At 39.9% G+C, this 144179-nt stretch overlaps 4 protein-coding genes across 5 annotated transcripts in view; 1 reads left to right on the forward strand and 3 right to left on the reverse strand.

Annotated features, from left to right (window-relative positions):
- Window positions 1-217, reverse strand: part of LOC128509426 (uncharacterized) — a 14293-nt gene extending 14076 nt beyond the window's left edge. The window contains exon 1 of the mRNA XM_053481169.1: window positions 133-217. The gene's annotated coding sequence lies outside the window, so the exon portion shown is untranslated. The remainder of the gene's footprint in view (window positions 1-132) is intronic.
- A 37099-nt stretch (window positions 218-37316) lies between these two features.
- LOC128509749 (activity-regulated cytoskeleton-associated protein-like) lies at window positions 37317-38399 on the forward strand. The gene has a single exon (XM_053481583.1). It carries the CDS (start codon window positions 37317-37319, stop codon window positions 38397-38399), a length of 1083 nt encoding a protein of 360 aa, XP_053337558.1.
- Window positions 38400-70612: 32213 nt separating this feature from the next.
- LOC128509750 (H-2 class I histocompatibility antigen, Q8 alpha chain-like) lies at window positions 70613-87571 on the reverse strand. The gene is made up of 6 exons (XM_053481584.1): window positions 87413-87571; window positions 76406-76654; window positions 74063-74323; window positions 71087-71371; window positions 70797-70973; window positions 70613-70647 (listed from the first exon to the last, which is right to left on the reverse strand). Exons 1-6 carry the CDS (start codon window positions 87480-87482, stop codon window positions 70613-70615), a joined length of 1077 nt encoding a protein of 358 aa, XP_053337559.1. The 5' UTR covers window positions 87483-87571.
- A 38458-nt stretch (window positions 87572-126029) lies between these two features.
- The window catches only part of LOC128509418 (BOLA class I histocompatibility antigen, alpha chain BL3-7-like), a 50087-nt gene continuing 31937 nt past the window's right edge, over window positions 126030-144179 (reverse strand). Inside the window, exons 5-8 of one of the 2 annotated variants that reach the window (XM_053481157.1) lie at window positions 128430-128711; window positions 128198-128347; window positions 127384-127444; window positions 126030-127270 (exon numbers count right to left, since the gene is read on the reverse strand). In XM_053481157.1, coding sequence (XP_053337132.1) covers window positions 127404-127444; window positions 128198-128347; window positions 128430-128711 — 473 coding nt within the window. In that variant the 3' untranslated portion in view covers window positions 126030-127270; window positions 127384-127403. Of the gene's footprint in view, window positions 127445-128197; window positions 128348-128429; window positions 128712-144179 lie in introns of both variants that reach the window. The other variant, XM_053481156.1, reaches the window with a different exon arrangement.

The raw sequence follows: 144179 nt of genomic DNA on the forward strand, positions 1-144179 counted from the left end.
TGTGGAATATATTGTCCTGATAGACATGGTAATCTATCCAATAGTAGCTTGAGTGTATACCTTTTGGCCCACCATTACCAGGCCTTTTCCCATAGGAGGATGAGTGCTATGATTTGTCTGTGCATGCTGTACCTGCACTGTTTTTGTTCATAAGGAACCGGCCTCTTCATGCCCATACACAGCACAAAGAGCCTCATGGCTCAGAATGATCTTTTTTTATTCTCATCTGCAGAGAAAAACATACAATTTTGGCAGGTCACTATTTTTATTCTTGAGCAAACAGCATATATCTACAGTTATTTAAAGCCTTCACCTAATCCTCTATAGCAAAAGCTTTAACATACGGTTAACAGAGTCTTCTGGGATAATCACATGTGGAGATCGTGGCTGTTGACTGCATTACCTACAGTATGATTTTCCCTGTGATGACTGTACCTCTTACTTCTAGCTCTTTCTTGTATTGAGTGGTCCTTGGATCTTAGCATAATGTTCTGATTAACGGTAAGGTTTTGTAACATGATGAGGCAGGGGTGTTGTTAGACAATCTTGGTTCACACATTTTTTTTTTTTCTTGAGTGATACAGACTTCCCTTTCTTAGTGCACCATTACTGCTACTGCCATCCTGCTGCTGCTGAAACCACTGTACAGTTGCATTATTCTGTTTTTCCATAATTTCTCAATAATAAAAATTTATAATAAAAAAACATTCCAAACAAATAATTATTGTATGAATTGAGTCAGCAATTTAAATTAAAAACAGACTCAACTACACTGGATAACTAAAGATCGGGATGGTCACCAGTCTTTTAACTGTCTATAACTGTGCAGTTTCAGCAAGTTTGTGTTCATGAAAGACTCAGATTCATGTTCTGAGGAAAATGATGTGGGTTTCTGATGTTTGTAGCCCAGCCACCTCAGTGTTTGATGTTGATTGAGTGACTATGGACTTCCTGTTAGCTCACACTGTCTCTCTTATTTGATCTTGTTTATGCACAAGATGTTTCAGGCTGCAGGACGCTTTTTGTTTTAGCACCATCCTGTATACACTGTGTGAAAAGCGCAGGAGATCTGAAATTTCTGAAAAACTTAAACCAGCCTGACTAGCACCAAGCACCAAGCCACAGTTAAAGTCAGAGAGATCACACACTTTTCCCGCAGTCTGAGCATTGACTGAAGCTCCTGGTGTGTATCTGCATGATTCTGCATGTCCTGTAGTGCTGTCATGCCTCAGTCCCATTTCTTGCTTTATGTACTGTAAATCATGTTTCACCAACTGATACAATGTTGTAAAAATAAGATTTTTAACAGAATGTAACTCACTTGTGCCAATGTCATAATACAGTAAATTATATAAAAATTTTTAGGATTTGACCAGAGCATTAAATGACAAAGGAATCAGGAGACTCAGCTGGAGAAGAGTATTAATTTTTGCAGTTTGGGCAATGGAATTTAAACATATATGGTAAAAAATCTGTTTTATACAAAGATGTAACTATCAACCCAAGACAAGAAAAACAATAGGAGAAAACCCAATCAAGGTCATAAATATCTTGTGAGAAATGAGTAAACAATGAAACTTACGGAGATCATTCTGACATGAATTAAATCTTAATGATTGTGCCATATCCATATTAAACATTAGAGAAAATTGGAGATAAATCTCTAAACACACACTGCAGTGTTGCTTTGACATTATAGATGTGAAATGTAAAATAGTGTCTCTGCCTCATTTAACGGCAGACACACTATGTGGTGCCATTGTCAGACCACATTTTCCCAAACTTCCTTGATTCAAGTCAAGTCAAGGCTTTTTATTGTAATTTCAACCATATACAATTCAGTATTCAAAAAAATTAAACAACATTCCTGTCCAATGAACTACATACATAGCACATAAATTAACAACATAAATTAACAGCATAAATTAACAAAACTAGTAATCCAGTAGGTGTCCTAGATAACTAGGACAACTAAGACACAACATAAATTAAAATCTGCCGTAATTTGTTGACTAGCTGGGACAAAGACAGATGAACACTATTTAAAAATAATAATAATAATAATATATATATATATATATATATATATATATATATATATATATATATATATATTTTTTTTTTTTTTTTTTCTTGCGTGCAAATGTGCAGACAAGAGTGACAACATGCAACAACATGACACAACACAATCCAACACAACAAGGCAGTCCAATACTCTGTGGTAATGCAGTAATGGGTTGAGGTAGTGTGATGAGTAACAGTAAACATTTCTCATAAGTAGCAGCAAAGATAGAAAAGAGTTCATGTAGAGTTGATAAATGGTTGTTGATCAGTGTGTTTGCGTCTGTGGTTATCAGTTTAGTCACATTTTTGAGGTGGTTGAGTTTTTCTGAGTGGTGCTGTTGTATATACTGTAGATGTTTTTTCAGGGAGCTACTGTATATCTATAGCAGGTCCCCTGTCTTTCTCTTGCACATGTGAATGTACTGCCTGAGCTAAATAAAAAAAAAGAAAGAAAAAGAAAAGAAACTGACAGTTTAAAAAAAATAAGAAAAAATTGGGTGGATTTTACTTTGACATTAATCTTTATCGATTAAAACAGTGTTGCTGTTGGGAAGTTACAAAGCTAGAGATGTGTAACTGGGCTTTTAAAGTTGATTAAGTATATATGTATTTTATTTTACAAGCACACACACACACACACACACACACACACTCAACACTTTTTTTTTTTTTTTTAGAGTTTTTAGGGTGGGGCTGTTAAATTTCTAAAACAGTTTAAATGACAGAGGCTGCCCTTTTGTTAATTCCAATGTGTTTCTACAGGAGTTTAGAGAGATTACTAGAGATACCCTCCATAAAATGTACCAAAAGGAATGGAAAAGTGGGCATTACACAAAACCTATAAAAAGGTCTCTGTAGAAAAAACTATAAAAATTAGCGACCTTATATTACATCTGTTTAGGTTTAAAAGCAGACTAGTCCATTTAGTGGATTGTTTCACAGACTTTTGGTTCTGTAAACACTTTTGAATACTTAAGTATTTTTCAAAAGCAGGAATCCAATGTTTAAGTAAATGTTTGACATGATGTGGTGTGGGGAACATTTTTGAGGACGCCAACTGAGATGACATACATACATGCAAGAGATGAAACTTGCATACAAGTGCACACACTCAGCTGATGCTTGCATTTGCAGAGACACACATAAACACACACACACGCGCGCGCGCGCGCACACACACACACACACACAGACTCTTAAACAATTCTCTGAATATGTGAAACTTCCAAATATATGAAACTTCTCTCCCAAATGTATAACCAGGCACAGTAAAGTGACACTACAATAAATTAACATGTGCAGATAATCCAGGTGAGCACGGCACCATGAGCAGTGTAACAGTCACGGGCATCAGCTTTAACATTAACAGTAAGACACTGTGTGTGGACATCATGTCCCTCACTGAAAGTCTCAATCTCGCCTTTTTCCCGTCTGTGTGCAGCTTTGGGTTTTTAATATTTAGTTGCTGCTTTAGTGAAGTTTAGTTTAAAAAGTTTATTGATTTATTTTTTTTCCTAAAAGCTCTCCCTTCCATATGCACTTTCTAATGTTTGCTGACGGTGATGTACTGTAGATGTGCGTCTGGCTTCACAGTGTGTTAGTGATGTGAAAGCAGCTTCACCTGATTGGTTAGGACTTTTTTTTTTTTTTTTTTACCATGAGAAGCAAAATGTAGCCTGGCATTTCTTGGTATAAATCTGGTCAATCACAACTTGATACCATTTGCCATAATTCATCTCTTTTGATTTATTTTAGAAAGGCTTCTCTTCGGAGATGACTGTTAAAGTGCAATACCGTGTTTTACCGCGCTGTTTCACGCACTGCCAAATACAGTCAGCAGCCATGCAGAGGAGTTTAATACAAAAACAAAACTCTTAAACAAAGCGTTATTTTTATAACCAAAATGAACTTTACTGTCTGAATGAAAAGCTGGGGAAGACTGGCTTCTTTTGGCATCTGGGAGAACACACCACTGTGTTTGACTGAACTATTTTCACTTGTATTGAGTTACATCCCAGATAGCACAGGTATGTCGCGGAGATGTTAAAGAGTGTATCATCGTTTTTTTATAGTCGTATTTTTATGTTAAATGGTCACATAACAAATATAAAGTGTATTGTTTTGTCTGTATATAGTTTGTTATCTTGTTTTCTAATTTTTGTATGAATTAATCAAATGTTTGCTTGTTATTAAATGTATTTTTTTAATAAAAATAAACAAATCTGTGTTTTATTATTAGTTGAGAGTGTGGTTTATTTATTATCATATTTGGTCATTGTAACATGCATTAGGGAGCATTATAGATGTGCCGATGGTATTTAATTAAAATAATGGGAGGGGGGTGTTATAATAGAACGACTATAGTTATTAAAACGAATAATAACTATCCGACATGAATCAGACTTTTGGCAGATGCATGAATATTTAATTAACCTCGTCTAAAGAGCGGATCAGGGAAGTTTTAATTCATTTACATCTTAAATACGTAGGCTAAGCGTCGTTCTAACATCTGGCACAGAAGTCTCCGCAACATCTTCCAGATGAGCAAACGCCCTCTGCCAGACATCTGCCAGATAAAAAAGATGACGCTGCATAGTCTCCGCGACGTGTGTGTGTGTGTGCTATTTGGGATTTAATCAGAAGTATAGTAGAATCTCGGTTAGCGAGCATTCCGCAAGACAAGCAAAGATTTGTGATAAATTTTTGACTATTAAACGAACAAGTCTTGATTTACGAATACCGAGTATCATGTACACATGCGCTTCTTTTTTTATGTCGAGCGTCACGTGATCACAACAGAGTCAATGTTTTTTCTCTCTCTTTCGCTGCGGAATTGTGGGTAATCGTCTCCCCTGCTGGGTCTTAGTGCTCGTCTCTTACTGGTATAATAAACATCTGTGCACATGTGTACTGTTTACTATAACACTGTGACCACGTGTGTGTTCGTGTAAAACATATTTGATTTAGTGTTTTTACTGTTTATTATAACACACGTGTGCGTGCATGTAAAGCAAAAGCAAGTCTCATTAGAGAGGTTAAAGATCAATTTGATCTTAAAATGGTTCTGTACAGTAGTTGATCAATTGGAATGGTTATTACCGTCGTGCTCACTGCCATGTAAAAACGTCAGCGGCCAAAATAATTCAGTTGCATTTTAAAATCATTCGTAAAATGGCCGCCAGGTAGCGCAAAGTGACATTTTCACTCGTTGCAGTAAATACAATAGTAACTTTATATAGCATATCTCAGTATCTGTTTATTGTTATTTAAGTTCTGGATTATTTCAGGTACTTTAAACACATTGTTGGGTTGCTCATGTTGGGTCATATGAGATGTAGTTTACAAATGAACACCTGGTTGGGTTATTTGACCCAACGACTGGTTTATTCATTATTCTTTCGTTTCTCCAAATATCAGCCTGCAGAATGTTCGAAATATTACTGTTATTGTGTCACAGGTGTAGTTTTAAGAGTTGTTTAGGCAGGAATGCGTGTGTATACAGCTCAAAACCTCCATCAGTTATTAAAGATAACGTCTATTTAGAAAAAATTCCCCAGCGATTTCGAAACTTTAGGAAATCTCCCGGCGCTCTGCGCATAACACCGGGCCAACTCATGTCGGAAAGAATTTATAAACGGTTTCTAAACGTGGGCTATTGTTTTTTACTTATAATATTTGTTGATTTAATTTAAATGAGGCAGGGCTTCGATTTGGCATCGTAATCCTCCTCTTTAATTTACTCTGTAGTCTAAATCAGCGCTCAGCCGCACGCATAAAGTTTTCCAGAGTGCACCGGCAGAAGTAGACTAATGATTAAGAATGTGTCGGGAAAACAGCAAGCAGAACATTTGCGTTCATTTTCTGACGCACTCAAGTTCACCAAAAACAATACAGAACAGCAAACACTTACAAAACCATAAAAATTTTTTCGTTATTGTAGTGCGCTTAAATAAAAGTTGAGTTTTATTAAGGCCATGTAGTCTTATATAGTTTTATTATATAATTTTTGCACAATAATCTGGGTCCACATGTGTTAAATTTTTGAGGACAAAGTTTTGTTCAGCCTGTCACGGCGTGCGCCCAAATCAATATCGCTCCTCGCTCACTAGTTAGGCGGCTTCCTCTTCAGATATGCGAAGGAACGGGGCCGTGGAATTAGGTACGGCTGGTGAGCTATCCTTGCTTAATAATCCCAGGCTTGCACCCCGCGCTATAAAATACTCAGGGTTTATTGGGTTACAGTGGATTTTACTACGCATTGTGAGTGAGACTTCAAAGAAGCAAGAGATAAGAGGTCCGGCCATCCGTAGAGAGCAGAGTCAGCGCAAGTGGATGGAGGCAGAAGCTGCTGTCCTCGCGGGCCCATGCTGCCACTCTGTCCGCTGCTCAGCGTTTACCAGCCCTTGCCCGCATGCCAACCAAACCTGCACGTGCACATTCCTTCCTTTCCATTCTTTTCCCGTAAGACCTCGCCTTTAGTCCGTGCTTTATGGTGCCCCCCGTGCATTTAGGGTCGAACCCGTTACACGGCCCAAATGTAGTCAACAATAAAAAAAAAATATGTATATATATATTTTATGTTGTTTTAATGTTATTTTGAAGTAAATGAAACGGTAATAGCTAAAATAGTAAAAAGTAAAAATTTTAACAAGGGGAATGTTTGATGTCATGTGGGCATTATAGGATTTGTATTGAAAACTTCTAACTAAAATGTGGCAGCTGGCATGCCTAAAAATAGACGCAGGTAAATTTTTTTATGGTCTAAATAAAAATCCTCCTCTTTAATTTTCTATAGTCACCCGCACACAAAGTTTTCCAGAGTGCAGAGGAATTTTGTTGTGCAAAAAATAATATTTGTGCAGTATAATCAGGGCCTTATATTCTTATTAATCCTGGGTTGTTATTCTTTTAGTGTCACTGTGTGTGCTTTACAATGCCAGACAACATTTAAATGCAAATTATTTACCCTCTCCAGGTGTAAATCAGCTCAAGTTCAAGTCGGCTTTATTGTCACTTCAACCATATACAGTTAGTACACAGTGAAACGAAACAATGTTCCTCCAGGACCAAGGTGCTACATGCAACATAAACTTACAACATAAATTAACAGAGAAGCTAAACTTGCTAACTAAGAGGTCTAGTTAGCTGGCTAGCAGAGACAGAACAGATAGTCCTAACATAAATTACAACATAAATTAACAAAAACTTACTAAAGACTAACTAACTAAAAGACTATCTACAGGTTTTCCAGACAACAGACAACATAAAGTGCACGTGCAAATATGCAAACGAGCAACAACAAAGTGACAGTGCGACAACAACGACATATCAGAACATAAAATATGGTGTTGAGGTAGTAAAACATAGCAGCAAGAATTGAGATTTGTGCAAAAAGTAATGAATATTGTGCAAAAGAGATAAACAGTGAGGCATTTACAGATGTGTGTAAGATAGTTTGGTGGTGTAGGTCAGTGTGTCTGCGCTTGTGTTGATTAGTCAGTCCAGTCTCAATGTTTTGGTGTATTGATGTAGTTGAGTTATAATGTTTGTGTGTGTGTTTATCAGTTCAGTCCCTTTTTGTTGAGGAGACGGATGGCTTCTGGAAAAAAGCTGTTGCACAGTCTGGATGTGTGTGCCCGAATGCTTCGGTACCTTTTTCCAGATGGCAGGAGTGTGCAGTGTGTGTGAGAGGTGTGTGTCCGATCAGCCACAATGCTGTTGGCTTTGCGGATGCAGCGTGTGGTGGAGATGTCTTCAATGGAGGGAAGAGAGACCCCGATGATCTTCTCCGCTGTCCTTACTATCTGCTGTAGGGTTTTGCGGTCCGATATGGCACAATTCCCAAACCAGACAGTGATGCAGCCGCTCAGGATGCTCTCGATAGTCCCTCTATAGAAGGTGGTCAGGATCGGTGGTGAAGGCTGGGCCTTTCTCAGTCTTCTCAGAAAGAAGAGACGCTGTTGGGCTTTCTTGTGTAGGGAGCTGGTGTTGAGGGACCAGTTGAGGTCCTTCTCCAGGTGGACACCCAGGAATTTGGTGTTTTCGACAATCTCCACAGAGGAGCCGTTGATGCTCAGCGGAGAATGGTCGCCTCGTGTCCTCCTGAAGTCAACAACCATCTCTTTTGTCTTGTCAACATTCAGAGACAGGTTGTTGTTGTTGCACCAGTCCGTTAGCCTCTGCACTTCCTCTCTGTACGCTGACTCGTCGTTCTTGCTAATGAGACCCACCACGGTCGTGTCATCAGCGAACTTAATGATGTGATTTCAACTGTGTGTTGCTACACAGTCATGAGTCAGCAGTGTGAACAGTGTGTGAACAGTGAGAACAGCTGTTCTCACCTATACATTCAGAGAAACTGAAATGCACTCTCCCCACTTTAAAAAGCTCTTGAATCTGAGGCTTTTCTGGTTCTTTTAGTTCTGTGATTATGAATTTGTTTAACTACAATGTTTTACTTGATTTTATCTGCTATTGCATGAAGCCCTAAAGGAGCACATCTCATTAATCCTTGAGAGAATGAACTAAGGCATGAGGCGTCAGTCTGTAGTTATATAGCGGCACTCAGTGGTAAAAGCCAGCAAACGCACAAAGCCAAATGCCGGCGCCGAGCCAACATTCTGATTAGGTAACCACTGTATGTGTGTGTCAGCCGGCATTGGACACACACCTGATAAAAGTGTTTCCCTTGTGTGTGCACGTGTAATTTGAGTTTCCATTATTTTTTATTTAAAAAAGAAGTGTTTTTATATACAAGCCCGATTCTGGAACAAATTATGCTCACAATGCAAGGTTCCACTCTATGTATGTTTTACCTGATATAAACACTTTATTTACATACACTTTATTTCTTATATAATTTATATTAAAGAAAAATAAATATGTAAAGCAACAACTTGACTAATACCGAGATAGAAAATTATTATATTTCAGGAAGCGTTCCCCTGCACGGCTCTCTCACTGTGCACCTCTGTCTCCCTCTGTTGGCAGCTGGTGGTATAGCGCGGATTCTTACAACAAATCAGATCTCAAAATTCAATTCAATTCAATTTTATTTATATAGAGCTTTTAACAATGGTCAATGTCTTAAAGCAGCTTTACAAAAATGAAAGAATTTTTTAGAAAAGAAAATATTTGGTGTATGTGTGAGAAAAATGTGTCTAGATAATAATTAGATGAATGAATGATGAATGAAATGTCTCTGATGAGCAAGCCAAGGGTGACAGCGACGGTGGCAAGGAAAAACTCCCTGAGATGGCAATAGGAAGAAACCTTGAGAGGAACCAGACTCAACAGGGAACCCATCCTCATCTGGGTGATAACATATAGAAATAACATCATGTGTGTTGTGCAGGTGAAAGTTCAATATAACAGAAGTTGTGTAGATTAACATGAAGTCCAGTTCAGCACAGGGAGTCAGTAGGTGCAGAGAGCAGATGGCGTCTGGATCATTGGAAGCACAGGAGCAGCATGTGTAGCTCCAACCATCATAAAACAGAATCCAGCTAGAGCTGGTCCTTCTCTAGGTGCCTCAGAAACCTCGCAGGGTTGACCCTTGTCTACTGAAGCTGGCACAATCTCTCAATGCCCATGAGCAAAGAATTTCTTCCTGAGGGTTTGTTAGACCAGGTTTCAGGAACAAGACCTGGATTTGACTGGATGAATAACTGCTTAAGTGTGAAGAGCTTCAGGTCTGCACTGGAAAGAGTCGGAGAGTCAGCTGTCATGGGCAAAAGTATTAATCTCCTTATCACCCATGCTATATTAGCTTACCAGAGTAACAACCTGCTCAATGTCATGCGTGTCTTCCTCGACAGACTCTTGAAGAGGTCCATTTATAGTCCATCCAAGAGCGGTCTTTACTGCATATGGCCCATTGTGCCTGCTGTTAATTACTTGCCATGGTTCTAGGAGCTTATACTCTTTATTACCTATGAGAATTTCAACTCCAGCATTAATTTGAGGCAATTTTACTTCACTAAGGTATGGCCATTTATCAATGTCGTGCTGTTGTGGAATGTTTTCCCCTAATACTGGGATCCTCTTTTGTGTAAACACTTTGGGGAGTTCAACAAATGTGTTTTCTTCCAGCCAACTAACCTCCAACTCATTGAGCACATAACTTTCTACTTGTTTCTTCGAGTTCATGGTGCTTAACATAATGTCAATTTTTCTACCTTGTAGGTTTAACCGCCTTGTTAGTGTCTCTGTACAGAAAGTAGCAGAACTACCTGGGTCCATAAAGGCATACACTTCCACTGTCTTATTACTTTTCTTGGACTTCATTTTAACAGGTACAATGGAGAGAATACAATCATCTCCAGCCCCAGTCTATGCGCTTGTTTCATGACTCACTGTGACGGGCAGTGTTTTAACTGGTTCAGTTTCGTCGGCTTTTACAATTACTTGGGCTGCGTCTTGTGCTAAGGCTGCAATGTGTAACATGCGAGGATGTTTGTTTGAGCACAACCGACATGTGATTCTCTTTGTGCAGTCTTTGCTTAAGTGTCCTTTTACTAAACATCCAAAGCAAAATCCATTCTTTCTCAAGAAGTCCAATTTGTCTTTATATGTCTTAGCGTTAAACTGGTGGCATTCATCTAAGGTATGACCTTTCACACAAAATGCACAAGGTTTAGTGAAAGCACTGATAACTAATGCACTACTCCTTACTGTAGTCGAGTCTTTATGATTTTCACCAACCTGTTTTATCCCCGTTACGAAGCTGACCCCTCTTTTTCCTTCCCTTTTTTGCTTGAGTCCTTGGGGATATTTGTTACAGTGTTTTTTTTTTTTTTATCGCTAGTTGAAACGTCCAGGTCACCAAAAAGTGGGTTGGTCGTAAAAGCATTACACCTTTGCTTCTCGATCTACGAATTCCATCAGCTGCACAAACTTGGCTCTTTTCTGGCTGTGCTCTTCGTATTTGTATGCATGAATCCTCCATCTTTCACGCAATTTGTAGGGCAGGTTTGAGACAATAATCCTCATGTTGGTACTGTAGCATTATCCAACTCATCCATGTAATCAATGTTTGACATAGTATTGTAACAGTTTACCAGAAACAGGAAAAAGGTGGTAAACAACTTTCCGTCATCTGACATTATTTCCGGCCAGTTGAATGCCTTTTGCATCAGCGTTGTTGCGATTATTTGTTTACTTCCTAACTTATCCTGTAACAATCTCATTGCTTCTGCATAACCCCGATGGTCTGACATGTGCTGGCAACTTCTTACGAGATTTCTAGGCTCTCCTCTAGTATACTGGTCAAAAAAGTACAGCCTATTCCTATCGCTTTCGGTTCTGGTCTCAATTACGTGTTTAAAGGCCCTCACAAAGGCCTTGAACTCAAGGGGGTCTCCATCAAATGGAAAAACGTCGCGCTGAGGTAAGGAAAGTTGCCTTTGACTCTTTGCAAACATTTTTGTATAATCTGCCTGTGGTTGCGTCATACCCTAAGGCTCTACTGTACCTTGGGTATGCCATTCCCTTAGAGTGCTTGTCATTATGGGTTTGGCACTTACGGGCACGCTTAAGTGGGTTGCCTGGAGATGTGATGGCAGTCTGAGATATTCCGTCGACACACTGTGCTCGTGAAGTTCATTATGTTCCACCGCGTGTGCACCGCTCGATTCATTGGCCATACTTTGTCTTGCATTATGTGGTCGTTTTTTTACAATCCCGATACGCTTTTATTTCACCATCAGCCTTTGCGAGCTCCGTTTTGATTTTCAGTCTTTCCAGTTTAGTTTCTAACACCTGCCATTTTTTTAGGGTTGCTGCTTCAGCCAACAAGGCTGCTCTGTTAGCCTCTGTTGAGGACCTTTTGGATGCCACCGTAGCTACACTTCTAGGCTTATTTAAGGCGCGTGTCTTAAGCTCCACCATCAACACGCTGTCGTCTGGCGAAATTCCGTCGTCAAATATTTGAGACAGCTTAAATTCAATTCAATTTTATTTTATTTGTATAGCGCTTTTAACAATTGGCATTGTCCCAAAGCAGCTTTACACAATCAAAAGAATTATTTAAGTTTGTATGGAATTTGAATGTGTATAAATCAAAATGGTCAGATAGTCCCTGGTGAGCAAGCCGAGGGCGACAGTAGCAAGGATAAACTCCCTGAGATGGTAGTAGGAGGAAACCTTGAGAGGAACCAGACTCAACAGGGAACCCATCCTCATCTGGGTGAAACAGAGAACAGGAATTGATCTGCATTAATGCTGTGTGTTAGTTGGCAGGCAGTTCAGCATAACAGTTCCGTTGATGTTAATTGATGTTAATATGGAGTCCAGTTAGTTATTGAAAACTCAGGTAGACTTGTATGAACTATCGAACTGTCAAGTCCTCCGAGAAACAGCTGCCAACACCAGTCGAGGCCAGAACCGTCCTCTAGGTAGAGAGAACCATCCCCAGACACGAGACACATCCCAAAGAGACACACTCTTTCCATGTGACGAGATCTCCAACCAGAAGCGGGGCACCAGGATGGGTCAGACAGGTCCGGAGGGCAGAGGAAGTGTGGGTCACTGGCAGCTCAGGAACGACATGTTTATTTGAAATACTTACAATTTAGTTTGACGTCATTTACAGTCTAAATTTCGAGCTGTCTGTTTTAAAGAGCATGTATGATCGTTATACCAGGGAGCAAGTTTCTTTACTACTAATAATTTTCTTTTAACTGGAGCTACATTATCTAAGGTGTAACAAAATGTCGACTCTAAATATTCAGTCGCCTGATCGAGTTCTGTCGGGTCAGACGGTGACCTAATCACAGTTGGTAGTTCTGGAAGATTACTGATAAAACTGTGTGGTAGTTGATGTGACTTAATATTTGTAGCTACACTTGTTATGTTACTATAAAGAACTTCAAAGAGTTAAATTTGTGTTCGTGTTTTTGTATAATGGTCAAATTATCATTGTGAATAACTGCGACGCCTCCTCCTCTACCAGTTAACCAGTTAAAGCGGTTCTTAGTTTCCGCAATCCACGACTTTACCTTTTTTGCGAATTCCGTGCAGCACAGCAATCTACACTTATACCAGTTTTGCAGATCATGTTCACTTTCATCTTTGTCTAGGCACAATCACAGGTCTCTGTCACTTTCAACAAAGTCTTCTTGCAGCACTTTGTAGTCTGTATAGTACTTCGTTTCAACATCGAACAAGTTGGTGACATTGTACATAAGCAACTCTAAGTCGTTGGATAATGCAGTCAGTTGACCCCACTTGCCTTCTCTGGCGTTCTTCAGTTTGTGAAGCTTGTCTGCAGAATCCTTGTCGCCATCACTCGCCATCACTCACTCTGATTCGGCAACAGCAGCGTTTTTGTTTTTTTTGTTTTTTTTGTCGTGCTGTTTTTGTCTTGTCATTTGTTTTCTGTTCTGGAAGCTCTGTCACTAAAACAAATTCCTTTTACGTGTAAGCGTACTTGGCAATAAAACTCTTTCTGATTCTGATTCTGATCTTCGCCGTCTGCCTTGTCGTCAAGCGCCATCTCACGCTCAGGTTTGGCAACAGCAGCGTTATCTTCACTGTCTGCCATGGTAAGTTTTAAAGCAGGCAAATCCTGTTTTTGCTTTCGGTTTCAGTTGCTTGTCAGCAGTCAATGCGTTTTCATTTTAAGATCGCACGCGCGCTCTTCGTTCCACGTTTACACTCTTAAGTCACTTATCTTCACTTGAGCAATGAAGAAAGCTTTTGACTTTGCATGTACGTGCATGTTATTCCACAAGTTCTGACACGTATCTTTTTGGTTACACTGTGTTACTTACGACGCGGATGTCCATTGAATTCTTTGTCTCTTGTTTTTTTTTTTTTTTATTCTTTGTTTTATTTTCAACATCAAAGTTCAACAGTTCTTACAGTTTCTTGCATAAATCCACTGTGGTCACGACAAGGCGTTTGCTGTGTCCTGTAGCTCACGGTTTTAAATTATCGTTACAACAACTTATTTGTTATATCTTTTAGCTTACAGTATTACGATCAAAAGCTTGTGTTCTTCACACCTTTCCGTATCCTTCCGTGTCTTAACAACAACTAACATGCGTGATAGACGTGCAACTATGCAACTATGAAATGTTGTCACAGAACAACATATGAAATGATGTCACAGTACAACAGATGATTATCATACTAAATGCTTAACTAATAACTAAATGCTTAACTACTAAAATAGAAAGAAACACAACAACAATCACAAAAATGAAATATGGCTCTTCCACATGACATTTGTATGTTTAATAATAAATAAGAATAACTGGGGCACATAACCAGGTAGGTAACAAGTATCACTTTTTATTTAAATAGAAATTTGTCAACGGTCCCTAAAACACCGCTTCCGAATATCTGTCGAATGTCTGAATATCAAACCAACTTCACCGCGGTGGGAAAACTCCCGCTGCTCCTGATGGCCAGTCCGCCACTGAGCTAGCCGATGATACATTAATTAATTAATCAATCAGGAACATTAAAGTTCAATTTGGGAAAGCCAATTATCCTAATCTGCATGCCTTTGGACTGTGGGAGTACCCTGAGGAAACCCACCATGCACAGGGAGAACATGTAAACTCCATGCACACAGACCTGTTATGTTTTGCATTCATCAAATAAAAGAAGCAGAAAAACAAGCAGTAATGAATCACACTGAGTTTTTTACTTCACTCACTTCTTTATCATGTATGAACTACAGTGCCATCTGGTGGAGCCCATAAAGTAGTACAACAATTCAGACACAACAAGACCCCGGGAGGTGGGAATTGAATCCGGACCCTGAAAGTAAAAGACGTTTTTTTTTTGTTTGTTTGTTTGTTTTGTGTTTTTAACACCACTTTCATTATCATATGATAACAATTTTCATAAAATAAGGACAAATTCAATGTGCTGTTATTCTTCTTTATTTGGTCTTATTAACAGTAGCTTGAGCCTGGTACATTTCATCGTATTGGACCCTATGACTGCTGTAACCTCTGCACTCCACCAGATGTCATGATTCATGTGACACAACTTTATCCGACACAAAGAGGGAGAGGTGTCACATGCTTCATGTTATTACTAATTCAGACATGTAAACCAAGCAAATTCTTCTTAATTTAATTTAATTTTCTTTATTCGAAGCTAGGTTGTGGGTTCATTACATCCAAAATTAATATATAAATGAATAAATAAATAAATACTATCACTACTACTACTACTACTACTAATAATAATAATAATTAGTTAATAAGTTTTATGGTATTAAAAAAGTCAAATCATTAAAAGGAGTCAAATTATTGGCCTGCATCAAACACCAAAAATAATTAAGGACATTTGAAATAACTGGAATTAGTGTAAAACTGTCCAACTCAATATCAAAACTTGTAAGGACAATGCTGAACTTTCAACGATGAAAGAAAAAAAATGGGACAAAACAGCTGTGTAATCACAAGAAAACTTATCAGTGAGGATAATCAGAGGAGCATTAAAATTAGACTTTGGACCAACAGAAAAAGGTCATGTGGTCTGATGAGTTCAGATTAATTTTATTAAACTGACACCTATGTATTGTATATGCAGGCACTGTGGGGCTGATGTCAATTAGCGTAGGACCATGTTCTTTGGTTTGACATTACCTACTCATCCAAACCTGTAAAAATTAGACTTATTGTGCTCCCAACACTCCTGCAGGATGACCTTAGCTGGATGTCACTCTTTATGACCTTGTAAATGTACCCAATAAACAAGCATTAGCTTAAGCCTTCTAAATCCCAGTGGCGTTTCTCCCACTTTGTGAATCACCGGACTCATTAGGTTTATAAGGTGGAGCCTTATAACAGAGATACCAGGGCTTCTAAGGTTCTGAAAAAGAATTAATTAATGACATTTGCATCCTGGGAAATCGCTTAAGTCACCCAAAGTTTCCCCCACGTGGGGCAACCATGTGCAAAAAGATTATGTTTATTCCAATACAAGAAAAACAAGCAGAGTTTTTACATTTTATTTATACAATATATGCATACTGAACAGATAACTAAAGGGTTACAGATTATTCTCATTCCTATCAGACCGGATCGAGTCAAACTGCTATCAATATAATGACTGTAATGCATGTCCATGTGTTTATCTGGACAATACCTAAATATAAAAAAAAACAAGAAAGGTGCAATAACATGGATGTTAGAATTGACAACCAAATTGTGACAAACTTTACAATTCAATTACTGTTTAAAGCATAATACTATGCAATACACACCAGGGGCACCAGCAGGATTATACTGTACTTCATTTTATGCACAAGAACTGCCTGTCCGCTTATATGCTACCTTTAATGTCTAAGTGCATATGACTCCTCATTGAGTAAGTGAGCAAACGAGAGAGATTGATTTAGGCTTTTATTTATTTATTTATTTATTTATTTTTATTTATTTATTTAACTGATACAACAGTATTGTAACAACACCACTGCCATAAAACTCTGATTGACTTACCACATGCATTTTAGGCCAGCCAACATTCTTCACTGTGTACAACAGGTCGCTTTCTAATGTCAAACTCTTAAAAAAATGTTCAGTTGTTTTCTTTTTTGATTGATCGTTGATTACTTCTAGGCTATTAATTTGCCCAATATGCTATGCAGGCTACATTGCTGCAGCACGCTTAAATGTGCGCAAACACACACTCTGCTCTCCACAGAAACTCTACTCTGTCGCGATTCTTTTTAAAGGTAAAGTTCAGGTTCATTTGTTTGTTTGTTTTCCTTGCGGCCACACGAGTGTCATTAGCAATGTTCCTTGCTAATTTTTTCAGACAAAACAGTGTAGCGGGAGAGAGACGTTGATTTATGACGGCTGTTTATGGAAGTGTAGTCCAGTGCGGGAGATGCATTGTGGGTAATGCAGTCCGGTGTGTGTGAACAAATGCGAGATGTAAGCTAGGATATAGACCCTGAGTTTTGTTCTTCAGTAGTTTTTTTTGGTTGGATTTAAGTGTGGGATCCACCCGAAAGTTTGTACCATAACCCGACAATGCAGCAAATAAAAGAATGCGTATCAACCAGTTTGTCCATCTCATCATTACACGAGTATGAATTAACGGACTGTTACGCTGTCGCGAGCAACATTAAAATAAAGCGGAGAAACTTTAATAATTTAGTAGAGAACAACAGTCTTTCCATTAATGTGTGTGTGTTTAATTCAAACGAGAGGAGAAAGTTTTACTGTGTAAGATGGTAAGGGGGAGACAGGAGGGGCTGAAAGCAAGAGTCTTTACTTACTCTAGCCTCACTTATCTGTCGGTATTTATTTGTACTTTTTTGAAAGGTAAAGTGTAGGTTAATTTGTTTTATTTTTCCTTTTTTTGACTTTATTTTAATATTTTATACTAATTATTTTTATGTATTTTAAAATTTGATTCAGTTAAATGAGAAAATAAACTTGGGAGTTTCAAACCCAGCATCCATTAATTTTTCTGAGTGATTGTAATGCTTAAAACCTCTACTCTGTCATCTCATCGTATTCATTCCATAACTGCGCTATACTGTACAACCCCAACCACTGACATGCTTCACATTGTTTATGAAGCTGGTGAAGAGTGTTGTCAGCTGTTTGTCAATCAACTATGATTGTATAACCGGTTCATTTCACCGCCACTACAGGTTACATAAAAACATTGGCGACAGTTTGGTGACTTAATTTATATATTTGTCTATTATCGCCTGCTCTTGATAAGTTAACCCATGTTGAAACAAACGCTATTGGAAGAATTTAGTGCCATGTTTAATTTGCATAGAAAGTGCTGTCTTTCTTAACGCTGTCATGCAAAAGAAGTGAAAAATCGATTCCTGAGCAACCAATGTCAGCTAATTCAGTATCTTCACTGTAGACAGCGCCTTGTAACGTCAGACGTAAGAGGCAGCGACTTTTAAGGGACAGTTCGGGAAACACACTTAGAAATTAAACAACTTAAATAAGATATATCTTAAGAGTCTTCTTTGCGCGCTAAGAGTGTGCGTTATCGGGAAACCGGGCCCAGGTTATCACATCTGTGGAGTTTTTCTTTCCTGATGGCACAGGTATATTCTAGCGCTCAGAGTGTGAAGTGGTTCTGAGAGCACGAGGAATCATTTTCATACATGAATCGACCAGTATCATGCATCATAATCAAAAAACGCCACTCAGTAAAATCTTATTTAGGCCAGGCAGTTTATATTATATATTCCACAACTGTGATATTATACACTACCGTTCAAAAGTTTTAGAACACTTTTAACTCCATGATGGTTCCTGATTTTTATTTCTTTCTACATTGTAAAGGAATGCTGAAGGCGTCCAAAAATGCATTAATCTCCTTTGAACATTTGATATTGAGATGTTTCTGCTACTTATGCTCTGTAAAGACTTCATAATGCCTCTAATCTGACCTAACCTCTGTGTCTTAAAATAACAACTAACTGTTGTTTTTTTTGCTGTTACATAATTACCTAATTCCATACGTGTTATTTTATAGTTTTGAAATCCCCAGTATTGTTGTAGAATGTAGAAAATAAATCACTAAACAAAAACAAAGAAATTTGCAAGCGACCCCAAACTTTTGAACAGTAGTGTGTGTATATATATATAAAGATTATGTACGCACTTTACTTTGAGCTAATAAATAATAGATAACATGTGAATCCACCATTTTAGTGCATCCCTTGGGTCGCCTGATTTTCATTTTAGCATATCGTAGTGCAGCATAATGCATTCCGTCAGATTCAGCAGCCTGCAGGAACAAATACACAGAGATTATAAAATATAACATATTTTCCCTAAATGTTTTACTGAGGTGAAATGAGTATTAAACAAGATCATAAAGCTCTTATTTTTAAAGCAGTTTTTCATTGGGATATTTTCTCATTTTTTGTCCTGTATTTATCAGGTACAATATTATTTATTACTTTTATTGCTATTATGTTAATCATAATTATAGTTATTAGCTATAATCCAAATATTTGGTTACTTGAATTAACAAATTTAATTTAAACCTTAATAACTAAATACTTATACTTCAATAGCCAGTTGTGTATTACTGTTGTTACCATCTGTAAGGAGGTACTATTAATAATAATAATAATAATAATAATATTATTATTATTACTTTTTTAAGGTCATTACAACGTTTTTAAATAATCAATAAATTTGTATAAAAACAACAGTTGATTGATTGTTAAATATATTGTATGCAAACTATATTTTTAGTTAATGGGTAAGATATGCTTTAGATGTAGAATTTCTTGAAAAATTACAAGAATTAATATGATCTTCTCCACAAATATTAAAATATTAAAAGCTAAATGTTTTAATTTAGACTTAACTTGAAAAAGCCTTAATCTGATAAGTCACAGTCTGAAAACAAGAAGAAGCGACTGGATCATTTATAGAAGCAGAATATTCCTGAACTGAGGAGTTTCTGGAGCCGCTTACAAACTTAGAATTGTATTGTTATATTTATATAATAATGTTTATTGTTACATAATCAATATCATCAAAATTACTCCATACACTAAAGACCAATTTGCTGTAATTTATTTGTTATTTGTTTTTAAATTTAAATGTATTTACTGAGTGGTTACAATTTTCTTATCAACAGAAGAAAAACAAATCTACTGATTTCTGTTACTGAGTAAATTAATATAAACATTCTAATATACTTATATTTACCTCATTATCTTCTGCTGAAGCACCTAATGAAAACACAACATGATGATGATGATGATGATTATTATTATTATTATTATTATTGAAGGAGAGTAGTATTTGACCTGGGTGAGCTTTTCTATACTTCAGTATGATGAGAATCAGGACACAGAAAATAATTACAGTCGCTGAACCAAACCCCACAGTCAGCATGAAGAACACAGGGGAACACACACAGCCTTGGAAACAAACATTAAACAAAACATTTATATCATTAAAAATATTTCTTATTTCAATAAAAAAATGTACAGAAGCCTCAATAAAATAAAAAAACAGCCAACCTGATTCTTTGCCCTCAGAAAATTCTATATTTACATCAGAAAAACAAAACATTAATTTACAAACTCAGTCATCTTAGCTTTTACTGAAACGAATAAATTATAACTTTAACTGATAAATATTAAATTTACCTTTCACTTGTAAAGAGGTCGAGTTACTGAAGATCATTTCCTCACTGTAGCTGCAGTAATAGAGTCCTGTATCAGAGACGTTTACTGCAGTGATGGTGAGAGACGTGTTCTTGTCATGAACAGACATCACTATTCTCTCACTCTCAGTAAAGAAGTAACACGCTACTGATGGAGCTAATGTCCTAAACTTTTTACATCCCATAATAAGTGGAACTGAACCAATTATTTGTTTAAACCAGAAGATGTGTCCTCTATTAATCAGGTCATGTTGGCACCAAATAGTGACTTTATCTCCAACTTCTGCCTCCAAAGTTAAAGAGCACAGAGTCTCTGAGAGCAAACCTACAAAACACACACACACACACACACTTCATTTATAACAGCATAGATTTTTTTATTCATTTACTATATGTTTTAAAAATAAGAAGCAATACTAATACATACTTTTCTCTATACTTATAAAATGACAACTTATCAGTAACACGGCATCTCCGATATATTTTATATATATATTTTTTAATTTGTATGTAACGTATATTAATGTATTACATCCATCATTAAGATGATTATGAAGAAGACTTACCCATGGCACAGAACAACACAGTCAGAGCTTTAACCTGGACCATTGTGTATCAGTTGAGAGATAAACAGTCTGATGGGTAAAACGGATACTAGTTTATCTGTGTGTAAGGGGCGTGGAGATTTATGCAGCCTACAACTCTTTGAAAAATAGGTTGACAGGAAAAAAGAGAAAAACCTCCAATCTAAAATGCATGTTTATTATCACCTTATCTTACATTTCAGTAAAAGGTTTTCTGACCATTCTGACATAATGACTGTATAAGATGTAGTTTACTTTTTAAACCCTTTAATGTATTGGTGCGTTTTACGAAACTACATTAGTTAATTTACATTAGTTTATTTATAAGTACACTATATGTTACGTTCCCTGTATTCCAGATATTATGTTAGTTGTACAGTAAATGTAATAATAGTAATAATTTAAATGCATGATACTGTAGTAGAGCAGGAAATGTTGCTGCCTCACAGCTCCATGGTCTCACAATAATGTATTTTAGGTAAAAAAGACTTTTGTTTAGTGTTTATTGCAGCAACATAGTGTGACCTCCTGATCATCCAACTAATTTATTATTTTAGCCATTATAAAAGGCATAATCTGGAGACTAAATGTAATAAATATGCTAAAAACACATCTATATAATTGTGTGGATTTGTCTATAAATGCTGCAAAGCAGTCAACATTTAGTCATCATTTTAACAGAATTATTAGAAACCCATTTTGTTTCTTATTCTACTTCTTCTTCTGCTTAATCTATATCATTATCATCATCATCATCATCATCAACATCATCTTCTTTTGCAAATCGAATAGTGGAAAAATACAAAAAGCAGTCAGTGGGTAAAACCAGATGAACCACAGGTGAGTTTGTCAGTTCTCACAGTTAAACACAAGCATCATACACGCAAGTACTGTGTCTCAGGTCTGTGGTCGGAAAACAGTCAAACGATAAACACTGTCTGTCTGTGTTCGAGCTAAAGCTTGTGTTTTGAGAGATGGCTTCACATGACTACAAGACTGATTACAGTGGGTTTGTAAAGTAAACTTTTAGATCACATATACAGTACCTTTTAAATAAGTTTTAGAACTTATTATAAATGTAGTTATTAAACCGATATAATTTACCCTTTTAGTTCATGAATCAATATTAAATATCACATAAAGACAAGTAACAAAACAGCAGCTTTGGAAACAGTTACCGCTTTTGTACACATGGACTTTCTTTTTCTTAATGAGTTAACTCTTAACATGGTTTTAGTTAATCAGGCAGGGTCAGGTCTACACAGAGGCAAATGAGAGCAGCTGTCACCACCACCTGTATGGTTTTTCGCACAGCTGCCCCATCCCCAACCAGTTTAAGAGTCTTCTCAGTTCCTAACACTGTATTATTAAATTCGAACGTCAATGTGTTCAAACTCTGATTGTCATCGATGCATTAAAATTGATCGATTGGATGAAGTGTGGGGAGGAACAGGCAAAAGTACATCCATTTCCTGTGCGTCAGGGGAAGGGCAAGTTCATGGTGGCACCACATTTAGACCTTGTAACCCAGACCAAAGTTTTTGATAACTTTTTGTCTGTGATGCCTTAAGAGCATTTTGAACTCGATTGGGCGATTCCCCTGGGAGGAATTTGTTAAAATACAATGTGTGCGAAACACAACATCTCACAGTTTTTTTCAAAATAGCGGACTTCCTGTTCACTTAGAGTATACCTCCAGTAGACTTTTTTTCATGCGGAAAAGATACCTCAGTGTTCCGAATTTCATGTCTGTAGGTCTTACAGGGACTCAGATCACATTCCAGGTGGCGTTGCCGAGTCATTTGGACACCCCACTCATGGGGACAGTTTCACACTAAAATTTTCGCCGGGGCTAAATTTTCGGTAAAAATTTTGGGACTTTTCGTGCATGTTCAGGCACCCAAATTAGCAGTTCTTTAGTCACGGCAAAGAATACAGAATAATAATGAACGGAAATATTAATAATAACTAGAGAGGTACATTTCCTAAAGAAAATGTGAGTGGTGCTTGCCCTGGCAAGTAAACATAATGCTAGCAATATAGCAACATGCTAACATAGCTAGTATTATTCTAGCAACATGCTAATCAGCTCAATGTCATGCTGACAACATGCTAATATAGCTAGCATCATGTTAGCAACATGCTAATCATGTTAAAAGCAAAATGCTAATATAGTTAGCATAATGCTAGCGACATGCTAATATATTTAGCATCATGCTAGCAACATGCTAAGCATTCTGGCATCTTGATAGCAACATTCTAATTGTCACGTTCGGGGCGGTACGGGCTGTTGTTATCGCCGTGGGCGTAAAAAGGGCAGGCATAAATGCAGAGGGTTTTCAAAATAAAGAGTCTTTTATTCAACACAAACGAATCATACTCAAAGTAAACAAACCAAAACACTGGCTCTGGAAGCTTCTAACACATAACTCAAGCTCTGTGTTGAGATACAGTCTTTCTAACATACAGGCTCTAATACCTAAGACATACCTGAGACATATAACAAGAGCTCTGTGTTGTAACACCGGCTCTGACATACAGGCTCTAATACCTGAAACATATAACAATTACTTTGTGTTGTAACACAGGCTTTAAAGACGTACCTCAAACATATAACCAAAGCTCTTTAGGAGGTAGGTAAACCTCGCATGCTACTACGAGCGACACACGCTCACTCAAGCAACTCACACACACACGCTCTTATGAGCGAATTACGCACACACGATCGTATATCATACTTAGTCTTAAAGCTTTGCTTAAAGACCTGGAGAGACACCAGAGACCAGGGAAGGACACTAGAAAGTGGGAAGAGACACGAGAGACCAGGTAGAGACACTGGAGACATGAGGAAGAAACAGGAGTAACTAGAATAACGGGGACAATAATCACATACACCATACTCATATCAACTAGTGTAAAATCAAAGATACACCCAGCTACATTCAACACAGAAAACAAGTTCTCAGAGCCAGTTTAACACCAAAACTGAATTAAAACAAAACAAAACAAAAGCCCACTAGACATTATTAATGCTCAACCCAGTTTCCCAGAACTAACAGCTTTTTATAAGATCTCTAATGAGCCACCTCGGCTCAGGTGAACTTCGTCATCACCTGACCGAGGTGCCTTCTGGGAAACTGGGTCTTCTAACGAAACAAAAAACAAACACAGCCACAGTGCCCTCTGGGGGCAGGCCCTTACAAATATTGTTTATATAATCAAGTATATGAACAAAATCTCAAAATTCTTGGGTGTAATTTAAGACATTATCTATCAATTATCATTAGATTAATGCACTAAAATTTAATTTGTTCATTTGCTTCAAATATAAAGTGCATTATAAATAAAATGTATTATTATTATTATTATTATTATATTCCTAGCAACATGCTAATATCGGTAGCATTATGCTAGCAACATTCTAATCGGCTAAACGTCATGCTAGCAACATGCTAATTACACTAGCATCATGTTAGAGACATTCTATTTATATCAATCATGTTATTAGTGAAATGCTAACATAGTTAGCATAATGCTAGCGACATGCTAATATAATCAGCATAATGCTAACGACATGCCAATATTGTTAGCATAATGCTATCAACATGCTAATCATGTTAGCATCATGCTAACAGCATGCTAATAAGGTTGCTAGGGGCATGACTTATGAGCATCATGATAAATGCGAAAGACTAATTGGTTGCCTGAGCCCTCCTTCGTATCTCTACGACAGACGGATCCACAGTTAAATTTAGTTTCTGAATTTTTCAAGTTCCTATTGAAGTTACTATTGTATGTTAAACCCCCCTATTCCCGAATAAGCTAAACGATATCACACCTCATTCATGGGTCTACATCAAACGATGCGGGACTAGTTATGCGCCGAACTTTTGTACGGAAGAAGAAAAAGTAAAAAAAAAAAAGAAAAAAAAAGAAGCCTGTGAGATAACAATAGTAGTGCTTTGCCTTTACCTTATTGATCTTTCGAAAGGCACAAAAACTCTACTACCCTGGTAAAAATCATGGCGATCAAAATAATTCACCCCTTTAAAAATGACCCTAAATTCACTGTACAAATCAATCCATAGATTATAATGAGGTTTGTAAAGCGGAGGCACACTAAAAAAAAACGCTTTTTGACCACTTTGGTGACGGGGATCCTGCCCTTAATTTTTAAAATCTACACATGAAACAGCCCATAAACTTTAATCCTCCTCTCTTAATCCAAGAAGCTCTAGCATGTTTTGTTCCTCTGATATAAGTAAAAGAATCTTTAAAAGAAAAGCTTAAGATCATAACATTCTGTTTCTTTGAAACACACGTGCAGGTTAGAGGGGAGGCCTCAGTGATTGGCTGAAGCCACGCCCCTTAAAAACTCTCTCTCTCTCTCTTAGGAAGTTAGGTATTTCACCCCACTTCACAATTTCCCCAAAAGATTATATCTCATTCTCTATAGCGCTTATCCTGTACAGGGTCACAGGGACGCCTGGAGTATATTCCAAGGGGCCCGGGGCACTAGGCAGGATACATAACTAATCTGCTGACAATACATTACAGGGCACGCAAGTACAGACATGCACACACACACACATACACTTGCTAAAACACTGACAATTTAATGTTAGCATCTGACACTGGGGTTTAAGCCGGGGAAGCTTCATGACTTTAATAAAAGGACACTTGTTTCCCCAGAACAGTCGTTACTGTTGAAGAGGCCACAGTCCACTCTTGCTTGGCAAATCTTACATCAAATATGGGTTAATGATATAACAAAATAATAAAGCTAGTAGACAGACTAACTTTTTTGTAAACATACAGAATAATAGAGACTTTTGTTGTACTTAAACTTCACCCTCATGCTTAAACTGGTGAGAGCTTCATAAAACAGATTAACTATGGCATATTGATAAAAACAGAATTTTAACTAATTGAAAGATTTCCATATCGGATTGGTCGAGGCCTGGGTCAACAACACCCGCATCAGGTAGCGTTGGTCAGCAGGATATCTGTGGACCATAAAGGTTCAATTGGGAACTTTAAATGTTGGCACTATGACTGGTAAAGGGAGAGAGCAAGCTGATATGATGGAGCAAAGAAAGGTAGATATACAGTGTGTACAAGAGACCAAGTGGAAAGGAAGCAAGGCTAAGAACATTGGAGATGGGTTCAGTACATACACTTTACTATGGTGTAGATAATAAGAGAAACAGTGTAGGTCTAATACTGAGGGAAGAGTATGCCAAGAGTATAGTGGAAATGAGGAGAGTGTCTGATAGAGTGATGGGTGTGAAACTGAAAGTGGAAAGGGTATTGATAAATGTCATCAAGTGCATACATTCCACAGGTAGGATGTAATGTGAAGGAGAAAAAAAGATTTTTGGAGTGAGTTAGACAAAGTGGTAGTGAGTGTCTCCAAAGAAGAAAATTGGTGATTGTAGCTGATCTTAATTGGCGGATGATGTTGGAGCGGGAACAAAGGAGATGAGGAGGTGGTGGATGGGTATGGGGTCCATTGTTGATTTCTCAAAAAGAATGGAAATCCTTTGCAATATATACCTGCTATAACACTCTGCAATAGTGAAGTAAAGACTCGGCTGTAGCGATTTGAAGGAGACACCATGATGACAATAGTAGTGCTTCGCTTCTTTTTTCCTTTATTTTTGTTGTTGTTCAAGTTCAAGTTCAAGTAGACTTTATTGTCATTGCAACCATATACAGTTAGTACACAGTGAAACGAAACAACGTTCCTCCAGGACCAAGGTGCTACATGCAACATAAATTTACAACATAAATTAACAGAGACACTAAACTAGCTAACCAAGAGGCCTAGTTAGCTGGCTAGCAGAGACAGAACAGAAAGACCTAACATAAATTACAACATAAATTAACAAAAACTAACTAGCTAAGTATAACATTTTTATAGACAACATAAAGTGCACGTGCAAATGTGCAAACAAGAGCAACAACAAAGTGACAGTGCGCAACCATGACATAACAGAACATAAAATATGGTGTTGAGGTAGTGGGTAAACATAAACATTCCTTAAAACAGCAGCAAGAATTAAGGAATTAGTGCAAAAAGTAGTCCAGTAATGATCATGCAAAAAAGATAAACAGTGAAGCATTTACAGGTTGGTGTGTACGGTAATTTGGTGGTGTAGGTCAGTGTGTCTGCACTTGTGTTGATTAGTCAGTCCAGTCCCAATATTTTGAGGTAGTTGAGTTAAGCTGTGTGATAATGTTTGTGTTTGTGTGTGTGTGTGTGTGTGTGTGTATGTGTGTGTTTGTGTTTATCAGTCCAGTCTCTTTTTGTTAAGAAGACGGATGGCTTGTGGAAAAAAGCTGTTGCACAGTCTGGATGTGTGTGCCCGAATGCTTCGGTACCTTTTTCCAGATGGCAGGAGTGTGAAGTGTGTGTGAGAGGGGTGCTGCCACAATGCTGGTGGCTTTGCGGATGCAGCGTGTGGTGTAGATGTCTACAATAGAGGGGAGAGAGACCCTGATGATTTTCTCCGCTGTCCTCACTATCCGCTATCCGCTATCTCACTATTTGCGGTCCGATATGGCACAATTCCCAAACCAGACAGTGATGCAGCCGCTCAGGATGCTCTCAATAGTTCCTCTATAGAAGGTGGTCAGGATCGGTGGTGGAAGCTGGGCCTTCCTCAGTCTTCTCAGAAAGAAGAGATGCTGTTAGGCTTTCTTGTGTAGAGAGCTGGTGTTGAGGGACCAGCTGAGGTCCTTCTCTAGATCGAAAAACCCAGGAATTTGGTGCTTTCGATGATTCCCACAGAGGAGCTGTTGATGCTCAGCGGAGAATGGTCGCCTCGTGTCCTCCTAAAGTCAACAACCATCTCCTTTGTCTTGTCAACATTTAGAGACAGGTTGTTGTCTTTACACCAGTCCGTTAGCCTCTGCACTTCCTCTCTGTACGCTGACTCGTCGTTCTTGCTAATGAGACCCACCACGGTCGTGTCATCAGCGAACTTAATGATGTGGTTCAAACTGTGTGTTGCTACACAGTCGTGAGTCAGCAGTGTGAACAGCAGGGGACTGAGCACACAGCCTTGTGGGGCCCCAGTGCTCAGTGTGGTGGTGCTGGAGGTGCAGTTCCCGATCCATACTGACTGAGGCCTACCGGTCAGAAAGTCCAGGATCCAGTTGCAGAGGGAGGTGTTCAGGGCCAACAGGTTCAGCATCCCAATCAGTTGTTTGGGGATGATAGTGTTGAATGCTGAGCTGAAATCTATGTACAGCATTCGAACATACTGTATGTGTCCTTCTTGTCCAAGTGTGTGAGGGCAAGATGTAGTGTAGTGGAGATGGTGTCGTCCGTTGAACGGTTAGGACGGTACGCAAATTGCAGTGAATCCAGTGAGGAGGGCAGCAGGGTCTTGATGTGTCTCATGACGAGCCGCTCAAAGCACTTCATGATGGTGGGTGTGAGTGCAACGGGACAGTAGTCATTGAGACAGGACACAGTAGATTTCTTGGGCACGGGGACGATGGTGGTGGCCTTGAAGCACGTGGGAACGACGGCGCTGCTCAGAGAGATGTTGAAGATGTCGGTGAGAACATCTGCCAGCTGTTCAGCACATTCTCTGAGCACTCTGCCTGGGATGTTGTCTGGTCCAGCAGCTTTACGTGGGTTGACTCTGCGTAGAGTTTTCCTCACCTCAGCTATAGTGAGACACAGCACCTGGTCGTTCGGAGGAGGGGTGGTCTTTCTCGCCGCCACATCATTCTGCCTGTCAAGTGTAGAAGTTGTTCAGCGCATCTGGGAGGGAGCCGTCACTGTCACAGGCAGGTGATGTCGACCTGTAGTTTGTGATGGCTTGTAAGCCCTGCCACATGTGTGGCCGCTGTCCCTGAAGTGATTGTGGATTCTCTGGGCTTGTGCACGCTTCGCCTCTCTGATGGCCCGAGAAAGTTTGGCCCTTGCTGTTCTGAGGGCCACCTTGTCTCCCGCTTTGAAGGCAGAGTCTCTGGTCCTCAGAAGTGCACGCACTTCCTCAGTAATCCACGGTTTCTGGTTGGGTCGTGAGATGATGCTCTTGGAGACAGTGACGTCATCGGTGCACTTGTTAATGTAGCTGGGCACTGATGACGTGTACTCCTCCAAGTCAGTGAAGTCGCCGTAAGTTGCAGCCTCTCTAAACATGTTCCAGTCAGTACTCTCGAAACAGTCTTGAAGAGCAGAGATGGCTCCTGCTGGCAAGGTTTTCACCTGCTTCAGAACCGGTTTTGAGCGCCTAATGAGTGGTCTGTATGCTGGAATTAGCATAACAGAGATGTGGTCTGAGTAGCCGAGGTGGGGGCGGGGCTCTGCCCAATATGTGCCAGGGATGTTTGTGTAAACAAGATCCAGCGTGTTTTCCCCTCTCGTTGCAAAGTCCACATACTGATGGAATCTAGGAAGCACTGACTTGAGATTTGCATGGTTGAAATCTCCAGCAACAATAAACAGTCCATCCGGATGTGTATTTTGCAGTTCACTGATCTTTGTATATAGTTCCCATAGCGCTTCCTTAGCATTAGCGCTAAGTGGAATGTATACTCCGATAATGAAAACAGTGGTGAATTCCTGTGGTAAATAAAAAGGTCTGCATCTACAGTTACAAACTCCACTAGCGATGAGCAACTAGAAACTAGCACAGAGTTCTTGCACCATTTCGTGTTGATGTAAACACACAAGCCGCCACCATGAGTCTTATCGCACAGAGCTGCATTTCTGTCGGCGCGAAACGAGGCTAGCCCGTTTAGCTGAATAGCGGCGTCCGGTACTCTGTCGCTGCGCCATGTCTCCGTGAAAACAAAGACACAGCAGTCTCTAACCTCACGCTGTGTAGCCTGCTGCAGTCGGATGTAGTCCAGTTTATTGTCCAGGGAGCAGACGTTAGATAAGATGATGGACGGGAGAGCCGGCCGACTAGGGTTTGTTTTTAGCCTAGCACAGACTCCCGCCCGCTTGCCGCACTTCCGCTTTCTCGCGCACCGCTTCCGTAACCCTTCCTCCGGCCTCCGGCATCAGGCAACGCTGAGGCTTCGAGGCCTGGTTCACGCAGCAAGCCGAGGTCGCGTAGCTTTTCCCGCAGCTCATCATGGATATCATTAACCGGGTTATTTAGCTTGAAAAGTGTCTGGCTGTTGTATGTACGGACACCAGTTGCGACGATATCCATACACATAGTAAAATAAATGCGCTACACACAAAACGTAAACAACGTAGCACCATTTTGGCTCCAGAGCGGCCGCTGCGTGCTACTGCCGCGCCGCCATCTTGGCTAAGCCAAACTTTTTTGTTATGTAATTACCTAATTTCATATGTGTTATTTTATAGTTTTAAAATCCCCAGTATTGTTGTAGAATGTAGAAAATAAATCACTAAAAACAAAAACAAAGACCCCAAACTTTTGAATAGTAGTGTATGTCTGAACATTATATTAATGTTTTTTAAGTAGTTTTTGTAGTTTTATCCTAATTATTGTAATTATTGTCAACTTGCTGTTTTTTTTTTTTAGATAACATAGTTGCTCCCATATATTGTGGTTTATCCACAATATAAAATGAGAGAGAGAGGGGGGTGGGGGGGCATTGGATGAGGTAGTACAGACAATTAGTAAGGTTGAATTGAGGACAGCTTTGTGGGAGAATAAAGAGTGGAAAGGCAGTTGGTCTAAATAACATTCCAGTGGAGACATGGAAATGTTTAGGTGAAATGGCAGAGTGTGAGTTGCTTACTAGATTGTTTAACAAGATCTTAGAAAATGAGAGGATGCCTGATGAAGATGCAAAGGAGATACAAGATACAAGGGAGATGCAAGAGTTGCAGCAACTACAGAGGCATAAAACTGACGATCCACACCTTGAAGTTATGAGGTAAAGTAGGGGAAGCTAGGTTAAGAAGAGAAGTCACAATTTATAAGCAGCAGAATGAAGCACCACATATGCCATGTTTTCTTTGAGAATGCTGACGGAGAACTATAGAGAAGGTCAAAAAGAGATGCATTGCGTGTTTGTAGATCTACTGTAGAGAAAGCATATGACAGGGTCCCCAAAGGTGAACTGTGGTATGGCACAAGGAAGTCAATAGTGGCAGAAAAGCTTGTGAAGGTGGTACAAGATATGTACACAGGCAGTATTACAGGGGTGAGGTGTATCATAGGTCTGACCAACCTTTCCTGTTTGCAGTGGTGATGGACAGATTGATAGTTGGGGTCAGACAATAGGATCATTAGGAGCAAGAAAGAGTAGATGTTTGTAAATTAGAGAGAGGCTGGAGAAAAGGTGCAGTTACAAGGAGGAGAGGTAGGGTAGGTAGGGAAGTTTAAATATTTAGGGTCAACTGTCCAAAGCAATGGAAAGTGTGGTAGAGAAGTGAAGAATGGTGTGCAGGCAGGGTGGAATGGATGGAGAAGAATAGCAGGAGTGATCTGTGACAGAAAGGTATCAGCAAAGATGAAATGGAAAGTTTATAGTTGTTGTAATGTTGTATGGTTTGGAGACGTTGCCACTGACTAAAAGACGGGAAGCAGAGCTGGAGGTGGGAGAGCTGAAGATGCTGTGATTTACTTTGGGAGAGACAAGAATAGACAGGATTAGGAATTAATATATAAAAGGAATAGTGCAGGTAGGAGTCTTTGGAGACAAAGTTAGAGATGTTTGGAAATGTGCAGAGGAGGGATGATAGGTATATTGGGAAGTGAATCTTGGAGATGGTGCTTCCAGGCAGGAAGAGAAGAGGAAAGCCCAAGAGAAGGTTTATGGATGAGCTGAGGAAGGACATGCAGAAGGAAGGCGTGACAAAGGAAGATGTACTAAACAGAATTAGATGAAGACAAAGGTCCACTGTGGTGACCCCTAATCGGACCAGACAAAAGAAGTGGATTCTCACCAGCATACAACTGGTGCACACTTCCAGTTTCTTAACTGTAGCTCCTATTTTGCTTTGAACATGAAAGACCTTGAAAACTAAGGACACTTTCTCACTAGGGTCTGGAAAGTGTTTTAGAGAACACTTGGCCCTGCGACCAGTTGATTTTTGTCTTTGAGCATGCAACTGTTTCAAGCTAAGGGACCAATCTCTGGACTGGTTGCAGAGGTGGCCTCAGGAATGATTCATATGTTTCTGAGCACGGTAGGCAGGAAATGTGTATGCACTCATGCTCAAAAAAAAAGTGACTGTCCTAAAGATTAACCAATGTGGCAAATCACTCAAAATCACTAAAGTGGATTTTGGTGTGAGCAGACACATCAGTCCCACTGTGTAAAGATCAATGAGCAAGAGACACTTTGGGAAAAAAAGGTGTGGAGGTGAGAGCCTGTTCACATACAGGGAAGCAACAAGGACTTCCACACTACTGTTCATCTTAGAGCTCTCTAGTGACAGGTGAGGAAATCCTCAGGCTGGTCAACCTTGAAGAAGTCCAATTCATTATTCAACTTATCTAGAAGCAAGTTTAAATTCTTGCCCATCTTTGGCTGAAGAACAGGTCAGGTGTATCTCCAGCTGTTTGTTCATGTCCTGTGTGTACATGCTTCATAGTCTAATATAAATCTCTATAAAAAGCAGTTTAATATAATAAAAATCCCTATAAAAAGAGTTGTCAACAGACTGCAGCAGAGTCTCATCATGATCTGGAAGGTGTAACTGAGGCCTAAATCAGAATCAGTAATAGTTTTTGTTATCATCAATATGCACATCATAATTGTTTTCTGCTCTATTTTGAGGACATCATCATCACTGGATATTTTTTTACTTTGTATAAAAAATAGCTGCAGCAGACAGCTTTGGGTGAGATACAGGGTCGTGGCCTCAGTCTTGTCTTGAGAGTCTGTTGCATGTATGAAATGTCCAAATGTGATACCCTTGATTCCCCTGCTTAATACACTTCCATTCTGCTGCTGCTGAAACCACTATATAATAACAAATTAATAATACTAAAAAAGAAATTAAAATCAACAGACAATTGTTATATAAACCGAGTCATTAATGTAAACTTAACCGACTCAACTCCACTGGATAGCTGAAGCTTTGAATAATAACCCAGTCTTATTTCAGTCTTCACCTCTCCAGTCTCAGTGAGCCTGTGCCAATGATTTGTGATAAGTTTTTGTTATCATCACAGATTTACAGTATGATCTGTGACTCAGATTTGTGTTCTTGTCTGACAGCGGACAAACCTAAAGTGGTTTTCTGTTGTTTGTAACCCAGCCACCTCTGTGTTTGATGTTGATTGAATGACTATAGACTTCCTGTCAGCTCTGACCGGTCTGGTTTTTCACTCTTCTGATCTCTCTTATCTTCATGGTGTTACAGGCTGCAGACTTAAAGTCGAGAAACTGCCAAAAGATCAGAAGTCTGTGAAACCTAAACCAGCCTGTCTCTCAACAACCCCCAAGCCACAGACATCACACTTTCCCTATTCTTGACCTGTACCTGCATGAGTTTATACAATGTGCTTATGATTGTCTGATTAGATAACTTGTGGATGATGTTATCTCTGTAAACATTATGTTGTGCAGTGTGACACCAACTGTGACAAAGGGGATTTTCTAAGAGAATTCCAGAGTTGGGTTCAAGGATGGCTTGTGATGGAGACTACTGTATATTGAGTATTACCATTGTATAGAGGAAAGGTTACTCTACTGTACTATGCAATTTGAAGCACTACAGTAAGTCAGTTCATTAAAAGTTTATCAGTAAGCCTTTGTATTGCTCCAATAAAGGTATAAGTACTCTCTTTAAATCCCCAAATGTCTTGGGGATAATTAAGATGGTTTTTGACGAACTTAAGAGGAACCTTAAAAGTGTTCTTTTTGGTCAGTGTTTTTTTTTTAATATGAATACTGATCTTAACTGAGGCAAGTGAGGCCTACAGGTTTTTTTATGAGCTCATGGATTAGTCGTCATTGTCCTCTTGGAGTGTTTTTGGTGTTTTGGCCACTCCTGGGAAGGTTCACCACTGTTCCAAGTTTTTTTCCATTTGTGGATAATGGCTCTCACCCTGATTTGATGAAATCCTAAAGCCTAATTTTAATTAATAAATAAAGCAAAATTTTAACTTGATAAATGAGCAAAATCTTGCCAGATGAGTAGTATGCATGTGCTTTGTCTGCCGCACGCACTTGAGTACAACTGAGCCAATGGTTCTTCTCTCCCGCGCTGCAGCATTGTTGGTAATCATCTCCCAAGCTCAGTCTCAGTGCGTGTGCATTACTCGTGTAGTCAACATCTGTGCGCACGTGTACTGTTTATTATAACATTGTGAGTATGTGTGTGCGTGCGTAAAACAAAAGCAAGTGTCATTAGAGAGGTTCCTTGTTAAAGATCCAGTTTCCAGAGTCTCTAACTCTGTGTTTGTGAGTGTGCAAGTGTCATTAGAGAGGTTCCTTGTTAAAGAAGTTTTCTGACAGAGCAGTGTTAGCGTTATTATGTGTGAGTGTGTGTGTGTTTGTGTGTGTGTGAGTGTGTGAAAGTCATCCTACATAGTAGTCCCCTCCCTTTTCTCCTTTCTTGTCGCAGTTTAGCTTCTCACACACACGTGTGTATGCACAAACACCCACTAACAGAAACACTGCTCTGACTGGATTATTTTCAAAGGTAAAGTGCAGGTTAATCTGTTTTATTTTTACTTTATGTGTTTACTTTTTGAGTTTCCATTATTTCTTATGGGGGATATTCACTTTGATGTATGAGTGCTTTAATATACAAGCACACTTCCAGAACAAATTATGCTCCCAATCCACGGTTTAACAGTACATCAGTTACTTTGCTTCTCATCTGTTCTTGAAATTTTTTAGATTGTGGCATGATGTGTGGCAATTATAGGCCTGGGTCTAGCAAGTGAAATTAAACTCAGCTTCCCAAAACATGTGGTCAATTACAATTCATTCATGATTTAGTAAGGGGATTGGGGTGGGAGTGTGGTCAACTACTTTTTCATATAGGGCCAGATGAAATCATCATTTAAAATCTGCAATTTGTATTTACTTGGGTTATTTTTATGTAATATTAAATTTAGTTTGATCCTCTGAATCATTTAAGTGCAACAAATATGCACGATATAAAAAAGCCTGAAAGGAGACAAATATTTTTTTCATGCCACTGTACCTTCAGATGTAATTATGTATGGAATATTTTTACATTATTTGATTACATTAGCTCAGCTTAGGCTCAAATTCAGGCTAGTTCATTCATTATATTATTTCACAGTCTTTATTCTGTTTTTAGTAGTTTTAGTATTTTTTTTTAAGAAAGGGGAATTGGTGGCTCATTGGTAGGTTTCTCTTTATCTTAGATCTTTGAGGGAGGTTGGAATGTATCAACAATGCTTATTGGGAGAGAACATTGGAAAATGTGATGTCCTGATGCATGTAATTTTTGTTTAGCACAACACTATTTACATTAACTAAAGTTATTCATGGCTCTAATTTCAGTTGAATGTGTTAGGTTTAATCCTAGGATTTTTATGGTTTATGTCTGTGTATTTGTAAAGTTATTACTTCCCTATTTCTGCTGAAATGGTGCTGACCACATCTACCATGCAAAAGGTTTGGGTTCAATTCCCAGACAATCCTTAAACCCCAGCCACTGGAGGCAATGCTGGTCCCAAAGCCAGATACAATGAGAGGGTGGCACCTGACATAAAACCTGTGCGAAGTTGTTGTGTGTATCAGTTGGTCTGCTCAACGGGGGCAACCAAGAGATTAAACACCTTTCACTTGTATTGGAGTGACATTTAATCAGAAGTATGTATACTTTGATTAACACATCAGTGTAGTTTGTTTATCTCTGACAGTAAAGTGATTTACTCTAATATAGCATGTGGAGAGCAGAAAGGACATTACAGTGCTTACACACAGAACAGGAATTAACTGACTTTACATACACTTTATTTCTTATACAATTTATATTAAATGAAAATAATAAGCAAAAGCAATAGTTAGACCAGTGAGATCAAAATACAAAGTGGACTAATTCAGAGATACACATTAATGTAATGTTTTAGTCTTGGTACAAAACAGAAGGTGGTACATTATTATATGTTAAGAGCTTTTTCCTTTCACTTTTACCTCGGGCCAAGCCCTGACATACAGAACTGGCCAACTCTCTACAAGAGTGTGAGGTTGATGATTCTGAAGGAATTCTGGGTAACGGAGTTCTCCCACACGGCTCTCTCACTGTGCACCTCTGTCTCCCTCTGCTGGCAGCCGGTGGTATAGCTTAGATCTCACAATGAACAAAGAATTTAATGCTGAGGGCTGAGCTACAGGTCTGCGCTGATAAGAGCACCGTAGAGTCATGAGTCAACTGTCATGAGCAAAAGTGTTATTACCTCATCACTCCTACTCTTTACTTCTTCTCAAATAACTCTAATAAAGTGCATTTATCATAAAGACAAACAATAATAATAATTCATAGGTGACATGGTGGTGTAGTGGTTAGCACTGTCGCCTTGCACCGACAGGGTTCGGGTCTGATTCCCATCTCTATTGTATGTGCATTGACTTGTAGCGCAGCCACATAAAGGGCTTTTTATAGGGGGGAAAAAGATGGCTAAAGCTTATAAAGGTAAAGCAGCTGTGCCCCGTTAAGGTGTCCTTTAGGGTTGTTTTACCCCAAGCAATAGGAGGTGGTCCTGAAAAGAGGCTCTCGCGAGAATTCGCTAACAGGTAGCGAGAGGTCAGCATGGACGCAGAAGGTCACCTGGTCCGCCTTTAAAGCGCTGCCGCGAAGAAGCGAGGGGGAGAGAGATGAGGAGTAAACAGCGCTGTATTTTTGTTAAGAGAGAGAGTGGAGACCGTAACACATTGGATTACCGTTTTTCTGGATTAATCGTTGTCGGACATTTCCACTACCATCTTACTCCGTTGTTGTGCTCCTGGAACATTTCATTATTGTCGGTGAGACCGACTCATCACTCTCAACACACACACGCTTTCAATAATCCGGACTTTGGACATTTATCTCATTCACTCGCACACACATACACACACACCCACACACATGCGTGTTTATGTTTGTGTATATTTTGTAAATATTGGTTTTTAATGCACCATTGTTTGTTTGTTTTTTCACTTAATACATTTTGGGGTTTTGCTTTGAACGGTTGTGTCGCGTCTTTCCTTGTTTGGCTATGTTGCGCAACACCGGAAGTTAGATTCTAGAACCCGTATTAGTGTAACTAGCTTAAAGATAAAATCTGAGCGTTACATATTGGTGGCCCGTACGGAGAATCTGTTTTGTGTATTTTCTGGTGTTGTGTGGCGTTGCAGGGCAAGATGGACGCCACCAAGGCTGCATATAACAATAATAATAATAATGCTAATGCTAGTGGTGTGAGCGTAGACTCTGTGGTTACTAGTCATATACCGGATGATGATGTAGATGTTGCCCTAGATGCTTTTGTGACTCGTCGTAACCCTACTGCAGAAATAACTTCATTGATTAGTTCGTTGTACATATCGGATAGACATGATGATGAGGATGGTATTGTTGCTCATGGGTCTGATATTGATGTTTTGCACACAATGCAAACTGAGCTAAATCAATGTAAGGTGGATGTAGTGGCTCTTTCAGAGAAAGTGGGCACACTAGAGCAGGATTTGAGAGACTCTATTAACAGCACAATTAACAGGAAAACCAGTTTTCGGCAGGCAGTTGACCCAGGCCTAGCAGAGCTAGAGCGCTACTGCCATGAGGCCATAGAGAAACTGGAAAGGGCCGTGACTGACTGTTTTTTGCGGCACGACGTTGTATGGGACAGGCAGATGAAGATGCTGCGTCTCACGAGCACGCCCACCATACACAGGTTACAGGCCTACACCCCTGCTTCATCACACTCTCCTGCTCTCCATACACCTAGTACGCCCATCACTACAGTTACAGAAAGGGTACAACATCAAAGAAGTCACATAACCTATGACATCCCTCCTGGAGTTCCAGCCCCTTCATCTTCCCAGCTTTCCTCCTCAGTTTCACCAACTATGTCCTCCTTTTATGCTCGACCACCCATCCGCCTGGAGTTTCCCTCCTTCGGCGATGCCTCAGAGACAGCAGACGTTCTTAACTTCATTGAGCAATGTGAGAACTATCTGGAGATCCGGCCACTGCCCAGCCCCGAGCTGATAGGAACCCTCAGCACAGTGCTACGAGGACCGGCTCTGAGCTGGTGGAAGGCAGAAAAAGGCAAAGTAAAGGATTGGAATTCTTTCAAACAGCCATTCCTGGCCGCGTTCTTACTCGATGACTACTTGACCGAAGTAGAAGACAAGTTAAGGTCTCTGGTACAACAGCCGGACCAACGCCTGAGGGACTTCGCCTATGACTACCGGGCCCTCTGTCTGAAGTGGAAGTCTGATATCTCGGAGCAAGAGCTGGTGAGCAGAGTGCTGAAGAACATGAATCCCAGAGTAGCTGGCTGTCTCAGAGGCACAGTGAACACCATGGAACAGCTAGTGAAGGTGGGGTCGATGGTAGAGAAGGACTGCATGGGAGCTAAAGATTACTGGAAAAAGGTGGAGAGTCAGCACAGCAAGGAGAAGAACAAGAAGCAAGCTACAGAGCGACCTCCATCGAAACATCTCGCTGGACTTTCCATTGCACAGCCCTGAGCAGAACCTTCGCTTCTACTGGTTTCCATTTCAGTGGAAGGGAAGGAGGTGAAGGCAGTGATCGACGCTGTGAGCACGTACACGCTAATGCAGGAGAGCCTATGGTGCCAGCAGGGTGATCAGGAGGCTGGAGACGATGCTTACTCTCCCCAGAACTTTGTAATGGCAGACAGGAAGATCCGCCAGGCCAAGACTCGGAGAACACTTAGCTACCACTGGCATGCTGCAGGATGTAAGCTGAAAACCTACATCATGAGTGACTCTCACCTGGCTGTCCCTCTGATAGCAGGGCTGGACTTCTTAAGAGCTACGGGAGCCATCTTGGAGATTGCTCAGGGAAGGTACGGCTGGAGGACAGCAGAGGGCCTCACTCAACATCCGTTTCTGCCTCTCCCAGTCAATTTCGACCCTTTGGACAAAGCAGCCGGCTACCTCGCTCACACACCACCCGCCTCACTGTTATACTGTGCCTTGCCTCTAAAGGCTGCTCTCCCACAATCAACCTTAGAGTGTCCCACCGACCGAATCAGGGATTTGACCAAGCTAATGACTGCCCAGCTGGAAGACGGGACACTAGCCCAACTGGGCACGGAAGAACCCCTGAAGGAGACGGAGAACCCTCGAATTGCCTTCGAACGACACCAGAGGGCGTTATACTGCAGGGTTGCAGGAAAGCAGCGAGGAAAACTCCAACTTGTGGTACCCCAACCTTTAACCCAGACGTTCTTGCGGCACTTCCATGACCATCCAAGTGGAGGCCCCCGGGGGTTGGGGCGGTTGCTGAACACACTGTTGAGGCTCCTAGACGTCGCCTGGTGGCCCGGCGTGTGCAAGGATGTCTGCCGTTATATAAAAACATGTGAGGTATGTCGGAGGCGGAAGATCGACGTCAAAGGAACTAATGGAAGGAGGAGCAACAGGACACCCACTCAGCATAACTTTTGCTTTCAAATCTTGGCAGAGGAGGGGAAAACACTTATGAACCGCGGAAAGCCAAATGAGCCAGTTTCAACACTACCCAGGGGAAAGAAGCGCACTTTCGCCTGGGCAAACTGGTTTGGCCAAAGCCGCCCCCTCACTCCTCGGCCCAGCAACATTGAGTCAGCTAAGCTAGCGCCCAAGTGGGAGGGACCAGCTGAACTTAAAAATAAAAAAGGGACAATAAAGCACACCGCGTTTTGAAGCATTTAAAGCGCCAGTACGGACGCTCTCCTCCGACGCCGGAAGCTGGGGGTGGGGGTCTATGTAGCGCAGCCACATAAAGGGCTTTTTATAGGGGGGAAAAAAGATGGCTAAAGCTTATAAAGGTAAAGCAGCTGTGCCCCGTTAAGATGTCCTTTAGGGTTGTTTTACCCCAAGCAATAGGAGGTGGTCCCGAAAAGAGGCTCTCGCGAGAATTCGCTAACATGTAGCGAGAGGTCGGCAGTGACGCAGAAGGTCACCTGGTCCGCCTTTAAAGCGCTGCCGCGAAGAAGCGAGGGGGAGAGAGATGAGGAGTAAACAGCGCTGTATTTTTGTTAAGAGAGAGTGTGGAGACCGTAACACATTGGATTACCGTTTTTCTGGATTAATCGTTGTCGGACATTTTCACTACCATCTTACTCCGTTGTCGTGCTCCCTGGACATTTCATTATTGCCGGTGAGACTGACTCATCACTCTCAACACACACACACTTTCAATAATCCGGACTTTGGACATTTATCTCATTCACTTGCACACACACACCCACACACATGCATATTTATGTTTGTGTATATTTTGTAAATATTGGTTTTTGGTGCACCATTGTTTGTTTGTTTTTTCACTTAATACATTTTGGGGTTTTGCTTTGAACGGTTGTGTCGCCGGAAACTTCAACACCGGAAGTTAGATTCTAGAACCCGTATTAGTGTAACTAGCTTAAAGATAAAATCTGAGCGTTACAGACTGTGTTGTAGTGCTTGTGCTTGGTGGGTTTTCTCTTGGTACTCTGGTTTCCTCCCACAGTTCAAAGACATGCAGATTAATTGGCGATCCCAAATTGCCTGTAGTGTGTGAATGTGTGTGTGTGTGTGTGTGTGTCCCCCGCAATGGACTGGCACCTGTCAAATGTTAAGATAAATACAAACAAAGCAATAAAAGGTAAATTTAATTTTAAAAAAAGCACAGCCTGTGGCAGCAAGTGAGACATCAAAATGTGAAACACGCCTACAAAAACTAGAAAGAAGTCCCTGCTCCATTAAAAGGCTCAATTTAAATTATTTAATGAGGCCCAACTGTCACAGCCCAAACTGTTCATGCCCTTTATTTATCATCACATACCTTATTTATTTTAAAGAAAACTTTTAGTGGAAATATAAAGGACTGTAAAAAATGACAGGACAATACTTTGTGGATTTGTAAAAATTATTTTCCCTAACACAGAAAAAGGCAGACTTCTACTGGGTGGCCTCAGAGACATTATGATGCTCATAACTTTTTATTTTTATTTTAAATGTTGTTGGGGGCGGAGGGGATGTCAGAGGGAAATTGTGATGATCTTTAATAACACTTGCTTGCGCAAAGAAAAGGCTGACTTCAGACGTCCTGGGATGACAAAATGTAAAAAAATATTCGTATATTTAACAAAATACAGTTTGCTCCATATGGACACAATTGGGGTAGAAAACATCATATAACATTAATCTAGCCTCTCAAATGCACAGAGGACAAACTACCACACGTCAGCACGACAAAAAGTATCACCAAAGAAAAAATAAGAAGGCCCTCTAGACAAGACATACACAGAGTGTAAAGGATGTGTTCAGCACCATTTCAGCAGAAAAAGGGAAGTAATAACTTTACAAATACACAGACATAAACCATAAAAATCCTTGGATTAACCCTAACACATTCAACTGAAATTAGAGCCATGAATAACTTTAGTTAATGTAAATAGCGTTGTGCTAGACAAAAATTACATGGATCAGGACATCACATTTTCCAATGTTCCCTCCCTATAAGCATTGTTGATACATTCCAACCTCCCTCAAAGATCTAATGAAACATTCAACTTCCTGTTTGAACCACTTTGTTACCAGTCTGGCTTCAGCTTAGTTAACACAGCAGATATATTTTATTGTCTAAATTCTTTTTTTAATGTATTTTTTAACCAAAAATTGTTGTTCAGTTTTAGCCATTTTTTTATATTTTAGCTTTAAGCCAAATAACCAGGCCCATGCACTGACTTGGTAAAAATGGTAAATAAAGATAATATGCCAAAACAATACAACCATGTGTTTATTTTCATTGATCAGTAACAATAAGTCTGTAGATTGGTACAGACTTAGAACACAATCCTTCACTAAATGCACAGAACACTACACATCATCAGAGAGAAAACCACACTCCCCACGAGTTCCAAAAAAAATTGAGAGACACTGTATTTTGAAAGAGCTCTTGTCAATCATGTGGATGTGGATTTAACATGTACCACCTACCTTAACATTGTTGCTGACCAAGTTCATGGATTCAACACTCCTTAATGGAAATGGTGTTGCGGTGTAATATGCCCCGACACATTGGAAAAGATGTTCATGAATAATTTGAGAAACACTTCAACGAGTTTAAGGTGTTGATCCTTGGCCCACCTTACAAAATACACAACTTAAAGATTTTGCTACTTACGGTTTGGTGACGGGTAACACAGCAGAGGTCTAGCAGAGTCCAGGCCTCAACAGGTCAGGGCTATTTTGGCAGCAAAAGTGGTCATAATGTTATGGCTGATTTATGCCAAATTTTGTACAGGGTCCCATTGTGTCCCCAGGGCAGCTCTGTCCCTCTCAGGGTGTAGATATTCAATTGCCACTTTGGGCCCCTTAGTACCAATTGCTACTGACCATGTACATCCCTATATGACCAAGGGAGAAAAAAAACATGCCACAAAGCTCAAAATCAGCTCAAACTGGTTTCGTGAACATGAAATTGAGCTCACTGTTCTCAAATGGTTTCCACAGTCACCAGATCTGAAACCAGTAGACCACCTGTGGATGGGTGGGAGATTAACATCATGGATGTAGAACCAACAAATTTGCAGTAACTGTGTGATGTTCAAAATCTCTATAGAATGTTTCCAGCACCTTGTTGTATCTGTGCCAAGAACAATTAAGGCAGTTGGGGAAAGCGAGATCCACTCACTGTGTAGTTAACAAACTAAAACATTCCATAAACCAAAACATAAACTTGGTCTGGTACAGCAACTGGACTAAAAATGGGAGACAAAATTCCGCCAAAAATTTGAGCCAAAAAAACAACAAAAAGGAAGTCCTTCGGGAAACGTGGAGAACTATTACTCAAGACTACATTAAAAATCCAAGAAAGTCTTTGGAAGATAAATATTAATAAATGAGGGGCGTAAAGGGTTTGGCACACTATTGAATATGTTTGAATTACAGTATGGAGCTTATATGATGAGTAACATGTGTAAGATTGTGGGAGTCTCACACCTCTTTTACTGCAGAGATATGAAGGATCATGTGCGGTATTTGTGTAGGTAGTGGCATGGATCTGTGCCGGCAATACAGCATTGGTCAAAACTATATAAAAAAAACAAAAAACACCTGCTTGTATAAAGTCCTGCTGGTGTGTGTTGATGGTAGAAGCTTTAGACATCAAACTGTGAATCTGGGTTTTTAGAAATGTCAGGTAGAACCAGAAGTTATTACTTTTACAACACATAGATTCAACGGAATTGAGAGAATGACATTGCAAAAATGTTGAAATCACCAAATGCTTGTATTATTATTATTATTATTATTATTAAACACCATAAACCATGTGATCTTGTGTATCTGTGCTATCTTGTGTACCTACGTGGCACATTTTTACATCTTTTTCTCATGCATGCTTGTACAGTTGGTTGAAACTAAATAAAACTTAATTTACTCCGTATCTCACAATCCTGACCCCTATATATATTTATTAAAACATAGTAATGCACTGAAATTGCTAAAACGCTCTGGGTTTTAAGGGCTACAAGAAGATGTTTTCTTCTGCATACATTATGTTTAACAGACCAGATGTTTGTTCAGTCTGTGGGGTGGAGGGGTGTTTCACAAGGACCAAATAATAGTTACATAGGCACACAGACTTTTCTTTATTCAGAAACAATCACACCCACACTGTGTACTACTGTATCTACAGTGGTGACAGAAAGTTTCCACATTTCATTATGATTCACGTTCATCTTAAATGACTTCAGTTCCTTTTTGTCGCCATCATCATTCTACACACAATACACCAGAAAGTAACGACAAAGTACAAACAGGTGTTTGGAGTATTTTATTTATTCACTTAAAAATAAAGACTGAATAGAAAGTAGTGTCCAAATAAGAGAATGAGGAGGACAAGGCAAGTACAGTCCTAACCAGGAGTTACTGACTGCACTTTGAGTGACCCCTGAACAAAAGAAATATTTGATTTGTCCTTAATTTCCAGCAACAGCTTAGAAGGACATTTCTTTAAAACACTGAATTAAGTGTACAAATCAGAATGTAATTTAAAAAAAAATACTTTAATAAGAAACACCACACAATGTACAAATAGGGATTCAAAAGTGTGTGGAAACCATAAAAGTTTATTGTTAAAACACATTAATACAAGGGCCATTTAAGTCAAAGTGGGATTTGTGCAAGAATTTCTGGTGACTGAAGGTGTAAAAGTGATACATTTACAGAAGACATTAAGTACAGTATGGTGATTAGACTCTTAGCTGCAGTAAAATATCCAAACACTGGCAACATTTTTGGAAAGGCTGTTCATCTTAAATGCCGATCCCGGCCGAGGTGGCTCGCAGTTTCTGTAAATACTTAGGAAGCAGAACGCCTGATCCTTGTCACTGGACAACTTGTTGCTAACGTAACCATCAATCAACACCACTTGCACATTACAGAAACTCATCTGGGATTTATTACCATATTTATGCACAAGCCATCTCCACATATTTGGATCATTAGAGAAGTTCCTGGGAGGCCAGTGTTTCCCGCTTTGACCTGAACGCCCATCGTAACATGAATACAGTATGCATGTGGTCTAGTGCAGAGTGTATGCAAGTATACTGTGTACAGTTAGTAATTATTCAGTCAGCACTGTGTGTACAAACTTCTCCATCCACCCTGAGACACAGACATGGTGATACATTACTGTCAAAAGTCAAGCGTGCACACATTGGTCTCAAAACTCTGACAATTATCAGGAGTTAAAGTGGGCTGGAAAGGTCCAGAACATTGTTTCAGCACCTTTAATGACTAAATAAATAAATAATTTTGATTTAATAATCCAAATAATCTGAAACACACCAGTAAGTCCACCTCTGAATAGCTCAAAATTAATAAGGTTTTGATGTGGCCTAGGCAAAGTCTGTCTTTAAATCTGACTGAGATCCCTAAACAGGCTGTTTATTCTTAAAACCCCACCAACATGGTTGAATTAAAACCGTTCTTTAAAGAAGAGTGGGCCAAAATTGCTCCACAGACATGTGAAAGACTCACTGCCAGTTAGTAATGGCAAATGCTCCAGTGCAATTGTTGTCCCCAGGGGTGGCACAGTTATTAGCTTCAGAGGCAATTATTTTTTACAGCTTTTTTTTCCCGTTAATAAATTAAATCATCATTTAAACACTGCATTTTGTATTTACTCTTATTTACTCTAATTTACTCTTGCTATCTTTTTGTAACATTATTTTTAATGAACTTAATCATTTAAGTGTGACAAATATGCTTTTTTTTAATTAGGCTGCATAGTAGTTTTAATATTAAAATAAAAAAAAATCAAAATATTCAAAATATTTGAAGGAATGACCTGAAGAACTGCTTCATGTCTATTAAAAAGGCATGGGCAGAAAAGAATATATAATATATAAGAATATATAAAAAATATTTTATAAAATAAGAAAGAAAAACCCACAGTGAAACTAACAAAAGTAATATTAATTAATTTAGTAAAAATTAAGTAAATCAAACATGGCTTTTGAATTGTGGTTCAAAAGAAGCATTTAAAATGAAATCAGTCTGGACAAAAATGATGATACCCTTTTGTTGCACAACCTTTTGAAGCAATCACTGCAATCAAACAATTTCTGTGGCTCTCAGTGATACTTCTGCACTTAGTATTTGACCCACTCCTTGTGAGCAAACTGCTCCAGCTGTCTCAGGTTAGAAGGATGCATTCTCCACACGGCATGTTTCAGCTCTTTCTGCAGATGTTCAATAGGATTTTGGCAGATGCATATTTGTTATGACCTCTGGAGAGCTTGGTGGAGGACTGTAACAGTGGCTCACAGACTCTTTTGGGGTACCAGTAGTGTTTACGTAATATGGAGCATTAAACACATTTTCAATGATGGTAAGCAATGCAGTATTTAATAATGTCTAATATTAAATTAAAACCAATTAATTAGCATAATTATTATGGTGTCATTGTTGTTATGAAAACATTACAGTGACTAAACAGCTGAGGATAAAATAAAACACTTTGTGAAGATATAAATTAAGATTTTTTGTAAATATTATAACCAGCCACTAGAGGGCCTCAGAGATCTTTTGGCTTCAAAATTAAATCCTTGTTCTGGATGGATGCAAGCAAGATCATAGACCAGGAGAGTCTGTAAGCGTGTAAAAGTCTCTCACAAGTGCAATTATGATATAAACCTGCAAACATAACACTATAAATCACACAGTGTAAAACCTTATTCAGAGCAAATTACCTTTATTTCGACATTTATACATTTGAGGAGTTATAGTTCATATCATTATGCTGCTATTGTCATTTGTTCATTTAAAAGCTGATCAGCAAGAGACTTGGTGATTTTCTGTCAGTTGAATTTAAACCCTTCTGCATCCAGAACCAATACCATTTAACATTAAAACAACAATATAAATGTTTATTCTCACCTTTACTGTGATGAAACTCCTGCATGTTCTGTGTCTCACTCATCCAGTAGGTCTCACTGTTAGTCTCCTTTATCGAGTCCTTTATGATCAGACTCCTGTTGTTGCTGCTGTAGAACATAAACTGCTCTCTGTCCAGCAGACCCACAGCAGTGAACTCTGGGAAATCAGTAAGTCCAGGTGTGACTGCAGTGTAGAGGTACTGCAGAGTGTGTGTGTCTGTAAATACATTAAATAACAAGGAAATATCACAGACATGACAGATTAATGCTCCAGGATCTCAACATTCCAGTACAGAACCATTGACAAGACTTCTGAGAACTTTGTTGACATGAAGAATCAGAATTTTTTTGTGTTATTATTTTAGGCACACTTATGTATCAATACTCTTCATCACTTTTTATGTGCTCTTAAAATTAGCACAAAGTGACATAAAATTAATACAGAAGACCTTTTTTTTTTTTTGGTCATCTACTGCTCTTTTTATCCCTTCCTGGCTACGTTGCTTGGATTGTGTGTCATAATTTTCAGCCAAAAAATTAAAAAACGCCACCTCTGTAGGATTTTAGCGAGTCTTTTAAGTACTCGATGTTTAAAGAGATATGCTTAAATGGTATTGATATTAAAGACATAAAAATTTAATAATATGTATTTTTGATTCATTGCCCAGCAATATTTTGACTTAAATACTTTTGCAATAGCCAATTTGAGAATGTCGACTGGAAATTGATTTGGTGTTAATGGTTACTATAATAACAAATACTGTGTAAATAACAAGGTTAGTGAAATATACTTTCAAATTATACACATCATTTATTTAACTAACCAGTTTCTAAAGAGTCATAAAGCTGATCTTTCTGAATTTTGGTCTTTCTGTGAAATCTATGTGTAGTCTGTTTTGCTTCTCGTATTATATATATGTTTTTTTTTTTTTATTGATTGATGTTGAATCTTTATTTACTACACTGAATGGATCAAAAATTGATATAAGAAAAATAGATGTTATATTTTATTATGACAAAAAAAGATATCAAGAAGAGTCACATTTTCATGTTAAATATTTTAATGAGGCTGTGTAAATTCTATATACACAAATGCAAATGGTCAGAAAGACCTAATCAGCCTGATATCTCCCATTACAAGGTGGATTTGAGAATATATTGTTAATCATTACAATGACTTTTAAGCCGGAAAGCAACTAGAATATGAATACATTTAAAGAAATAAATTCCTCATTTCTATTATAATTATAATAGAATAGTCCACCCCTCTTGTTGTTATTGTTGATGCCATTTTCATTTATATTCTAATTTCCTTTCTGGTGTAACATGTGAATATAATATCTATACTGCTTTGTACTTGTTTGTTAAACGTTAAGAAGCCCAAATGTTAACGTCGCCATTTTATTGATGTGCGCATGCGTGGTGTGATAAACAAAGTTATGAAACGCCACCATCGCCATTTTGTTGATGTGCTGCGCATGCGTGGTGTGATGAAAACGAATTTATGGAACGCCACATCGCCATTATGTTAAAACTAAGCGATTTTCATGAAATGTCTAAAACATGATTATCATTAACACGATGTTCTAGTGATCAGCTATTTTTTTTTTAAATATTATCTGTTAAAGCACGAACAAGTGTTTCTGTGATCACCAGTCGAATGAAGGGATTAAATAAAAACTTTCATTTTTTCCGAAGAGAAAGTAGTGTGAGATAGGGTGTTGTGTTGAAGTTGGTTCCCCATCGAGATGCGTTTGTCTTAGCCCCGCCCAGGTGAAAACAGCGCAGGGAGCGCGCATTCAGAGAACGGCTCGCCCGCGAGAGGTTATGCGCGTATCACTGAACTGCTACGGATTCTAAAAGTGAGAGTGTTACTGTTTTTAATCTCTGGAGTGGAAGAGACGGAGAATTTCACTCACCTTGAAAACTAAACTATTTATCACTCTATACACAACCCGTGATTTATTAATGCTATTTCACAAATGCAATCATTTTCTTTGGTACTTTTCGATAGAATATATTTTTTATATCATATCAAAACAGACCACTACCAAGTGCTGATTCCTTTTATACTCAGTTTGAGTTTATTCAGATAGATGTGAAGAATTATAAACCTCAGATAATTTACTTGTGGGCTGTAAACATGTCAGTTGTACCATTTTGACCGCATGGGCACACCTGTACCTGAAAAGCGGATAATAGAATAAATTCTAGCCATCAGGATGTGTTTCTGCTGCTGTAATCAACATATTTATATATGTTACAAAAAAAAAAGGAAATTGTATTTGTATATTGTATTTCAACAATAATGTTGTAAAAATCCAAATAACTTTACAGATCTTCATTGTAAAGGGTTTAAACATGCTTTACATGCATGTTCAATTAACCATAATCAATTAATTACCATGCACCTGTGGAATGGTCGTTAAGACCTTAACAGCTTACAGAAAGTAGGCATTTAAGGTCACAGTTCTAAAAACGCAGGACACTAAAGAGAATTGTCTACCGACTGTGAAAAACACCCAAAGAAAGATGCCCAGGGTCCCTGCTCATCTGCGTTAACGTGCATTAGGCATGCTGCAGGGAGGCATGAGGACTGCTGATGTGGCTAGGGCGATAAACTGCCATGTCCGCACCGTGAGACACCTAAGACAGCGCTACAGGGAGACGGGAAGGACGGCTGATCATCCTCGCAGTGGAAGACCACGTGTAACAACACCTGCACAGGATCGGTACATCCGAATATCACACCTGCGTGACAGGTACAGGATGGCCACAACAACTGCCCGAGTCACACCAGGAACACACAATCCCTCCATCAGTGCTCAGACTGTCCGCAATAGGCAGTCCATGAGGAGGAGATGCACTGCAGTACTTCAAGCAGCTGGTGGCCACCAGATACTGACTGGTACTTTTGATTTTGAGCCTCCCTTCATTCAGGGACACATTGGGAAACATTTTTAGTTTATGTCTTATGGTGTTGACTCTTTTAGTGTTCATACAAATATTTACACATTAAGTTTACTGAAAGTAAAAACAGTTGAAAGTCAGAGGAAGTTTCTTTTTTTGCTAAGTATAAAATGATAAAACTCAGCTAATTTACGTTTGTTGTGTAAACAAGTGAGCAGTAACAGTTAGGCAAACACATGTACTTAGAACATGAACATATACTTAGTGTTGGAATGATGAAACCCAGAGAGCCGCAGTTACAGTCTGGCAAATGTGGGAATTTATTAACATAGAAAGCAGACAGCATCTAAAGGCAACAATTCTAAATATCTGGATGTGTTTCCCTTGCTATAATGAACATATTTAGAAGCGTAAAACTAGCTAAAATCAACTAATTCAAAGGGTTGAATTTTAAAAGATTTCAAACTGTTTCAAAAGGTCTTTACTGTTGTCAGTGAGTTACTGTAATTAAAATATACAGTAACCATAACCATATTTTACATTTACAGTAACTGTATATTACTCTAATACCATTCCTTCATAATTATATATTAATTAAACATATTTAGAGTATACAGTAAGCATAAACTGAATATACTGATTTTGCTTTAATCCTACTACTATTGCTATTAAATCCACACTGACCCAATTATTACAAAATTGTTTATTTAAAATCCTGCAAATGATTGTCAGTTAAGACAGAAATGTCTAAACATGCGGTACTTTATTTAAAACATTCATGTTACATGTAATCATGCACTGTGAAAGCTGCATTTAAAATAAAGTACAACCCGTACTGCTTTCTTTACATTCACTGAATGTGAACAGTGCTCAACACGGCCTTTAAACAAAACTTTAACTTCATAGTGTTTAATAGTTTTCCGCAAAATATGTTACATTACTGAAAAAATGTCCAGTTAAAAAAATTCAATACTGAATGCATGTGACATTAACCATTCGTTCAAATATAAAGTTACATCAGAAATGACAGCAATAACAAACTTCATCTACACTTACTAAACCAAGTAACTTCAGACAATGCTGGAAATAATTTTCCTCAACACTGTCTAGACTTAAGTTAGCTAGAAAGATGAATACCAAACAGCAGCACAATTAATGCAAATGTTTTAACTTTTAACATTCCTCAACAGTTAGTTTGACAACAAACATTAGCTATAAACTTATAGCATTAACATTAACCCATGGCCAATGTTAGATAGTGTTATATCATTTGTTTTAGATTACATTACATCGTTATTAGTGAATATAATTAGCTACATTAACAAGCTACTTGTTGTACATAACAACAAATGTTTGATAAGAACACTGTAAGGGATTTATTTTATATTTAAAAAAAGTTATTTTTTATATAAAAGAGTATCTTGCTCTCTTCCTCAAAGATCTGGTATTAACGTGTTAAATCTTCCTGTCTCCTCTTGCATCTGTTCTTAAAGGTTTTAACACTTCCATACTTAGCAACTCAAGGCCTGTCCACACGGAGACGCGTTTCGCTGTATACGTATACATTTTTTATCGTATTGGCGTTTCGTCCACACGGATCCGGCGTTTTAGGAGACTGAAACCGCTATTTTTTGAAACCGGGTCCCAAAGTGGATAAATCTGAAAACGACACCCTTGCGTCTTCGTGTGTACGGCCAAACCGTATATTTTGTGAAAAACGATGATGTCATCACATCACGTGTCGGCTGCGTCACACGTAACAGCAACAACAATAATGGGGGACTACATAATTGTGTTCGTGTTGCTACAAAGCCTATTAGCTTTATTACAGCAAAATCTATTGCTTCTATGCAACTGTTATGAGCAACAAGCGATAATGGACAACACCATCTTGGTTCGTATACAGCGCGCAAGGTTATGCGCATGCTCAAAGTCTTCTTTCCCGTGTATAGTGTATCTCTATGGCAGAATTACAGCGCCCCATACTGGTCTGGCATATATACTACACCGTTTTCAGTGGTTTCGTGTGTACGCAGATATTTCTTGAGACGACGCCGTGTTGCAAAAAAATTATCGGATAGAGAACGCACCGGCTTCGTGTGGAAGGAGTCTCATTCTCTCTCTCTCTCTCTCTCTCCTTAGATGAATAGATAGAGAATGATAAGGATGAGTTGCTAAATCATGTTAACGCTACTTTCAAAAGTTACTGCTAACCCTATGCTGATGAACAAATGCTGGGTTAAATTTGAGTGCCTATCAGTTCTGACAATTGTGACTCAGTATATTGTATAAAGTAAATGTAAATGTATAATATAATGTATATTATACATTTACCTTTGCTGCTTGTTATTTTTCTTGAAAAGAAAAAAAAATCCTCTTTATTCACACAATCGCCACCTGTATTCAACAGGTTGCATTCATTGAACACAACTGTTAGCACCAAAATTAAATATAGTGATGTGCTGTAATTTAAAAAATACAGTCAATCACTGCATACAATTGTATACGGCAATGTGACTGTTTTTTTTTTTGTTTGTTTTTGTTACAGCGCATCACTGTTTTCCTTGATAGACTGTACCAAAGTTACGTGCGGATCAGGTATGCTGTGGCGACCCCACAACAGGAGCAGTTGAATGAAACAACACAAAAAGAATTAAAGCTGCAACCAGCGATGATTGGGCCCTCACGGTCTGTGCAGTCCAAGAGGGCCCCTACAAACAATTTAAGAAATACAGCAACTTTCCCCATAGTGGCGAAGGACCAAATTTGGGGCCCTGCCCTGCCCACACCGTGGAACTTTGATCAAATTTAAGGTTTATCGGATTATTATAGAAAGAGTTTATGACGTGTGGAAAGCGGAAAATCTGCCAAAATACAATAACTACTGCTAATAAGTTGCGTTATAACTGTAATCTTGTCATATTACTACATTATTCTGTTCAGACTCGCATGCTCATTATGACGGTATAGTTTTGAACTCGATCAGATGATGTGGCTAGGAGGAGTTTGTTAAAATACAATGTCTTGCAGTTTTTCCAAAATGGCAGACTTCCTGTTCACCTCTAGTAGACTTGTAGACCATTTTTTCTTGTGAGGGGAATATACATCAATGTACCGAATTTCATGTCCGTAGGTCTTACAGGGACCGAGATCACATACTAGGGGCGAAGCTGAGCCCACGCCCACTCATGGAGACAGTTTTACACCAAAATGTTTACAGGGGCTGAATGTTTTGGAAAGTTTGTGGTCTTTCAAGCACTCAAATTAGCGTTTTTTTAGGCACGGCAAAAAATACAGAATGATATTAATTCCTTTAGTTACAATAAGGCTTCGCACCGGTCGGAGCTCAGGTCCTAATAACAATAATAATAATCAAAATAATAATAATAATGCGAGAAAATTTGCTATATATAATATAGAATTTAAATATTATATTAAAAAGTACCAAAGAAAATTATTGCATTTGTGTAGCATATATCATGGCTTGTGTATAGAGTGATTTAAAAAACAAAAAACTAAAACAATACAATGCATGTCATGACAAGTTTCGTTTTCAAATGAAATTCTCTGTCTCTTCTATTCCGGAAGAGAATCCGGAGAAGCTCACTGATACGCGCACAACCTCTCGCGGACGAGCATTTCTCTGAATGCGCGCTCCCTGCAATGTTTTCACTGGGGCGGGGATAAGAGAAACGCATCTCGATGGGGGAACCAACTAAAACACCTGGATTTACAGAGACTAACTTGCTGTCTGACAAACACTTAAATCACACAGCTCACTAATTATTTTATGGTTTTCATATTTAAACTCACCTGCTAATAAAAGATGACAACACATGAGATTAAAAGCAGAGGTTTTAGTACAGCACTGTAGTCCTCCATCTCACCCCGTAGACTTTACACATAAAGGAAGAAACACCTAAATAAAAAAATAAAAAATAAACATCTCCAAACGCATTTTTTAAAATTTTTTTATATTTTTGCTCATCGCAAATCATGTAGGCTAAATAATTAAAATGGAATCATTCCATATATACTCAACTGTACATGATTTACTAAGAAACGATCTGTTTCTGTTTTCTGTTTATGTCCTTAACTATTGATAATTAATTGCTTGAGTTTTCAGTTTTTGATTGAGACCCTGATAATTAATTAATTAATGAATATTTCACACTGTAATGTGAATTTGATGACTTTGGCAGTCGGCATTGGACATTAGAGATTCAGACTAATATTTGTGATTTCTCCCCAAGTTTATTTTTAACCTTTTTTTCTGAGGCAACTGCCTGGAACTTCTGGTTGATTATATGTGAAATGACCAAATATTATGAAAAAATATAAACTCAATTTACTCACCTATAACAGCTGCTGTTTGGGCTGAGAGGGCCTCCTTACTGTCATGTGGAGTTTGAGGCTTTGTGGATTAACAAGACAAGAAATAAAGCAAATGCTTATCAAGAAAACACTCCAAGAAAAGTGTTCTGTTGTCCAAATGAGCACCACTGGATTCATAAAAAGAAAGTGGACCTTTGGGAGTGTGTGAGATTTTTGATAATCCTGAAATATTTTAAGTAAAATCCAACCACACCTTGTCTATCTCCTGATGTCGTTCTGACACCTGAATTCATACTGGTTTAAGACGGACTAAACGAAAATATAAATGTGTTTTGAGAAGCCCACACCCCCCAAAAAATCTTAAGTGCCTAAATTAATGACTAAAACCATTGTCACAAACTTAAAAATAGTTTTTTACAAACAAAAAAATTTACTGAATGATGATAAAGGCAAGAGAAAAATTGTTTCCTACCAGGAGTGAAGTTTCTTCACGGTCTAGTGTTAAGCTCTTGGCCTTCTCCCTCTTCCCCTTTCCCAGAGTCTGCTCCGAGATGATAAGAGGAACACTGGAGAGGAACACTGTAGAGTTAGACAGCCCTCCTCTCGATCTTCTCTTGTCTAAGGGCTGACTACAGAAACAAACACGGGTGGTTTACAGCTGAATCATTTAATCAGCTTCTTAACCCCCCTCACATTGTGCAGCGTTACACATTAAGAAATTAACTTACACTTATCCAGTCTAAACTCAGGCTATACATTTATAACTGAATCCAATGCAAGCCAATGGTACAGAAGCTAAGTTAATTAGAAAACACGCACACGTTTAGGACGATGCTTTTAACACAGCATAGTCTTACAATACACTAACTAGTTAGATAACATAAAAATATATGTCATGTTGTAAAATAAAAGTTACTTACATATTACATATTGCAATAAAATGGAAATTAATTATTTAAAACTCATACAATGTGATTTTCTGGATTTCTTTTAGGATTCTGTCTCTCACGGTTGAGGTGTACAGTACCTACTACAATGAAAATTACATATCTCTCCATTCTTTGTAAGTGAGAAAACTTGCAAAGTTAGTTTTCATATCGATGATAGGTTAGTATTAAATTTTCTTTAGGTCTATTTTTGTTTGAGTGCTTAGGAATTTCCCTTAATTTAGTGTACCTTGCCACTGGCTTAATTTTGACTTTGAATTGGTGGTGCACCGTTCCACAAGACCTTCATGAAAGAGTCATCAGAAGAAAACTTTACCTGCATCCCCATCATAAAATACAACATCAGAAATATGTAACAGAACATCTACATAAGTCTGATGCCTTTTGGAAACAAGTGCTGTGGACTGATGAAGTTAAAATAGAGCTCTTTGGCCACAATCAGCAAAGGCATATTTCACAGAAAACATTGCACAGGTGGAGGGAAGAATGGATTCCACTAAATACCAGCAAATTCTGGAAGCAAACATCACACCATCTGTAAAAAAGCTGAAGATATAAAGAGGATGGCTTCTACAACAGGACATTGATCCTAAACACCTCGAAATCCACTATGGAATACCTCAAGAGACACAAGCTGAATGTTTTGGAACGGCCATCACAGTCCCTTGATTTAAACATCATTGAAAATGTGTGGGTAGATATTAAAAGAGCTGTGCATGCAAGACAACCAAAGAATATTACAGAACTAGAAGCCTTTTGCAAGGAGAAAATCCCAAGTACAAGAATTGAAAGACTTTTAGCTGGCTATAAAAAGCATTTGCAAGCTGCGATATCTGCCACAGGAGGTGTTACTAAGTACTGATTATGTAGGGTGCCCAAACTTTTGCACAGTGCCACAATGATGTTTGTATTTTTATCTTCAATTTATGGCATAAAAAGTAACTGCACCAATGCTTGATGAATATATTGTGCATTTTATTCCATTTCCTTTATTTATCAATATAAACAATAAGTTTATAAACTTTTGCATAAGACTGTATAATTTAATTCAATAAAAATTGTTCAGTATGCACCTTATAGCCTAATGCCACCAAATCTTTCTGGAGGTCAATTTCAGTCAATTGAGGGATTTTCAACACTTGCCTCCTCAGGAATAGCAGCAGATAGCAGCGGGTGATAGCTTCCTCTTTCTGTTATGTCCAGGTAGTGTAACCACTGTTCCTTTAACTGTGTGGACAACTCTCTTGACTTTCTGACATGCAGTAAAACGTCTCCAACAAATCCCTAGAAAGTCCAGGTATTTGATGTGTTCTAAATCAAGTACATCTGATCTTATCTGTGCTTGAGGCAACAGCTGATTTACAAATTTGTGTTCTAATGGGGGATTTTATATAGAAGATTGGGGAGACTGAAGTAATTATCAAAAGGGGCTATTTGTGTTGAATTTGGAGATTTATATAGTAGCTCTGTTAAGCTCTTTAAATTGCTCTTGTTTCATTGATTTATTACAAACAGCTTCAAGTTAATAATTTAACTAATTAACTTGTAATTAAAGTGTAAATGATGAACCTGTCTGACAAAGTGAAGCATGCTAAAAGATCAAAACAACCAACATGATCTAAAGAAATTCAAGAACAGATGAGTACAAAGTACTCATGTATCAGTCCAGAAAGGGTTACAAAGACATTTCTAAGGCTATGGGACTCCAGTGAACCATTGTGAGAGCCATTATCCACAAACTGTGAAAACATGGAATTACTCCAAGAGAACATTTACATTCATGCATTTGGCAGATGGTCTTATCTAAAGAAATTTACAAGAGTGCTTAAGTTTCCATCATTGGATAGATCCTTGTTACTAGGTTACTAAGTACCATCCATCAAACACTGTTGGAAAAGATCTTTTTGGGGAGGTGGTGAGGATTAACCCAAGTATTGAAGAAGTAGAAATGTCTTAAGTTGTTGTTTAAAGATTGCCAAAGGCTCAGCTGTACAGACATCTAGAGAAAGTTCATTCCACCGCCTATTTGCCAGAACAGAAAAGAGTCTAGATGCATGTCTTCCTTAATCTCTGAGAGATGGTGGGACCAGCTGAGCAGTGCTGGAGGATCAGAGGGAAAGTGGTGCGGTGCGGGGTGTGATTAGAGCTGAGATACATGGGTGCTGGGCTCTTTTTAGCTTTTTAGGCAAGCATCAGGATTTTGAATTTGATGCAGCTACAGGAAGCCAGTGCAGGTGTAAGCATATTTTAATTAAATATACTTGTGCATGCAGCATTAACTAATAAATATTAATTTTGGTCAAGACTTATAGAAGTGAGGTGAGAATAACAGAGTTAAGGCAATGACAATGTGATGTCACAGTAACAAGGACACTATCAGCATGTACCCAACAAACCTTAGACTTGCAGCCATCTTAGATATGAGATGCACATGATGTCATAGTAACCTAGACATGACACAAGCTCAGCAGACCTTACTGTGATGTAACAGGCATTGGATACATGTGCAATAGGTCAAATCAAAGAGACACAGACAAATAGCCAAAAAGACACACACCCAGATATATAAATAATAGGTTTAATAAGAGTAGACACAAAAATAACATAGTATGTGCATCTACATAGTAAGAAATATAAAAATACAAAGTTTAAGGCCCAAAATAAAAGTACAAAATATAGGGGGCCTGGGTAAGCATCAATAGCATAATGAAATGCATAAAATTCAAGTATCTGACCTCCTTTGAGGCAAGACAAAACCAATTTGAAGATCAGTGAGAGGAACAAAAACAGAAAAACGCGATTTAAAATTGGCAATAGAAGCTGAGTAGAAGCTGTTTGGGTACCAACAGACACTTTAGAATCGGTCTGGGTTCCAACATTCACATGACAAACAGGTTTTAGGACCGACGGAGCCGGAGTAGTAGACTCGGGCCGTTCGGGCCTAAAAAAAAATGGATAAGGGCTATCCACACGAGGTCTTTTAGAAGGACCAGGTTTGGAGTCATCCTTTTTAAAAAAAGTAAGCCCCGTCTCCTCTAGAAACTGCAATAGGGGTCCAGATGGCTCAGGCTCATCTTCAGCAAAACTCACCAAGGCCCGGTCCATGACAGGTTCAGTAGGAGTGTAGTCAGTAGGGCTGTGAACTGGACTGCTCTGGCTGTCCGAGTCGTTTGGAGGGACGTAGTGATCATTCATGCAGATGCGATTAGCTATAAAAAACAAAATAAAACACGTAAATACAACAAAATTAATAAAATATGACAAATAGTTAAAATAATGTGAAGGAGATGCTTACCCATGGCCTGTGTCTTGAAAACTGTAGAGTAAACCGGAAGCACCAAGAATTTATAGTAGACGTAAGCGCCACCCCATATTTTTTTAAGTTAAACAAGAAAAGTGAAAAGGTAATGGAAATCCATTCATACGAAAAATAAGTTATAATAGAAAATAATATCAGTAGGGGGTGGAGTCAGATGATGAGGTATATGACGTAGTATAGAAAATGTAATTTTATTGGGTAAAAAAATGTTTGATAAGAAATAAAAAAAATTGTACAAAGGAGGGGGCTAGGTGAGTGCTCCGCCCCTTTGAAATTATATAAAAGAGGTACCTATGTCACAGTCACATCAGTCTGTTTCTTGGCGATGCTTGGAGTTACATCCTAAGCATTTTCAAGGCTGGCTCACTTTGTTTTGTTGCTGCAATAAAACCTGATCCTTACTTCATCCAGATCTGCACAGAGTCCGGAGTCTCTCTTTGATTTCTTTTACTAAAGTTACAGTATTTGTTTAATATTTTAAATTAGGGCAACTTCAATGTGGGGAGAATAAAAAATCCACCACACAGGAAATGGAGAAGTGGTGTGGTGTGAGAGAACCCTGGATGACTCATCCAAAAGCTCATTAAAGAACTCAGAACATCATCTAAAGACCTGCAGACCTCACTTGCCATTGTCAGTGTTCATGATTTAACAATAAGAAAGAGACTGGGAAAAAAATGACATCTATGGAAGAGTTCCAAGGCGAAAGCCACTGCTGACCAAAAAGAACACAAAGACTCACTTGATTAACTGCAAGACTTCTGGGCAAATATTCTTTGAGCTAAAGTTTAAAAGTATTTGAAATTATTTGAGCTAAAGCTAAACTTTTTGGAAGGTGTGCATCCTGTTACATTTGACGTAAAACTAGCACAGCATTTCAGTAAAAAAAAAACAAAACAAAAAAAAAAAACATTTTGCTGCTTCAGGACCTGGACAACTTGGCATAATTGATGGAACTATGAAATCTGCAAGAGAATTACCGGCCATCAGTTTGTGACCTCAAGCTCAAGCACACTTGGGTTATGCAGCAGAACAATGATCTGAAACACACCAGCAAGTGCACGTCTAAATGGCTAAAAAAATACACAATTAAGGTTTTGAGGTGGCATAGTCAAAGACTGGAGTTAAATCCGACTGAGATACTTAAATAGGCCGTTCATACTTTGAAAACCCTCCAATGTGGCTTATTTAAAACCATTTTGCAATGGACCAAAATTCCTCCACAGTGATCTGAAAGACTCAGTGGCGATTTTAGGCATGGGCGAACTGGGCAGCCGCCCATGGCGGCATTTTTTCATGTCACGTGGGGGGCGGCACACAAACTTAAAAAAAAAAAAAATCCTTGCCGCTAAGCGGTTTTCAATTATCTATGATACCAGCAGAAGCTGAGTGAGCGGAGAGGAGAGTCGATTCAAGAGTTTTTCACAGCCCTGTATATGTATAATACACAAAACAAGTCTGAGTTAAGTGATTGTTAATGAGTAATTTTAGAAAGTATGGGAGGCAAGGGGTAAATGAAACTGGTGGCCCCAATGAACATTTTGTAGAAAAATATATATTTTTTCCCCCTCACAGTAAAAAACAAACAAACAAAAAAACAGCCACTTCAACATAAAAAAGTTAGGTACAAGTTGCACAGCTTTTATATGATTACTTTTAGAGAAATTTGCTCTATTTTTTGACTGAACTTATTAAATTAAAATATTTCAAACAGCTCAAGTAGTGATTGCGCCCAGAAGATTGTGGGCTCATGTTACGTCCCTGACATATTCTAATTATTTGTTGTTTGTTATTCTTTGTGTTTCCTGCCCTCGTGGTTGTTTCTCTCTGGAGAGAGACGCTGATTGGAAGATCAGTTATGATGTGTGCCTTACTCCCGCCCCCTGTATCGCAATTGGAGTAGCACTTTTTGAACTGTATTCAAACACATCCAGCCTGCTGCTAGACAGTAGTGATGGGAAGATCGGATCATTTTAGTGACTCGGTTCTTTGAATCTTGTTCATCAAAATGAACGAATCCTTTTTTATCATTTAGTTCATTTCGTTCCTTGATCAGAAATAAAATGTTACATTTTCTATAAACAGCCCTCCTACATACACACATTGTAATGTAACTGTAAAATAATTTTAATTAAAAAAATTTATTTACAGTCTATCTTTATTTTAAAATTAAATTATTTTCACAAACAAAAATAAAACAATATATAAAAAAAATTAATGCTGCGTTTGGTGTTTATTTTATATATGTAAATATAACTGCATAGTGGGAGTCATGTGACAAAAGAGCGAATGATCCGGACCAGAAGGCTCATTAGATGAACCGTTCAATTCTGTTTCCTGTATATAACCTACGGAGGTTTTGCAATGCTGCGCATGTGCGTCCAGTAGAAAATAAAATAATCACGAGACTACTTCTGAGTCACGTTAAAGACTCAATCAAAAATAACGACTCGTTTATTAACAGCCCATCACTAGCTTGTGTAGCAGCAGCGAGCTTCGTAGTACATTTATGTGTGAGTAACTGCATGTGTATGTGCACTCATGTAAAAAGTCCAGTACGCAACATTAACACGGTCACTAGTTTACTGTATGTAAGTTCACCATAGCACAAAATATCCTCGTAAACAAAGCTGACGTCATATCAAGGAGACGAGCACACAGACAATTACATCATTAGCACAGGTGATGTTACAACAAGCCAAAATCTTCATTTCCGCTGTCCACTGAAAACGGAGTTTTGGAAAATATTTACTTTGGAAGTTTTCTAAAAGCTTCGTCTACACACAAACGACCAAAACTGAAAAGGCGAAAACCGCAGAGAAAAATCTTAGTTTTTTTTTTTAAATACCCAGCAACGTGTGGAGAGTATGGTTGTTTGGGAATAATGACTGAAAGAGGTTTAGTATGCTGTTTTTGTTAGGCGTGTAGTTTTAATATATATATATATATATATATATATATATATATATATATATATATATATACACACACACACAAATGTTTGCGCCACCCTGTAGGATTCAGAGACTTAGCATTTAGTGCATCTAGTAATAGTTTATCTTTCTTTATGTAACAGCTGAAGTTGTGATCAAATCCTTCAAGCAGCAGCAAGACCCTCAAATCAGTTGAAGTTTATACATCTAAAGAAGTGCCTTATGCCTATAAAAAGGTATTGGCAAAAAAGAGACTTTAAAGAGTTAAAATACAATGTATACATAAATTGTAAAGTTATTAAAAGTTGTGTAGTAAGAGAGGCGAGTTGCTCGGTCTGTCCGCTGTGCTTCGGTAAGCTTCTCTGGCGACAGGAGAGACTGTCAAACACACACACACGTAGTCTGTCAGAAAGGTCTCTGTTTATTAACAGCAAAAGACAGGGTTTATATATTGTGGCGTGGGCGGGGTTGTGCGCTAGTAACCATCATGCTTTGCGGGAGGGGTTGTTGGGTGTTCACCCTGTCGAGGAAAGGTGTTTGGATTAGTGGCTTCGGCCAGGGTGTGTGTGTGTGAGTTAGAAGTGTGTCTTTATTAATGTGAATGTGTCGTTTTATGCCGTTCGTGCTGTTGAAAAATAAATTACTCCCAGCCATTTGCATTGGGCAGCAAGGAAGCTCACCCGTCTCTCCAAGTGCCTGCTTAGTGGTGAAAAACGCTACATTTGGTGTCAGAAGTGGGATGGAGAGTAACGGGTTAGAGCGCACCCCGGAGCAAGCAACAGCTCCGTGCGCCGTCAGCCGGCGAGGCGACCTGCAGCTGCACCTGCCGTCCTACAATGGCGCTGTCGAGCCCCACGCGTTCATCGCCCAGGTGGAGCTAGCCGCCGACTTTGCGGGCTGGTCCCCGGCGGAAACAGCCGTCCGGGTGGCCCTCTCGCTTGAGGGCGAGGCGCTCCGGTCATTGGAAGACCTCCGGGAGGATGAGAGGAAGGACTGGGCGAAGCTGTGGGAGTTGCTCCACTTCCGGTTCGGCGCGGATGACCATCAGGAGGCCGCGGGCGAAGAGCTAGCGACCCGCGAGCGGAGTGCCTTCGAGCCACTGGGGGCGTTCGCCATGGACGTGAGATCTCTCGCACGCCGGGGCTACCCGGAATTCGGGCCCGTCCAGCAGGAAGAGCTAGCTCGCCGTGCGTTCCTGCGGGGAATTCGGCCGTCGCGGCTTCGCGAGCAAATCCGGTTAGCGGCACCGGCTTCCCTGTCTGAGGCGCTACGCGAAGCCGAGCGTGCCGAGGCCATCATGGCAGAACATCGCGGCGAAAGAGCCGAGCGTTTTCCCATGGCTCGGGGCCGCTCGGTAGGTGAACCTAGCCGGGGACAGGGCTACCCGTCGCGGCTAGGCCTCGACTCAGCACCCGAGATTCCCGGGACGACGCCGAGGCCAAGGACAGCCGGACTACCGCTGCAACGTTGGCCTGAGGACAGCGTACCCCAGCAGCCGTTACAACTAGCTGGGGGGAAGCCGCCTCCCACAACCGTCTCTGTTTCCCCAACTGCCGGGCCTAACTTCCGGTCAGGACGTGTAGGAAATCGCGCGGGCGTCTACGTGAACTGTGGCCTGGACAACGTTTTGCTACGGGTGCCCGTGGACACCGGCTCTACAGTAGAACAGGGCGAGCGCGGTTGTATGCTGCCGGCCCCAGCCTTGACCATTCGCACCGTGTCGGGGAGCTATTTGGAGATACGGGCCTGTCGCACTGTGCGAATACAAGTAGGTGCAATCAGTCTTTCTCATCCATTTTTTGTGGCAGACATTGAGGATGATTGTATCTTGGGGTTGGACATTTTGGAAAGGTGGGGTGCGGTACTGAATCTCGCTGAAGGAACGTTACGTGGTAACTTCGGGTTAGCCAGGTTGCTAGTTCCCAAAGCACAGCCGGACGTGTTAGTAGCGCGCACCCGGGGGGCGGAACTTCCGGTGGGCGCGCCGTGTAAACATCCGGTAGCAGACCGAGCGAGAATAATGGCCGAGCTTATGCAGCGTAGCAGTGTGGGGCTAAGTCAGACACAGACCGACACAGTGAAGTCCCTTTTACATGAGTTCGCAGACATTTTCGCGGTAGATGAGCGCGAGTGCACACATGCTAATTTGGTGCAGCACACGATTGATACGGGTAACGCAGCTCCTGTTCGGTTACATCCGAGACGCCTTCCTTTAGCTAAACAAGCTATCGCCGAGCAGAAGCTGCGTGAGATGGCCGACTCCGGCGTCATAGAGCCAGCGTCCGGACCGTGGTCTTCACCGGTTGTCTTGGTGCGTAAAAAGGACGAATCGTGGCGGTTTTATGTTGATTACCGGTGGTTGAACGAGGTAACGCGCAAAGATTCTTATCCGTTGCCGCGAATAGATGATGCGCTGGAACACGTTGCGGGCTCGGCGTGGTTTAGCTCGTTAGATCTGCGTAGCGGGTACTGGCAAGTAGAGCTCGCCCCGGAAGCGCGACCTAAAACTGCGTTCTCGATCGGGCAAGGGCTATGGCAATTCCGGCGCATGCCGTTCGGCCTATGTAACGCTCCAGCTACGTTCGAATGGTTGATGGAGAAAGTGTTGGCCGACATTCCTCGCAATCGTTGTGTTGTCTACCTGGACGATTTACTGGTGCACGGCAAGGAGTTTGAGGTCGCACTAGCTAACCTACGGGAGGTATTTTTGGCTATCCGGCGGGCGAATTTGCCGCTCAACCCGACAAAAAGTGCCAGCTGTTGCGGCAAGAGACTGCGTTTCTGGGACACGTGATTAGCGCTCAAGGGATTGCCACCGATCCAGGCAAAATTGCTGCGGTACACAATTGGCCTGACCTGTTAAACGTGTCGCAGCTACGCACCTTCCTCGGGTTAGCCTCGTACTATCGTCGGTTCGTGAAGGATTTTGCCACGATCGCTAGTCCGCTGCACGAGCTCACGAAAAAGAATCAGCCGTTTCGCTGGGACGGGGTGCACGCGCGCGCTTTCACTCGGTTACGGGAAGCTCTGGAATCGTCGCCCGTTTTCGGATATCCTGACGCGTCTCGTATGTTTATCCTCGACACGGACGCAAGCGATGTACAGTAGGGCTAGGCGCTGTCCTGTCTCAGGTTTCCGAGGCTAAAGAGCGTGCTATCGCCTACTTCAGCCGCGCGTTGTCTGGACCGGAGAAAAATTACTGCGTCACGCGGCGCGAGCTGCTAGCGGTCGTCACGGCCCTTAAACGTTTTAGGCCGTATTTATATGGGCAATCCTTCTCGCTGCGGACCGATCACGCTTCGCTGGTGTGGCTGCTTAGCTTTAAAGAGCCCGAGGGGCAGTTAGTGCGCTGGCTCGAGCGGTTGCAGGACCACGACTTTACCGTTCAGCACCGAGCGGGAAAACTGCATGCTAACGCCGATGCTTTATCCCGCCGGCCGTGTAGCAAAGAGCGTTGTCGGCACTGCGAGCGGGTTGAAGAGCGCGTGGGTGGTCGCGACATCGAACACTCTCCGACCCCCGTGAATCAGAACATTCTCCCTGCGCAGTCCTCTGGAGCCCCCGTCAGTAATCAGCCGACCGAGCCGGCGTACAGCCGAGTTACTGCGTCGCCCAAATCATCACCTGTAGTCGTTCCGCCTGCGCCACAGATGGACTGTGATCAGCTCATTGCCGAGCAGGAGAAGGATCCGGCGCTGCAGCGGGTACTAGGTTGGGTTAACGCGGGCCAGAGACCGGATTATGCCGCGGTGGCTCACCTGGGACAAGAGGAAAAGGCCCTCCACTCGCAGTTTAATCGACTCGCGTTGCGTGGGGGCTTACTCTACCGCCACTGGGAACGGCCGTGCGGCGCTGGCGAATCTTTTCAGCTGCTGGTGCCGCGGACTCTGCGAGCATGTGTGTTGGGGATGGTCCATGGGCACGCGGGCGCGGGACACTTTGGAGTCACTAAAACGCTGCGGCGGTTGCGCGCTCGTTTCTACTGGCTGGGCTGCCACACGGATAGTGAACTCTTTGTTCACAGATGCGACATCTGCACGGCAAAGAAGGGGCCTACCCAGCGCTCGCGCGCACCCCTGCAAGACTTTCGGGTGGGGGCACCTATGGAGCGTATGGGCGTGGACATTCTCGGGCCGTTTCCCATTTCCGATCGCGGGAACCGGTATGTGCTAGTGGCCATGGACTACTTCACCAAGTGGCCGGAGGCGTTTGCTGTGCTGACCAGAGCGCTTCCACCACCGCCCAAGTGCTGGTGGATGAGATGTTCAGCCGATTTGGCGCCCTGGAGCAGTTGCACAGCGATCAGGGGCGTAACTTCGAGGCGGAGGTGTTTGCGGCGGTGTGTGAGCGCCTCGGGGTGAAAAAGACCCGCACCACGCCCCTTCATCCACAAAGTGACGGCCTCGTGGAGCGGTTCAATCGGACGCTCACCACCCAACTCGCCGTGCTGACCAGCGACCGGCAGAAGGATTGGGACAAACATTTGCCTCTCGTGCTGTGGGCATATCGCACAGCAGTGCAGGAGTCCTCTCAGCTGACGCCAGCTGCGTTAATGTTCGGGCGCGAGTTGCGCACGCCTGTGGACCTTGTGTTCGGGCCACCTCCACAGTCTGATTTACCCACGAAGCCCGGGTTGGATTATTTTTGTTCCTTAAAAGACAAACTGTTCCGTGTCCACGAGTTGGCTCGTAGACACTTGGCGGACGCCGGTGTTAAACAGCGCCGCGTGTATGACACTCACAGCCGAGGGCGAGACTTTGCTACTGGGGAGCAGGTTTGGGTGTATTCCCCTGGAAGGAAAAGGGGGCTCTCGCCTAAGCTCATGTCTCACTGGGTGGGCCCCTGTACGGTAATCGCCCAGCTTTCTGAGGTAGTCTACCGGGTGAGGTTGACGGGGCGGTCGCGAGTGGTCGTGCTCCACCGGGACCGTCTCGCGCCCTACCAGCCCAACGCCAGCGAGACCTTGAACTCTGTGGAGGTCGGTCCGCCTCAGGGAGAGGGTAGCAGCCCTCCTTCCCCCGCAGAAAAACTCCGGCGTTCACAACACCAGCGCCGACCACCGTCACGCTTTCAGGACTGAGTTCGCCATCGTGACCGGGGACGGTCACAGCTCGGGTGGGGGCAGTGTGGCGTGGGCGGGGTTGTGCGCTAGTAACCATCATGCTTTGCGGGAGGGGTTGTTGGGTGTTTACCCTGTCGAGGAAAGGTGTTTGGATTAGTGGCTTCGGCCAGGGTGTGTGTGTGAGTTAGAAGTGTGTCTTTATTAATGTGAATGTGTCGTTTTATGCTGTTCGTGCTGTTGGAAAATAAATTACTCCCAGCCATTTGCATTGGGCAGCAAGGAAGCTCACCCGTCTCTCCAAGTGCCTGCTTAGCGGTGAAAAACGCTACAATATGTTTGACCAAACGCCTGTGCCATAGACATATGTTACTACAAAGAACATGAACCATTGTAAATGTCCTGGTGAGATCCTGAAGAATCAAAGGAGAGAAAGATAGTGCGTTATCAAATGCACGGCAAACTGCTGTATTACTAAACTTTCATATTGTTTGTAGCATGCAGTAAAGTGTATATGACAAACCCAGTACAGTACAGTACAATTGTAACGCTTGGATTTAATTAAACCACTAGTTACTTTGCTAAGGGGTCGAGAATCAAAATACGGGTTTTTAAACAACACTTCCGGTATTGCGCAATCGAGACAGGACAAATAAAGACGCGACACAATAACTAGATATAAACCAAACCAAAGTGTATTAAACCAACCAAACAAACAAGGTGCACCAAAACCAATATATACAAAATATATACAAATATAAACAATATGTGTGATGTATGCGGGTGTGTGTGTGTGTGTATGATTGTCCAGAGTCAATAGGTGCGTTCGAGCTCATGCTGCGCTGCGCAGACCGATGGGCAAGATTAGGCGGAAGCAGTCGGGGAGGAGCTGAAAACGGAGCCGTCAAGTCGGACACGTTGGGGATCTCGTTGCTTCCTCAAACATGGCAGATCACGTGGCGTTTGCCTACTTTATTGCAGATGAACTGGAAGCTATAGAAATACCTTTTTTTGTTGGAAGAAATGCAGCAGGATGAACAACGACGGTAAGTTTATAAACAATATATGTGCATGTGTAAATCATTTCATTTTAAAGTAACTGAACAAATACTGTTTTACAAATCAAGCTCATACATAATCAAATTATGTTTTGTTTAGTGGTGTTATTTTAGGTCTTATGTTGCAGTACCAACATGCAATCATTTCAGTGAAAGTTAAAAATTGTAGACATTTAATATAATTTAGTCTGTAAGACTTACTAGTAAAATTGTATGAAAGTGCAACAAATGCAAGGCAAGAGCTCTGAAGTGTCACCTCAAAGTGCATTTTGAAATTGTAACTGAAAATAAGAGGCAATTTATAACATTGGAAAGATGACAATAAAAGTACATAGACATTTCCTTGAAACAGAATAAGCTTTATTTGCCATGTTTTCAAGAAGGTTTTAGTAACTGTATAATTTGCTCTTGTTGTCTTTTAATTTTCTTTAACTCCTACACAACAGTTCCCAAACTGGTCAACATCTTTTTTTCCAAAAGATTGTCTGCGCCTCTCTTTTAGTTGACGCCAACTCTCCAGGTCTGGCCTTACAAGAGACTCAAGCACAGCTGTTCTTCGTTCTGCATGCGCTTCATATGTCTCAAAAAATTGTGAGGGTTGTGAGGATCTCTGCCTCCTGGACATGTTTGTACTGGCAGAGGTCCCCGGCTGCTCGTCTACAGAAGCACCTGCTGCCTGAGCTTGAGGAAGAGAGATTGATGGAGGCCTGTTTTGAGAAGGTGGATCTTCCACACATAGAGGAGTAGAGCAGATAGTTCCAGGTGGTGCAGTTCCTATCCCAGAGGACCCAAATAGCTCATCCATTTGCTGCAGAAAAAGCACAATGTAATACGAAAGTGACTTTGTAATAAGATGCAAAATTATCTTATACAGTGCAGTCTTAGACTTACTGTGTAGTACTCCCAGGTTTGCTTTCCCTCCCCAGTTGCACGGTGGCGATCCTTAACTCTTTTGTAAGTAGTTAACATATTGGTTAACTTTTTTTCTAAATTTTTCACTTGACAAGCTGTATCCTTTTTGTGAAAAAGTAGTTTGTAGCTTTTTATAAAAAGCAGTTTTGTTGCAGAAGTAGAGTTGCTGATAAGTTTTTGTAAGGTCCAAAATTAGCAACGTCATTTTGTGTGTGATTTCTGAAAAAAAGTTTTTTACTACTGCAAACACATGCATCTTTTTTCCAGTCTTAGGTGCCATACCTTGTGATTCAGGGCGGTCTATCTGGACGGAGGATGGGTTTCTGGCTCCTGAAGGGTTACCACCCACTGCATCGGTTTTTATTGTGGTAGTCGGTAGGTCCTGGCTAATGGGTGTCTGTTGCACAGGGCACTGGCTGGTTGGTGGTTTCACAAAACTGAGATTTAGGGGTACAGGTAACTCAGTGGAGGTAGAGGGACATAGAGAAGGAGGTGGGGAAACACTGCAGCACAAGCTAGATCGCTGATACTGTAGGAGCTGTTTAGAGAGAAAGCTGAAAATTTACTTGTCACTTGTGTGTCTAGTATGGGTTTTTTCATCACAAGTGTTTACCTTGTTTTGTGTAAACGGCTGTAACTTTTGCCATGACATCAGAGAGGAACTTTGCATCTGGGGAAATACTCAAAACTATCACACAGTCCTCTCTCTGGAACTTTCTTGAAGGTCTCCATTGACTATGCTTTTCTAAACTTGTTTTGTGATTTGTTTTTATTTTTGTCTTTACATTTAAGCATTTATAGCCATTAGAATGTGTTACAAAATTTAGCCTGTTGTTGAGATACCTGTACCACTGCTGTTTTGTTGAAAAATTTAATAATAATAATAAAAAAACTATCACACAAATCATTGTTGTATTTATTCCAGTTATTCCATTTACTTACCAGTTTTCATTCTTTCTGCAATTTCCTTGGAAACCTTAAGAGTAAAGGTTCTTCCTTTGCTGTCCTTCACATTCATTGTTATATTATTCATTGTTTTTTCTTGCATTTGGTAATACATGGTCTTTATATATGCGAAGTGAGAGACCATGGGACTATACTCAAGGTGTGTGACTCGTTATGTCTAATAAAAACTAATTAATGCAATAACACTTAACAAATTTCAATTTGTCTAATTTAAGTGGTTGTCTGTTTGTAATTCTTGTGGTTTAGAATGTATGTGATATTTATGGCATAAACAAGTTTTAGTAAACTAAAAACCTTGAACATGAATGACCTGCACATTATAAGGAATTGGGCTGTGTTTTTTTTTTGTAGTTTGATTTAGATTGTAGTTATGTGGTATAATTTTGTAGTTATGTTGTGTTATGTGGTATATCTTTTTTTTTTTTTTACATTTAACTCTTACCTTCAGTTAGCTAAGGGCAGGTTAGACAAACCACTCACATGCAGCTGAATACTATAAGTGGTCTGTATGAAAAAAGTACAATAATAAACTTATGCACAAATCCAATATAAAGAATTAAAAAAAAAAAAAAATGTACTGCAGTCAAAAGATCATAAACTATTCACGAAATGGCATGCACATTGATTTGTTATGCAATTATATGGATTTTTTTTAATTGAACCAATACAAAAAATACAGAACGTATTAAACACATTTACAAATAACAGCAAACACAATAACAACAACACACACACGAGAGAGAGAAAAAACATTAATCCAAACAAATAATTATACATAAAGGACAAGGAACTATAGATTTAAAAATACAAAAAAATGGATAAAATACACGAGAGGATGAGAATTGTGTACAACCGCCATAAAGATAAATCTAGAGACACTTCAGTTAAAAATTATATCATAATTATCTAGAAGTCTATTATTCTTCTTATTAAACTCAATTAATTTAAGAGAATTTAATGCAATTATATGAATTAAGGCACGAAAGACTCGTGATCATCGTCATGTGGTGAATGTGGCCAATCATGAGAAGCTGTGACGTCATCACAGCCTGGCGCAGTCGCTCCTGAAATGCTGCGCTGGCTGAGCAAGCCGGCTGTTCTCGAAACGCTCTCGCGTTACTTTGATGCCACACGTGAACGTCACGTGGCGTCGGCGCCGGTTCAAGTCGGACAAAATTTCTAACCGGCATGCACTACTTCAAGTCAGCCGCCGATCGGTCTGTGCAGCGCCGCATGAAGTCGAACGCACCTAACGTCTATGGGGACAAGTAAAACCAGATCGGGCAAATTTCCGTGCACAGGTGAGCAGCATTAGCTCCTTAATCCATTTCCCTGTTATTTAAAATGTCCCTTTATGTGGCTGCGCTACACAGTAACAGCCCATCACACACAGGCCCAGCAGGCAAAGAGTCCAAAGCTCCTAATCCAGACTTCAAATTCCCCATTTGATCGACACACATACTAAAATAGCCACTACTGTGTGTATTTTACACACAGGCATGTACAGTCGTAACTGCGATATAACTGTATATATTAATTAATTAAATCAGTGAATTTACTGGTGTACAACTGATAATCCTTGTAAATGTGTAAATCGTATGCTTGGTCGTGTAATATCTTGCTCTCCTTTTCTCTCCTAGAGAAACAGACAGACAGAAACAGGATGAGCTCTGAGCTGAGACTGAATGTTAAACTGTAAACTACATCATGTCTTACTCTCTCAGTTCAGCATGAAGATACACAGTCAAGTTGTTGGTTGAAGAATCTCCTTTAGAGTCTGTAAAACATTTACCTCCATCACAAAGTGACTAAACACTGTGTATAAATAATGTAGTGGTTTTAAACATCATTTATGGATCATAAAGGTTCACTTACAGAGTTTGGGTGGAACAGGTCTAAGGGCTGAAACACAGATGATGGACAGTCAGTTAGTATCAAATCTGTCTACTGGATTTACTTTCACAAGAAAATTAGTCAGTATCAGTTTATTGTCTCGTATAATTTATCAGTTCAACTTAAACAGAAGCAAAATATTCATCAGATCCCCTTACATGAATTAGAAAGTGTAAATCTGTTGTCTGAAAACTTCACATCTGCCTCCTTCCTCCTCTCACCAGAGTTCTTCTTCCAGACCAAAATTATACCATAGAGGACGAAAAAGATGAGAGCGACAGGTAACATGAGAGCAAGGATAGGAATTTGTGCTGCATCTGATCCTAAATCTGATCCTCCACCTGATCCTCCACCTGATCCTCCACCTGTTAAATCAGCACAGAGTCTTTATTATCGGCTGCAGCAAGAAATCAGCTTTAACATTATAAAATCTGTAGTTTTACTGGACCTTTTGGTACGTCTATTCGAATCTCCTTTTCCAAGCTGCTGTGCTGAACCACGCAGGTGTAGGTGTGTTTCTGCAGCTCCTCAGCTGGGACTTTCAGAATGCTTCTCTTCTGGAAGCTTCCATCCTGGTTGGGTAACGTTTCTCTGAGCTCCACGTCCTCACGTACGTCCTCTCCGTCCTTCTGCCAGGTGATATTTAGTGGTTTGGGGAGGAAACCTGTAGCGTGACACACCACCTCTGGAGAAGGAGACGAGTGTCTATGGAACATGGACACCTCGGGACAAACTGCAGAGACACACAGAGACAGAAATATTACAACACTATCAGATTTATTAATGTACTGTGGAAAAGACTACAGTTTGTGCATGTTGTAGGGTGAGAATTTAATTACTATGTATACAATAGGCTCTGTGTGTGTGTGTGTGTGTGTGTGTACTGAGGAATCACTCTTCTAAACAGACTGACCTGCACTGCAACAGCCCTTTTTAACTTATTTTTTTCCTTCCTGAGGGCTGCTGTTGCAGTATAGTTACTAAAGAACAGTCACTACACATGGACACAAAATAAAATAAAATGCATTACACACGTGCACACACACACACACACGGTCAGTGTTATATTAAACAGTACACGCTGATGATTATACGAGTGACGCACACGCACTGAGACTGCGCATGGGAGACGATTACCCACAATCCCACAGCATATGAGAAAGAGAAGAACCATTGGCTCAGTTGTGATCATGTGACGCTCGGCAGAGAAAGCATACACGCACTTTAGTACTCGTATTTTAAGACCTCCTGAGCAAATACGTCAGTCCCACCACACAGGATACAAACGTGTGAATTGTTTAGAGTGTGACCTGTAGGATTATAAAGACATGGTGACATTTTACTGCCTCAAATGTATTAAAAGTCTCAAAACTCAAAACATGACAAGTTAAGCGTCCACAAGCACGTGGGTCCACACAGGATTTCTTACGTGCTTGATTTCCACTAATTTGCACTTGTGTTATTGAGAGACTGGTGTAAGCGTGTGTATTGAGTGGCTGATGCGTGAATCACTACACAAAAGAATCGTGGTTCGTTCAACTGAATTGACGTCTCTAGTATGTATACCATGATGTATATTGTGTTGGTGGACCACACTGGTGTCTCTCCACAGGTCAGCACTCATGAACAGAAGACTCGTTTCAAGGTTTAACCATCACAAAAGTAACAAACTCGTCAGTGTGAACGAGTCTGACTCACGTCTGAAATGTCAAATGTTTTACAGCACAACGTACAGTGTGTGTGGGGTCAGTGTGTTCTGCCAGATAAATTTCTGAGGCTGCACTTCTCTGGCATGTTGGCACAACAGGTTTGTTACCGGCTACTAGTGTTAGTGTACCAACTCCCTCAGAGACGCCCCTTCATGTGAACACACACACAGGTTAGTGGACGGGTCCATCATCACTGGCTGAATTCTCTTGGTTTAACAGTTATCTACACTTTTGGTATTCTTTATGTGTGGCATCTACAGTAAATATATTTTTAATATAAAGCTATCTATATTTCCTATTCAACTATAAAAAAAACTAAATAAACTGTAACGAACAGGGGAATTCAGACACATTGTGTGTGCAGTTGTCTTAACCCTGATCGTATTCTCTAATCTTACACAATTGTCTAATATTTAACTGCACATGTTTGCTCTCTAAAACTCTCTCTCTCCCGCTTTGCTAAATAACACCCAGATAACAATTGTACTAGTAACTCATACTGTAGCCCAATTATACATGCACAAGTCTGTCCATAAGTGTTACATGATACGAGTGTTTAAAGTGTTTGTGTGGCTTTTGGGAGGCATTTTGGCTAGAAGTGTTGCAAAAACATGACTAATGATATTACTGTGTTTTATAGAGACACACTGACTAATCTACCAGAGGTCTGAACTGGACAGTTTGCTGATCAGCCTTGGATAAATCACATTCTGTCACAATCACGCATGAGCTTCTAAGCGGCCCAGCAGAAACACATTTCTATTGTGTTACACTGGTATCAAAAGCTGTGCGTGTTAAAAAGCGTCTGGTCAGAAATTTTCTACAAAATCTGCAAACGAATTAGTTTCAAAACTCATTAAACACACACACACACACACACACACCTCATAAACACCCACAGTCTCCACCTCAGTCATCGATACACAAACACCATAAGACGAGTCTGTGAGTAAATACGAGTGAACAGTGGTGTTGCATTTTTTCTCACTGAAAAGCATCATGATGTCTGTATTCCTATATACAGTAGTTCTATACAGTGTAAAATTTTTAATAGTATAAACATAATTAATGTTTTGTTTTCTCTAAAATGCTTGTGTGTGTTTAATTCATTGATTTAGTTAGTTACAAATACACACATTAAGAAAGTTAACACACCTGCTGTATGAAACACAGTCAATGCATCTAAATTTTAAACTGCTACAAAATCTACTGTAAGGTCATAATCTATGCTTTTGTGAGACTGGAAAACATGAGTACTTCATAAAGCTTTGTTTATCATTATTACCTCATTAATTACCTCCATTAATGCACCTTGGAGTTTTTCACATAACCACCTGACAACACTCTGGTTAATAGTGCAGCACAGGTGTTGTTTTTAATAACTTTATTCTCTCTCATTGTGATCTTTTCATTTTAACCTAACAATATTCTCCTACACTTTGTTGCTTCTATTGGTTTTGCTGTCTCCTTATGTTTATTAGTTAACATTAGCTAACACAGATGTACAGCTGAGCGACTACTGGCAGCTTTTGAGATGTGATGGTTTCCTGCAGGTCACTCAGTCAATCAGTTGATCTTGTGAATCAATCAGCACCATTTACAATTATATATAACCTGGTCCAAGACCGATCCCCTACATGCTGATTGGATGGTACAATAAAATAAGGATTGGGCGCACACACTCAGACACACACACACAGAAACAAACACAGTACCTTTCCTCTGCAGAGACACAAACTTCTTTAACTGATGAATACAGTCAGTCTCCAGGAAATCCTTCCAGTATTCAGCCTTAGTGCCTTTAGGATCCCAGTCGTTTATAAATCTCTCAGCTTTATCATTAGCTGCAGTCCAGGTTCCAGTTCTCAGATCCAGACTGATGAAATCTTCTCCATCATAACTGTACTGATCGTATCCTCTAGTGGTGACATCATCATCACGCTCACAGCCGGAGATCCTTTGTACTATATGATCTCCTGCACACACACACACACACACACACACACACACACACAATGTTTATATGAGTTTCCATTCCATTTTCACTGAAGACATTGTGTTTAACAACATTTAATATCTCCTGTGAGATTCTACACTGCATGGACACACAGCTCTGTGTGTGTAAAAAGAGAATTACAGTTTGTAGAAGGTTTAAGACTAAAGGGCACTGAGAAACTATTTAGTTTAATAAACTCAGAGCCCCAGGGACTGTAATGGTAGAACCATCTGCTGTAATTTCTTGCATATTGTAGAACCACTGTGTATAATAAAATACAGAGCTTGTGGATTCACCATAAATAAGATGGATTTTTTTTAAAGTATGAAGGAATTTAAATTTATATTATATATAATAACATACAGTTGAACCTTGTTTAACTTGGGGGGGGGGGGTGGGCTGCTGTGTAGGACGCCTTTCACACGCACTCGTTTACTGAATAGGGACACACCCTCATACAAGTGTGTGGTGAGTCTATATTTAGTAAACAGGTGTGTGTGTGTGTGTGAAAGTCGTCCTACACACACATACAAACAAATGCAAAAAAAAGGTGGTTTACACGCATATACACGTGGTCACAGTGTTAAAGTAAACAGTATGCACACGCACTGATGTTGACTATATGAGTGACGCACGCACACTGAGACAGAACATGGATAATTACCCAAAATTAAGCAGTGCGCGAGACAGAAGAACCATTGGCTCAGTTGTGATTGTGTAAATCAAGACACGCGCGTTATTCACAATCTGAGGTTCCACTGTATAATATTTCCCCAGAAATGACACACTGAAGCTCAACTGTGGATTTGTTCCGACTGTCAACCTTAGATCTCGAAGATGTTAATGTTGCTATTTTATAAATGTTGTTTGTGAATTTAGTCACGCTGTGAGGCTAACATGCTAATAGTAGCTTGTTTTTTTCATGTGGAAGCACTATCTCTGGGAATGTACTAAAGAACTGGTGTGAAATATTTTAAGGAGTCAGACCAGTGTGATAATTCACAAATAAATGTCATTTAATTCACAAATGTAATCTGCATTTACAAACCTCTCAATATTTGTGACCATCTCTGTTTTTCTGTGGATTCTTTAAGACATTTTTTAAAAGAAAATAGCAGCATGGCTCCATTATACTGTGCCCATTTTAAAGTGTGTGTTGCAGCTCACAGTACAATTGGTTTTATGTTGGAGATTCACCCCTCATTCAAGTCTCCCTTCTATATCTTAACAAAAAAGGAAAAAAAAAATAAAACTATACTTACTTACTCTGAAGTGGAACCAAATGCAACAGAACTATCATTATGACCCAAGTACTATGACGGCAATGGCACAAGTGCCTGGGCCCAATCACTGTAGCTTTCCAACTATATTATTATTATTATTATTATTATTATACATTATTCACCATTAAGGCTAGCTGGAGATAATCTCTCAAAAAAGACAGTAAGGTAAAAACGCCCCCATGTTATAGTGCAGGATCTGGGCAACTATGTACAGTACAAGAGTCTATTGTGTCTACAAAGAAACTTTTTTTTAGCTGCTCCCATCAACAGTCTCCACAGCCGATCATCTGATACACACACAACTTTTGGCACAAATTTTTACCCGACTACCTTTCCTGACACACCCCTCCCATTGTACCTGGGCTTGGGACTGACACTACATGCAGTAGCTGGGTAGTCCGGGGTGTGGCAAGCCACCGACAGCAGGGCTCGAACCAGCATCCTCAGATCCCCAAATAAATAACCTAGAGCCGCCTGAGCCACCATTTCCCAGTCTATTGTGTCTATATTGAATTTAAAACATGTACTGTACGAGCACAGAGGCACTGGAACACATTTTATTCCTGTAAAACATTAACCTTCAGTATGACATGACCCTGACCTAGATTATAATATTTATTGTAACTAATGTTCTCTAAGCATGGTGAGTCGACTCGTCTGGTTCGGAGAGAAATTACTGAAAAGTTAAAAAAATTATGGAGGTATAAAAAAAATAATAATAAGATGTTGGTATTGTGAACATGTGTGTATTAGTGCTGAAAGTCCTGAATGTGTTTTACCTTTAGTGTGATTAAATCTCTGCTTTGTTAGATACATAAAGGCTTGGAACTCGTCCTGCTGAACCTTCATACGCTGTGTCTCTCTGTCCCAGTAACGCGGATCATTAACTTCAATCTTCTTCATCCACTCCGTCTTTGGGATCATCTTCCTGATGTTGCTGTCATAGGACACAACCTGCTCTCCATCCACCAAACCCACAGCAGTGGAATGCCCATTGACGGTGTAGTGGTACTCTAGAGAGTGTGTGTCTGAAAAGTTCACACACATTCATTAACTAATCACATTTAGAACTATAAAGTTGCATAAAATGTAAAAAAACAAACAAACAAACAAAAAACAGGATGATGTCATTGATACCTACAACACTAACTGACTGAGGACACAGTGTGGGGGAAAATTTACCAAATTTTTAATTTTTTTTACCTACCTGGTTGTAACTTGCTGCCTCAAAAACAAAAAAAAAAACAAAATATATATATATATATATATATATATATATATATATATATATTTATATATATATCCACAAGTAAATTAAAATAACATCAAAGAAAAAGTGGAACCATAATGCAACAATAACGGTTTAACGTCGGCATGTTAATTGCAGAGAAACAATATACAGTGGAACCTCGGATTACGAGTAACGCGGTTTACGAGTGTTCTGGAAGACGAGCAAAGATTTTTAATAAATTTTGACCTAAAAAACGAGCGTTGTCGTGGTTTACGAGCCTTGAGTATCATGTATAACGCATGCGCTTCTTGTTTTGACACCGAGCGTCACGTCATCACAACTGAGCCAACAGTTTTTCTCTCTCCGGCACTGCGGGTATTCGTCTCCCCTGCTGGGTCTTAGTGCTCATCTCTTACTGGTATAAACAACATCTGTGCACGCGTGTACTGTTTACTATAACACTGTGACTACGTGTGTGTGAAACATATTTTATTATGTGTTCGGAAGCGCGTGTGTAGAGCGCGTGTACTGTTTCTTATAACACACGCGTGTGCGCGAGTAAGGCAAAAGAAATTCTCAATACAGAGGGGTGTGTGTGTGTGTGTGTGCGTGCGCGAGCGTAATTAGACACTGTGCCGGCTGTGTGTGTGTGTGTGTGTGTGTGTGTGTGTGTGTGTGTGTGTGTGTGTGTGTGAAACCCTCATTCACAAACACACGCGCGCACAGAAATAAAGGCAAGAGAGACACACTCTCTCTCTCAAATCTTTTTAGATGTAAGGTGCTGGGTCATTTGTTTGTTTGTTTCACTTTACAGCAGTGATTCTGTTAGTTTGGGCTCACATGAGTGTCATTAGCGATGTTTTTTGCTTCTTTTTTTTTTAGATTAAAGAGTGTAGCGGGAGAGAGATGTTGATTTATGACCTCTGTTTACGGAAGTGTAGTCCAGTGCGGGAGATGCATTGTGGGTAATGCAGTCCGCTGTGTGTGAACGCGAATGTGAGATTTAAGTTAGGATATTGAGCCTGAGTTTTGTTCTTCAGTAGTTTTTTTAGTTGGATTTAAGTGCCGGATCCACAAGAAAGTTCATAATATAACCTGACAATGCAGAAAATAAAAGAACGGCATCGAGCAGTTTGTCCATCTCATCATTACACGAGCATCAATTAACGGGTTGTTACGCTGTCGCAAGCAACATTAAAATAAAGCGGAGAAGCTTTATTAATTTAGACCAGAACAACAGTCTTTCCGTTAATGTGTGTGTGTGTTTAAACGAGAGAAGAAAGTTTTAATGTGTAAGATGAGGAAAGAGAGCCAGGAGGGGCTGAAAGCAAGAGTCTCCACTTACTCTAGCCTCACACACACACATACACAGCGCCTGCATGCACAAAGGGAAACGCTTATCTGCCAGGATTTATTTTTAACTTTTTTGAAAGGTAACGTGCAGGTTAATTAGTTTTATTTTTACTTAATATTTTGTATTAATTATTTTTATGTTTTTATTTTTTTCGGCTGTAAAACGAATAATTTAAGTTTCTATTATTTCTTATGGGAAAATTTAATTTGGAATACGAGCCCACTTCCGGAACGAATTATGCTCGTAATCCGAGGTTCCACTGTATAAGGAAACATTGGGTATTATACAGTATATGTAATTTCATTTATTCCAATGTGTATGCTGATGTTTCTGTATTTTTGTTAATAATTTGTGTTTCATCAGGCAGTACTAGTCTGGCATTTCTAGTTTCCAGTGTGGCAACAAAGTTACTTTTTGATCCTTCAGGCGCTGAACAAAAGGGAAGATCAATATCGTCCTACGCTTTTTGTTGGTGTGCGACATTTTGCGATGATCCCTAAATCGTTTGGTGCGCCGTAGAGAATAATGGTGTTTATGCTTTTAAACATGTATAATTTAATGCGGACGTAGCTTAAAGACAAAGTAGAGAGGAAATATATCTGGGTATCTTATTTGCGGGTTTATTTATCAGACTGAATGCGCAGCCGGCACCTCTGATCTGAAGCTAGGACTGTTAAATATTAGATCTCTCGCATCTAAAGCAGTTATAGTTAATGAAATTATCACAGATCAGGAGTTTGATATACTCTGTTTAACAGAAACTTGGATTAAACAGGACGAGTATGTAGCTCTAAATGAAGCTAGTCCTCCTGGATACAGCTACATACACCAGCCTCGGTTAACTGGTAGAGGAGGAGGCGTCGCAGTTATTCACAATGATAATTTGACTATTGTACAAAAACACGGACACAAATTTAATTCATTTGAAATTCTTTATAGTAACATAAGTGTATTTAACTATATTAAGTCAGCTCAGTCGATCCCGCTAATTGTCATTTACAGACCTCCAGGGCCGTACTCGGAATTTCTTAGTGAATTTGCAGATTTCCTTTCAAATCTAGTCGTTTCTGTAGACAAAGTGCTAATTGCTGGAGATTTTAATATTCATTTTGAAAACCCAGAAGACCCTCTAAGAACTGCATTTATGTCTATACTGGACTCGGTAGGAGTAAATCAGTATGTAGTAGAACCCACTCATAAAGCAGGTCACACTTTAGATTTAATAATATTATTTGGATTAAGTATAAGAAATTTATTCACAATACCACTATCTGAAGTTATCTCAGATCACTATCTTGTCTCAATTCAAGTGTGTCACAATAATAATGTACACACAGCGCCGCGCTACCGTATGAAACGTACATTCACATCAACTACCAAACAGAGTTTTATCAGTAATCTCCCAGAGTTCCCAACTTCGATTAGATCGCCGTCTGACCCCACAGAACTCGATCAGGCGACTGAATATTTAGAGTCGACATTTCGCTATACCTTAGATAATGTAGCTCCAGTCAAAAGAAAAATTATTAGAGATAAGAAACTTGCTCCCTGGTATAACGATCACACGCGCACTTTAAAACAGACCGCTCGGAAATTAGAACGTAAATGGCGTCAAACTAAATTACTAGTATTTCAAATAGCATGGAAGGAGAGCATCCTGAACTATAGAAAAGCTCTTAGTGTAGCTAGATCAACATATCTCTCCACTCTTATAGAAAATAACAAAAATAATCCTAGATTCTTATTTAATGCTGTAGCCAAATTAACCAGAAATAAGACCACTGCAGAAATCTCCACAACATCATCATGCAATAGTGAGGACTTCATGAACTTTTTTAATAATAAAATTGTAAATATTAGGCATAAAATTGAGGTTTTGAAACCGAACAATGTAATTGATGCAGATGTTAATCTAGCCATGTCAGATCAGAACCTAGAATACTTTACTCCCCTTGAAGAGAATGAACTAATTTCACTCATCTCTTCTTCAAATTCATCAACCTGTATATTAGATCCTGTACCGACACATTTTCTTAAACAGATAGTACCAGCAATAGTAGAACCCCTGTTGAGAATAATTAATTCTTCACTCAGCATTGGATATGTTCCAAAATCTTTTAAATTAGCAGTTATCAAACCAATAATTAAGAAACCTGACCTCGACCCCTGTCAGCTGTCTAGTTACAGACCAATATCAAACCTCCCCTTTATCTCTAAGATTCTGGAAAAGATAGTAGCGGAGCAGCTATGCTCATATATACATAGAAATGGCATACATGAACTGTATCAGTCAGGATTTAGGCCTCATCACAGTGCAGAGACAGCGCTCGTTAAAGTAGTAAATGACATCCTATTGGCCTCTGATCAGGGTTGTGTAACTATGCTTGTACTACTTGACCTCAGTGCAGCTTTTGACACCGTTGATAACGCTATTCTTCTTCACAGATTAGAAAATGTAGTGGGAATTAAGGGTACAGCCCTCTCCTGGCTCAGATCCTATCTGACCCATCGTTATCAGTATGTAGACTTAAATGGTGATTATTCTGCATGTTCTCTAGTGGAGTTTGGCGTTCCGCAGGGTTCAGTTTTAGGTCCACTGCTTTTTTCCCTTTACATGCTTCCTCTGGGCAACATAATCCGTAAGCATGGTATTAGTTTTCATTGTTATGCTGACGATACACAGTTATATGTCTCAGCAAAACCTGACGAGAAAAAACAGCTTACTAAAATTGAGCAATGTGTGCAGGACATAAGAAATTGGATGCTAATTAACTTCCTTCTGCTAAATCCGGATAAGACAGAAGTTCTAGTCATAGGACCGCATACAGCTAGGAGTAAAATTTTAGATCACACCGTAACTTTAGATGGCCTTTTTGTTCCATTAAATGCAACAGTAAAAGACCTTGGTGTGATTATTGATTCCAGCCTTTCATTTGAAGCACATGTAGATAATACTACTAGGATAGCTTTTTTTCACCTCAGAAATATTGCCAGAATAAGAAATTTATTGTCGCTAAACGACGCAGAAAAACTAGTTCATGCTTTTATCACCTCTAGGTTGGACTATTGTAATGCCTTACTGTCTGGTTGTTCAGCTAGATGCATAAATAAGCTTCAGCTAGTCCAGAATGCAGCAGCGAGAGTCCTCACCAGAACCAGAAGATATGAGCACATTACCCCTATCTTATCTTCACTCCATTGGCTCCCTGTGAAATTTCGCATTGATTTTAAAATACTACTCTTGACATATAAAGCATTAAATGGTCTCGCGCCGCAGTACCTGAGCGAACTACTAGTGTCTTACGATCCGCCACGCCTACTTCGATCAAAGGATGCAGGCTGCTTGTCAGTACCGCGTATTATGAAAAATACAGCTGGGGGCAGAGCTTTTTCTTACAAAGCCCCAAAGTTATGGAATAGTCTTCCAAATAGTGTTCGGGACTCAGACACAGTCTCAGTGTTTAAGTCCAGGCTAAAAACCTATTTATTTAGCCAAGCATTTTTATAAATAGATTTGCCATAGGTAAAGGAGCAGATCTGGGGGACTCATGGACGTAGAGTATTATGGTGAACTGGTATGTTTGGATGCTGTCTTCCTCACTCTCATTGATCACTCAGGTTTGCTGACGGTGAGGTGATTGTTTGCTTTACATGTCAGGAAGCCCTCATGTTTGTGTTTCCTTCTGGCTCTCCCTTTTAGTTATGCTGTCATAGTTAGTCCTGCCGGAGTCTCTGCTTGCACTCTACAGTTAATATACATTCACATTATACATTGTGTGACTGTGACCATACCTAACTGCCATCTCTCCTCTTCTTCTCTTTCCCCCCCTCTTTCTTTTTCCTCTCTCCTCCTGTCTCCCCCTTTCACTCTTTCTCTCTCTCTCTGTCGAGCTACACATGTCGTTCCTGAGCTGCCAGTGATCCAGACTCCCTCTGCCCTCCGGACCTGTCTGACCCATCCTGGTGCCCCGCTTCTGGCTGAAGATCTCGTCACATGGATGCCCCGTGTGTCTCTCTGGGATGCGTCTGGTGTCTGGGAATGATTCTTTCTACCTAGAAAATGGTTCTGGCCTTGACTGGTGTTGGCAACTGTTTCTCTGGGGACTTGACAGTTCGATAGTTCATGACTGGAACTTCTTACATGTCTACCTGAGTCTTCAATAACTACCTGGACTCCATAGTAACATCAATTAACATCAGCTATTATAGCTGAACTGCCTGCCACCCTACACACTGTATAAATGCAGATCATTTACTGCTTTCTGTTTCACCCAAATGAGGATGGGTTCCCTGTTGAGTCTGGTTCCTCTCAAGGTTTCTTCCTATTACCATCTCAGGGAGTTTTTCCTTGCCACTGTCGCCCTCGGCTTGCTCACCAGGGACAAACTGACCATTTTGATTCATACAAATTCACATTTCATACAAACTTAAATAATTCTTTTGACTGTGTAAAGCTGCTTTGCGGCAATGAAAATTGCTAAAAGCGCTATACAAATAAAATTGAATTAAATTGAATTTACGCAGCTATTGAATTCGGAGGTGCGAATATCAAACTAACTTTACCGCGGACACAAACCGGGTCAGTAGCTGTATGTAGTGAGCGTAATAACGTCAGTGGATACATTTGTTACATGGACCACAAAAAAGCAGGTATTTCAGCCCTATCAGCCTAATCAACCAAAAAGCCAGCCGAAAGGAAAACATGATGAAGCCTACTGTTGCACTTACAATAAATAGTAAACTCGGCTGATTTCGTTATCATTTTGCTGACAAGTGGGGCTTGAAAATTCAGGCAAATACCCAAATACAGTTAAACCAGGGACTGTGAGCATAATACATTTCTGAAATGTAATGGTACTGTACGTATATAGAATCTTTCTCGGTTTAAAAACAACCGTGACAGAACAGTGTTTCCATTAGTGTGTGTGTGTGTGTGTGTGTGTGAAGCCAAAGTTATACAAGAAACGAGAGGAGGAGGGAGGGGGCTACTATGTGGGATGACTTTTACACACACCCACCCACCAGGATACACACACACACCCACCCACCAGGATACACACACGAGATACACACACCCACCCGGATACACACACGCAAGCATACCCGCATAAACACACACACACCCACCCACCCACCCGCATACCCGCATAAACACACACACAATAACACCCACCCACCCGCATACCCGCATAAACACACACACAAACACCCACCCACCCGCATACCTGCATAAACACACACACACACAAACACCCACCCGCATACCCGCATACACCCACCCGCATAAACACACACACAACCACCCACCCACCCGCATACCCGCATAAACACACACACAACCACCCACCCACCCGCATACCCGCATAAACACACACACAACCACCCACCCATCCGCATACCCGCATAAACACACACACAACCACCCACCCACCCGCATACCCGCATAAACACACACACAACCACCCACCCACCCGCATACCCGCATAACCACACACACACAACCACCCACCCACCCGCATACCCGCATAACCACACACACAACCACCCACCCACCCGCATACCCGCATAAACACACACACAACCACCCACCCACCCGCATACCCGCATAACCACACACACACAACCACCCACCCACCCGCATACCCGCATAAACACACACACACCCACCCACCCGCATACCCGCATAAACACACACACATCCACCCACCCACCCCCCCGCATACCTGCATAAACACACACACACCCACCCACCCACCCACCCGCATACCCGCATAAACACACACACAACCACCCACCCACCCGCATACCCGCAAAAACACACACACAACACATACCCGCATAAACACACACACACACACCCACCCGCATACCCGCATAAACACACACACAACACATACCCGCATAAACACACACACACACACCCACCCGCATACCCGCATAAACACACACACAACACATACCCGCATAAACACACACACACACACCCACCCGCATACCCGCATAAACACACACACACCCACCCACCCACCCACACACCCGCATAAACACACCCACCCACCCACCCACCCACCCGCATAAACACACACACCCACCCACCCGCATACCCGCATAAACACACACACACCCACCCGCATACCCGCATAAACACACACACACCCACCCGCATACCCGCATAAACACACACACACCCACCCGCATAAACACACACACACCCACCCGCATAAACACACACACACCCACCCGCATAAACACACACACACCCACCCGCATAAACACACACACAACCACCCACCCACCCGCATACCCGCATAAACACACACTACCCACCCACCGGCATACACCCACCGGCATACACCCACCAGCATACACACCCACCCACCCACATAAACACACACACACACGCACACACCCGCATACACACGCACACACCCGCATACACACGCACACACCCGCATACACACGCACACACCCGCATACACACGCACACACCCGCATACACACGCACACACCCGCATACACACGCACACACCCGCATACACACGCACACACCAGCATACACACGCACACACCAGCATACACACGCACACACCAGCATACACACGCACACACCAGCATACACACGCACACACCAGCATACACACGCACACACCAGCATACACACGCACACACCAGCATACACACGCACACACCAGCATACACACACACACACACACACACACACACACACACACACACACACACAGAGGGAGGAGAGATTGTACTATCCCTGCTTACATCAAGCTGCCACAGTTTATCCACAGCAGTATGATCATGGCTAACTCTAAATCTGTCCTTTTTCTGTTTCTGTCCCTACATGGATGTTTTCTTCTTCTTTCTATCTCATCCCTGTATTCTGAAATCTACTGTTACTGCTGTTTTGTTCCTTTACTGTCAGAAAGATGACATGCTCTGGCAATATTGTTTCTTATTATGGCGCCCAGCGGCGATGGCATTAGGGTGTGGTTTACCGCTTATTGCTGACTTTACAGCTAAGTTGTGCTATAACTATGGATTATAGACTATAGATTATAGATTAACTATGGACTATAGATTATAGACTATAAATGTAGAATTTAGGTTAATCTAGGCATTTCTTATTAACTTATATATTGTAGATTTTATCATGTGTAACACTAGCGTTGCCAGAAAACAGCTCAAATAAAAACTATAAGATACATAGCCTTAATAAGACTCTACTGTTATTTAAGTGCATTTACAATGACGACAAAACGTTATGATTTTGTTAAATAAAGAAAGAAAACAGGGCGCACTGTTCTGTATTGGTTTCTGTGAACTTGAGCACGTCAGAAACAGACGTGAAAAATATATACTCATAGAAAGCAAATGTCTGCTTTTATATAAACTAATGGAAAACAAATTAAAGATCATGTAATTCGTATGTAAAGGGAATATAGGCGGAGATGACGAGATGACATGACGACCTTCAGCACTACAGCCAAAAGTAAAGAGATCACTAATTTATCAATGGATTATTAAAATGGTCAGAGTCAGTCTCTTTGCCGGTTTCTTCCCTATGATGCGTTCATATAACTCTATTCCTGCCGCTGCGCTGTGGCGAACTTTATGCGTGCAGTAGAGCGCTGATTAGACTACGTAGGAAATTAAAGAGGAGAATCATGATGCAGCCCAAACATCTCGGAGCCCAAACCTCATTTAAATTACATTTTTAAATTAACAAATATTGTAAGTAAACAACAGTAGCACAAGTTTATAAAAACATTTTTATTTAGACTATAAATAATAATTCTGCATTTATTTTTAGGTGTGTCAGCTGCCACTGCTCTTATGGCTCTTTGTCAGGATAAATCATTTAGTAACAACCCTGTTGTATTCAGAGAAAAGCTCGCCCGTGAGAAGTTGTAACATGAGGCAGTAATAAACTTTATTCACATGGGACTTATAGTAATTATTAAAATGTATGTAGTATCGCAATAACATGCCTTATCTGTAATCTCACCAGGTTATTCTGGAATTTTGTGAAGTATAAACTAAAACAAAAGGAACAAATGGGTGGCATTTTTTAAAGCTTTAATTTGTCATAACTGTTATCTTAATCATTTTGTTTCTGTTGTCATTATCTTATATATATATATATATATTTTTTTTATTTGGACAAGTTTTTTTTTTTTTTAAACACACCTACAGAAACCTAACTTAACTAGGTTTCATTAGTTCCTACACAAGTTTCCTGCGCATTTCTAGTGATGCCACAGGATGTGGAGATGAGGAACTTTCTGTCACTCTGCCATTTAGCATTTAGCTAGGTTTACCATTTTTTATATCTTTGGAATGTAAGAGACAGAGAATTTCACCTGCCCTGAAAACTAAGCTCATCATAACATGCGTTGTATTGTTTCTTTTAAATAGCTCATCTCGATGGGGCTTCCCAAGAAAAACATCCGCTCTTGTTTTAAATCTATATTATAGCCAACATCATTTTATTATAACAATATTTTACATGGTTATGATAAACCAACAGTTAAAATATTACGAACACAATATATTGCCTTTACAGTGGCTTCTAAAGCAAAGGAAACTCATTTCAAAATATTTAATGGTGTTTTTCTTGTGAGTATTATGCTATTTTTTGGGAAAATTTGTCTTAACTTGGACACAACACCTTTTCTCTAAGTCAGTGCAGCGCTGACTTCCTCTCTCCCCTCCCCCACTCGGAGGTTGAGTATGAGTAAAGTTCCGCTCTTCACTATTTGTCTGTCTGATGCTTTGCTATAAAACACTTCGACCTCAAAGTGAAAATATTTAGAAGTAATCTTTATATATTCTGGACTGAACACCGTACTGATTGGTGTTACTGTATATAAATTAATCTTACTTCTCTTTATTTCCTACCCAAACTTTCTGCGCATAGTGTAGAGATGCGGAACCGAAAGTAAGAACAGGGTTCGTCTTTGTCTCTCCGCCATTTTGTACTGGTTAAACTCTATTCACAAAATGTCCTATTAATCAGCTTAAATATTTCATATTAAACATACATAACACAATGATGTGTTAAAAAAAACATCTTAAATATCAAACGTATTTATTTTAGTATTGTGACACGTAATTTAGAGACTATTGTCGGACAAACATTTAAATCATACAGCTTTATAATGATTTAATAGTTTATGTCTCTAAACTCACCCGATGATGAAAGATGAACAACATATAAGATGATAAGCAGAAGTTTTAATTCAGCTCTGCAGTCCTCCATCTCATCCTGCAGACAGAAAGAAACAAACAACTAAATTAAAATATCTCCGAAGTCGAGCAGATGGTGAAAGCTCGCTTCGAGCCGTGTGTTGGTTTCCTGAAAGTCACGTGACCAATGACAACCGCGTTTGCTGAATCACGTGACTAATTCTAACTAGGTTTATTTTATTATTTAACAAAACCGAAACAAAATACACATCTATAATAGCTTCATTAAATTTGTATAAACATGTAATTAGTCAAAATATAAAAAATAAGTGAGAAATGTGAAGGGGGCATCATGTGTACACACCATGTTCGAGCACTGTTTTTATAGTAACAGTATTGTCCTTGCTGAATTGTGTTGTTAGCTGCATCAGAAGCCTGGAGAAGTGGAATGCACTTTGTCAGGCCTCTACCTTCAGACCTGTCCAACTTGGGTGTCCCACTTGAAGGCTAAGCTCCTGCTGGTATAGATCTTAAGGTGACTGAGGCACATAAACCCCCTGACCACAATAAGGTGGCAATCCTTCAGGGGGAAACTAAAAAATTAAAATTAAATAAATTAAACTAAATTAAATAAAATATCCTTAATCCAGATTTTATCAATCAATGACATAACATTTATTTTAGCTGGATGGTCTAATTCTCAAAAACGTTTAACCTAAAGTAAGACTTAACACACTATAACTAGAATATTTACAAAACTGAAAGGTTGTCTTATGAATAAAAAAAAAAAAAAAACTAAGTTAAAGCAGATGGGCTATAGAACAGATCATATTATGTTTTATATATATTTGTTACTTTTTTGGATTTTTTTTTTTTTAATAGTAAATGAACAGCTCTTTTCTCTCCAATCCACTTTACTCTACTCCACTCTAGTGGCTCCTACACTACACTACGTTAGACTACGTCTTGACGCAGTTAAAACCCAGCATTTTTTTGTGTGTACGGAGTAATTGTGAGTTACTGTATTGTACTGGCAGCTCATTCCAAACTCGCTCTCAGAACTGTAGCTCCCTTAATATTTATTTAATTTTCACACCAATGTTTGTATGCTCTAAAGATTGTTTAGTGAAAATAACCTTTGCAAGTACACAAAGGACTCTTTATTGGAACAAAGGAAAATAATATAAGGTTCAGTAAACACCCTATTCCTGCAAGAATACTTACCATAATTAGGCTCTTTACACATTGCACCTCAATCTATTTTAAACTGGTGAGATTCTATTTGTTACAGGAGGATAAGAAAATGTTTATTCTATATGTAACGAGATAAACGCCGGGGGCGCTGTTTCCCACTGTGTTGAACGGTCTGCAGCAGAGCTATGGAGAACTGCTGTGGGTGGAGTTATAACATTTTCGAGCTTGCCATTTTGTCTTCTACTGCTTTGTGTGTACACATTTTTTTCTTTTTCCTTTTCTCAGTTGTATTCCATTATTACATGATTATGGAAAACGCAAGGGTGACCGAATCTCGTTATGCGGGCACTCCTGTCAATGTTGGTCGAGGTAGAGGTCTGTTAGTGACACCAGTTCCTTTCCCAGACATTAGCCCTAGCTCTACTTGGGTAGTGTAAACAATGGCATGGGCATAGAAGCAAATGCAGTTCCAGCTCTGAATGCACATGTGAATTATGCCAGTTCTGAAACTGCTCAGCCAATTAACACATCTACGCCAGTTTATACCAGTGATATAATGAGTCAGATGGGTAACATAGTACAGCAAGTAGGTCTGCAGCTTGCAGATAGTATCCTTGCACATTTAAATTTGCACAGTCACACAGAATCTGTATCAAAGCATACTCAGAATAATCACAACGATAGATTCACACCTGACCAGAATTCCGTGTCAAATACCTCACAGATCCAAGTTGTGCGTCAGAGGGAGGTCAAAAATCCTCCAATTTTCAGAGGCGACGCATCAGATACTGTTACGCTTGATGAGTGGGTGGAACTCATGAAAAACTTTATAAGAAAGGGGTTTCTGCCTACTGAAGAGCAAGGTGAAGAGATCTTAATCCACCTGAGAGGCAGAGCCAAAGATGTTGTTAAAGTGGGGATGCTGTCAAGCGGTTTAAATATCAGAACAAATCCTGATACAATCTACACACTATTACGCAAGCATTTCAGCTGCCAACAGTATTCTCCCATCCCACCGCAGGATTTCTACACTACTCTTCCAGAACCTCAGGAGGACACGTTTGAGTACTGGTTGCGCTTGAACCATACTGCAGATATCACAGCTGAATGTCTAAGGCAACAAGGAAAAATGCTGGACAATCAACTGATTGAAGTCACACGCATGTTCATCAGGAATTGTCCAAACTCAGATCTTGCGTTGACATTTCATTCAAAGACCATTGACAAATAGACAGCTTATGAAGTGCAAGAGATCCTGAATGAGTATCATTCAGAGAAAAATCTTAGAGCCACTGGTAACGGACATAGGTCAGGTGACTGTGGACAGGGGTTTTCTGTTAATGAAATGCATGTAAGTCCTAGGACATGCTCTGCGAAAGTTGAACAGGATTCAATTCAGACAAGGCAGTCAGAAAATATGGCTCTGGAAAAGGTAATCGACATGCTGGTGTCACGATGTGGAGCGGAACGAGGTGAATCTTAATGGGCATGAGACGAGATGGCGCACCTGGGACACGTGGAATGTAGGATTGATTTGTCGCATAGTTGGGGGAGCAAGAGTTTAACAGCGCAGGGGTTGACTATCTTGGTGATGGTGAAGGGGCCGAGGTAACAAGGGGAAAGCCTGCGGCAGGTGGTCTTTAGGGGAATATCTCTGGCAGCGAGCATGACTCTCTGCCCCACCCTGTACTTGGGAGCCTGAGAGCGTCTGCGGTCGGCCTGTGTCTTATATCTTCTGCCGACCCGTAACAGCGTTCTTGTTGTGGGCGTATTCCACCTAAGGCAGGAACTTGCTCCAGGAGGCGACATCTCGGGAGGCCATGCACCCGGCTACCTCGGGTAGCAAGGCTACCTTGAGGGACTGGTTCTTTCGGTCTGTCCGTTGGATTGGGGGTGAAAGCCTGAGGACAGACTGGGGGTGGCTCCAATGAGTCTACAGAACGCCTTCCAAAATTGTGATGTGAATTGGGGCCCACGGTCAGAGACAATGTCATTGGGGAGACCGTGCAACCTGAAAACGTGCGTTATCATGAGATCAGCGGTTTCTTTGGCGGATGGGAGCTTGGGCAGCGGAATGAAATGGGCGGCCTTAGAGAACCGATCCACCACGGTCATGATGCATGAGTGGCCTTCGGAGGAGGGTAACCCTGTGACAAAGTCCAGGGCAATGTTAGACCATGGACGAGATGGGATAGGTAATGGTCTGAGGAGGCCTGCCGGCGTGGTGTTGGCTTGGAATTCTTGGATCCAGGACGATAGGAGAGGACGAAGTTGAATCTGGCGAAGAACAGTGACCACCGAGCCTGGCGAGAGTTTAGCCTCTTGCTGTTCTGCAGATATTCGAGGTTCTTGTGGTCGGTCCAGACCAAAAATTTGGTCTCCATCCCCTCTAACCAGTGGTTTCATTCTTCTAGGGCCAGCATGATGGCCAGCAGTTCTCGATTGCCGATGCTGCAATTTGCCTCAGCAGGAGTTAAGCGGTGAGAGAAGAAAGAGCATGGGTGTAGCTTGTTGTCGTGTGCAGCTCTCTGGGAAAGAACCGACGATAAAAGTTGGCGAAACCCAAGAATCTTTGGAGTTCCTGTCTTGTGGTGGGCGTGGGCCAGTTTTTGACTGCATGGAGCTTGGCAGGCTCCATTTCGATGCCTGAGGGGCCAATAACGAATCCCAGGCAGGTGGTGGTTGTTGTGTGAAATTCGCACTTTTCTGCTTTGACGAAGAGATTGTTTTCTAACAGCACCCGTCGAACATGGTGTTGGTCCCCTAGGTCTCGGGAGAAGATTAAAATATCATCTAAATACACAAATACAAATAAATTCAGAAAATCTCTGAGGACATCATTGATGAGAGCCTGAAAGACGGCCGGGGCGTTGGTCAGGCCAAACGGGACCACCAGGTACTCATAGTGTCCTATTGGGGTATTAAAAGCAGTCTTCCATTCGTCACCCTCTCGGATTCGGACGGGGTGGTATGCATTGCTTAGGTCCAGTTTTGAAAAAATCTTTGCTTCCTGGAGAAGTTCAAAGGCGGTCTTCATTAACGGAAGGGGATAGCGGTTCTTTACTGTGATCTGGTTTAGGCCCCTATAATCGATGTATGGACGAAGGGACCCATTTTTTTTGCCCACGAAGAAGAAGCCGGCTCCTGCCGGGGAGGAGGAGGGACGAATGATCCCCGCCGCGAGGGACTCCGAGATGTAATGGTTCATAGCTTCACGTTCCCTGGGTGACAGAGAATATAGGTCGGCCCTTGGGGGGCGTGGTGCCTGGGAACAGGTCGATAGCGCAGTCATATGGTCGGTGGGGGGGCAGGGAGACAGCACGAGATTTACTGAAGACTTCCTTGAGATCATGGTACTCTGAAGGGACGGCTGTGAGATCCGGCGGTTCCTCCACAGATGCAGGGCTGAAGCAAGACATGGCTGCAGCTTGCAGGCAGGTAGTGGCGCATGACGGGTTCCAAGCTACGATTGTGTTTCTGACCCAATCGAGTTGAGGATTGTGACAGGTTAGCCAGGGCAGGCCCAGGACGACAGTAGCATGTGATCCCTCCATGATAAATAGTGAAGTTTGTTTTAAATGGTTGCCCGAGACCTTTAGCCCGATGAGGGGTGTTCTGTGTGTGATAGATGGGAGCGGGCTCCTGTCGAGTGCCTGAACTTTGAGGTGGATCTCCAAGGGTAGAGCAGGGATTCCTAGGGTCTTGGCAGAAGTCGCATTGATCAGGTTGCAGTCTGAACCTGAATCAATCAGTGCCTGCACCAGGTGGGTCTGTTGCTCGTGGATGAGGAAGACTGGAAACAGGCGGCGTTGATCTGGGAATCTTCCTGGTGTCACACCCTCCAATTCTCCCAGCTGGACTAGAAGATGCTCCTTTTTTACAGGACAGTTCTTGAGCTGATGACAAGATCTCCCACAGTAGAAGCACGCACCATCTTCTCTGCGTCGTCATCGTTCTTCAGGGGAAACGCGGGTCCTGTCCAGTCACATGGGTCTCTCCTGAGGATTAGTTTGAGAGGTCTCTGGGTGGCGAGAGTCTAGTTGGCTTTCAAAGGTGGAGGCGCGAATCTACTCGCCGGCTAGATCCATGAGATCTTAAAGCGACGAGGGAAGTTCTTGGGAGATCAACGTATCCTGGAGCGTCTCAGGAACGAGGTGAATCCAGGCGCAGATGAGTGACAGCAACATGAAAACAAGAGCGCGGTCGGAATGCGGAAGCGGAGGTCAATACCGGGAGATAAATCAGTGCAGCGTTTAAGCCAAATCGTTAAACGAGAGCAGTAGTCAGAAGGGGAGGCGTTTAATCGGTAACCGGGAAATCAATCAGCGAAGCAACAATCCAAAAAACGAGAAACAAAACCCGTGGTCAAAGCAAGGAAGCGCGAGGTCAAAGCCGGGAGATCAAAGAGCGAGGCAACAAAACCGAGACAAGAAACCGAAAGCAAAAACGAGAAACAAAGCGGACTTGGCAACGTGAAAGCAGGAAAAATAAATGCGAGAGAATCGAGGCAAAAATACACAAGATAATCCAGCGATTTAAGCAGCGTGCAGCGCGTGGTTAAATGCTGAAGTAATCAGACGGGGATTAGAGACAGGTGTGCAGACGGGGCGGAAACGGGGGCGTGGAAAAGGATACAGACAGACTAGGGTAAACATGAGCACATGGAGAAAGTGACAGCGTGGGAAAAAAGAGAGCACAAGGCAGACCGGACATAAATCATGACAGCTGAAATCATGACAGCTTTTTAATAAAGCACAGTAGTAATGCACAGGCAACTAAAGAGAACAGGAGGAAGAGCAACTTGCCTAGAATTGTAAGCCTGAGTGATACACCATGCTTAGTGTGCAAGGACACCTCACATTCAGCGTTTACTCACTGCAAAAATCATAGGCTCTGTTTCCAGTGTTTCTCGCCTGATCATCCAAGAAATCGCTGTCCAAAGGAAATGAAGGATGCTTGCTCACCCAACCAGCATTCGAACTGAGTAATCTACGTGCGAGGGAGGATCACGTAGATCTTGGGAACGAATCTCCCATATCCTGTTTCGATGATTTACATTTAGGCATTTGGCAGACGCTCTTATCCAGAGCGACTTACATTTTTATCTTATTACACATCTGAGCAGTTGAGGGTTAAGGGCCTTGCTCAAGGGCCCAACAGTGGCAACTTGGTGGTTGTGGGGTTTGAACCTGGGATCTTCCGAACCGTAGTCCAATGCCTTAACCACTGAGCTACCCCTGACCCCTGATGATGTGATGGATTGTGAGTCTTTAAGTCAAATGTTTAGTGATGTATCTTTTGACAAAACAGTCATCCTTCAGGTTGTACAAAGAGTTTCAAAAGCTGATAGCTTGTTTTACACTTCTGTCTCAGTTGAGAAGAATATTATCTTTAAAGCTTTAATCGACAGTGGATCAATGGCGTGTACTATCAGCAAGTCTGCTGAAGAAAGTCTGCTGACGAGTAACCCAGATATGACAAGTCAGTCTGCACAAGATATTGTCATTGTTGGTTGTGGTGGTCACCAAGTTACCCCTACCGCAATCTATGATCTTAAAGCCACAGTGTACGGCTGCTCCATGACAATTCCTGTTTTGGTTGTGCCTGGGCAGACCAAAGAGATGATTTTAGGCACAAACGTCATAAAACGACTTCTGATGCAATTGAGAGAAACCGATGGTTACTGGAGGCTCATGCTTAAGTCAAGTAACAACGAGAATTATGATTGCTCTATGTTTCTATCACTTTTCTCTAATACAGAACGATTGAGAGGTGAATCCATACCTGATAAAGTCGGTACTGTAAAATTGCGAAGGAGTGTGACTTTAGAGCCACAAACTGAACATCTGGTTTGGGGTAAGCTACCACAGTCTTCTGTCTTGTCAGTAGGCAGCACCGTGATTGTGGAACCAACAGAGTCCAAAGCGAGACCAAGACAAATACTGGTTGTAAGAGTCATAACACTACTATGAGGAGATGGTTCTATCCCTTTGAAAGTCATCAATCCCACTAATCACAGAGTTGTGTTGAAGAGAAATGCAAAAATAGCCGATGTGTCACCATGTATTACTGTTCAAGATTTACCGCTACCAGTTAAGAATCAGTCAAATCTGCAGTGTACAGGGGAACCGTCACCTCTTAGATCAAGTGATGAAATGACGCAGGTCTTGAGTGACTTGAACCTTGGCGATCTTGATTTGGAGTCATGTGAAGTGTCAGCCCTCTGGAAAGACAGGTTGTTACACATGATTGAGAAGTATGAGTAAGTTTTCTCAAGAGACAAAATGGATTGTGGAGAGGCTAAAGGCTTTGTCCATCGAATTAACCTCACTGATGACCAACCTTTCCGTTTCCCATACAGGCGTATACCTCCAAACCAGTATGCCAAACTGAGAACAGTGCTTAATGAGATGGAGGAAAAAGGTGTCATCCGCAAGTCACGTAGTGCGTCCCCTCTCGTTCTAGTTTGGAAGAAAAGTGGTGATCTCAGAATTTGCACTGACTTTAGGTGGTTGAATGCAAGAACTGTCAGAGACGCCTACCCCTTACCATACCAGTCAGATGTGTAAGCTGCTTTGGGTGGCAATGCGTTCTTTTCAACCATGGATCTTACCTCAGGGTATTATAATGTCCCTCTGGAAGAAAAGCACAAAAAGTATACTGCCTTCACTTCCCCATTTGGCCTACATGAGTATAATAGGCTTCCTCAAGGTCTCTCCAATAGCCCAGCCATTTTCATGAGAATGATGATGTCTGTCTTTGGAGATGAGAATTTCAGTAGTGTCCTCTGTTACCTTGACGATTTGATGGTGTTCGCTCCTTCGGAATCCATAGCCCTTCAACGTCTTGAAATGGTTCTCACGGTTGTTGTATCATAATCTGAAGCTGGCTCCAAAGAAATGTTGTTTCCTGAGGCGATCAGTGAAATTTCTTGGACACATAATAAGCGAGGAAGGAATGAAGACTGACCCTGGAAAAGTTGAGGCAATTAGCAAGATCCAAGCTTCTGATCTGGTGGAACCTGATGGAAAAACACCATGTCAGAAAAAGGTCAGGTCATTTCTGGGAATGGTTCTATATTATCAACATTTTATTTAAGGATGTTCAGCAAAAGCTAAACCTCTATTTAAGCTGACATCAGGTGCAATAAAACAGACTCCTGTCTCGAAAGGACGGAAACCAAGAAAGAAAGTTAGCTACCCCAAGCTATCTCCAGCTGACTGGACAACGGATTGTGAAGAAGCTCTGCACACCTTAAAACAGGAATTGACAAAGAATGTAACTCTGGCTCACCCAGACTTTAGCCAACATTTCGTTTTGACCATTGATGCATCGTTCGATGGAGTTGGAGCTGTATTGTCGCAAGTTCTGCCAGGTGGAGAGATTGCCAGACCTGTAGCCTTTGCAAGCAGAACTCTCTCTCGCTCACAAATGAACTATCCAGCTCACAGATTAGAGTTCTTTGCCTTAAAGTGGGCTATCTGTGAGAAGTTTAGCCATTGGCTTAGAGGACACCACTTTACGGCATGGACAGACAATAATCCTCTCACATATATTCTGACTAAACCTCGACTTGATGCATGTGAGCAGCGATGGGTGGCAAAGCTTGCTTCTTACAGTTTTGATTTGAAACATGTCCCGGGAACAAAAAATGTTGTCGCGGATGCTCTGAGCCAGGAGCCATTTGTTCAGTCATGCATAGGGAAGCGTCTTATCACTGAACCATACCTGTCTCTGTTAAAGGAAGTCAGTGGTATTGTTGACAATTCTGTTCAAAATGCCTTTATGTACGCAAGTAATCATCAGGTGGTGCAGGGAGTTACCGAATGTCCTCATGACACGACACCTCCAGGTTCTTCTGGAAGCCAGGAAGTTTCTGCGCTGTTGGTAGCACACGCTACGGGTGGTTTAAGCGAAGTGCTGGGGACAGTGCCAGTCATCCCGCAGCCAGAACAGGTTGACCCTCCTTTGTATCACAGCAACATCGTAACGGCACAGGGACAGGATAGTACTTTGTGTCGGATTTTGTATTACATTAAAAGATGTCGGAAACCATCTAAGAAAGAACAATCAAAGGAATCCACAGGTGTATGGAAATTCTTTAAGCACTATGACAAACTTGTCATCTCTAATGGAGTTCTATATAAGGTGAAGAGGGACCCGAAGCTAAACAAAAAAATGTATCTGTTTGTTGTACCTGCTTTTTTGAAAGTTCTCCATGGAATTCATGATGCAACGGGACATCAAGGGCGTAGTAGAACACTGTCACTTGCAGGACAACGATTCTTCTGGATTGGAATGAAAAATTATATTAATATTTATGTGAAGAATTGTCGACGATGTGTGGTCGGAAAAACCTTAGAACCCAATGCTTGTGCTCCATTAGAAAGTATTCAAACATCGGAACCCCTAGAATTGGTCTGTATCAATTTTTGGTCAGCAAAGGTCAGGGATGGAAAATCTGTGGATGTGCTGATTGTGACGGAAATGATTTTACGAAAATGGCCCATGCATTTCCGTGCCAGAATCAGTCAGCCAAGCAAGTTGCGAAAAGGCTCTGGAATGTTTTTTTTTTAGTCTATGGATTTCCTAAAAGAATTCATTCTGACCAAGGGGCTAATTTCGAGAGCAAGCTAATCAAAGAACTGTTGACCATGGCGGGTGTGGACAAGTCGCACACAACACCATACCGTCCGATGGGTAACGGCATTGCCGAGAGATTCAACAGAACTCTTGGAAGCATGATCAGGACATTGCCTTCTAAAGCAAAGTCAAAATGGCCTCAGATGTTGCATCAGCTTACCTTCTGTTACAACTGCACAGAGCATGAGACAACAGGTTTTGCGCCATTCTTTCTTATGTTTGGCAGAGTGCCTCGTCTCCCCATTGACGTCCTGTTTCAAAATGTGCTTCCCAATGAGGATGTGGTAGATTACAAAGATTTTGTCTCCAGGTTGAGAAGAGATTTGCGGGAAGCAGCTCACATTGCACAGATACACACTCTGAAAGAACAGGAACAACATGGCAGACTCTATAACAGAAAGGTGAAAGGCAGCCCACTGACTGTTGGTGATAGAGTACTGGTCGCGAACAGAGGTGAAAAAGGAAGAAGAAAAGTTGCTGACAAATGGGAGTCATCCCCATATGTAGTCATGGCTGTGTATCCGGACATCAATGTTTACAGAATCCAGGAAGTTAACCCGAACAAAGTGAGAGTGGTCCATAGAAATTTCTTGTTGCCTGTGAACTTCCTACCCATTGATGACCCTCAGGAACAGGATGGAAAGGACGATGTTGTGAATAATGAAATTGACCTTTAGGAAAACAAAGTTGACCATGATGCCAGAACTGCAAACTAGATATTACGTAATCTTGATGGCTTTGATGAGGATGAACGTACAAACTGTACGGACTTACCTGATGTGTCTAATTGTGTGTCAGGGATCTTGGATTCTGCACGTTCTGATGCTGGGGACCTGCAGGAAAGAAGTGGTGTCGAAAAGATTTGTGATGTTGAGAGAAGAGATGTAAATGTGACAAGTGATGCTGACTCGCCTGAAATAGGAGGTCAGGATTCTAACTCGATTCAAGGAGAACGAGTTAGTGATAATGTCACACAGGAGAATGTGGTGTGCACACAGCCGAGGCATGTTGAGGCCGCAGTAACTCAAACTAAGCTTGGCGGAGTCATTAAGCCTCCCAAAAGACTGATTTATGACATGAACAAACAACACATGGACAGTTCAGACTCTACAGTAAGTTCTTTAGTTTATTTAGTTAAAAGCATTTTCACATAAAAAAAAAGGTTACATTTTATTTCATGCTTCAGGTTGAGAACACTAGGGAAATAGTCTGATGTAGAGATTATAAATCAAATATGGAGTTAGTACATAATAGAAATCTTTTTGAGGTGTAACGGGCATCTCTTTAGTCTACCACGAGATTGAAGTTGGCGCCTCTCTAAATCTTTAGGTACTCCTCATGGGAGAATCTATGATTGACAGCTAGATTGTACTGCAAGTGCAATTTTTTCTCTCTCTCTCTCTGTTTTTTTATTGATCGAGGACATGAGGTTGCGGTTCTATGTATTTTTTTTTCTTTTTTTCCCCTCTCTCTACTGTTACATTTTTCTTATTATGGTATGTCCACATTAAGCAGGATTTAAGGGGGGTGTATGTAACGAGATAAATGTTACACAAATATAAATGAGTTCTGAAGTTCTGTAAGTAAATCCTGTGTTAATGTGAATGCGCTTCCTATTGGTTACGCCGGGGGCGCTGTTTCCCACTGTGTTGAACGGTCTGCAGCAGAGCTTTGGAGAACTGCTGTGGGTGGAGTTATAACATTTTCGAGCTTGCCATTTTGTCTCCTACTGCTTTGTGTGCAGAGCTATGGAGAACTGTTGTGGGAATCAAATAAATTGCGACATCATCCAAGTTCTGAGTGTGTGTGCTGATGACGGGTGGGACAAACCGGGTCAGAGAAAGAAAAATCAAGAAGGTCACATATATGCATGACAAAACAACTTAATAAACATTATTTGACATAAAGATGTATTTCTACACACAGTAAAGTATTGTTTGGTACAAAGTGTAGTTTTTATTTTTAAATTCTTTACAAAACTTGTTACAATGTTACGAGTAAAAATTGTTTTATATTATGGTGGAATACTTGTTTTATATTACACTGACAAAGTCAAAGCAAATTTTCCCCATAAGAAATAATGGAAACTCTGACAATTCTTTCCACAGCCCAAATATTCATATAAAATAATTAATATAAAATGTAAAAACAACACAAATTAACCTGCACTTGCCGACATACCAGTGTTTCTGTTAGTGTGTGTTTGTGCGTGTGTATGAAGCTAAAGTAAGATGAGAAGGAATGACATCCCCCCCTTTTCCCTCCCTCCTTCCCTCCCTCCCTCTCATCTTATACATTAGCCCTCCCCCTTCTCTTATTTGAGGGGGCTGAGTGGGACGACTTTTACACACACACACACACGCACACACACACACACATGCACACTAAAGGAAACACTGCTCTACACTCTAAAAAGAAATGTTTAGACTTAACAAAAAAAATTAACGCAACGTTTTGCATTAGTCTTTTTGAGTTATGACAACTTCATTTGAAATTATTTTGAACCAACAAGCTTCTTTGCGTTGGGGGAATTAGCTTTTCCTCTTCAGTCAAAGATTATTTTAATTACCCCTTACTTATTAACTGTTAGACAAAAGGCAAGTTTTTAAGTTGATAACTCGTATAAATTATGTTGCTCCAAATGGCTTTACCATATTGTTTTAAAGCAATTTGATATGTCGTTTAATTACTATAATAATTTATACAAAATTTCAAATAGCATCCATTTAAAAAATTAAGTGACTCCAAATAGATTTTTTTTTTTTCAGGTTTCTTTTTATGTAGGGTTTTTTTGGTTTTTGTTAATGTAGTAGATAAAAAAAAGACATTAGTTCAACCATTATTTTTGTGCAAATAGCTTTTATTTTTAACTGCAGTTGAGTATGTGAACAAATTATATATAAATCTTGCACAAAATGCAAATAAAAAAACTCAAAATTCAACTGGTCCTCTTTAAGAATAACTAAGCATAATAAATTATGCTATCACAAAAAAGTTAGGCAAATCTCTATAAATATAACAGTCAAAAGCCAAGTAGCAGGTCATAGAACATTCCAAGAGACTAAGCTCTGAATGACACCAGTCATTTCCAATGAGAGAGATAAATTTACAGTTTGCACTCACAGCCCATTTTTTAAAACAATATTAACAAACTTAACAACACACTAATCTAATTAGATTGATAATGTCTATTGAATAACTATTGATGCAAAATATTAATTTCAGGTGGACACATACACCTCAGTGATACTGTCAGAATCACAATGCCAACATTTAACATACCCTTTAATGTTATGAAAAATACCACAAACCCCAGACAAATATTAACTTTGAATTGTATTACAAAAGTAACTAAAAGGCAAACTAAAATAAAAGAAACACTCTGCTTTTACTTCTTTGCTACTACAATTTGCCTACAGTGGAAGCACACAGCCATCTATGTGAATGAACAAAAGACTTTTAAAAACGTGGCTGTGACTGAAATTAGTTAACATTATGTAGCTTACAGTCAAATGGTCAAATTAGCAAAACTTGAATAATGTTTTTCCAAACAGCTTTCTTGCTCAGCAGATATCTCAATGAAACAAGTGCAAATTCATTACTTTAGTAGAACTATTAGATGTAAATTGAAGTTTTACTCACCATGAAATTTTGCTTATATTGAGTTTGGTTAGCCTATAAGTCTGCTAACACACAATCTTACCACTGGAACACATCCAGGCATAGGGGGTAGGATATAACTTAAAAAAATTAACTTATTATGCCAACTTTTTAAAGTTAAGACAACTTAAATTTTGTTTTCAACCCATTAACAATTAAATTTGAGTTTAAATTACATGCAAAATTAAGTTAATATAATTACCAGCATTATTATTTGATCACAACTTATAAAAATAAAGTTTGCAACTTAGAAAGTTCATCTAAATCAATTAATTAGAATGTTTAACTTGCATCCATGTATTAAATCAAGTCGTGGTAAAAGGTCCTCTGAGTTAGTTTTTAGAGGAAACAATAAACTAATAACACATGAGCGCACACATACTACCATAATCACTGCTGTAAAGTAAAAACAACACAAATTACAGAGATGGAGCAGTGTGTGTGTGAAAGAGAAAGGAAGAGAGAAGGAGCGCACACACTGATTCCATCTCACACTTTCTCTAATTACACTTGCTTTTGCTTTACACACGTAGGCAGGTGTGTTATAATAAACAGCACGCTCACGCCTGAAAGGACAACTTTCACACACACATACAAACAGAAAATAAAAAATGCTTTATGCACACATACATGGTCACAGTGTTATAGTAAGCAGTACACGCGCGCACTGAAGTTGACTATACGAGTGGCACATGCGCACTGAGACAGAGCATCGGAGATGATTACCTATTCAGCAGCGCACAAGAGAGAGAAGAACCATTGGCTCAGTTGTGATCATGTGACAAGGAGCGCATGCATGTCACATGATACTCGATGATCCTTGGCACTCATATATCAAGACATGCTCATTGAACGTACTTAAGGTTACTCGCAATCAGAGGTTCCACTATAATATATAATATATATTATATTATATTATATTATATTATATTATATTATATTATATTATATTATAGTGTACCTGAGATAAAACAAAGTATATATTTCTTACAACTACAGAATTTGGAAGAAATATATAATGCATGTACATGCATGATATGTAATATTATCTATGCACTTTGCTTTGGGCAACTGAAGAATAGACAGCACGTGGATCCACCTTTTCATCGTGTCTTTTGGTCCGTCTGGTTTTCATTTTAGAAAACTGTAGTGCAGCGTAAGTCACAGCGTCAGATTCACCAGCCTGCGGGAACAAAGAAGATGCACAAAGATAATAAAATATAAATATAAATAAATAATAAATCAGGCAAATAACAAATCTAGCATATTTTCTCTAGATGTTTTTATTGAGCTAAGGTAAAGATTAATAGAGATGTAAAGTTAGATTATAACGTAAAGATTAATAGAGATTATAGATAACGTTAAAGAACATGTTCTTTCATTCTTCATGTATTTATCAAGTATAACGTTTCTTACTTGTATTGTTATTATATTAATTCAAATTATAGTTATTAATTGTAATCCATGCAATTAGTCACTTAAATGAAAACATTTAATACAAACCTATAAAACACAAAACCAAGCAGTCTATAAATAATATCAATGTAATACTACCTGAATATGGTAAATGGTGGTATTAATGATAAACAATAATTAATAAACAAAGAATAAGTATACTTTTATGTATGTAATAAAGCTAATACTTTAGTGGCCAGATAATATTAATTACTTAAATAAATCATTTTTACAGTTTAAGAACCCATGCTTATATGTAATTAAATAAGAGTGAACTGTTTCTTTTAAATATCATGTACAAACTATACTTTTACCTAATGTTTTTGCATAATTTAACAGTTTGGGTATTTCATTTCTTTAAAAAATATCAAGAATTAAAATCCATTTCCATTAGTTTCACAAATAATCTAATAAGAGACATGAAAATAAATAAAAAATAAATCAAACCATGAGCTTTATTCCTATATTTTATTATTAACAGCATTGAAAATACAAAAAGCCCATTTGCTATAATATTTTGCCATTTGTCTTCAACTTAAAAGTTTTCACTGAATGGTTAAATTTTTAAGTTATTCAATTCAATTTTATTTGTATAGCGCTTTTAACAAATGGCATTGTCCCAAAGCAGCTTTACCCAATAAAAAAAAAATTATGATATCAAGATATTGATTTCTGTTACAGAATAAATCAATTTAATCATTCTATATTACTCAGACTTACCTTGTTATCTTCAGCTACAGCACCTAATGCAATGAATTATTATTATTATTATTATTATTATTATTATTATTATTATTATTATATTATTATTATTATTATTATTATTATTATTATAGAAGTAATATTTGACCTGTGTGAGTTTTTCTGTGTTTCAGTATGATGAAGACCAGGACGCTGAAAAGAATCACACTCATTGCACCAAACGCCACAGTCAGCATGAAGAACACAGCAGGAGAGTCTGAACCTTGGAGAGAAACATTAAAGAAAACATTTCGATCATTAAACCTGCATTATACAGTATTGGAATTTAAACATGTACAGAAATTTATGTTAGAAAAAGAAACAACCAGCCTGTTGCTTTGTCCTTGGAAAACAGAATATTTACAACTGAACAAAGAAAGATTTAACATTTATAACCTCATTTATCTTAATCAACTTTTACAAAACCTACTGACTACTGTATAAATTTACCCTTCACATGTAAAGAGGTCGAGTTACTAAAGAACATCTTGACCTGTTCCATGTAGCTGCAGTAATAGAGTCCTGTATCAGAGACATTTACTGCAGTGATGGTGAGAGACGTGTTCTTATCATGAACAGACATCACTATTCTCTCACTCTCAGTAAAGAAGTAACACGCTGTTAATGAATCTGGGATTATAAATTTTTTACACCCAATAGGAAGTGGAACTGAATCACTCGTGTGTTTAAACCAGAAGATGTGTCCTGTAACACTCAGATCATGTTGGCACCAAATAGTGACTTTATCTCCAACTTCTGCTTCTAAAGTTAAAAAGCACAGAATCTCTGAGAGCAAACCTGCAAAACACACACACACACACACACACACACACACACACACACACACCTCATTTATAACATAGCACATATTTTATTTTCATACAAGGAATATTATAATTTATTAAGCAATATTAATAAATGCAATTTTTTTTTTAAATGGCATATTCTCAGTAACGTTACATCTTAGACAAAATCTTTTTCTTTCTATTTTCGGAACTTGCACTTTTCTGAATAATCAAATTGTTAATTATACATTCATGTCATGAGTATTGTACTACTGTATTGTATCAACTTGAAAATAATTTATTAAATCCATCATTAAGATGATTAAGACTTACCCATGACACAGAGAAACACAGGCAGAGTTTTAACCTGGACCATTGTGTATCAGCCGAGAGACAAAGAAGAAACGGTCTGATGGGTTAAACTAACACTGGTTTATCTGTGTGTAAGGGGTGTGGAGATTGTGCAGCTTACAACACCTAGGAAAAACAGAAGATACAAAACCTAACCTACCTAAAATAGATGTTTTTCCTCATCATTATTTCTGTAAAAAATTATTTGACATATACATGTTCATTCAGATACAATGTCAAGTTTACTACAAACATGAAAATGTATAAGATGTAGAGTTTATCGTGAAAATGTTATAATGAATTTATATATTAGATGTTTGATATATGTTTGAGAAATTACTCAAGTTTATTAATATGTTTATTTATATGTATGTATACCCTGTAGTACCCTGGCGCTATGCATTCTGTACTTCAGATAATATGTCAGTTGTACAGTAAGTGTAGAGCAGAATGTGCTGAAATGGGCTCACAGCCCCAGATCCTCCTGTGTTTCATCCATTATAAAGTGTTTACTGAAGATCAATTTACAGATAATAAATTTTTCCAATAACCTATACACCAGTTTAATATCTGTCTGTATCAAAGTTAAGATGACCTGAATATTTCATTGGGTTGCAGTGTCGTGCTCCCACAGTGATGTATTACAGAGGAAAAGACCTTTACTCAGTTTTTATTGCAGAGTGACCTCAATTTAATTATGCAAACTAATTATATTAATTAAGCCATTTTATAATGCATCATCTTGGGAATCTAAATGTGTTGGATATATTTCCAACTATTTTAAAAATATATAATATATATTTTAAATATAATTATCAGTAGTGTGAACTGGTCTATAAAAAAAGGTATAAACTATAAACAACAGGTATTAGAAAATAATAAAAAAAAAAATCTTCTTTTTTTCCTCTTCTTCTTTTTGCAAAACAAATAATGGAAATAGTGTGGACGGTAGCAAAGCAGTTGGTGGGTAAAACCAGATGAACCGCAGATGAGGGTGTCAATTCTCACAGTTCAGATGCAGCATCATGCGTGCAAACGTACCATGTGTGAGGTCTGTGGTCAGAAAACAGTCATATGATAAAAATAAACATGGCTGCAGTGTTCAAGGTAAAATGTGTGGTTTAAAACATGGCCTTAAAAAAACTACAAGATAGTTGAGAGGATAAAGAAATTTAGGTGGCTATAACATCATTTTATTATTGGCCTAGAAAATACCCCATAATATTCCCAAAATATTCCATAATGACAAGGTAAAACATTTTAAATTTTTTTGTTTGTTGATATTTTGATTCAGTACTATATAGAAGCAGAATTAGAAACAGTTTTAGCTTTTGTACGCTGTTACGTTTCTGAATTGGTGGGTGTGTTTTGAACATCATGTGGATTATCAGCGCGTTTTCCACCTAACAACAGACAATTTCTTCTTTTAAACTTTGGTAAGTGCATATATTTATATCGAAGTCCTTTGTAGAAATTGTCTTAACATAAATGAGCGTTATTACTGTATATGGCGCTCTTTGGGAAGTACATAGAGCTTGGTGCAATTGTTTAAACCTTAGACAGTGAAAAAGCTGGAAGGCTTTCTAGTATGCAGTATTTGTGCCAAAAATGTGTCTGTAATCTTTTCATTTTATCTTTCAGAACACATTCTCTCAATATCCTCCCGGATAAACGCATTTCCAGATTTCTTCGCAGGACCTCAAACTTTGCCATTTCATGTAAGTAAACATTTACAATGCAGTATTTTTTTTACGATTTTTAAGAACAAAGTATGAAGTTATGGCAAAAAAAAAAGCTTGGTATAACCTTACTAGTTTACTTTTTTATGTAAGACTATTCATAACCTTTTCCCCCATTTCATTAAATGTTCATTAAGTATAGATGGTTCTCATGGGATACAATTAAGTAAAATGACTATTGAATATTTCCTTGCAAACCTATACTTGGTCAGATTAGCTCTTAAAACAGTGTGCAATAATGTTCAAAGGTTTTAGATCATCATCATTATTATTATTATTATTTAAAGAGTTTTATGTTCATCAATGCTACATTTATTTGACCAAAAGTAAAATACTACATTTATTTAATATAGTAAAACTGAAATAATGTGTAATAATGTTACAATTCTTTATTTATTTATTTATTTATTATTATTATTATTATTATTATTATTATTATTATTATTAAAATTGGCAAAAAAGTTATAACTCTCTATACAAAACTATCAATACTGTACTTTTTTCCACTATCAGATCTTCATATTAGAGGGATTTCTGAAGACCATGTGACACTAAAGACTTAAGTAATAATGCTGAAAATTCAGCTTAATGGCACAGCAATAAATTACAGGTTTAAGCACAGAACATTCCAGTAGAAAACAGTTATTTAATATCTTGAATGAATCATCACCTTGTGCACATGTAAAATTGAGAGAACAGGACAGAAAGATTTGATACTGAGACACTTGAGCACAAACTTGCACATCTTTTTTTCTATGCAAACAGTATTGCATATTTCAAAATCTTTCTCTCATAATTAGTCTCCCTAACGTTAAATGTTATAAATTCCTGCAAGTTTAACAAAAGTGACAATGCATAACATCAGCGCCCTTTTTTCAGACTTCAAATATTGTGGCTCACTGAATGAAAACTGCCCTGGAAGGTCTACCTGTGTTTATCTGTAATGATTTATCTGCACTATTCAGAACATGTCGGGTGAGTATGTTGCATTGATCTGCAGGCACTTTCACAAAAATGTAACACTTTTAATGTTTGTGTTGACCTTAAGATATTTTTATTCTTATTCATTTGAATTCGGACTCTTATTTTACTTTAGCTGATCATCTCAAACTTATATAGCTCAGAGACAACAGATTTAAGGGATTTATAAGGTGTTTCTTTCTGTACATTTGGTCTACATTAATCTAGTAGGATCCAAGACTTTCATGGAACAAAAAGAAATATAATGATATAAAAAAGATGGATCTCAAAAGTGATTTTTTTGTACTCTTTATTACATTAGAGCTGTACTCCTGACAACAGAGACCAGAGGGATGAAACTGGGCTTTCCTATTGTGATTGAAGATGATGACTCCCCTACCACTTTGACCAGTGTCATAAACGTTGCTGTTGTGTTGGAGGAAGAGATAGTTTTGCAAGATGCTCCAGATCTGCATTCTGCTGTTGCTTAACAGTTTGGCCTTTGACCTGTTTGCCTTGGATTTTCAGTCCAAAAAAAATCTGAAGTACACTTTTGAGGTTATTGAGAAGGTGTTCATGAAACTGGGCACTCACTGCTCTGCAAGAGTATATTCCCTTAAGACTTAACTTCTGCTATGACTTAGCTTTTGTGAGCTGTTTTCAGACTTCAAATGTTGAAGTCTGAAAAGCCACAAATGTTGTGGCTCACTGAATGAAACCTGGGGTCCGTTCTTCGTACGTCGCTAACTCAGTTAGCTGGATTTGATTGTTGTGGATTTGTCCTGATCTTGGATTGTTTCGTTCTTCGATGCGCTTCTCGCATTTGATTTCATAGCAACAGATCCGTGAGCTTGATCCTGCTCGGAAGCAGGTTTATTTCATGTAAACAGGATTTAGGCTCCTGGCGGGTTATGATTGGTTGAAACGACGAGGTCACATCTGATTGGTTAAAGAGCACGACTGACACGGACTGACTCGCATGGGAAAAGAGAAGTATCTTGCATATATACCAATATATATATAATTGCTATTAAATATTATATTAGAAGATAAATTCATAGGTTTATTATTATCAAATATGAGGTTCCTATTATAATAAACCCCAGGTACGAGACAGCCGTCAAGACCATTAATACAAATTCTTGTATAATGTTTATTTTGTAACACATTTATTTTTCAGGGGTTTGTCATAAATATGCAAATAAATATTTATATATAATAAAAATAAATATTTTTTATAATGGTAAATTGAACGAAACAAATTTTAACAATATAAAAGCATACATGTTGTATTTGAAAAATAATATTGCTTATTTTATTTTATTGTCTCATGTAATTTGTAAACTATTAACCTATGAATTTATGTTCTAATATAATATTTGATAGCGATTATGGAGGGGGGGCAATTCCATGGCAGGGGAGCATTTCAGCGCATAACACGTGTTACAAATAAAGTTGAGCCGCTCTTTTACCATTTCGTCAACTAATCAAAGGGCTTGTGATCAGTGTTTCTACTGTCGATACATATCGCCTTTTAAACCAACGCACGAGCGCGCAATAATCCTAGACAACTCAATCCAGCTCTACTAATCATCAACAACAGGTGAGCTCGAAGAACCGACTTAGCCGGATCGTAATTAGCACGATGATCTCATCTTAGATGTGTCAGTTCATCTCGGATGTGTCAAGCGACGTACAAAGAATGGACCCCTGCCCTGAAAGGTCTTCCAGTGTTTATTATTGATGTTTATTATTATTATTATTATTATTATTATTATTATTATGTACTTTTTTTCCCTTGTTCTGTGCAGTTTAGACTGTGATGGGCATTTTGCCATCTTTCAGCACAAATTCTACATTACATGATTCCCTGGTTCTGAGAAGGTGCTCTCGAGCTGTTTTATTATTCTTATTCTTATTATTATTATGTACTCTTTTCCTTGTTTTGTGAAGTTTAGACTGCAAAAGTCTTTTTGCCATGTTTCTTTTAGTTTAATTTTATTTGAAGGTCAAGGAATGTGGATGCAATGTGTTACTTTTGGTTTAAAATAAAATTTTAATTTTTTGGGATGTAAAATTATTACATTGTGTTAAATGTTAATAAAAAAAACTGCTTCAGTAAATTTAAACACGTATTTTAAGTTGACATTTATTAAATTAGTAAGTCTTTGAAACTATCAAAACACTTTAAACTTAACAAAATAATATAAGTTGGGAGGCATGCGACGTTACTCAGAAAATTAAGTTAAATCAACAATTTGGGTTAAAAGTTGACTTAAATTAAAATTTTTACTTTTTTAAATTATGTCAACAACTTGGGTTGAAATTTTGAGTTAAGTCAACATTTTATTTTTTACAGTGATAAGGTGGTTTTTCGTCTTTAGGTTCTCCTATCTCCATGGAGGACCTGTGAAGCTCTGTTAGGGTGGCCATTGGGCTCTTGGTCACCACCCTGACTTGAGCCCTTCTAGCCAGGTAATTGACTTTGGTTAGATAGGACTTGGAAAAATCCTGGTACGCCTACTGTATGCTCTTTAAATTTCACAATCATGTAGGTCACTGTGCTTCTAGGAATATCTCATGCTTTTAATGTCGTGACCCAACATCAAATTTAAATTATGTGTTTAAAAATTCATTAACAAGTTTGACTCACCCAAATAAAAGGGCTCCATGTATGCATGATTGTGAAACTCATTTAACACATCTATTACACGGCACCAGCACCTGGTTCACTTTGGTGGAAAAGGGATAATAAAGGACTTAAAGGATCTACTGCTAAAGTCTTGGCATCACATACGACAGCACACATTGAGAGGTCTTGTGCAGTCTAGGTCTCAATGTGTCAGAGCTGATTTAGTCTCAGGGACATACATGATATTATAGAGGTGGTTTCAATGATATGACTGATTGGTGTAGACACACAATTCTTTACATTCCTGACTTTCTTAACAGTACTTTCTTGGTATCTGCAACCTCTGACTCCATCACTTCCTTTGCTGTTGCCTTAGAGTTATTTAAAACCAATGTGTTGCTAAGCCGAGTTAACTGAAATTCTGGGTAGTTTTACCTCTTGGCTTGGTGTGTTTGGGCAGGTCTGAACATAGAAACATAAACTCTGGAGCACTCAGTTAGGCAGGTTACGGCTTCTGTCTAAACCAACTAGAAAGCAGTACTTTACGAGTTTGATCTTCTACAGAATTAGCCACAGAGCCCCTCTGGTTAACTCTTTATACCACTGGTAAAACCTTGTGACAAATTAAACCAATTTCCGGTGTTTTTTTGGACTGCTAAGATGCAGTCAATTTGGTGTATGTATCATTTGCCCCACTGATTTTCTGATAAAGTAATGTAAACAGAAATAAACTTGTTTCTAATCTACTATTTTCTAATTACATTTGATGTGAAAGATATATCTTAGTTGACTTGCTAAAACATTTACAAATTAATGTCAACATGTGACACTGGCCAAGGTGTAGCACAGAACATTCATTGCTGTTGAAGAGGCCAACAAAATGTTAACAAAGAAGTAATAGAATACCAAAAAGCTAAAGCTTACAGCAATGGACTTGTAAGTAAACATATAATAGAGAGAGATTTATTTGTGCTAAAACATTCCTTTGGTACAAAAACGTAGCTCCTTGATGCAGACTGCAGAAAAGTAGTGTGTAAATTTTGCAGGTAGTCTGTAGTTCTCCTTGTGACAGAGGCCTGCAGGAACATGTTTTATTTTGATAGATAATCAAGGAGATTCTTAAGTGATTCATTTATGATTTATTTGCTTGGAGCATATGACTTGGGCACACTTTAAGTTTCTTAACTGTTGCTTCAATTTTGTTTTAGGTATGAAACACTTTAAAGACTGGCCTAAAGGTAAACCGATTAAACAAATCACTCAAAATCATTAAAGGTTTCTTGTGTGGGAAGACACACCAGTTCCATTTCAAAGGCTACACTCAATGCTGCGTGAAAACGCTATGGGAATATCTTTTCATGTTGCCGGTTGTGAAGCATGTGTGTACCAAACACGCCAAATTTTGGCTTATATAACCTTGGTCAGGTGACGTCATCTGATTAGATGCACCTGCAGGTTATAAATAGGAGTGAGCCGGCAACATTCCTCAGATCTTTTTCTTCACCGCATTGTGCGCGTGTGTGTGTCAGCAAGCATAACAAAAATACAAAATAAGCAGAATTAAATCTCATAAAACTCACCAGATAGTATGGCGGAGTTTAGAACTAGATGTCCCCCTCCTTGTGAAAATTTCCTTTCGGAGGGCGATATGCACACATTCTGCTGTGAAAAGCACGCTCTCGAAGGGCTTAATGGAGAGTGTGAGCACTGTGATCTTCTCCCCATGAAGCTGCTTCGCGCGCGTCTCGTGTTCTTTAGGGAACCATGAGCCGCGCTGCACTCATGGGGATCACAAGCAGATCAGGCCGAGGCGCGAGAGACGGAGTCCCTCCTTTCTCTCGCCCTCTCCCCCGATCCCGATGTCTCTCCTTCCACTTCACGAGTGCACTCCGGTGCTCGGTGCTTCTCGCGGGTGTGTTAAGGAGACTCGTTCTCCTGCTTCTGTGGAAATGGAAGTTGCTTCCTCAGAACGCTCCTCAAAAGATGAGAGAGAATATGAGGAATTGCTTGAAGTTATAACGCGTGCAGTCGAACGACTGCATATTGACTGGCCACAGGAGCAGGCTCACCAAAAACAATCTAAATTAGATGACAGATTTCTGTCGGGTGGCCAGGAGACGGAGCCAAAACACTGCTCTCTCTCATTTTTTGATGACCTCCACAACGAGTTTCTCGTTCTTGGAGAAATCCTTTTTCTTCCCGTATTTTTGTACCATCGACTTTGTTTTATTCGAACATCGTTGATGCAAAAGCACGAGGTTATGTGGTGATGCCCCAGATAGAAGAAACGCTTGCGGGCTATCTCTCTCCTGGAACATCATCCTCATTAAAGAAACCAACACTTCCTTCCAAGCCGTGTAGAACTTCTTCTACCCTGGTAGGGAAAGCGTTCCAAGCAGCAGGTCAGGCCGGCGCTTCCTTGCACACCATGGCGGTTTTGCAGGCTTATCAGGCTGATCTGCTGAAAGATTTGAGCACGAGCGGCACACTGAATCATGACGCATTCAATGAATTACGCCGGGCTACTGATTTATCCCTGCGTGCGACTAAACAGACAGCCCGTGCAATCGGCCGTTCCATGGCCTCCTTGGTGACCGCTGAAAGGCACCTGTGGTTAAACCTGACAGGCATCAAGGACAAGGATCGAAGATTCCTCCTTGATGCCCCTGTCTCACCTTCCGGCCTATTTGGCGACGCTGTGAATTCCGTCGCCACTAGGTTCCGAGAAGCTAAACTGTATGAACAGGCTTTTGGGAAATTTCTCCCACGCCGTGCTCAAGAGTCGAGGCCCTCGGCCACCCAGCCTCGACCAGATCTGAATCTTACCAGGCGAGAGGCACAGAAAGAGAGCGTCAGCAGCCGGGCACCCCCCAGTAAGGACTGGGGTACGGCTCGTCACCCCTCACAGGCTGCCTCCAAAAGATCAGATCGCCGCACTGTCTTCTTTTCAAAGACTAAGTCCTGAAAGCCTACGTGCCCAGGACTGTGGGGGTGATCCCCCCCGGGGAACGGCACTCAACGCTCTTTCCTATAAGAGCATGCCCCCCCGGACACCCCCATACCTCCAGAGATATGTTAGTGCCTCGGTTTTATCCTGCTATATTCCAGGATGCCGAACCACTAACACCCCGCCGCGCACTAAAACTTGTACCCCTTTCGGAGAAACTGGCAGCGTGGAAGCTACTGCCAGGCATATCTCCCTGGGTGCTAAAGACTGTAGAGAAAGGCTACAGGATTCAGTTTGCTCATCGCCCTCCGCGTTTCAACGGCATGGTCTACACTTCCGTGATACCGGAGAGAGCGCATCTGCTAAACTCCGAACTCCAGGCGTTGCTGGAGAAGAGAGCCATAGAACAGGTTCCTCCTCCAGACAGGTATTCAGGCTACTACAGTCGCTACTTTCTGGTTCCCAAGGAAGGCGGGGGGCTGCGTCCGATTTTGGATCTTCGCGGGTTGAACCGCTATCTCAAAAAGTACAGATTCAAGATGTTAACCATCAATATGATTCTCTCGCAAATCCAACCAGAAGATTGGTTTGTGACAATAGATTTAAAGGACGCATACTTCCACATAAAAGTTTTGCCACAACACAGGAAGTTCCTGAGGTTCGCTTTCGGGGGAGAAGCTTACCAGTATCAGGTCCTTCCATTCGGTCTAGCTCTGTCACCCCGCACATATACAAAATGTATGGATGCTGTCCTGGCTCCCTTGCGACTCCAGGGCATCCGTATTCTCAATTACATAGATGACTGGCTAATCCTGGCCCAGTCTCAGCAGCTAGCGCTCCGACATCGCGATGTCGTCCTAGCTCATCTCCATTCGCTGGGATTGAGACTCAACGCTACCAAAAGCGTTCTCGTTCCGGCTCAGAGGACAACATACTTGGGTGTCAGATGGGATTCGATCACTATGCGGGCACAATTGTCTCCCGCTCGTGTCGCCTCAGCGCCCTCAAGGAAATCAGACTAGACCAGGAAGTGACTATTTATCACTTTCAAAAATGTTTAGGCCTCATGGCAGCTGCATCCACGGTGATACCTTTGGGCCTTCTGCACATGAAAGCTTTTCAGTTGTGGATAAGAGCCAGGGGATTTCATACAAGGGCCAATCCCCGAAGGCGAATAAGGGTTACGCTCGAAGGACATCATACCCTTTCTATGTGGTTCAGACCCCAGTTTCTCACCTTGGGTCCCACTCTAGGTCCGTCTTGTCGTCGCAAAATGCTAACGACAGACGCTTCCCTTACCGGCTGGGGTGCGGTCTTGGATGGCCGTCCAGCTCAAGGGCGCTGGAGAGGTCATCTTCTCGCATGGCACATCAATTGCCTTGAAATGATGGCTCTATTTTTGGCCCTACAGCAAGAGGCTACCATGTTCTAGTGTGGGTGGACAATACATCGGTAGTCTCCTACATAAATCACCAGGGCGGACTGCACTCGCGCCGCTTGAACGAGCTAGCGCATCAGGTTCTGCTCTGGGCACAGGACAAGTTCCTGTCCCTCAGGGCAATTTACATTCCAGGGCACATGAATGTGGGAGCAGATTTACTGTCCAGACAAGCTGTGACACACGGGGAATGGAAACTCCACCCCGACATAGTCAGCCAAATCTGGGAAAGATTCTTTACAGCAGAGGTGGACCTCTTTGCCTCCCAAGAGACAGCACAATGTCCTCTCTACTACTTTCTAACTCATCCAGCTCCCCAGGGTCTGGACGCGATGGCCCATACGTGGCTCAATTTACGCCTTTATGCGTTTCTGCCAATATGTCAGCTCCCGGGAGTCCTGGCGAGGGTCCGTCAACACGGTTTGCGCCTCTTACTGATAGCGCCCCATTGGCCAGCCAGAGTATGGTTCTTGGATCTAATATCTCTCCTCGATGGCTCACCTTGGATGATTCCAGTGAGGAGGGATCTTCTGTCTCAGGCGCAGAGGGACAATATTTCATTCCCGACCGGAACCTTCACGTTTGGCCCCTGAACGGGACCAACTAAGTCAAGCTGGTCTCCCAGCCAGCGTTATTGACACTATTCTAGCCGCTAGAGCTCCCTCCACTAGGAAAGCTTATGCCCTCAAATGGAATGTTTTCGAAAGTTGGTGCATGACGAAGCAGGTAGACCCAGTCCACTGCCAAATTATTTCAGTGCTGAAGTTCCTGCAAGATAAGTTGTCCTCGGGCTTGTGCCCTAGCACCCTTAGGACGTTCCGCATCGTGCCTGGACTTTGCCCCTGGGCTAGTCAAGGCCATTCTGCATCCTCACCCGAACTATCTTCCGAAAGTTCCATTTTCAAACATGCACCCTGTTGTTCTTGAAGCCTTCTGTCCTCCGCCTTTTACAGCTTCGGAGCAGGAGAAACTTCACCTATTATGTCCAGTACGTGCTCTTCGGATTTACGTCCACCGCACCTGCCAGTGGCGTAGATCAGAGCAGCTCTTTATTTGCTATGGAGGCCGCAACCAGGGGGGCGGCCGCTACTACGCAGACCATGTCACATTGGGTGAGAGATGCTATTGCTCTCTCCTATGAGGCGCGTGGGCTCACTTCGCCTCTAAGGAATCAGGGCTCATTCAACCAGGGGGATTGCTTCATCTATTGCACTAGCAAGAGGTATTCCCCTGCAACAAGTGTGTGACGCGGCGGGCTGGTCCTCTCCGCACACATTTATTAGATTTTATAGTCTGGAAGTTCCTGTCACTCCGGGCTCACGAGTCCTCGAGTCAGCTTCCCAGACATAGTTCTGAGACCTCTCAGCCTTGTGCGCACACGCTACACAATGCGGGGTCCAGACACTCGCAGTGCGGCGACGTTGGTACTCTCGTTCCCATAGCGTTTTCACGCAGCATCGAGTGTAGCCTTTGAAAGGGAACGTCTCAGGTTACTTTGCTGTAACCCTGTTGCCTGAAAAGGCGGGAACGAGATGCTGCGTCCCAATGCCGCACTGCCCATGTGACCGGACGTCCGTTCAGACAATCAATCTGAGACAATAGGCTCACTCCTATTTATAACCTGCAGGTGCATCTAATTAGATGACGTCACCTGACTGAGGTTATATAAGCCAAAATTTGGCGTGTTTGGTACACACATGCTTCACAACCGGCAACATGAAAAGATATTCCCATAGTGTTTTCACGCAGCATCTCGTTCCCGCCTTTTCAGGGAACAGGGTTACAGCAAAGTAACCCGAGACATTCTATCAGGAGAATATATTCCACAAAAAAATTGAACTGGCAATCTGCAATCTCTTGTGTCCTTTCTTAGCTCAGGCATTACAACAACAACATCACTGTGTGAAGGAAGATCCATGAGCAGGATAAACTTCAGAGAAAAACATGTGGAGGTGAGTGCCTGCTCACATTCAGGGCAGCAATAAAGATGTTGTAATGCCTGAGCTAAGAAACGACCAGAGGATCTCAGTCTTCTTATATTAGGACATGAGATTGCAGATTGCCAGGGTTTTTTTTTTTTTTTTTTTTTTTTTGACTGTGGAATATATTGTCCTGATAGACATGGTAATCTTTCCAGTAGTGGGTTGAGTGTTTACCTTTTGGCCCACCATTACTTAATTGTTTTGTCTGTGCGTGGTGTACCTGCACTGCTTTTTGTTCATAGGGAACAGGTCTCCTCATGCCCACACACAGTACCTGGAGCCTCATGGCTCAGAATTATCTTTTTTATCCTCATCTGCAGAGACAAACATACAATTTTGATTTGTATTCTGGAGCACACAGCATATATCTACAGTTATCTAAAGCCTTCACCTAATCCTCTGTAGCAAAAGCTTCAACATGTGGTTAACAGAGTGGGGTGATTACATGTGGAGATCGTTGGCTGTTGGAGGCTGTTGACTGCATTACCTACAGTACAGTATGATTTTCCCTGTGATGACTGTACCTTTACTTCTAGCTCTTGCTTGTATTGAGTGGTCCTTAGATCTTAGTATAATGTTCTGACTAACTGTAAGGTTTTGTAACATTATGAGGCTGGGAGTGACGCGGACTTCCCTTCCTTAGTGCACTGTTACTGCTACCGCCATCCTGTACATTTTCTGTTTCTCAATAATAAAAATTAGTAATAAAAAAAACATTTCAAACAAACAATTATTGTATAAGTTGAGTCAGCAATTTAAAATAACGACAGACTTAAGACACTGGATAAATGAAGATTGGGATGATCACCGATCTTTTAAATGTCTATAACTGTCCAGTTTCAGTGAGTCTGTGCTCATGATAGACCCAGGCCTGTCCACACGAAGCCGGTGCGTTCCCTATTCGATCATTTTTTTTTCGTGAACACGGCGTCGTCTCAAGAAATATCTGCGTACACACGAAACCACTGAAAACGGTGTAGTATATATGCCAGACCAGTATGGGGCGCTGTAATTCTGCCATAGAGATACACTATACACGGAGAAGAAGACTTGTATACGAACCAAGATTGTGTTGTCCATTATCGCTTGTTGCTTATAACAGTTGCATAGAAGCAATAGATTTTGCTGTAATAAAGCTAGTAGGCTTTGTAGCAACACGAACACAATCATGTAGTCCGCCATTATTGTTGTTGCTGTTACGTGTGATGCAGCCGACACGTGATGTGATGACATTATCGTTTCACAAAATATATGGATTGGCCGTACACACGAAACAAGGGTGGCGTTTTTAGATTTATCCACTTTGGGACCCGGTTTCAAAAAATAGCGGTTTCAGTCTCCTAAAACGCCGGACGTGTGGACGAAACGCCAATACGATAAAAAATGTATACGTATACAGCGAAACGAGTCTCCGTGTGGACAGGCCCTCAGATTCATGTTCTTTTCTGAGGAACCTTATGTGGGCTTTTGATGTTTGTAGCCCAGCCACCTCAGTGTTTGATGTTGATTGAGTGACTTTAGACCACCTGTCAGCTCACACCGGTCTGCTCTTTGATCTTGTTTATGCATAAGGTGTTTCAGGCTGCTTTTTTTTTAGCACCATTCTGTATATACACTAGAGACTTTTTCGTGTGAAAAGCGCAGGAGATCTGAAGTTTCTGATAAACTTAAACCAGCCTGCACCAAGCCACAGTTAAAGTCAGAGAGTTCACACACTTTTTCCTACTGTCTGAGCATTATTCTGCATGTCCTGTTGTGCTGTCATGCCTCAGTCCTGTTTCTTGCTTTATGTACTGCAAATCAGGCTTCACCAACCGATATTTTGCTGCACACTGTTGCAAATGAAAATAAGATTTCTACCACAATGGAACTCTCCTGTGCCAATGTCATGCACAGGACCTTCAGGGACTAGAGTCAGATCTCAGCAGGTGATGTAGCTCTCACCTGGATCAGTCATGTCACAATCATCAGACAGAGACCATCCCTATCTCATCCTCGTCGCCAAAGTTGGTTTAGAGTAAATCATTATAACATTTTTTGGATTTGACCAGCGCATTAGATGACAAAAGAATCAGAAGACTCAGAGCCAGGGTACAGCTGGAGAAGACTTTTACTTTGTGCACATCAGTCAGTCTGGGCAATGGAATCTAAACATAAATGACAAAACATCCATTTTACACGGAGATGTAACTATCAACCAAAGACAAGAAAAATAATAGGAGAAAAATACAATCGAGGTCATGAACATCATGTGAGAAATGAGTAAACAAGGACACTTACGGAGATCATTCTGACATGAATTAAATCTTAATGATTGCGCTATATCCATATTAGAGAAAATTTTAAATAAATCCCTAAACACACACTGCAGTGCCCTGCCTGTGACATTCACACTCCTGATATTTTGTTAAACTGTGTTGCTATGACATTGTAGATGTGAAATGTAAAAGGGAATGTCTGCCTCATTTAACGGCAGCTAGTGGTGCCATTGTCAGACATCATTTTCCCAAATTTCCTTGAGTCAAGTCAAGTCAAGGCTTTTTATTGTCATTTCAACCATATACAGTTCAGTACTGAGTGAAATGAAACAACATTCCTGCTGGACCAATGAGCTACATACATACCACATAAATTAACAACATAAATTAACAAAACAAGTAATCCAGTAGGTGTCCTAAATATCTAGGATATCTAAGACACAACATAAAAAAAAAGAAATAGCTAGCTAACTAAGGCACCTAATTAGCTGACTGGCTGAGTGTAAAGTTTTTAAAGTTGCGCAGTAGAAGAGGTGAGTTGCTCGGTCTGTCCGCTGTGCTCTGGCGCCAGGAGAGACTCCGTCAAACACACACACACGTTGTCTGTCAGAAAGGTCTCTGTTTATTAACAGCAAAAGATGGGGTTTATATATGTTTGACCAAACGCCTGTGCCATCAACATATGTTACTACAAAGAACATGAACCATTGTAAATGTCCTGGTGAGATCCTGAAGAATCAAAGGAGAGGAAGATAGAGAGGTGTCCGTCCAGAGACAGATCACAAGATGTTGACTCGAGTTAGGGGGAGAGGGGGAAGGAGACAGAGGGGGAGAGAGAGAGAGGGGGGGAGAGAGAGTATAGGAAGGTGAGCGTGGGAGCGTTCACACCTTTAAGAGCAAATGCAAGAGGAGACAGGAAGATAGCAGCAGAAAAGATTTAACACGTTAATATCAAATCTATGAGGAAGAGAGCAAGAGAGTAGAAATAACTCCTTTATATATAAAATAATTCTAACCCTGAGACAAAAACAGATTAACACTATAAATTAACAAAAAATATTTAAGTAAAAATGTGCAAATGTGCAGACAAGAGTGACAACATGCAACAACATGACACAATCCAACACGATAAGGCAGTCCAATACTCTGTGGTAATGCAGTAATGGGTTGAGGTAGTGTGATGAGTAACAGTAAACATTTCTCATAAGTAGCAGCAAAGATAGAAAAGAGTTCATGTAGAGTTGATAGATGGTTGTTGATCAGTGTGTTTGCGTCTGTGGTTATCAGTTTAGTCACATTTTTGAGGTGGTTGAGTTTTTCTGAGTGGTGCTGTTGGGCTGTCGTATATACTGTAGATGTTTTAAAGGGAGATACTGTATATCTATAGCAGTTCGCCTGTCTTTCCCATGCACATGTGAATGTACTGCCTGAGCTAAATAAAAAAAATTAAAAGAAAAGAAACTGACAGTTTAAAAAAACTAAGAAAAAATTGGGTGGACTTCACTTTGACATTAATCTGTGAGTAAATGTTTGACATGGTGTGGTGTGGGGAACATTTTTGCAAGTGCACACACACACACACACACACACACACACACACACACACACACACACACACACACAGACTTTCAAACAATTCTTAACATTTCATTTATTCAACCTCTCTCCCAAATGTATAACCAGGTAAAGTAAAATGACGCTACATTAAATGAACCTGTGCAGATAATCCACATGAGCACAGCACCATGAACAGTCACAGGCTTCAGAACTCCAGCCGAGGTTTAACATTAACAGTGTGACACTGTGTGTGGACATCATGTCCCTCACTGAAGTCTTAATTTAGTCTTTTTCCTGTCTGTGTGCAGCTTTAGGTTTCCTAAAAGCTCTCTGCTCCATATACATTTTCTAATGTCTGTTGACGGTGATGTAGAGGTGTTTTTGGCTTCATAGTGTGTTAGTAGTGTGACAGCAGGTTCACCTGATTGGTTAGTCCTTTTTTTATTATTTATTATTACCATGGGAAGCTAAATTCAGCCTGGCACCCCTTGGTATAATTCTGGACAATCAAGTCTTGGTTTACGAGTACCGAGTATCATGTATCACGCATGCGCTTCTTGTTTTGACGCCGAGCATCACGTGATCACAACTGAGCCAGCGTTTTTTCTCTCTCTTGTGCTGAGGAATTGTGGGTAATCGTCTCCCCTGCTCAGTCTTAGTCTGCGTCTCTCACTGGTATAATCAACATCCATGCATGCGTGTACTGTTTACTATAACACTATGACCAGGTGTGTGTGCGTAACACATATTTTATTTTGTGTCTGTATGTGTGTGTGTACAGCACGTGTGTACTGTTTATTATAACACATGTTTGTGTGCGCGTGTAAAGCAAAAGAAAGTCTCTTTGGAGAGGTTAAAGATCCATTTTCTCTGTTCTCACACACACACCTCCTCCTCCTCTCGCCTCACACACACACACTCTGCTCTACACAGAAACACTGCTCTGTCATGATTCTTTTCAATGGTAAAGTGCAGGTTAATTAGTTTTATTTTTACTTTACAGCAGTGAATCCGTTAGTGTGTTGCTCACTCGAGTGTCAATAGGGAGATTTCTTGCTTATTTTCCTGATAAAACAGTGTTTCCTTTGTGTGTGCATATGTTATTTGAGTTTCCATTATTTCTTATGGGGAGATTCTCTTTTCTTTATGAGGGTTTTTATGTACATGCCCAATTCCAGAACAAATTATGCTTGCAATCAAAGGTTCCTTTATGCATATTTTAACTGATATAAACTGATATTTGATATAGTAACATACAGCATGTGAAGAGCAGACAGGATATTACAGTGATTACACAAAGAACAGGGTCTTTTAAATATTAAATATTAAAGGAAAATAAATATGTAAAGCAACAGTAAAAACTTAACTAATACAGAGATAGAAATTAATATAATGTTTTATTATTGGTACATACGTACAAAAGGTGGTATATATATTTTAAGTGTTGAGTGCTAAGTGCTGGCCAACTCTCTACAAGAGTGTGTAACCGAGTTCTCCCATGTGACTCTCTCACTGTGCACCTCTGTCTCCCTCTGCTGGCAGCCGGTGGTATAGCGCGGTCTATTACAACAGATTAGATCCCAAAATGAGCAAAGAATTTCCTGCTGAGGGTTTACTGGAGCAGGTTACAGGAACAAGACCTGGATTTGACTGGATGATTAACTGCTTAAGTATGAAGAGCTTTAGGTCTGTGCTGGAAAGAGCTGGAGAGTCAACTGTCCTGGGGAAATGTGTTAAACACCTTATCATCCATGCTATATTAGCTTACAAATACAAGTAAACACTATAAAATTAATCATGAGGTGTAAAATGTTTCTCATTCTCTATTCACTACGGTGGGAAAAGACAGAGTTAAAAACTGTACTGCAAGTGGCCACCAGAGGGCCTCAGAGACATTATGGAATAACACACTACACTCTAATAACACACTCCTTCACTACAGAGACAGAGCACTACACATCATCAGAGGGAAACCAAACTCCTCATGGGGAAACATTTCACAAAGTAGACTGAATTATTTTGTTTTACTAGTTTAATTAGTTCATATTTTAATATTAATATTTAACAATAAAAAAGTATTGTTTTAACCCTATTAGATTATCCGAAAGGCAGTTTTTGTTTTCAGATAATGTAGAGTCGTTTAATTTGAATGCACTGACATCATGATAATTTTAATATAAAAAAAAAAATACAAATCAGCCCAATTACTGACATCTCACACCAAGGCAAAAATATAATAAATCAAGCCTTGTCTCAGGAAGGATATTTACAAATAGAATTTTTTTGCAGATCCTGGGCATTACTTTCTCTCAGGCTCCTAAATATTGTGTCATTATCCATTTGGGAAAAGACCTAGAAATACAAAAGTAAATAAAATAGCATTTAACAAAAGCTAATTTCATTTTATTACTGATCAGAAACAGCTTTAATTATTTTAAAGGAATCGTTACTTATTAAATGTCCTAAAAATTGGACATTTGGACATTTTAACTTTTCTACATCTGTGAATTTGATCCTAAGCTTGAGATTGTAGAAAATCCCACGGCGATCATCTGGAAGTTTGTGAGAGTCGGAATAATGATTAGCTCTGCATAACAAACTATTTGGAAAGAAAACCTGTAGCCTTTGTTAGAGTTAGAAATGGCTTTAGAGGAGGAAAGCTGAATGTTTTGGATCGGCCCAGGCAGAGCCTAAAACTAAGCAAATTAATGTTAAACACTGTATTACAAGCAAATGTTTTAGTTAATGGTTGTGTATACTTATTAAAAAATCTGTTTTGTAGATTTTGTTAGTAACATTTTTGTGTTTTTTTTTGTTGTCAATTTTTCCAAACACATACTAGTACAACAACAACAACAGGTAATCACTTTATCTTTTCTTTTCCCGACCATCCACTAATTAGATAAGAAGTTAAGAGTACTAGAATTACCTGAGGTATCAGAGTATATAGGCTACTGTTAATCTTGCTAGTTTACTGTACATAGTCTCCTGCAGTATGGCAGAGCTACACCTGATGAGATAAATAGAATTATTTCTTGCTTTTAGTATACCATTAGGAGAATATCTCTGAAATTATTTTACTTAGATACTAGACCTATTACTTTAAGTGAAAAAAAACCCTGTATAAAGTACACACTTTCAAAGTAAAACTAACTTTTAAGTAAACTTCTGGCCCTTGTATGTGCAGACTGGACGATCCGCTAACCCTGATGACCCTCAACGAGAGCAGCCAAAAGAACAACACAATATTTTAATACCTTACAAACTGCATGATGATATCATGTTAATATGGATCAAAATCCATAAGAAATGTTCTCAACACCTTGTTGAATTTATGCCACATATAATTTAGGCGGGTCTAAAAGCAAAAGTGGGTCCAACCCAGTACTCCCTGGGTTTTCCCTAATGAAGTGGCAAGTAAGTGTATATATGTGCATATCAGATAGTCTGCTGTGGTGAACCCTTAAGAGTAGAAGGTGAAAAAACATTAATATGTAAAGTACAGTATGCACCAAAATACACAGTACTGAAACTCACGCATCTTGGAGACGCATATTTATTTGTCGACATGACATGGCTTGAGCCGCACATGTTCCTAGTAGTGTGAAGGAAGTTGTTTTGTACAAATGTGGTTGGAAATGGATCACTCAACAGAGGAAAAAGTATTCATAGTTGAGTTTTATTTCTGCTCATATGTTGGTGGTCGTGAAAGGGGACCGAGTTTAAAACAGGTGGCAGAACATATTCCTTCCCGTACCCGCCCCATTACCCAAATCTTACTCGATGCCTTTTTGTGGGAAATGTTAAGAGTGTGTTCAACTGTGAAGATCCGCCAAGAACTGTGTCTGCATTACACAGGCAAATCGTCTCCTTTTTGCACGAGTCTGCAGCAAACTTTGTTCTGGGAATCTGGGTTGAAAAACTGTGTACACACTTGGAACACTCACGTTATGCATACTGTGTTTAATCAAATGCTAATAGTGTGTATGTTAATTCATTTCAGGAGAAATTCAATTAAAACCTTTATTTGTAAAGCACTTTTAACAATCGTCATTGTCACAAAGCAGCTTTACAGAATTAAAACATTGTGGAAAATTTGTATGAAATGTGAAATCAAAATTAGATTGTCCCTATTTAGTACTGTACATCTCCCTTTCTGTGACCCTGTTCAGGATCAGCACTATAGAGAATGAGTGAGAGAGAGCCATAGCACTGCATCCACCATGTTTCTGGTATGATTTGGATTATGAGTTGATAATCTTTTCCTTCTGGAAGAAGTTAATCATATCCCAGAACTAGATGAGCTCTAATCTGACCCCAACATTCCTGAGAGTTGATAATGATATGCACCTTGCAGTATATAAATCTCTGCATTTACACATATGATGGCGTCACTTGACTGTAGTCTTCGACACTGATACTCCTACCTCCTACAGTGTATTCTCAACTTGGCTAGATGTTGTTTCTTCATCAAGGAAACAATTTGGGTTCTTTAGATTTCTTCCATGATTTTTCAGGCCTATAAGTAACTTTCTTTTAAAAATCTTGTAATTTTTTCTTATTTACCATTGTAAATATTTGCATTCTGTAGATAAGTTATTAGAGGGTCAGTCTGTGTGTATCTTTAATGAATCAATCAAGAAATTTAAACGAGAAATGACAAGAGTTCTCCAGAAATTAGAAAATATTGCCAAAGATGTAAAACAGTTCTTTTTTATTGTCCACTATTCATTTTGTGAACTATTGAGAGATGTTTTCTACTGCATACAATCTGGTGATTAGTGGAATCTTCAGGGAAGTCGCACAACTCAAGAGTCATTTCATTAAAAGTGTGGTGACCTGTACAGCATAATCACATTTACACACAAACACTGGGACAAAATACTATCTACAGTAAAGTAAAATACTACAGGTAGAAAACAAAACAACATACCAAAAAATTAAATAAAAAAGTGTTGATTATTTTCTAATAGTGACAGGTTTGTAAACAATCTGAAACCAAAATGTTTCCTTGGGACACTGAATATGGGAGAGACCTTGATTTCAAGTATAAAATCATTAAGCTTTTTCCTATCACAGGATGTACAAAGTTTTGCATGTACATTTATATCAAAATAGTAGTACCAACATTATCACAATAAATACATTATCATTATAAAACTGGGTAACACTTTAAACAAATTGTATTTAGGCAGATTTCCTTTGGTAACAGCTCACTACAGTAGGTACTCAATCGAAATGTTTATTACCATCGCGCTCACTGCAGCAGCAAAATGACAGCGGCCAAAATAAATCAGTTGCATTTCAAAGTTATTCGTAAAAATTACCACCAAATGGCGCAAAATGACACTTTCACTCGCCGCAGTTTTAAAATATAATTAGGTCATAAAAAAATGTTGTATCAAAGAAATACAATAGTGATGGTAATTTCCACATGAGTACTATATACAACAAAAATAAATCTGAACCAGAGCAATTGATATGTACAATACAATAATGAGTAAAAAAAAAAAAAAAAAAAAACGCTGGTTAAATGTTGTTTAGATCAAGTTCACTAGCTGACAATTTCAGGTTTATTCAGGTTTCTCAGGTTATTTCAGGTAGTTTAAACACGTGTTGCTCGTGTTTGGTCACATGAGATGTGATGAGTCATTCACAAATGAACACCTGGTTTATTCTTTATTCTCTCGTTTCTCCAAAAAGCAGCCTGCAAAATGTTAGAAATATTACTGTTATTGTGTCACAAGTGTAGTTTTTCACAAGTTGTTTAGGTGAAAAAGTGTATAGGTATAGGTATGTTTGTATACAGCTCAAAATCTCCATCAGTTATTAAAGATAGCATCTATTTAGAAAAAATGCCCCAGCAATTTCATAGATTTGAGCTTCAGGACATCTCCCGGCGCTCTGCTCATAACACCGGGCCAAATCATGTCCAAAATAACATGGGTTTAATATTTGTTAATTTAATTTAAATGAGGTTTGGGCTCAGGACTTCGATTCGGCAGCGTGATTCTCCTCTTTAATTCCCTACGTAGTCTAATCTGTGCTCAACCGCACACAAAGTTTTCCAGAGTGCACCGGCAGAAGTACTGTAGACTAATGATTATGAATGCGTCCGGAAAAACAGCAAACGGACTGACTCTGATCATGTTAATAAGTCATTGATAAATTAGTGATGTCTTTGGTTACGGCTGTAGTGATGAAGGTGATCATGTCATCTCGTCGTCTCCACTTTTCATACAAATTAAAAATTTTTTTCCATTAGTTTATATAAAAGCAGAAATTTCGCTTTCTATAAGTATATATTTTTCACGTCTGTGAGGCGAGTATACACGGAGTGTCTGAGTGAAAACAATACAGAACAGCGCACCCTGTTTACTTTCATTATTTTACAAAGTATCATAACGTTTTTGTGTCATTAAACTAAAGTAGAGTCTTAAAAAGGCTATGTAGTTTATAGAGTTTTACTATATAGTTTTTGCACATTAATCTGGCAAACTTTGTTTGATGCACACCCCGAGTCTGTTTTCTGGCTATACACTAGTGTTACACATATGTTCTAAAGGCTAGATATAAAAGGTATACATTTACTTTGCGTAAATTCGATGCAAATAAAAAAACGCCTATATTTATTACTATATTTTTAGTACTGTGATTGTAAATTCATTATAGTGTCACTTGTATTTCATAAGGCTTTGCCAGCGGTGGTACAGCACAACGGGGGCTGTTAATAATTATAACAGCCTACTGCATTTCATTCTTATAATAACGCAAAAACACAAGCAGGGCTAAATGACATCGACATCTCCTGACGCAGTAGAACGTCCTGACAATGTTTTAATGTTATAACTTTTCTAATTACACATGATAAAATCTAAAGGCTTAGTGTTAACATTTACCTCGCTTAAATTTAATAATAATAAGATTTAATCTAATTTAAATTCTAAATTTGTACTGGAATTTTAGTACTGTGATTGTGAATTACTACAATGAACTACAATGTTTTACTTGATTTTATCCACTATTACGTGCAGCTCTAAAGGAGCTGCGGCTCATTAATCCTTGAGAGAACGTACTGTAGGCCTGAGGTGTCAGTCTGTAGTTATATAGCCACTCAGCGGTAAATGGCCAAAAACAATTCCGATTGAGTACCTACTGTTCATATCCAAATAAACTAGAAGAACATTCAACATAAAAACACTGAAATTAGTGCACCTTAAATCCATTAGAAGCAAAAATTATTTTTCTCCATTAATAAGAAAGGGAACGGAATGCTGGTTGAGGCACTATAAAAGGTAACAGGGAATAACAGGAAAGTGTAAACAGTATTGTGAGGTGTAGTCAGACTGATCTGTACATTCTGAATAGACAGCAGTGCAGCAGCTTTACAAAAGTTTGTCTCGCAGACGTCCAACCATTCAGTTTCTTTGGTCATCATTTTTATAATTAAAACACTTTTAATTCTGTAGTCTCTCATGCGTGGTCCTAAACTCCATCCTCATCTCGCTCTCCTTGTGACCTTAAAACAGAAACAGGATGAGCTCTGAGACCGAATGTTACTTTTCTGCTGGATTTTCTCTCCACACACAGATGTTTATTCCATATTACACTGTAAACTACATCATGTCTTACTCTCTCAGTTCAGCGGGAGGTCACACGGTCACACTTTGTAAGCTTGGGGTTGGAGAATCTCCTTTAGAGGAAACAAAACAGACAAATCATTATTAGTTTAAGTTTAAATTTACACAGGAATTAAAAGCAAAGAAGAAACAAATCAGTCCAGCTGATAGTAGAAGCCCTCAGGTTAACCTCACATTAATGTGTATACACAGTGTGTGTTTAAGGTGACGTGGGGTTGAATAAAGTCAGGTCATTAGAGTGACAGGGATTCTGATCAGCTGAACAGTGTGTTGTTAGTATAATGATGTGTTTTTAGCTTATTTTACCTGACAGCGCTATAAACAGAGGCACAGGAACTGATTTTTACCCTGGAAACCTCATCACAGCCCAAATCTACCTTTAAACACTTTTTAAATTCATGACTATTTATTTTGGAAGATAGAGCAGCAGAACTACAACACAACCTAAATACACGACTGCAGAATGCTTAAAATACACATGAAACCATAAAGATGATTTCAACTGAAGACATTATAAAAAAAATATATATTTAATGATGATCAATTGACTGGACACTAAACTGACATCATCATAATCATCATCATCATCCCTCTTTAATAAGCAGCTCGCTTTTCTCCGCTTAAGATCTGCTCTCTCTCTTGGTCTTTCTGGAATCTATTTGACAAAAATGTGTTGTAGGTATGGAGAACTTTACTCCCTGATTACAACTACAACACTGTGTTCATTTTAAATATCATTAGAGAATCAAAAGCTCATTTACGGTCATTAACTGGACAGTGGGGTCTCTTCTGTAAATAAAATATACCTGTTCCTGTCGTCCTCCAACCAGATTTCCTCTTCTTCCAGATCACAATTCCAGCAACAACGGCGACGAGAGCGACAAGAACGATGAGAGCCACTACAGCAGTGATGATAGCAATCGGTGGTCCACCTGTTCCTCCAGCTGTTCCTCTACCTGTTAAATCAGCACAGAGTCTTCATTATCTGCTGCAGCAAGAAATCAGCTTTCACTCTCTACAGCTCTAGTTTATCAGGACCTTTTGGTACTTCTCGCACTAACTCCTTCTCCAAGCTGCTGTGCTGAACCACGCAGGTGTAGGTGTGTTTTTGCAGCTTCATTCTTGAGACTTTCAGAATGCTTCTCCTCTGGAAGCTTCCATCCTGGTTGGGTAACGTCTCGCTGAGCTCCACGTCCTCATGCACGTCCTCTCCGTCCTTCTGCCAGGTGATGTTTAGTGCTTTGGGGAAGAAACCTGTAGCGTGACACACCACCTCTGGAGAAGGAGAGTGTTTCTGGAACAGTGACACCTCGGGAACAACTGCAGAGACACACAGAGACAGAAATATTTTAACACTGTCAGTATTATTAATGTACTGTGGAAAATAACCCCAGTGTGTGCATGTGTGTGCTGTAGGGTACCAAGAATGTGATTACTATGTACAGTAACGTACTGGTGTGTGTGTGTGTGTGTGTGTGTGTGTGTGTGTGTGTGTGTTTGTGTGTTTGTTTTTCGGTTTAGAAGGACAGATTTCAAGACATTTCACAGAGCAATGAGGACCCTCCGGTATAGGAGGACAGTTGGCTGTCCTCATAAAAAGAAACCTTATAAAACCTTTTCTCAGCATGTTTTATTACCTAAAAAGTGGTTTTCTGAAAAGGCTTTGTATACCAAAAACCTGACATATGTTGTATATTTTTGTGTCTGACAATGACCCATATCGGTTGTCGTGGTCCCTGCATGCAGCGACACGCAGGCGCGGGAAATTATACACAAGCGCGGGAGATTATACACAACGCGCGAGATTAGACGCTAATTTAACAATGCGCATGCTCACAATTAGCATTACTCATTCTGATTGGCTGGATGGAAGAGCGTGTCGTCTGACGACAGATTTATTTTCCCGGGAGATCTGGACGTGCACGCTGTGGAGAACCTGCGCTGTAACAGGTAAGAAATTAATTACAAAACGTTTTAATAGGTTTAAAGTTATTAAAGTTGGTATTTAGCAGATGATTTTGTCCAAAGTGACATACAAAGTTGAACTTTGCAGTCACGGGTAATTCCATGAAATCAGGGCCTTTTTAATTTAAGCAAATTAAACAAAAAAAAATAAGTTTAATCGATTTGTTTTAAATATTGTAACGGGTTTGGCCCTAAGTGCACGCGCGGCACCATGAGGCACGGACACCTGATGAGGTCTTACAGGAAAAAATGTCATTTATTTAGAAAAAATGGCGAAGGAAAGGTTTAAAGGAGGGAGGATGGAGAGGGAGGGAGGGTGATGCACGTGCAGGTCTGGTTGGCAGTTTCCCCGCTGGCATGCGGGCACACGGCTGGTGAGTGGTGACGGTGGGCAGAGCACGCGGAGGTAGCGCTAGATGCAGCTCGCGCAGCTTGTTCACGCGCGGTCCTCTCGCGGAGAGAGAAGGGGCGGCGTTCCCCCTTTTTAAAGTCTCTGGGGCGCATCACATCGCCCCGCTCGCGCGCCACTGTCTTTTAAAACATCCACCGCGTAGCAATCCAGCTTCCCAACAGACAGAGCACGAGCTCCACTCACTCCCCGCTGTGTTTCATAGCGCAGGGAGAAGCCCGGGATCATTAGCGGCCGTAGTTCACCGGCCGAGCACAGCGGCGGCCCCGCTCCATCACTTACCTAAAGGGAGGGGGAGGCCGCCTAACTAGTGAGCGAGGAGCGATACTGTAGTAAATTTGGGCTGCGTCCCTCACAGGCGCGCGCCGTGACAATGTCAATGAAATGAAGACAGTTTGAAAGGACAATAACTTGTATTTTCATCTCACGCTATGATTTTTTTATGAGTACTTTATCTATCTTGATATTTTTGTCATGCTTGTTACAGACACGTCATTATACAATAGTTTCAATTAGAACTATGTTATAGTTTTCACTCATATGAGCAGTATTGTAGTCCCTCTTTACACTGGGATTGTTTCAAATTTTAGATTTTTTTTTTCCATCTTACATTTGTTATTCGAATGACCAAGAACAGATAAATTTTGGAGGGTGATCACATATCAATTAGGTAAATATATATATAATTTATATTAAGAAGAGCTTTGTCAAAAATACAGTATAGATAGGGCTACAACGAATACAAGCCCTATATAATATATATTGTTTTGCACTCTTATAGTTGTAATACATTTCTAAGAGATCCAAAGCCGGGTTTCACAGACATGGTTTAGACTACATCAGGGTAAGCCTTAGTTCAGTTAGGACATCTAAGTAGCTTTTATAAATGTGCCTTAGAAAAATGCATTACTGGTGTGCATCTTGAGACAAAACGATGACATTGGCATATTTTATGATCTGTCAGTGCAAGTTGCTTTCAGTAAAAACAGCTCAGACATGCATTTTAGTCTGGGACTAGATTAAGTTTGAATTGACCTTTCTTTTGAAATGGACCAATGGTTAGAAGTCCTGTGATTTTTAGTGTTTTGGTGATGCAGTAAACATCTTGCAGCTGTGGTGGCCATGTCCTCTATTCAGCATAGATGGCCTTTTCTAACCACGGTGTCCCCCCAACACGTGTGTTTTTCTGTGTGTGCCACACACTGGGACTTGTGGAAGACTCAGGGTTTGAGCCTGGATGTCATTACATGTCCAGAGGACCGTGTCCTTGCATACCTTGAGTTTGTCTGTGTCTGTGTAGCTTAAGCCTTGTCTTTGAAACCGGGAGCTAATGTTTTAGGGTATTGAAATTAGACCCTTGTGCATCTGTTTGTCTGTGTATGTCCCCTCACAGAACTTAAAATATACTGGTATACTGACAGCAGGGAAATGTTATGTTAATATTCATGCTATTATTGAGATGAAAAGTAGTGAATGTGTTGTTTACATTTTTGTTAATTTTCTTAGCAAATTCTGTCATGCCACGGAGAACTACTCCCCTTCAGGATGCCATTAATCACATCCTTGCAGGAAGAGACAAAACTTCGATGTTAGAAGTCAAATATATTAATCCAGTTAAAGGTGAGTGACTTTGACACACTGCAGGTTAGACTGAGGGCTCACATGTCACCGGTTCTTGAATGGATATTATGACCAGTAGATTTCAGTCCATGACTATTGATTGTACAAACATCAATATAAATTAAAAAAATTTAATAGTATTTGTATAATATTTTAGTTAATAGTGCGTTTCTCTGTTGTTATTCTACACTTGGACATGTATTCATTATTTTACATGTAGAATTGAAAGGAGGAAAAAAACACAAGGTTGCATAGCAGCGATTTATAGGAATAACTGATTATGATTATTTGCGAGGCTGAGTTGTATCCAGTGGATAGTCTGCTAGCCCTGTGACTCTAATAAGGTTGTGTCTGCAGGTCGTGGTATCTTTACTTTGGCTGCTTTTAATCAAGGAGAGTTTGTGGTGGAGTATAGAGGAGAGCTCATTGATGCAGCTGAAGCTGAACGCAGATGTAAACTCTACGACGATGCATGTTCGGTCTTCATGTTTGACTTCATATGGAAACAGAAAACATGGTGGTAGGTTCAGAATGACTAATATGTTTAGATTTCTACAGTGATGAGTTTTATAGTAGAATTTTTGAAGTAAAGATTCCATGTTGCTCTTTAACGTAACTATGCATTAAACAACTATACTTGTACTGGATGTTGGCATTAGTGTAGTTGCTTACAAATTGAAGTACAATTCAAAAGCGTGTCACTATAAGCGTCTGTTTAGTGCATGATGTTTGTAAATTTGCAGTATTGATGGAGCACTTGAAGATGGGTCATTTGGGCGACTGGTAAACGATGACCATAAGGCACCAAATTGCAGAATGAAGTTGATCGAAGCAGATGGGAAGCCACATCTCTGCCTTTTTGCCCTGATGAAAATTATGGCAGGAACTGAAATTACTTATGACTATGGTGGGAAAGAATGGCCCTGGTGTAAAGAGGTGGGTAATATTGATTTTTTTTTTTCTTCTTCTATGAATTTGTGTCAAGGTTTAAAGCCTATACATCTAGACTACATCTAGATCTCGTAACAATGAAATCATCTCTGTCTTAAAAGCTACTGTGTGTTAAAACGTGCGAGTTTTATGATGCCTCAGAGATTAAACAATACCTATCGCTCGTTAGTGCCAACAATTATAACCAAAAAACAGAAGTCACTTCTTGGTGGTATTCAATCCGGTTTTCAGTGAATCTTGTCAGGTTAATCTTGAACATGCATGACTCTCCCAGCTGATGCCAGCAGTCTTATCTGTATGTTTTGTAGATTCCCCCGACAGTTACAAGCACTGCTGCCCAAGCGTCCATCAAAGAATGTTTCTAAGACCAAACCATGTCATCCACAGTCTCTATTGAAGGTCAGTGACTGTTTGAATTAATGTTTTACATTAGTTATGGTGGACATATCAACACATTGTGTTTATAAAGCATGCGAACCAATGATAGTGTGGCTTCTTCTAGAGTGATGCACAACCCCACCCTCCATGGCCTTTCTCATATTCTTTCCTATATTCTACAGAGACCAGAGAGAGACCAGAAGTCCAGTCCTGCAATATAACATCAGGCAGTTCTGCTTCTGAGGTAAGGTTGAATATGACTGTCTTAAAGCAGTCCCATTGTTTCATTGGGACTTTAGTCAGTTCAACTGTACAATAGCACAATTGTGTAGATTATGTCCAAGTTCACACATGCATTTTCTCTTTAACTTGTTTAGACACCGCTGATTAGCAATGCCTGGTAAACCCTGGGGTTATTTATTATGGGATGTGTGAATGTTTCGTTTTGTAAGGGACATATTTGTCAGTTAATTATAGTTATACTGCAGGTACAGTCTAAAAATCTTTGTCGGTACAAATAGTCATCCTTTAACATTGTTTCTTTGTCTACATCAGGTTTGGTTGAGGGTGTCCCTCTTAGGTGAAACGGACACAGTACCAGTTGATGCCTGTTCATCTTTGCATATTGCTGTTCTTTTTTTAGGTGCATTGTGTTGGAGGTCATTGTGGCACTTCTTCTGCGAAAGAGGGGTTTGGAGAAGTTGGTGTCCAGCACCAGGAGGTGTCACCTGCTGTGTTCTCAACAGACCTTACCAGTAGTCAGTTAAAGTTTTGGGTAAAAGTTTGGTAACTTCTGACAATGCATGGCATACCTAAAGGTTTGCAGCATGAAAAAAAAAGTGTGTGTTAATATTAGGCCATTTTTAGATGATTATTTTGTGTCTTTAAGGATATTTTTAAGTAGATTTTTGTCTGTCAGGGATGTGAGTTCAGCATGTTATGGCTATATGTGTTTTTATGACTCGAGGAAAGCCAAGCACTAAATCTCTCTTTGTTTCCTTGTACAGAGACCGACCCGAGATCAGCCTGTCAGTCATCCAGAGCCGCACCAAACAACTCTGCTTGTGAGGTGAGTTTGAATTGACCTTTGAAATGGACCAATGGTTAGAAGTACTGTGATTTTCAGTGTTTCAGTAAACATCTTGCAGCTGTGGTGGCCATGTCCTCTATTCAGCATAGATGGTCTTTTCTAACCACAGTGTCCCCCCAACACGTGTGTTTTTCTGTGTGTGCCACACACTGGGACTTCAACAGTGGAAGACTCAGGGTTTGAGCATGGAGGTCATTACATGTCCAGAGGACCATGTCCTTACATACCATGAGTTTGTCTGTGTCACACACACACACAGACAGATCAATTTTTACTTTTTTACCTTTACTTTATACAAAATTACTTTTCTTACAGTTGTTTTTACATTTCTTGTTTACTTAGTCCAGGCTTAATAAACCCTTTCCTTGCTGTTAGGGGTGGCAGTGCTGCGGCTAGGAAGAAGGAGAATAATCTGTACAGCACTGACCAAAGTTGTAGGCTAAAGCTAACTGAACCGGGCCAGAGAAATCACACTCATGTGAAGTTTCCTTCCCCTATCAGATTGCAGATGAGAACTTGGAGATCACCTATATCTATTGTAAAGCTGTACTAAGACAGAGTTTACAGCTACATGTTCTATTTTTTTTCAGAACTATGTAGGATGACAAGAAAAAGAAAAAAAAAGTACCAACACAAATAATTTCTACTATGCTAACTACTTGGTAAATAATAACCAGATTGTCCAAGTAAAGGAGCTTATATCATAAACCACTGCAAATTATGAGGTTTCTAATGTCAACATAATGGTAATTCACATAGCTCCTCTTTGAATTGATGATTAAAAAAGACTAACCTAAAACTTTTGCATAAAGCTAATTCAAAGTCCAGTGTGAGAAAAATCATTCCTCACTACCCCTGCTGTCTTTTATTGGAACAAAACTTCTCTACAGGTGCAGAGGAATTAAGTGATGTTTAAGGCACACCATTGCTATAAAAATAAAAATGCCAACAGGAATCTCTACCTACCAAGGACTTTGCGTAACACTAAAAGGTTTAAGGTTACCGAGTGCTGTCAATAGGAAGAACTACAATATTTTTTACACCAGAGATTAAAAGCAAAACGACAGGAAACACAATCTGATGGGGGGAGGAAACTTCATTTCAGTGTCATATATCTGCCCGGTTCAGTTAGCTTTAGCCTACAACTTTGGTCAGTGCTGTACAGACTATTCTCCTTCTTCCTAGCCACAGCACTGCCACACCTAACAGCAAGGAAAGGGTTTATTAACCCTGGACTATCGAAGTAAAGCAAGAAATGTAAAAATAATTGTAAGAAAATAAAGTAATTTTGTATAAAGTAAAGGTAAAAAAGTAAAAATTGATCTGTCTGTGTGTGTGTGTGACACAGACAAACTCATGGTATGCAAGGACACGGTCCTCTGGACATGTAATGACATCCATGCTCAAACCCTGAGTCTTCCACTGTTGAAGTCCCAGTGTGTGGCACACACAGAAAAACACACGTGTTGGGAGGACACTGTGGTTAGAAAAGACCATCTATGCTGAATAGAGGACATGGCCACCACAGCTGCAAGATGTTTACTGTATCTGTTCAACTTCTTTAGACACAGCGCAGTGGTGGAAACTTCTCTTCTGGCCAACACTCCATTGCAGAGCTTGGTGACCAAGCCCATGACTTAAAACGCAATGTTATTTCTACAGACTTGTTCGGAGGTGAGTCCTGCATGAATTAGCAATGCCTGGTAAACCCTGGGGTCTTGCAAAGCACTGTGCCTTCATGTCCTGTCTTCTCTTCAACAGACACTGAATTGAGAGCAGAGTCTCAGTCATCCAGTCCCACACCAGATGGCCCTGAGCAAGAGGTCCGTTTAAATTCAGCTGTTTATTACGGGATGTGTGAATGTTTCGAATGTTTGAGTTTGTCTGTCTCACACACATGGACAGATCTTTAACTTTTTTCACAAAATTACTTTAATTTCTAATTGTTTTTGCTTTACTTAAATAGATCAGGGTAAATCAACCTATTTCCTACATAACCTATAACTGCAAGTGCTGTGGCTAGGAAGAAGAGACTGATCAGTTTCCTTCCCTATCAGTTAGTTACTCGCTGTTTCACTAGTGGTCTGTATTGCAGAAAATTGTCTCATTCTTCTTCCTACTTACAGCACTCGCTGTCTTTAAACAACAGGGATATAGGTTGATTTACCCTGGTCTTGGAGTTTAACTTTGTGTAAAGCCATGCCTTTGATTGGTAGAGAACCCTGTTGCCATTTTTTTTCTTTTTTTTTCTGCGTAATAGAAGTTAGGCAGGGTACATCTAAATTTATCTTTGGACACAGGTTCAGAAACTAGATGTGTTGTGTTTTTTAAATGCCAGTTTACTTCATTATTTAGAGGAATTGTCTTCTTCGCCATTGTCACAAGAGTTCCAAGTAGAAGTCTATCTTTCTCTTGTATGTGTGTGTGTCATGAGTGATGCTCTAGCAGATAGCCAATCTTAAAATAAGTCACTGGAATTAAATAGATATGCTTCGCTATTATCTCAAAAATAACTTTTTTTCCCCTTTTCAGCTCTCATGAAGGATTTTTAGAAAAAATGTTTTTTTTTTTTTTTTTATTCATGGTAATTTTATGTGTAAAGGTGTTTTATTTCATGATTTATTTTTTTTAAAGTGTACAATTCATAAACTGGTTTATGAATTGGTGAGAATTGACAAATGCAGGATATGCCATTCACCTTTGACATCTGTCAGATGGCATGGTCTAAGATGCAAACGTAAGTGCGTTATTCATTATCTTTAAATGCATTTCTTAGTATACCATAAGTTAAATTTCATGTATAAAAGTATAAAAACATGTTGCTTGAATGTTTTATCAGTTCAAACCATTACGAAAAAATCACTGTAGTGGCAGATACTATGACATACCACTCAAGTGAGTTTACAAGCTAAGGCATATGGCAGAAAACATGCATCAAAATAGGCCACTGATGTAATACAAAGGACTTTTTAAATTTATTTTGGAGTGGGAATAAGGGGTCGGATATGCCGCATCACACATCTATCCAAAGGTTTTCTCATCTCTGGAGACATTTGCCTTTGGATGTTGGACAAGTCCTTATTTCCTTTGCTAAAATTTGGTTCGCTGCAGCTCGTCTAAATTCATCTTTCATTCACTTTATTCATTTGCGATGTTAACCCAATTGCACAATAAGCAAAACGCCACTGTTTGAATTGTACAGACAAATTTCAACAAACTTATTTTTGATCTTACCAATGCAAAAACACAGTTCTTGGTTTAAAATCCAGACCTAATTCAATAACAATTGCCAGTCCAAATGCTTGAAGGTGTCTTAATGTAGGCTAAACATTTCAGCATTTCTGTTCCACATTAGACCATTCTGCCAGAAGTCTTTGGGCCAAGGATGCATTCTGAAACAGCCTATATGGCCTCACACCTTGCATATTACACATTAAAAAAAGAATGTGTTACAATAACAATGTTTTATAATCAGAATATCAAATCTTAATTTTTTTTAACTTTGCTTTTGAATGGGTAATGTAAATGCTCTGCCACTCCAGTGAATTCTACATTAATGGTTGAAACCTGTGTACATTTGTCTAAATGGAATGTGTAAGCCATCACTCAAACTGTGCATTTGTACTGAACTGTTGCATTTCTTGATTTTATTTCATAAGTGTAAAGCTCTTTGCATTTTAATAAGGAAATTAGTATGTAATTGATCGGCACGGGAAACTGATCAATTGTTGTCTAACACTGTGGTTTGCTTAATTTTGTCTGTGAAGAATGCTGTGGTGTATGGCATAAAACCTGCCTCCAGAAACCCTCAGAAGACTGGGATATATCAGATGTAAGTGTACATTAAACTATAACATGCGTAATATCAATATAATGGCTCTTAGAGTTTGCAGTTTTTGACATCTTTGCCATGTGTATAAATGAAAATGCTGAAGTCGCACAGGCACTTCAGTTCCCCAAATCATCAAAGGACAGAAAGGTTCTTCTTGAGAAATTCTGAAACCTTGGCAACTTCAAGCACAATTCTGTTGTTAAAACCACAGGATCAGGCTGTCTTAAAGTAAAAAGGAGTTCCAAACAGAGCAGCAGCTCTGAGACATACGATTACTGCTTGTACTGTAAGGGTATGTTATCCAGAAAATAACTTTCTCGACATATGAAAAGATGTGCTCTAAGACTGGAGAATAATGTTGAAGAGGGACCCGAGTTGAGAGACAGAGTCTTTGGTATAGCATCTGCTCAATCTACAATGTCCCAGCCAATTTTAAGTGAACTTTGGTCAGTGTTGGGCAAAATGCACAAGGATGATGTGTCCACTGCAATAAGGAATGATCATTATCTCATGCAGTTTGCCCAGTCCCTCTTTAATAAGCATGGGAGTGAAAGATCGAAGCATGAGTATAAAAGACAGAAAGTAAGGGAGGTTGGGAAATTACTTGTGACTCTGCGCCACACAACAAGTATCCATAACCTGGAAGAGGCAATAAAACCAGGCAACTTCTTTATTCTTACTAGTGCTGTCAAGAGAGTTTCAGGTTTTGATTATGAAAACAGCACATTCAAAGCACCGAGTTTGGCTCTGAAAATTGGGCATTCTCTCAGAAAGATAAGTGACATCATGTGTCGTGCTCTTATGGAAGAAGACCAAGAGGTGATCGATTCCATCAGGAGGTTTCATACACTTCATGAAACAAAATGGTCTGAATTAGTTTCCCATTCTGCCTTATCAAACCTGAGTGAGGCAAAATACAACAAGAGCACAAGGCTTCCACTGGCCAAAGATGTTCAGAAGCTACAGTTATATCTTGGTCAGCAAGTGGAAATGACTAAGAAGAAGCTAGCTGATAACCCAACAGCAGGCACTTATGCAGCACTAGCGAAGGTGACCCTCTGTCAAGTCATTTTGTTTAATAGGAGGAGGGAAGGTGAGGTGGCACGGATGACTGTAAAAAATTTTGAAGATCGTGACATGTCACAACTAAACGATGACATAAGCTCTGGGCTTACAGAAGTTGAGAAGAGACTCTGCAAACAATTTGTCAGAGTGGAACTGAAGGGGAAAAAAAGGACGAAAGGTTGCTGTGATCCTGACTTCTGATATGACTGCTAACCTGTCACTCCTCATCAGTAAGAGGAAAGAGTATGGAGTAACTGAAAACAACAATTACCTCTTTGCTGTTCCTTGTGGTGATGGTCACTACAGAGGGCAGTTTGGTCAATTTGCAGATGTTTGTGGAGCTCAAAACCTTAGATCAACTAACCTTCGCAAACAGATTGCCACAATAAGCCAAGTCATGAACTTAAAAGATAATAAACTGGACCAGCTGGCCGATTTTCTCGGCCATGACATTAGGGTTCATAGGGAGTACTATCGACTGCCCCAATCAACAATTCAGCTGGCTAAGATATCAAAGCTGCTTATAGCTATGGAGAAGGGAAGTGTGAAGAATATACAAGGAAAATCTCTGGACGAAATTGGCGGTATGCATTATTTCCATCTTGTTAAATCTACTTGGTGTATGTGGATATGGTTGGATTAATAACATTTTTACAATGTCATTTAATAGATGACATAGACAACATGGATACCGGATCACAGCAACTCCCTAATGTTTGCACATTGCAAGGTACTGTAAAAATTGGCTACTGAAATTGTTGTATTGTGTTGTGTATTTTTCAGTTATATTGGTGAAATATTTAAAACAGGCTTTTAAAAAAAATACATTTAGATAACAGCCTACTGTTATTTCAAACATGAATGAACTTTTTATTGCCTACCCTCTTTGCTGTGTAGTTGATGCCATTGGAGATTTTGTCTTGTTTTGCTTTTAGACAATGAAATGTTGCCTTCTTTGACTTCTGCATCGCCTCACCTCTCCGAGACTTCAGCTCAAGGTATAATCTCAATGATGGACCCAAAGTTTGCCCAACATATCTCATGTAATGAGCTGAGATCTGTGGGTTTATTACAGTATATTAAAACTATTTTAGTCAGGAATTTTCCAGTAGTCGATGGTTAGAAGCTTAACTTTGTCACCTCTATTCATTGTGACTAGGGATGGAACAGTATAAAAATTTCAAATCATGATTATCAATATTATCACGGTTTTGTTAAAATGAGATGAAAGTGTTCAAAAAGAACAGATGCACATACTGAAAACAATCACCTTTATTTATATAGTGCTTTTAACAATACAAATTGTCAAGTTACTGAACAGAATCTAATAGTAGAATACAATGTCAGTAATGTATAGTGATGAGATAAATGCTCAATTTTCAGCTTAAGGCATTTTATTTCTGAATGCAAAAGTGTGGTTGTCTAGGTCAGCTCAGTTTAAATATGATTGGTGTAATCAAATCACTGATGATTGCTAGAAATTAAGTGTCCCCAACTAAACAAGCCAAAGGCACATTTGGGTTGTTGATCAACAAATAAATCAAGCATCTCTATGCACTTTTTTTTCTTTAAGCAAGATTCTATTGTTGCATTTCCTTATTTTACATTTACATTTAGTCATTTGGCAGACACTTTTATCCAAAGTGACTTACAGTTGGGGAATATAATTGTACAAACGATTTATCTTATGCTGGGTGGAAGGAAAAAGAGGGAGAGAAAAAAATAATATATATACAGTAGTTGATCAATTGGAATGGTTATTACCGTCGCGCTCACCGCCGCGTAAAAACGTCAGCGGCCAAAATAAATCAGTTGCATTTCAAAGTAATTCGTAAAATGGCCGCCAGGTGGCGCAAAGTGACATTTTCGCTCGTTGCCGTAAATACAACAGTGACCGTTATACAGCGTATCTCTGTATCGGTTTATTGTTATTTAAGTTCTGGATTATTTCAGGTACTTTAAACACATTGTTGGGTTGCTCATGTTGGATCATATGAGATGTAGTTTACAAATGAACACCTGGTTGGGTTATTTTGACCCAACAACTGGTTTATTCATTATTCTTTCCTTTCTCCAAATATCAGCCTGAAGAATGTTTGAAATATTACTGTTTATTGTGTTACAGGTGTAGTTTTTAGAGTTGTTTAAGCAGGAATGCGTGTGTATACAGCTCAAAACCTCCATCAGTTATTAAAGATAGCGGCTATTTAGAAAACATGCCCAGTGATTTCGGAGCTTCAGGAAATCTCCCGGCGCTCTGCTCATAACACCGGGCCAACTCATGTCGGAAAGAATTTATAAACGGTTCCTAAACATGGGCTATTGTTTTTTTACTTATAATATTTGTTAATTTAATTTAAATGAGGTTTGGGCTCAGGACTTCGACTCGGCATCGTGATTCTCCTCTTTAATTTACTCCATAGTTTTAATCAGCGCTAAGCCGCATGCAGGGAGTTTTCCAGAGCGCACCGGCAAGAGTAGACTAATGATTATGAACGCGTCGGGAAAACAGCAAGCAGACTGACTCTGACCATTTAAAAAAAACGTTTGCGTTCATTTTCTGACGCGCTCAAGTTCACCAAAAACAATACAGAGCAGCGCAGCTTACAACACTTACAAAATCACAACACTTACAAAATCACAACGTTTTTTCGTTATTGTGAGTGCGCTTAAATAAAAGTTGAGTCTTATAAAGGCATGTAGTCTTATATAGTTTTATTATATAGTTTTTGCACATTAATCTGACATAGTTTTTTCAGCCTGTCACGGCGTGCGCCCAAATCAATATCGCTCCTCGCTCACTAGTTAGGCGGCCTTCCCTTCAGACATGCGAAGTAGCGGGACCGCAGAATTACACATGACTGGTGAGCTATCGTTGCTATCGTTGCCCGGGCTTGCACCCCGCGCTATAAAATACTTGGGGTTTGTTGGGTTAAAGTGGATTTTACTACGCGCTGTGTATGCAGCGCGCGTGCAACAACGCGGAAGTGCGGCATGCAAGCAGGGCAAATGGAACGCGCCCCACGGACTTCAAAGGAGCGAGAGGAGGGAGGGGGGCGGTCTGGCCATCCGCGGAGAGCAGAGTCAGCGCGAGCAGACGGATGGCCATTGCACTCACACCGCGTAGTAAAATCCACTGTAACCCAACAAACCCCAATCATCACCAGCCGTGCCTTATTCCGTCATGTCATGTGGGCATTATAAGCTTTGTATTGAAAACTTCTAACTAAAAAGTGGCAGCTGGCACGCCTAAAAATAGACGCAGGTTATTTTTTTAATAGTCTAAATAAAAACGCTCCGATTGAATTTCCTATAGTCTAAAAAGCGCTCAACCGCACGCATAGTTTTCCCGAGCGCGAGGAATTTTTTTGTGCTAAATAATGTTTATGCAGTATAAGAATTCCTATTAATCCTGGGTTGTTCTTTTAGTGTCACTATAGTGCTTTACAATGCCAGACAACATTCAAATACAAATTATTCACCCTCCCCAGGTGTGAATCGGCTGTTCTCACCTATACATTCAGAGGAACTGAAATGCACTTCTCCCCACTTTAAAAACCTCTTGAATCTGAGGCTGACTTTCAGTGATTTCAATTTGTGTAATTTTAATCTCCTGGATTCTAGATTCTAAAGTTGACATTGTTACCTTTTTTAATCATTGGAATGGAAGAACTTGTTATTTTCCTTATGATAGCATAAATTGCATTGTTTTAAATCAGTCTATACACAATAAAATTATTATAATAATTAATTATTATTTTTTAAACGGGTATGGGGGCTATCTTGGTTCATTAATCTCCGTGCCTGGTTTAGGTTTAGTATTCAGTGCGCATCTGTTATATTACAACTATCATAACACTCAAATACCTTTTATTGGGGGTTAAGTGACTGATGTGCCTAACATTTTTCAGCTGAGCCTTTGTTTCACTGAAAACGACCGCGACACCCCCCTCTCTCTCTCACACACACACACACAGAGCCGACCAAATCATTAGCACGTCCCTCCCCCAAACAGCACAGACATTTACTTACACCTGAACTGAGTTGTTTGAGTAACATGGGTCGAACCCGTTACAAATCATAACAGCCTACTGCATTTCATTCTTATAATAACGCAAAAACACAAGCGGGGCGGAATGACCGGCATCAGCTGACGCAGTAGAACGTCCTAACACTGTTTTAATTTTATGGTCATTTATTTCAGTTAATAAATCTACTATAAATTTAAAGAACACAAGAAATAAGATGACACAAATCCATACACGCTTTTTTTCTAATTACAAGTGATAGAATCAAAAGGCTCACTGTGTTAACATTTATTGTGCTTAAATTTGATCCTAATAAGATTTGATTTAATTTAAATTCTAGAACAGTGGCAGCTGGAACACCTAAAACAGATGCAGGATTATTTTTTTATAATCTAAATAAAATGCTGTTTTAAACGTGGGCTATTGTTATTTACATGCAATATTTGTTAATTTAATTTAAATGGGGTTTGGTCTCCGGAATGTTGAGCATCAGGATCCTCTTCTTTACTTTCCTACGTAGAATCAGCGCTTAATCGCACGCATTAAGTTTTGTAAATTCGTTTAATGTTTAATAGTAAATAATGACCCCCGTTGCGCTGTACCACCGCTCGGAAAACCTTATGAAATACAAGTTTAGGACAATTATGATGATCTGCCACGGCGTGCGCGTGTGATGGGTGTACGCCCAAATCTACTATAACTACTCCCTCACTCCGTAGGCTCCCTGAATAGGCGGCAAAGGGACGGGAGCCGCCTATTTGTGCCGGCTGGCGATAATTAACGTTAATATGATCTCGGGCTTGCTCCGCATTATAAAAGCAAGGCGCGGAGGTTTGTCTGAGGTCTGGGAAGTACGTGATGTAATGGAGAATATAAAAGAAGCATGTCAGTGGGGAGATGTGACGCGGCCCAGGCGCTTTAAACAAGGACACTAGAATTCCGCCCTTTGATCTCCGCGCTGAGGACAGCGCGAGAAAGAGCTGCGCGAGCTCCCGCGGCATCTACACTCCCGCACCGTGCCCGCCCTCGCAGCCCTGCTGCCGAAGAGGAAAAGTGTGGTTAGGTTTTTGCGTCAGCGAGAACTCGCGCCGGCCATCAACAGCGGGAGAAGCGCCGTCACGAGGGAGCGTGCAGGAGCGCTGCCTCCGTGTGCTCAGTTCTGCCACTCCGTGCACCAACACTTATCGTCAGCTGTGTGCCCGCATGCCAGTGTGGCACAGCCCCCGGAACTGCACATCCACAATCTTTATCCCTTTCTTTCCTTTCTCCCTCCTTCAACACTTTCCTTTCCCATTTTACCTAAATAAATTACCCTTTTCCCGTAAGACCTCGCCTCGTGTCCGTGCTTTATGGTGCCGCCCGTGCAACATGGGTCGAATCCGTTACAGATCATAACAGTCTACTGCATTTCATTCTTATAATAATGCACAAACACAAGCGGGGCTGAATG

This window comes from Clarias gariepinus, chromosome 21 (assembly GCF_024256425.1).
Source record: "Clarias gariepinus isolate MV-2021 ecotype Netherlands chromosome 21, CGAR_prim_01v2, whole genome shotgun sequence".
NCBI lineage: Eukaryota > Metazoa > Chordata > Actinopteri > Siluriformes > Clariidae > Clarias > Clarias gariepinus.

Excerpts from the sequence above, each read along its gene's own strand:
- LOC128509749 (XM_053481583.1), top strand. The coding sequence starts at position 37,317 with ATGCAAACTGAGCTAAATCAATGTAAGGTGGATGTAGTGGCTCTTTCA.
- LOC128509750 (XM_053481584.1), bottom strand. The coding sequence starts at position 87,482 with ATGGAGGACTGCAGAGCTGAATTAAAACTTCTGCTTATCATCTTATAT. Across the intron at positions 74,324-76,405 it reads GAGATTTAATCACACTAAAG|GAGATCATATAGTACAAAGG; the intron begins GTAAAACACATT and ends GTGTGTGTGCAG. Across the intron at positions 70,974-71,086 it reads TCGAATAGACGTACCAAAAG|GATCAGATTTAGGATCAGAT; the intron begins GTCCAGTAAAAC and ends GATCAGGTGGAG.